General features: G+C 38.3%; 5 protein-coding genes and 2 long non-coding RNA genes across 22 annotated transcripts; 4 read left to right on the forward strand and 3 right to left on the reverse strand.

Moving 5' to 3' along the window:
* Positions 1-21,502: 21,502 nt before the first annotated feature.
* Positions 21,503-23,663, forward strand: LOC149605066 (uncharacterized). Its single transcript, XR_016377070.1, has 3 exons — positions 21,503-21,592; positions 22,639-22,755; positions 23,528-23,663. It is a non-coding gene; the product is annotated as an uncharacterized LOC149605066 (long non-coding RNA).
* On the reverse strand, positions 23,611-27,656 carry Taf2 (TATA-box binding protein associated factor 2). Of its 2 annotated transcripts, none has more exons than XM_089860491.1 (2): positions 27,464-27,656; positions 23,611-27,373 (listed from the first exon to the last, which is right to left on the reverse strand). In XM_089860491.1, exon 2 carries the CDS (start codon positions 27,357-27,359, stop codon positions 23,685-23,687), a length of 3,675 nt encoding a protein of 1,224 aa, XP_089716617.1. In that variant the 5' UTR covers positions 27,360-27,373; positions 27,464-27,656; the 3' UTR covers positions 23,611-23,684. The 2 variants fall into 2 exon arrangements, with proteins under 2 accessions (XP_089716617.1, XP_089716616.1); XM_089860490.1 differs by having other exon boundaries at positions 23,611-27,376; positions 27,464-27,655.
* Positions 27,657-29,406: 1,750 nt separating this feature from the next.
* On the forward strand, positions 29,407-40,521 carry LOC149605068 (uncharacterized). Of its 14 annotated transcripts, XM_089860364.1 has the most exons (11): positions 29,486-29,859; positions 31,635-31,886; positions 32,067-32,164; positions 32,227-32,245; positions 32,324-32,483; positions 32,565-32,632; positions 32,769-32,850; positions 32,920-33,024; positions 33,506-33,637; positions 33,728-34,556; positions 38,249-40,521. In XM_089860364.1, the coding sequence occupies exons 6-11, from the start codon at positions 32,583-32,585 to the stop codon at positions 38,947-38,949; spliced, it is 1,899 nt and encodes a 632-aa protein (XP_089716490.1). In that variant the 5' UTR covers positions 29,486-29,859; positions 31,635-31,886; positions 32,067-32,164; positions 32,227-32,245; positions 32,324-32,483; positions 32,565-32,582; the 3' UTR covers positions 38,950-40,521. The 14 variants fall into 14 exon arrangements, with proteins under 14 accessions (XP_089716484.1, XP_089716496.1, XP_089716490.1 ...); XM_089860370.1 differs by lacking the exons at positions 32,227-32,245; positions 32,324-32,483 and having other exon boundaries at positions 29,468-29,621; positions 29,713-29,859; XM_089860363.1 differs by having other exon boundaries at positions 32,067-32,245.
* On the reverse strand, positions 37,973-39,413 carry LOC149605069 (uncharacterized). Its single transcript, XR_016377035.1, has 2 exons — positions 39,279-39,413; positions 37,973-38,242 (listed from the first exon to the last, which is right to left on the reverse strand). It is a non-coding gene; the product is annotated as an uncharacterized LOC149605069 (long non-coding RNA).
* Positions 40,522-46,822: 6,301 nt separating the features above from the next.
* On the reverse strand, positions 46,823-81,584 carry LOC149605070 (protein GPR107). Its single transcript, XM_089860373.1, has 16 exons — positions 81,261-81,584; positions 74,755-74,865; positions 74,620-74,670; positions 72,693-72,790; positions 67,929-68,109; positions 65,251-65,514; positions 61,074-61,181; positions 59,393-59,526; positions 59,257-59,332; positions 57,913-57,986; positions 55,164-55,281; positions 54,956-55,086; positions 53,218-53,311; positions 51,641-51,688; positions 51,423-51,580; positions 46,823-47,461 (listed from the first exon to the last, which is right to left on the reverse strand). Exons 1-16 carry the CDS (start codon positions 81,366-81,368, stop codon positions 47,347-47,349), a joined length of 1,869 nt encoding a protein of 622 aa, XP_089716499.1. The 5' UTR covers positions 81,369-81,584; the 3' UTR covers positions 46,823-47,346.
* A 10,768-nt stretch (positions 81,585-92,352) lies between these two features.
* LOC149605071 (uncharacterized) lies at positions 92,353-93,895 on the forward strand. The gene is made up of 3 exons (XM_089860327.1): positions 92,353-92,564; positions 92,638-93,153; positions 93,213-93,895. The coding sequence occupies exons 2-3, from the start codon at positions 93,052-93,054 to the stop codon at positions 93,462-93,464; spliced, it is 354 nt and encodes a 117-aa protein (XP_089716453.1). The 5' UTR covers positions 92,353-92,564; positions 92,638-93,051; the 3' UTR covers positions 93,465-93,895.
* Positions 93,896-97,700: 3,805 nt separating this feature from the next.
* LOC149605072 (lewis-type alpha-(1,3)-fucosyltransferase-like) lies at positions 97,701-104,854 on the forward strand. 2 transcript variants are annotated; one of them, XM_089860296.1, is made up of 3 exons: positions 97,701-98,195; positions 103,807-104,187; positions 104,275-104,854. In XM_089860296.1, exons 1-3 carry the CDS (start codon positions 98,003-98,005, stop codon positions 104,823-104,825), a joined length of 1,125 nt encoding a protein of 374 aa, XP_089716422.1. In that variant the 5' UTR covers positions 97,701-98,002; the 3' UTR covers positions 104,826-104,854. The 2 variants fall into 2 exon arrangements, with proteins under 2 accessions (XP_089716422.1, XP_089716421.1); XM_089860295.1 differs by having other exon boundaries at positions 103,807-104,854.
* Positions 104,855-144,179: the final 39,325 nt, after the last annotated feature.

Here is a 144,179-nt window from a genome sequence, read left to right on the forward strand (position 1 = left end):
CAACCATATTTTAACCATATACCTTTCTCACTATATTAAACACTGACTTCACTCTTCAATACTCTTTGCTTCTTAATAAACTGGCACGTGAAAACAAAAAAGACAATCATATTGATAATCACCATTGTTATGAAATTTTAAGAACTCTATTTTCACTCCGAAGTTGAGTATCATTGATTTTACACTTTCTAACATATAAAGTGTTAACGGTGATCCCCGGTGCAGTGGACTAACGGAAGACTACCGCGTGGCCGGTCAAATTCGAACCCAGGTCCCGCTAAGGAAAAGCTAAGTAACATTTATTCAAACAAATCTAATCCGTTAGCGTCGTCCCCCTTACACAACTTTATGGAAACTTACAATACTGCATTTGTGCTTTCGGAAACAGCAGCTTAAAGGGGATATCACAAATGTTCAAACTGTGAAGTTTTCCTTTTGAAATCTAAAAATACAGGTATAAAAATTAACTACCATAATAGCTTGATTAATTAATTTTGCGAAAACTAGAACGGTACAAATTTCGTTAAGAAAGTTGAAAAATTAAAATACGATCGTAAGTAAGCTCTCACAAACTTATGTTCCATAAATTTGTGAGAGCTGATCATGACGTGACGTAGGGAAACGTCATATATTCTCGTAAAACGACGCCTGGTGAGGCGCTGTCAAAGACTTTGTACAGACTAGATAGGAAGATAAAAGTCCTACAAAACCGAGTGTAGTCAGTTCTCGCGTCGTTCTCAAACTAGCTCTCAGAAATGGAAAATATCTCATAAACTTATGACACAATGTAAACAATTGCTCTGACACAACCTTCTCACATTTAGCCAAAACACCTAATCTTCCACATTTCACTTAAAGGAGATAACCCCAAGTCATTAAGGGTTGATGATGATTTTATCTACTAGCAAGTATCGAAATGTAATTTTACGTACTTTTGCCTTGCGAGAAAATAGGATACTTCTCACACATTTTGTGTACAAGCTGTATAAATGGGGATGCGTATGACGGCATTAGGTTTGGGCTTTAGGAACGTCATTAGCAACGATGAATTGCATTACAACAGTTTTATTAAATAAATACCTAGAAATTATTTTCTTTCCACCAGAAAAATGTAAACATGACGAGAAAAAAATATTCTTAAAGTATTGATGACATTAATTGATAAAGTGGTCTTTGTGCACAGTTACAATTCTTTGCCGAATTTGACCAAACTACATGGTTAATATCAGTATCATTAGGAGAAGGTTTAAAAAGTTCAGTTCTTTAACATTGGGCCCGCAAACCCAAGCCAATGAAATTGTTTAGAACATCCTGTTCCAAAACCATAACGTTGATAAATAACCGATAAATAAGGACAGGGATAGATTTAATTTTAGAAGTAGGAATGTAGAACGGTTAGTATTTACTTCATTCCAACTCATAGCCCAGTATAGAGCCCCTCCCTCCAACACGCAACGAAAAGTTTAAATTATCTTATTGGCTCACTTAAACTACGTTTCGATGGCGTTGCTGACGGGGACGGCGAAAAATAGGTTATTCCCTATCACCTCTGTCGCTAAGACCCGCCTCTTCTTTCGTACCTCTCCGTCCCTTGGAAAGGGGTCCGGGACTTTGACGTGCGCCCAGACTACTCTGTTCTCCATTCCAACTTCCAAAATTAAATTTATCCCTGATGAGGATCTTATTATTAAATTTGTAATATTTTTTGTTTCTAAAAAACAACATCAGGCAGATATTTGCTCTTTTAGTGTGTACATAAAAAACTCTTCCCGGTTTTCAGTCCATTTAAAGAACCAGTCATTGCCGGAAAGCTTCGTAGTCTTATTTACTAGCACTCCATGAGAAAAGTATATGAAGTATATTTTTTATGTAATTTTAGGAATCATAAGGACGAGACCGGTGCTTATAAAATGCGCTTCAAAGGAGTAAATTAATTAACGTACTATAAATTTATTTAGTTCGAAGGACACTTTAATCCTGAAACGTAATGGATCTTTCGTTAAATAATAAGCTTGGAACCGCCCTTTTAAAACCAGCAGGAAGGAGAGGTGGCAAAGTAGGATGGAGGAAAAACGGTGGGTCGTTAAAGTTGGTATGAATGAAACTGATCATACTAGCCGGTCTATATAGGCTGAACACCCCATAAAGATCCCTTCGGGAGGATCATTGCTCATGAGTAAAGTGACGTTTAGACTTTAGATGTTGTTGCCCAATTTCGCCTTGCGAATTAAATTTGAGAGGCCTTTCCTTCTGACGTCACAGAGTGACGTAAAGTTTGGCTTTTTCGCTATAGAGCTCGTGATTTGACTTCTCTTGGATTTTGAAATACTTCCATTTATTACTCCAAGCCAAACTAGAAATGCATCCTGCGTATTTTCTCTCCTTCTACTCTCCGAAACCACACATTTAATCCATTTCATTATATTTCGCAGTGTTATGTTTCGAGGAGGATTGTTTAGTTGCGGGAATCTGGGGAAGCCTATATACAGGGTGTTTTTGAAAAGTCCACCAATAATGAAGGAGCGTGTTTATTGGGCCCAACTGAGTGGAACTTTTCAACGAACATGGGGTGTACAACATTTGGTTATAGAGATATGGCCCCCCAAACATTGGCCCTACATCAAGGAAATATCCAACAATGTAGAGTACGATTTCAATCCGAGTAACCAGCTTGTTTAGAACTATTAGACAATTTCAATAGCCTTCAATCTAAAAACGTTTCGTACCTTTACTCAGTAGAAGGGTATAAAATGTGTAGAAGTATGCCTACGACGGTAATGTCAAGCCAATCCCAAGTTTCATGGTGTTTAGCTAATTAATTGGCGTACAAGAGCACAGTCTGTGATATTAAAGACTTGACAGGGATCCAACGACGAATCCAAAAAAAAATTCTAATGTATTGCGTGCTGGGAGATTGGGATTAGCTTGACATTATCGTCGTAGGCATACTTCTACACATTTTATGCACATCTGCTGAGTATAGGTACAAAACTTTTTCAGATTGAAGGCTATTGAAATTGTGTAATAGTTCTAAACAGGCTCGTTAGTCGGATTAAATTCGTACTTTCCATTGTTGGATATTACCAAAAGTTCTACACCCCATGTTCTTCGATAATTTCCACTCAGTTGGGCCCAATGAACCTTCTCCTTCATTATTGATAGACTTTTCAAAAACACCCTGGGTATAGCCAGGCAAGTACGGTATTCCGTAATGTTTTAAGTATTGTACCGGGTTTTTGTGATCTCAGAAATCTGCAAAACTTGTGGGATATTTTAGGTGGCAAATATCAGAGATTTAGCCATCGTTATACTAGTATGTGGACGTTGGTTCTTAAGCGACTGACGCCCCTTCACAATACTGTGCAAATGTTAGACTCTGTACGTCAAACATGTTTAACGTGCATAGTGGTTCATCAAATGTTCATATGGAAGGGTCAATACACGATTATCTACAACTTTAAAAGCGGCGAAACTCATCAAGAGAGCATCGGTGTCCCAATTTAAGGACTGGCGAGAATCAGATTACTATTCACCAAGGGGTACCCGGGTACCAAAAATAACCGCAAAATTCGGCCTCGTTTCTTCCATTCAACAGTTTCTTGAATCTTCTATCAATATGTATGGAAGTTTCTAAGATCATCAATAGTCTTTTATACCCCCCAAAAAATCTACTAGAAAGCTTATCTGAGTCCTTTCAGGAATTCATTAAAGTTCTACTTGGAATCATTCAGCTAGAATTCATCACATAGTAACACAATGTTAAAAATAGAGGCCAGGCTAAACTGTTTTGTCAATGCGTCACGATTTCTCCCAGTAACAGCATTAGAGTTTTCCAATATTTGAAGTTACTATTGCTGAAATTATTACTCGAAATACTAGTCATCTTGAGTAAACTAAACTCCGTCAAAGCGTTATTGATAGACAGAAATACACATATTTAACTGGGTGTTTCATTTTATAATGTAGTGTAATGAAACACTTAAATGGAAACGCTTTTAAAGAGAAAAATATTAAGAGCAATTGAAAATTAACAAGATTATAGGGGTAAATCTTATACGTTAAACGGAGCTCTGTAGCAAAAAATGGGTTTTTGTCATATTTCATTCTAAACCATTGGAATAAAAGAACAAGGACTTTATATGGCATCAACTTGGGCAATGGCCTCGGTGAATTGGGGAAAATCTAAGCTAATTCATTGGCTTTTTTCTAATTCAGAAGTCGATAGGCTAGAAACACTAATTTGATGGGTAAAACGGCGAAATCAAGACTGAATTCATTTTATAAACACACAAGGTGTTAAAACATTAAAGATACCATAATAACTCTTGAGATACCTAACTTTAAATGCTTATTTTTATAAACGTTTCCTATTTTAGCTTTACTATTACGAAGGAAGAGCTTCCATTTTCCTATAGAAATTGATAGAACGCAGAATTATTTGGTGGTAAAGTGTTGGTACACTGCGTTTTAAAATAAAGTGGGTAGCCATTGTCCCATTGAGGCATTTCACGCCTATTGAGAAAAAAAAATAGTTCGCATGGTCGATTATAATTTTAGACATTAATTTTCTCTAGTTAAATTTTTTCATTATTCTGTAAAAGGCCGAAAGTAGAAATGAGACTGAGTAGGCTCATTACATAATGGAGAGGCAAATAATGTTAAATTCTTCATAATTGCTTTAATTATGAAACTACACTTCCAGGAAAATGAATGAATTATAATGTTACCGCGCTAAAATGTTTCCCAGGCTCACCTTAAACACGTGGCCATAAAACCGTAAATACGTATACACCGTCAGTTTTAATTCACGATTTATTACTTTAAAAATTTAACCAAAGACCGACTTGGTTTAGAACTAATAAATAAACAATTACTAATGATGAAGATGATGAAGTTCGACAGAAGAAAAATGGGAAAAGGACCCTGGAGAGTGACTGAATGCAGTCAGCCCTATTATTGTTAGGGAAAGGTCAAAGCGAGTCAAAGGTAACACAGAGTGTAACTCACCCTTAAAAATAGCGAATGATTATACTAACCAGTCAGAGATAATATATAAGTTAATTTTAACAAGGAAAAGCGTAACGAATTCAAAAAAAGTAGGAACTTAGCAAAGATGGGAACTTTATAAATGACCGTTTTCAATTTTGACATAAATCTGAAAATTGTCGTGAGACAATTATAGGACACTTGCCCTTGTCACACTATATTGGAAAATAGCAAGTACAAAAACATATTTGACCACATTGAAATTAAGAAAAGATATAAAAATACCTATGAACTCTTGCTTGGTTTGAAAGGCAGTGACTGAATAAACAGCATGCGCAATAGCTATAATCTACTTAGCACAACTCCCCCACCCCTCAAAAAAATTCAAAGGATAAAAAACCTTAATACAGCTAGTATTTACGAAATTAAATTTATATGGAGGGTACAAAAGACCCTTAGATTTGCAGGATATAGCTTGAAAACATTGCTTTGTGATATGGTTTGAGAGGTCCTCCTGAATGTCCCGTATCTCACTGCTTTAGTAACATAAAAGTATTAGGCAGGGATTATTCACAACGAAAGAGGTACATCTCGAGAACAGGAACATAGAACTTAGTAATAATATTTTCATGGCTAATAATTCGAGGAGGAGAGCCACAAACTGATGATCTATTTCCTTCTGAATGTAGGGAAAAGGGAAGTTGCAATGCAAATTTTGAGCGTAATAACTTTAAATTATACGCGTCTGGGACACTTCTAGGCTAGTCCCGAGAAAGGGGTGTTTAATACTAGCCGAAGAGTAGGGAAATGGGGTAATCCTAAACTCCTCGGGACGAGTTCTACGCAGTATCTCGATAGGTTACTAATTTGATCACCGCTTTTTCATTCATCTCGAGCTGCTTTTAGAGGTTCGCGGGCCGGACCCCTTGTCCTCTCGTTGAACCTCCTCTCCCGTTATTGGCGCTGGGTTCTCGTATCTTCACCTCGCTCTGTCTTTCTCCCTTTCTCCGTATTCTCCCCCTTCCTCGAAAACCATACTTTCCTTAATCAGGCAAAGTCCAATTTGGATAAGTGCTGAGAAACGCCAAAATAAAAGACGTAAGGACCAGTGTGCCCTAGTTAAGGAGGGGAGAGGACGATACGTTCGGCTTGTGTGCGTGGCCGAGTGTAGGATTGTATATTCCATAAAGTGCGGATAGCGAGAGTAAGGATCGCGAAAACGAGATACAAGTCAAAACTGACTTTTCAAAGAGGTCAGGATAGTTCGCTTTTACGCGTGCTTAAAGCAGACCAGAGTCCTGGTTTTAGCTGGCCCTTCCCCACACTCTCCCCTATCCTATGTATGTATAAGATTCGTATATAGAGTATAGTTTAGCAGGAGGGGAAAATCTGTAATTAAATAAAACCTCGAAAACCCCTCCCAATTTCAGGAAATATCCACAAAACTGTTACCCCAAAACGCTCCTTATATAAAGCACGACGTCGACAGAAGACTTCTTAGCATTTGGTCACCAAATACCGAAACAACATTTTTGCGGACCCGCACATTCTCAAAACAACGTCTCGTGGTACTTATCATCACGGTACATTTGCGAAAGTTTAACTCAAAGAGATGAATATGTTTTAATAATTGAATTTGATCTACCTTCGAGTGCCTTGTTCCTCGCTAGTAGCGCCAACAAAACGTCCGAGTTTGGTCCACTAACGGAGCTTGGTCCCATGATGGGCGAATGCGGCTGTAATGAACCATCGACACCGGGTCCGACACCCGTTGAAAGGACGTGCATAGTGTTCATGACGGCTTCCGCTTGTTGAAGATGATGGTGATGGTGGTGATGATGATGGTGCTCCAGGTTTTCTGGTGGTGGGTGCTGGTAATGGTTGCTATGGTTAGCACGATGGTGAGCTTGATTCCGTCGACGCGCCAGTTTGGTTTCAACTATGTGGTCGCGGGTAAGCACGACCGTACGTTAGACTCAAAATTCCAAATGTGGCAAAATTTCTTTAAATCGCGATATGTATAGCTTATGTTTTTAAAATCAGTTCAATTAAAATAAGCGGGATTGATTGTGTTCAAAATATTTTCAAAGGACGGTAAAGACTTTGGTTAAACGATAGGGAGAAAGTTGACGTAATATTATTGTTATTTTTAAATAGAGTTTTAAAATCAAATTATCGCTTAATAATCTAATGTCTCTATCCGTTCGAGTTTGTGTCTAACCATTTGCCGAAGCATGCAAGGAAGCTTTATCCTAGTGGTTTAGCCCCGGCTTTGGAAGCCTTGGTGATAGATTTTTGCTAGGAAAAAGGCTCTCCTCTCCTATAAACTATAGGCCTTTTAGGCCATAGCATACTAGGCAAGGAAGGTCTGGCTCTCGGTCTTGGCTATGCTAGGTTGGCTTGACTTGGAATGGAAACGGGGAGGGTCATATTGAAGAGAGTGGGCGAGAGGGGAAAGTGAATTTTATATAGAAGGGGTGGGGAAGCGGTGATACGGGGCAGCCTAGGCAGGCGCGGAATAGAAATGAACCTTCCAACGTACGAGAGTGGGCGAGTATGTGGTGTACGGGAGTCATGGCAACTGAGAAGGGCCAAAATATTCCTAGAGATGTATCTGTGGACCTTCGTCGAAGGCGTTTCTACCAGTATATCCGAGTCCCCTTTAATTTAGCTAAGTGTAGAACTCTAGCTATCCAAGGCTTAACCGTAACTTTTTAGGCCGATTGCAAAGCTCTCCTAAAGCTCGTTCCCCTTTTCTGGCGGTGCCTTAGATTTTTGAAAGTTTCCAAACGGCTATTGTCTTTTAAGTCCATGAACTTAGGCTGACGGGGCTGCTCAAACCAGCAGTATGGCTCAATACATCTCTTTTATACTTAAAACTAACAGGGAAATTCCCGTCAAAAACTATTTCACATACGCAGTTTTTCAAATTTTACACGTATCGATATTAGTATAGAAATACTAATATCGGTACGCGTGTGTGTTCATTTGGAATTTGGAAAGCTTGGAAAACCATGTAAAAGATTAAATACTGGGTGAAAAACATTCAGTATCGCGAACGCTATTGCTGCAAAAAACTGGGATAATGCGAAATAAAATATTTATAATGGTTGTAAAACCCTGCTAAGTGTGTCATTTAAAAGTGTTCGAATCTCTATATTTTGTTTAGTTACCAATCAATTTAAACTTCATTTCAAAGCTTTGTTGAAAAAAACAAGATTTTTAAGTTTATTTAATTATCCCATCTCTAAAACAAGCTTAAAGTAGCGACGTGATCTGAAATTCCTGATAATAAATATTTTAGTTAACTCTCGGTACTTGAACTTAAGCTTATTTTTGTAGTGAAACAGTAACAAGGTATTAACGAGATACGTCTGGAACATTTGATGCTCAATGAACATTTTAACAGAAATTTTATAACGATGTATAAGCGCATTAGATTTGACATTGCGTATTTCCGTCTTGTTTATTTCATGAAAGGCGTGTTTCAACGTAAGTTAAAATAGTATAAACATATTTTTAGCTAGTACTTCTGTTGGACGGACTAAGATAGAGTCGTATTGAAGCGTTTACAAATTCAGGGATTTATGTGCGTTGTTTATTATTTATTATATCAAACAAGCCCTGAACTGACTGTTCCTCCTCAAGCACAATATTCAATTTTAATTTAAACATTAAAATTTAGTTTACAGATCGAAAATAGTAATTTTTAAGGTTTTTAATTATCAATAGAAGTTTTTTTACTGCACGGCAATATCTTCAGAACTGCATCCATTGAAGGCATCCCATCGCACAATAGAAGAGCACTGTTATTTATTAATCCCAGCGGTCCTTCACTCTACACCCTATTTCGCCAGGCTTTGAGACACGCCTTAAAGTCACCACCCTTCTAACTTGCATCATAGATTTTAGGGGAAGCGGGAAGCGAGTGGGGGAATGCACCTTATTCCATTTGAAAGGAATTGGAAAGGGGATGAATTTATACCCCTTCTAGGAAGAGTCCAAGTGGATCATTGGTTGCCAAGGTGACGCATGCTCACTGTGTATCTCAATAAGCAAAACTGTTCCATTGATCTTTAGTTCTCGCGTATATGACCCACTCTAAAGAAACCCCAACCCACGTCCATGGTTAGCACAAATAGTTCTAAGTATAATATAAGTTACCTTTCAATTCGTTCTTCCTTTGTAAAAGGTGACTTAAAAATCTGAAAAGATGAAACAGCTTAAAGGATTCCTCATTCTCTCTTATTACAAATGAACTATTTTGAATTGCATTTGTACCACACCGCAGTTTTTTCCTTCTATGTCTACTGAAAACAAATTTTTGATGTAGAGTTAAGGTTAATGGTGTTCCAGTGCAGTTTGACAAGATTATTTAAAATATATAGGATTAAATATTTAGAAACATCAAGATATTAATTTAATTTCTGTGATATGCGTCAATGTAACCCATTTTCCATCACCCAATCCCACTTGACCCTAAACTGTACGATTTTTCCCGATTTGGTTTTTTGATTTTTACCAACATAGTAGGTCTATGAACGAGATGCAATATATTTTTTATTTAGTTTTCTTGCACGAGAGCGACAGACTTAGAACTTATTTAACGGATTGTTTAGATACAAATAATAAGCAATAACTCTAAAAATACAGAAAACGGGAAAAAGGCATACGCTACACCCGTCAAAGTTTATATAGCACGAGTAATGAAGATTGCATATGAAGTTTAAGCACTATACGCATTTTATACTTATTATGAAGCTAGTAACTTAGATCTTCCTCATTGAATTGCAAATCTCGGTAACTCTCCAAAATTCATATAGAACTAGTAATGACATCGTTGCTACGAAAAGTTAGTAAAAACAGAGTAAAGAAGTCGATTTAGATAAGTGAAAAATTTACTATAGAGCAGGTTGGTTTTCTTATAATATAGGAAATCAAGAACTAAAGTTTCAGCGTGACACAATTAAACTTATTGAAAAGAATAGTTGAGTAAAAGCGATAAAATTTCATATTTCCTCCAGCTTCTACTCCTTAATTTTTATTCCTTGCGCTGGTATGTTAAGTAATCCTACAAATCTTGATATATACCTTTTTTCACAATTATGAAATGAAAATAGGGAAATATGTTTCGGACTTCCAAGAAGTAATATTGAAATTCATATTTGAAAAGGGACTTGTAAAACTTTAACTATAGATGTAAAGGAAAGTAATTGTTAATTTCATTCCTACCATTGATGTCCTATCGGTTCGGATTAGACTGAAAAGTAACGAGCTAAGAAGAATACGATTAAAATTGGCGTTGTGTTACGTGTCCTCCATGAATTTATCTTAAGACGCTTTCACGGTTCAGATTGAGCCGAAAGTTAAATAAACATTTCAATAAAATGTTTCAGGTCCTTCAATAGAACCAAGGGATATGAACGCAGCATGATCACCGTAGTTATAGCATGCATCGTAAAATAGCTTCCTTTCTTTAGCGTTCATTCTAATTTTTTTGCGTTTCAGTTTAGTTATTTATTTATTTATTTAAATGGTTTTCACTAGTCCACCCGACTAAGCTTAAGCTTGTGTTTGGGTGGACGTGTTGAAGTTTGAGAGGTAGAGAGGGTTACATCCGTGATTTACATGGAATAAAATTTTTTTTTTCCAATCATCATAGTCATTTAAAATATATATACTTAATCACAAGTTTTCAGGTAATAATTTACTTCCCGTGAGAACAACTCAAACGTCGATATTTGTTTGATGTGGTTACTAAGAGTGTTAAAGAATATATAGCCTTGTGTCTCTGCACTTCTTTCTTTTAGGCTGGTATAATATCTTGGTGCTAGTACATGAAAGTTTGCCTGCAAACGAGTATCATGGGGTGGCCGTTTTAAATGCGGATATTGATTTTCTTTTTCTGCTATATGACTTTTAAAAAAGTTTAACAATATATGTTTTTTAAACAGATTCGAAATAGAAAGTACCGAGAATTCTTTGTAGAGTGATTGTGTTGGATGATTCCATGGTCGTTTAATTTAGATAAAACTAAGTTTTTAATTCGAAATATCATTATTTGTAAATGAAGTTGCAAGAAAAGGCACTGCTTAGCTGCTTTATAGGCGTTTAATCACCAAAAATTGGATATACTTGAAAATAATGCACTATAACCATAGTAGCCATCTGTAACAGCTACTTATTTCATATAAAATTTTGAAATAATTTCCAATCGTACGCGATCTACGCCGCGGGAAACAGGTAGTCTATTATATTTTATGAGGTCCTATTTCAATTACTCAATGCTTTACTAGCCTTGATTTTACGCTTTAATATTTTAATCCGATATCGCACTAGGTGAGATTCATTTTCACTTAGTTGGATCACAGCTATGAAGAGACAATTGGGAACTTATAGACACATAGAAGCTAGAGAAATTAATATAATTTAATTTCTTAGCCTAAGCATTTTTAATATTGAAAATTTTCCAAAAATATATTGCAGAAAAGTAGCGTTGAGGAACAAAAATCATTAAAATTTGAAAAAATTCACAACTAAATGCTCCTTTAATTATATTAGAGGTTTATAAAAATCATCAAGTCTCAGCGCTTACTCAAATACAAGATAAAAACAAGTCCAAAAATATTTTTTGTAATACATTTATTAAAACAACGCCTACGTTATTGCGTTGATTAAAAAGATAACAAGGACTAGTTTCGGTAATCTTATACACCATCATGAGGTATATAGTTTACCGAAACAATTCGGGTTTATAAAAATATAATATTTGCATTAAATAAAATTTTCTAGTGCACTGAACACTATCAAACTAATAGTTAAGTCAAAATGATGTTTTTCGAGAATTCAATTGGTGTCACATGAAGTTTTCGAGAATTCAGTTGAAGTCATAAGATGCTTTTAAGAATTCAATTGATGTCAAATGATGTTTTCGAAAATTAAATTGAAATAAAATATGTCTTCGAAAATTACATTGAAGTGAAATGATGTTTTTGAAAATTCATTTGAAGTGAAATGATGATGTTTTTGAAAATTCAATTGAAGTGAAATGATGTTTTTGAGAATTCAATTGAAGCGATATGAAGGTTTTGAGAATTCAATTGAAGCGATATGAAGGTTTTGAGAAATCAATTGAAGTGAAATGATGTTTTTGAGAATTCAATTGAAGTCTAATGATGTTTTTGAGAATTCAATTGATGTCAGATAATTTTACTGAGAATTCAATTGATGTCAGATAATTTTACTGAGAATTCAATTGATGTCAGATAATGTTATTGAGAATTCATTTGATGTCAGATAATGTTATTGAGAATTCAATTGATGTCAGATAATGTTATTGAGAATTCAATTGAAGTTTCTTAAAATTTACACTCGTGGTTTCTCCCTTATTGTACCCCACAAATCTAATATGGAATTTCCAGTTTCTATAATTATTCAAAATTTCTATAAAATAGGTTTTAGTTGAAGAAAACTACTTCTGTGTATTAATGTATCTACGATCTTAGTATAGTTTGTATTTTTTTTAATGAAAGAACATAAGGATAAAGAAACACTAATATTAAAATGTGAAAGCCAAAATTATGCCCTTTATTTTATTATTATTTTCTGAAGTTTTCACTACCCCTTTTGTCAAGGTTTCGACTTCGCAGAGAAACTACAATTTCACTTTATCGCTGTATTTTGTCATCTTGTTTTAAAGATCGATAAAGCTAGAACCGAATTTTTCAATCGATAATTCAGAGAACAAGAGAAAACGGTTTTTGTTTCACAAATATTAAGCTTCACTAGATATTTACGTTTAAATAATTAAAAAGAGCGAGTTGTTGGCCTGATTTCACTGGGAAAAAACGTGTCGGAAAAGATCTACCACGGAGTTTGCTTAAAAATATTTTAAGCACAATATTTCCCTATCAGACCTAGCTTTGACATCCCCGTATTATCTTTTCCACCAAAATATAAAATGTGTTAATGAATGTCCTAACTTAGAAGTACAAATAGACCACAACCTAAAATTCCATTCCATATTCCAAAAATATGTGGTCGAGCTAATGGATTATTAGGCACTGTCAAAGCCATTTTTCCTGACATCACAACAGAACTTCTAACCCTGGTATACCCCTGATACGTTCGCCCTATACTAGAATTTGTTTGCCAAATCTGGAACCCCAACTCAACCCTCGATATTAAGCTTCTATATCTAGATAATATTCAGGGTTCTTTATCCCGTATACTAACTCAACTACGGCACCTCTTAAAGGAAACTAGACTTGCGACTCTTGGTTGGTCTTCCCTGACAACACGCCGTACCTATTTTGATTTTTTTAGCTTATTTCAAATTTTGAACTCCACTAATCAAAGTTATTTTCCCCTGCTTCCTCTACCGTCCCCACAAGACGTCACAGTAGGAAATTACCCTTCTATCATGCCCGTAAAAACCAGCTGAAGCACTTTTTTTTCATAGATCAGTTCCCATTTGGAATTCTCTCCCCCTGAGATGGTTTCGCCAAAGTCTATTGCCCAATTTAAGTCGAAACTGAAGCAATATCTCAGACTCTAATGCCTCAAACAACTCTTACTATTAATACGTGTTCTTCGGAGCTGTAAGGCTTTTTTGACCCTAGCTCGACATCCCAATATAATCTAAAATTTTGGACGATTCAGCGACCCGGTGGAGTAATGAATTGGGCGTTGGAGTGCAGGACAAAGTAATTCGTATGGCCTGTTTGTCCGATCTAAAACTCTGGGGGAAAAAACCGGTTTTTTATCCGGCCATTATTATGTTTCTGATAAATGTCGAAAAATGCTATTCTCTTTCTCCTACGTACACTCAACGACAAGTGCTGCACAGTTTTTCTCGTTTTATAAAAGCCTTTAATGCCACGTAAAGTTATTAAACAATTGCTTTCAACATTTATGCAATGTATAATTATTTAATCCTGCCAATACTTTTGGATTATATCATGCAGAAACACTCGTTCTGAAATGTGGTCACTGATGAGGCGAAAGCGTTTGTCACTGACAACTTCACTAACTATTGAAACTAGTCTTACTGAGGCAACAGAGTTACCTATAACTGTGCAATACTTTAGTCCTAAATTTGAGAGAAGTGGAATGCAGATTTTCCATTTAAACCAAAATTCTTCTGGTGTGCTAGTTCGAGGCAAAGTTGATTTTTGAAAATATCATTTTAACTCGTTTGGTAAGCTACTTAGAACAACAGTCTTCAAATTTTTCTTTGTGAATCTCCCATAATAGAGATTTTGTTTGTAATTGTTGGTTAGGTTCTTCGGGATCAAATCTTTCACATACGTTCACAGTTTCTTCCAATTTTTTATATTCCTTTGTGATGTCAGACACGGCTGGACTTGCTATTAGTGGTGGAATGTACGTTTTTTAAATCTATGGTCAAATAAAGTTGCTCTTACTAACAATTCATTTCTTTCATTCAAGTTGTGGACACTGGACAAACCTTTTGTTTAAGAGATTCTAATATCGTCCCGTAAACGTTTCGCAGGTTCACTTTGAGAAGAATTGTTTTTTCCATTGCATTGAAGAAACATGACACCATAGGTAGAACTAAACCTCCTGTAACATAGTTACTACCTGAAATTTCTAATGTAGTTTGTTCTAATGGAAATAAAACCTTTTTAAACTCTGCAAGTACTTCGATTTCAAAACCCGAGAACATTGTTAAAAGATGGACTAGCCATTATTCTCGCTATGAAAGGCGCAAGCAAAATAAATCTTTCCAACTTAATTGTAATATGTTGAGTTCCACCTTGTTACAACAGACTGATAGTAAAACTTTCCCTTCAAAAATTCCTTTATTGCGCTGTTCAGGTCCATAAACACTACACTATGACGCGCAAACGAAACGAGGTATTTCTCTTTGGTAATAAGTCCCATTTAAAAATACGTTCGTACATGCATCATCTAGATACAAAATACCAGTAAGTCCCCTGTTCTAACTACAATTGTTAATTTAGTTTCTTCTGTAAAATATAAAATGAGCTGTCATTACTTGACTTGGGACTTGCTAATATCCGCGATTGGCATCAAGCTTCGAAAAGATTTTCGTACCGGCTACTTGTCCGAGTAGGTGATACACAGAAGGAAGCTGGAATTGTTCTCGTCTAATAAACTCATTTAGGTGAGTGAAATCAACGCATATCCGCAGGTTTGGACTTTTCTTTTTATCTCCGTCAGTTATTTTGGCGCTAAGTTTCAGTTCGCCTGCACCGGAACTGGACGTGCTTCGCCAAACTGCAACCTTCCAAATAAGCTGGGCCCGACGTCATCCACCCCTACCTACTTCGCGATCTATCTCGCTCCGACCATTTTTAACGATAGTTTCACTATGGGAACCGTCCGGCAAGCGTGGCGTCTGGCCAACGTCATCTCGATTTACAAGAACGGTGGTCCCTCCAAGGCTTTAAATTACCGTTCTATTAGACTTAGTTATGTGGCATGCAAACTCTGTGAACGTATCGCCAAAAACATCATTAATAGCCACCTTGCCACTACGGATGGTTTTCTGCCCCCCATCATTCCTGCGAATCAAACTTGTTGGAAGCTTCTCACTCATGGGTCACCTGGCTAAACGATGGCGGGTCGGTTGATGTCATCTACCTTAAAGGAATAGCGACGTGATTTAAAAATCATCTCAAATCTAAAGAAAACCTTACTTTTTTGAGAGTTTAAACTCTTCTGATTCCAAAAATATGCTTGAATAATATTTAATTATGAGGGAAAACACAGAAAAAACACTTTGAAAACTTGAAATTTGGGGGACAAAGGCAAATTTGCTAAGAAGATTTTTGGCGGGTTTTTCACCTTGCTACGTCATTCACGGCATCTCGTGGAAAAGCCAAGCGCGAGACTCCCGAGTTTACTAATGCGGCGCGCGCGCGAATCTGAATAAATTAGGCTTAACGCGGCGCGGCGACACTAACAGGCGCGTCACGTGAGCGACATCTAGAGTGAAAATTTCTCCTTACTACGTCATCAAGCGAAACAAAATTTTAACTAGGCCTTTTCCAAACACAAAACTTTGATTGCAATTTAATAAATTGCTACGAAACCAAATAAAAAAGTAAACATATCATAATAAACTAGATTTTTCAAGGATTTTTTTCGCAATTTAAGTTTGAGGATGACGAAAATTATGTCACTAACACTTTAACTTAAAGTGGAAAAAAATATATAAATTTTAAATATGGAAAATTCAGATTTCATATGAAAAGAAAACAATGAAAAATCGCATTAAATAGCATAGTTAGGTTACATTTTCTTTATAAATAAAGAAACGAGTCATATTTTTGTTTAGAAATGCTACTCTATGATAGAATGAAACTAAGGAAAAGTGAAGGAAACCCTTAATGCAGAAAAATGACTCCAAATGCGTGGTAGAACACAGTATTTAACAGAGGTACCGGTACTTGAGTATTTTCTTCTGATATCACGTCCCACTGGGTCCACCTCAATAAAAAGTATGTTTTCTAGTTTATCATTTATGGATGGTAAAGATCGAAACAGACTAAAGTTTAAAACGGTTTTGTAAAGATATTTTAAACACGAAGCATCGCAGACTATTTGAATATTAACAATATTAGCAAGTGTTGATAACCAAGGTCGTAACTCTAAAAATGATTTAAGTATGTTAGTTTGAACAGCAATAAATGTTATAAAACTGAATGAGATCGAAAAATATGTACTGTTTAAAGGCTTAATGTTAATTTCTATTTAGCATTAATTATAAGTTTATACATAGTTTACAGGCATGGAGGATTCCTACCATCAACACAAGAGACCAAGCGACTTAGAGCGTAAAATCGTCTGCTATTTTACATTCTAAGTTGTGTGGTCTCCTTGTGCAAATGGTATGAATCCCCTTGCGTGTGAACTATGTATTTCAGAAAAGGTTTTTGCTAGTTTTTTTCCTAGATTTTGGAGAATTTTTCCACGTGTCCGGGTGTCCGTGAAAAAAAAAACCCAGTTTTTGACGGCTTTTTGCCAACCCTGCACAGAACTAAGCTCAATATCAAACAGGAGCTTTGCAGTTAAATACTTCTTATGATTCACCCGTACATAAATGATGGGAGGCCTCGCCTACGAAAAAGATCGCGTACCACTATTTACCATAAATACTTTTCATTTTATGTAACGCAATTCGTATTACTCATCATTCCATTATATTAAGGGTATTCATTCCCAAATCCCTCTTAATACGACCTATCCACACACTTTCTCCTCCTCGGAGATATCTCTTACATACTATAGCCCTAGAGTCAGGCTTATTTTGGCCTGGCAAGACCGTAGTTATTGCCGTTGTAGGCTTCCATGAGACGATGCTTGCCGCTCCCCGTTTGTTAGTTCGATTACTAAAGAGATTTATTAGTTAATGGATGCGGTATCTTTGGGAATGGGGTTTTCGAAATAGTAATGATCTCAATTTGCCGAGCACTCTTACATCTCAATAAATGTCAGAGACAATCACACATCCTTTAGTCAAAATATATTTTACAAAGTTCTTTGTTTGTTTATTCTTTATGCGCAATCACAATTCCTTACCAAATTTTACCAAACTGCTTAGCAAAAATTAGCATTCATATATTCACTTAGGAAGTACTATCACGTCTCAAGCGTTTCTCATGAAGAAATGCATTACGAGTGGAGCTTAGCACAAATCCCATTTGCCCCTCTTAAATGTGCCAGATAATGAGGAATTTTTACATTGGAGGCAGGATAAAAGGGTCACACAACCATTTATTGATAAAATAACATCGAAATCATAAATGAATAATAAAAAACCGCGGTTAAAAACCAATTAGAACCAAAAACTTATATGATTTATTCAGTGTTAGGAGTTTTTCTTTGCTAAGGAAAAGAAGTGCGCTTTTAAAAATTCGCATAAAGGTGACCGTTCTTATTTCCAATTTTTCGAAAAACAAAGACATATTATGGTAATAAATGACCTCAGCGTTAAGTACTAAAGTAGGTTTCTATTTACACTGATCCAAATTAATTTTTAAATTTGAAAGTGTTTCACTTGTGAACCGTTTTGAATTTGATAACTGGACTATTAGAAGGAAAACATTTGTCGTGTGGTTCCTATATTCTTCCTGGAGCTTTTGAAATTTTTAGTGACGAACTGAAATGAACGATACCAATTATATTTGGAGCAAGGCTAAAGTTTTAATTATTTTAAGTCAGTGACGTATCAAGAGGTTTTGGTGCCGGTTTAAATTGGCATAGCATTGGGTGCGGTGCAACGCTGAAATAACTAAAAGTAGTCCAAATAACAGGGCTGATAGCCTGATACTCACTAAACAACTCGTGAAAACAGCGTGTTAAATAGATTATAGCACATTCTTTTTTTTTGCTGAGCTTTTATAACACGCGTCCCTTTCTCAACACATTTAACTAAATTAAGACTGAAGTGACAGATATTAATAAAAGAAAATGCTTTTGAAAACAAAGGCTTGAAAAAGAAAAAAAAGACATTGGATCAAGAATAATTGTCTGAAGTCCCAGATATTAAAAAACATCAGTCATTTTAAAAAATTACTTATTTTCTTTTTTCACTAAAATAAAACTTGGAAAAATATGTTATCATAGAATATGAGCATTATTTTAAAAATTATTATAATGCAAGTGACGTGTGAGGTTGCTCGAGTGCTTATTTTATATTCCCCTATTGCATATAAGAAAGAAAATAGTTTTTAGTCATTTAAGGCAAATTTTGGACCTTAGCGCTCATGATATCACGATCGGGCTATAGATCTTTTCGACTATATTGTTTTCAGTTTTAGAAATATTATCAAATAACAAGATGTAACTCTTCCAGGTCAATTTTTCGTCAATTAAATTTTAAAATATATCAAAACCTATGGTTTACCACAGTCCACGAAGAGCCCATTATCTAATTTTTCATAAAAGAACTAAATCAATACTCAACTCGAACCCACCAACCTTTGTTCGGCCGTCCTACGCCTTATCCATTACGCCACGAAATCGCTGAAACCACCAGTGTTTTAGATAATAATGATATTGCACACGGTGCGTGGTTCCTTTATGGCAGCGCCTCTCTAACGCCACGCCGTGACAAATATAAAAATATTTTCGACTCAAACCACAGTCATAACATGATGAAGTTTCGGTACTATCCCTATAGGGGCGACGCCTTTAGCTTATCATAACAATCCATTTGTTTTTAATGGTCATATGTACAACACTGTTTTATATAAATAAAGTCGAATGCGTAACAAATAAGGTAAAATCAATGGTTACAAAATATGGCACTGCCCCTAAAAAGTTTGACCCCCGGGCTACATGTGAAAAGGTCTATAACAGTGTGGTGGCTAGCACTTATGAAATAGCTAACCGAGAGAGTGCCTATTACCGTTAAATCAAAGTGCGGGTCCAGTGGATCCCCTAGAAGTTGACTTTCCTTAAGAACTCCGGGTTTAGATTGGCGAAAGCTACTGGGCGGAATTTGTAAGTGCATTTATAAATCCCGCCCACAAATGCATCCTGCCTGTGCCAAGTCAAAAATGGAGTTCGTAAGGAAAGTCACGTTATAGGGGATCCACTGGAACCGCGCTTTGCTTTAACAACCGCCATTTTTGGTGCAAAGGAGAAACCGGGCAACACCGCGTAAGAAAACTTACAAATTTGTTCCCTGGTTTTTTACCTCACCCGGTGCAACTATCCGAGATCGAACCCGGGACACTCTTGCTGTGGGCGAAAGTGGTAATCGCTACGCCACCCCACTTCAGGTGTAATTATATGAAAAAATTAAAAGCTTCAATTTATAGCAAAATAAATGGTTATAAATAAGACATTTAGGAACAAAACAGAAAAATTTACACGCAATTATGTTAGTTCAAACAGAAATGGCAAAGATTCCATGATAGAAATTTTTAACTGTTTTCTATTCGGATTACATTTTATCTTAGATAAGTCTTCAATTGCCACTTTGATAGCCACATCGTATGATGTACATCTACGATGAGGCTCTTAAAGTTTGACTTGGCCTGTTGTAGTCCCCGTCGTGCCAGACTACCGCCTTTTGCAGTGTAAAATGTTTCGTTCGTCATTGAAGGGAGAGCGAATGGGTGAGAATTTGTGGTGAGGTGATATTTTACGTTCGTGCATTTTAAAAGGATGAGTATTATAATAGTAAGTTAAGCATTAATTTAATTGTACTAGCAAGGTTAAGCATTTTGAATTGTGTTTTACGTTTGCTCGATATGTTTAAATCGAGAGAGAGAGAGGATTATGGTATTACCTTAATTTATATGGAAGGTTTAGTACTGCCTTTAAAATTTCTGTCACACGTCGACAATAAGGGTTTCTAGTAAGGATTAAAGGTTATAATTTTTTTCTGGGACATCGAGGGGCTATTCACTCTGTTTTTCTGTACTTCTTTTAATGGGTATTTACGAGTATTTCTTTTTACCACTGTTAAATATGCGCATCGTGGGGGTATTCAGTCACGTCTTCCGTTCGTGTCACACTATTATAATTATAACAGAAGTTAAAAAATGAAGTAATAATTTAGAAACAGTTAAAGGTAGCGCATCGAAGGGCTCTTCACTCTAAATTTTCTGAACGCCGGCTAAGTACGGTACGATGTGGCTACTATTACGATCCCAGCCCTTGGGTCGTCTTGTTTCTGTTATGAAGTTTCATATTTGGAGTTCAATAAATTTCAAGGATGTTTGGTAAATTACTATCTTCCGTGTTCACGTTTTAATAAATAAAGTCAGTAACCTGAAAGTGAAATTTCAAACCTAAATGGTATTACATTCTACCAGTCATCCATGTAACTGTTGTAACACGATTTACTCGTACCTCGACGCTTTTTCTGATGACTGAGTTAAAACATCTGCGCACACGCCGCAATGCACAGGTTGCAAAAAGCGAGTCAAACGTAACCTTAACAGCATTTACAGCTTGCTTGAGTATGAATAGCTTTCACCAAGTGTTAGTCTTTCCTGTGATCTTAGCATTGATCTCACACGCTTTTTGTAATTCCTATATAGCATCTCGATATCAACAAGCTTTAGACATCCAATGCAGTAATCGGCAAAATAATAAACAACAAAATAATATGGTACTACATCACTGATTTTGATTCTTTCAGGAGCACAAGTAAACTATTACGGGTGGGAGTTTCGACGTTGCATGGATGAAAAATGGAAATATTACAATGTGAGTTTTGGTACAAATTTCTTTTCTACTTGATTCATTCAAGAGTGAAATACTTCTTTTTAGCATCCTATAATGTTAAGGTATTAGAAACCATCTCCAAAACGTGTCTGTTATTATACAGTGTCAAGTTTTCTTTTATCGCAACTTGTTGAAATTTTACCAGTTCTGTGTAAAATAAAACTATGTTGCGTTCAAATTCACTACCCTTTAGCCACGCTCGATCTTTAAGCAAATTTAAAAAATGTAAATTTCAGAAAAATGAAACTTCTTAATTTTTGACGTTTCTTAATCATGTACATCTAAACAGAGAGAAAACCTTGCTAAGCAGTGTTTTGGTGATAGAACCCATAGAAGAGGTGAAGATATTTGTAAACAAATAGACTCCCAAAAGGTACGGAACATAGATTTACTTAAAAACTATTGTACACTTCGCTTTTAAATGGTTTAAGTTGCTGTCGACAGCTTATAAGACACGAACGGTGAATTAAACAAGCCCAGCAAAGCAAGAGCTTTTTTTAATCAGGACACCCAAGAAATATCATAATGCTGGGCGTGTATAAGAAGTTAAGGGTTGAAGAGAGCATGAAAAGGTTCAAAAATCAAGTTATACCTATGACCTTGTATGATGACAGTTTTTCACCCTCCCTCGAGGTGATTGCTGCTCGATTGAGAAAGTTTTGTACTATTTAAAGCTAGCGAATCCTGGTCTGTTATAATCCACAGTAGATGATTGAGCAGCTAGAAGAAAAAAGCTTTTCCCTCTGGTGTAAAACCAGCCGACAGCATGAGTTTATTCACCAGTTCATAAGCTACAACCCTATAAATTATTACTAGCAATTAACACTGAAATGATATATTTTATTAAATTTTATAATAGTATCCTCTATGCATAAAAATGACGTGTCCAATACCCTAAGGAAAAATTCATCATAGGTACGGGTTGAGGCTACAAGGAGTAGAGATGGGCCGATCCCAATACTGATATCGGTACCCATATTTGTTTTCACCGATATATCGGTTTAAACTGATATCTGCCCATCTAAAGAGATATCGGTACCGATATTTGGCTGAACCGATAAATCGGTATCGGTTTAAACTGATGTCGGCCCATCTCTAGCAAGGACTCTAGGCAATGGTGCAATCCATTAAATCCAGTAGAGAAGCAAACACCGCAGGAAAGGTTCCCGTTGTCTAAGGTTATTTCTCTCGCGCCAAGAACCGCTGGAGTCAGTTCACACGCTGGCTAGCCTCTTAGCGCGAGGGCAATAACTTAAGATGGAGGCCTCCCCTGTGTACTGGTTTCTTTGCCAGTAATAAAACCTCGCAAATGAGGTTTTGAAAAATAGAAATCCCCGAGGCTTTTTGATTTTAGCTGGAAACCACTTTTTTCTTTTAATCATGGTAATTCGCATTCATGTCAGATATATTCGTTAACAGGAAACGTCAAAAGCTGTTCAGTGTTTAATGCAACATGCGAAAGATTCAACTTGGTTTTCAGCACTTGGTTTTTTCACATCTATGACAGCAGTTGAAAGAATTTTGTACATTTCAAGGGTAAGAGAAGCTTAGAGTAAAGCGCGGCTCCATTGGCGCCACTAGCATTCTGGCTAAACGTCTACACCAAAATTTTACCTTGCCAAATTAAATTTTGTTCACGAGGGAGCAGCTAAAACTACAGCCTTTGCCGAGCTTACTAGGCTGTTCAGCGAGAATGCTATCTTTATAGATGGAGCAGCGCTTTGCTTTAACAATGATGAAAATCTGTGCTATGATGTGCAGTAGAAACCTTGCAAAGAAACGACATCTGATTTTCTGCATAAATCAATAAGCCATCAGAGAGAATTACGACAGGGAGTGGAAGCTACTGCCTTTAACAGTGCAAAAACACGATTAAGCTTAAAGCAAAAGTGGATCCCCTACAAGGTGACTTTCCTTACGAACTCCAGTTTTGGCTTGGCGAAAGCAGGACTTGTTTGTGGGCGGGATTTATAAGTACACTAGCCTTCGCCTAGCTAAACCAGAAGTTCAGGAGGAAAGTCACCTTGTAGTGGATCCACTGGACCCCGCTTTGCTTTAAACGAGCGGCTACTTATTAAATATCTAAGTTAGCATATGACAAATCCTACTGTCAATCACCAAGCCAACACCTAGATAGTCTCTGTCACAGCCTCAATGTCTCTCATTTTGGACTAAACATTCCAGGGAGGTGACAGCAGACATACTGAAGCTTGGATTGATATTTTTGAACACGTATTCAGGATTTATAGCTGCCAACTGTCCACTTCCTTTCACATTTCTCTCTGAAGTTTTGTTTTTCTCTTTTCAGGAATGTTACTACAAGGTTTATGAAAAAATGCCTTAAATTTAGTATCTCTGAAAGTTTCTGTGATCTAATAATGAAGAAAGTGATTTTTTGTTCCCTGTATCAATAAACATATTTATTGCATGAAATTATATACAAAGTTTGGAGCACTTGCATTGAATTAAATTATTTCATGTTGAGGGCTACCACCACTGAACGTAGCGGGTGATTGATTGCTACTTCCACCAGAACTAAACTGACCAACCTTTTTAACAGCCTCACTGTCATGCTTATCGTGACGATGTGACTTTTTGTGTTTATGCTTATGTTTTTTAGACTTCTTTTTCATTTTAATTCTGTGAAGTCGTCCGCTAGCACTATCACCTAGTGAGTCATCATCATGTCGTGACAAATTTTCAATTGAGTTTGGAGATTGTTTTAAAAACATGCTTGAATCAAAGCCTGTTGGGGCAGTTCCAGAAGGGCCTTGAATTCCAGGTAATGATTTAGATTGGGAATCATCAGAGTAGATTTTCATTGGTCTCATGGATGATTGTTGGCACGGTGATTCGATGCTGCTACTTGTGGCTTCAATAACGTTTGTTCCAACAGAATTTACATTACTTAGAACTACCCCACTCGAAGTAACAACATTTGTGGAAGGAATCTCGACCTCTTTTAGACGTAACTTATTGTCGTCATCGTCAATTATAACTTCCACTTTAGGGTTTATAATGGAAGGTTCCATTTCAAATCTTTCTTCAGACATTGGACTACCGATCTGAACAAAGCTGGGTTCAGGTTTTAGACAAGGTAAGTAACAGTGATCCTCAACAACTATGGTAGCCGGCAGTTCAGCTCTGATGTCTTTGGGCGCATTATCTTGTTCCGGTAAGCATGATGGTCTGCCACGACCATACAAGGTGTAGTACAACTCGGCAGTTGCGCATCTTAGTCTTGAATCAGATGAAAAATTTTGGTTCATCATTTTCCAAAGTCGTTCGGCTATTTCGGGTTGGTTTAGGTGGTGAGAGTCTTTCTCGTTGATTGCCAAGAATGGTGGATTCATGGTGAGCATCTTTAGAATTCTAAATCGAACAATTGGGACCAAATCATTCTCTACGATGTCAAGAATGTAGTTGAGGTCTTCAAGACGTCCATCTACTTTAGTGAAATCAATCAAAGCTTCCAAAGCTGCCAAACGTACATCAATAAACTGTCCGTAGTTAACATACTCTCGGAAAAGTTGAGGGTTACTTGGCAAATGTCCCATTTTTTGAAGCTTACGAATTGCTTTCAAACAAGCAATCGTTACGGTAAATTTATAACAAGGTAGGAGTTTTTCCAAGTTCAAACAACGCGTTATTTCTTCCAATATCAACTTGGTTTCTGTTGACAAAGAATCGGCAGTAATTTGCTGTCCAGACTGAGTAATAACTGAAACTACTGGCGTTACTGTTTCACCCAATGCTTCGACCAAGGCAGCCCGATAATAATTGTCTGAAAACTTATTCTTGCTGTTATCATTGTATTTGAACAAGTCCAACATGAATCGTACAGCTTCTGGAGGGCAAATTCCATGCACAGTTCGCAATCCTGCCATAGCGATTGGGATTGCTTTTTGAAGAAAATAATGTTGGAAATTTGAAAAATTGTTTTGACGAATAATATTAGGCGAGCTATGAGAGCCATATAGCTTCTTGTAAATTGTCATCATGGCTGGTGGTCCAGCCCATGTCGCGACCATAGCATTAGCCACATCTCTTAGACACGTAGTCGCTAAACATCTTACTTTGTAAAATGTTTGTTCGTGTTCTATCGTGTCTGTTAAAGCTTTACGAGTCTGTGGCGTAGGAAATTCTTTCAAAGCGTCAATAGCGATTATCTGGGCGGTTACGTCTCTTTCGTACTTAAGCTGATACTGCCATTGGTAGTCGGGTTGTTGGAATACAACTTGGCGAAGAAGCGTCATATCGGGATCAACTCTAATCCAGAGAACCGGAGAATCAGCATCCATCGCGCTTAAATCCATATCAACTTCTTCCCCGGTACATAATGGGATTTTCTTCTTCTTATTTCTTCTACTTTTAGAATGACAAGTTATGTCGTGCTTTGAAGTATTCTCTTCGATTTGTAGGGTATGTTTAAAAGTACCGTCGAGTTCTTGCAAGGTGACCACAAGAGGGCCAACATATTTTCTAATCCCGCAACTGTTTATGTCACTCTGCTTAATTTCAAGTTCAACCGTATTCCTCTTCCGATTAAAAAAAAAATTTCCAAAGAATTTAGCGTGACCTCCTTGTAAAACCCACTGCTCTAAAAATGTTTTGATATCTTTGCCGGTAACGGTGAAAATTGCTTTTTGGAAACTGTTAGTCGAAACTAACATGTTATACCAATTGTTACTAGTAACCTTTTGCTGCGCCGCTGAACCAGCGAGAGAAAGTAGTTTGTTGAAGACTTGCAAGATAAGTTCGCGACCAATACGATCTTCCAACATTCTAACAATTAGGTGGGCCTTTTTTGTTAGGATTTCATTGTAAAACGGTGATGTTGTCTGCAGATGTTTCGTAGGGAAATAAAATCCAGTTTCTTTTTGATGAGCAGGCTGCAAAGGAGTTGGGGGAACTGGTGGCCCGCTGCAATCTAATATTACGCTTCCGTGCTTTTGTTCGTAAGCAATTATGTCTTCCAAATCATTATGCACCCAGTGACGATATTCGTTGTTACCGAATGCTTTTTTGTAATACTGACTAGCGAGATACGTCGATATTCCTTGAGGCAGCCAAAAGTCCGACCACGAACACATGGTTATGTAACATCCGAAGAACTGTTCAGCCAAACAATGGGCCATTATCTTTCTGGATATATACGCTTGGTCAATTATATGTTTAGAGTGCAAGAGGTTGGTCGAAAGTATCGTCATGGTTGCGTAAGGGCAACCATCATCGTAACCTTCATCTACAAACACTTGTTTGTAACAAGAATATGGGTATCGACTCGATAGCAGCTCTTCGTAAAATTCGAAGCCCTCGTGCAAAAAGGCGGTAGTGGTTTTCAAAATTGGTAACAGATGGGGCAAACAGAAATGCGTAACTTCATGCATGTACGGATCCACTAAGATTTCAAATGTTCCAACAGCTAAACCAATATTAGGCGCGGAGGTTGGTATATTTAAACTGTAGTGGTAGGTTTTCTTTTTCAAGTCTGGCGTAAATACAGTTTCGACGAGATCGCCACACGATACTGCCACCATAGTAGAATCTACGGTAAATTCCATTTTCCAAGTACAAGGCTCCGAATAAGAATCAACGCAAGGGAACCACATTCTTGACGAATTCTTGTAGCCATAAGTGAACATGTGAGTAGCTTTCTCTTGCAACGAGCCCTCAATATCAGGAACGACAAAATGCAACCCTCCGGCGGGTTTTTCGAGGGAATACTCAATCCCAATTCGAATTTGCTTGGTTTCAGAAATTAGGTGGAAAACTTCGCTCGGTAAACGAATACATAATTCACCATTGGCTTGATCAGAATCGACAGAATTAACCGCGCGCAGATGATCACTTGAAAAAGATTCCAAACTTTTTTGCTTATTTTCTCCTTGACTAATATCCAAAGTTGGATCGTTGTAGGTAAACTGCGCTTCATACGTATCGTTGATAGCCACTCGATATATTCTGCACTGCTTACAGTTTAGCTTTATTTTCCGAAGATCGTGTCGCATAGGAAGAACGTGTAATTCGACAAACCCAATCACAGACTGTCGCATGAAGTTTATGTTAGTGATACACAGGGTTTGGTGGGACAACTTGAATTGTCTGGTAGCTTCCTGAACTTTGTCAACAGTCTTCATGATGATTCCTCAGTCTACTATGATATAAAAGGTTATGTAAGTAAAATTAATGGCATTAATAAACATTTACATAACTTCTATAAACATAATAATTAATAAATAACCTTTATAAATTCAATTTGAGCTTAGAACAGTTGTTAAACCGAGTTGTTTCTTAGTTTGTTACTCCATTTTTTAAGTTCAATTTGAAACAGCAGACGACGAAAGAATACAAGCAGTCTTGGAAATAAGGATTTTTCTAAACTAGCCATAGGTACCAGTCTGGGAAATAAGGATATTTTTTAAACTAGTAATTGGGCAGGACCAGTGATCCCCAAGTGTCCTAAATAGTAAACTGGTCCCCGGCTTTGTTCTCCTCTTTTGCAATTATTAAACTGGTACCAAGGGCCTGTAAGTCTCACTTTTAAAATTGAAAAACTAGTCCAAGCAATTAATAAACTGGTTTTGGACCAGAGGAAGTGTGCTATTTCCATAGATATAGTAAAACTATAAACATATCTATCGCTATTTCCTATTTCCCAGACTGATAGGTACTAGCACCAGCGGGCAGGGATCCAGGTCCTGCCACCCTTCGCATCTATAATAATGAACTGGTCCTGAGGAGCAGTGATCATGTCGCTAATGTCCATTATAAAAACTCTTTCACGGGCGTCAAGATTTCTATCCCCATTCCGCAATCAAGGTTGCCTGCGGTTTTCCCCGCTAAATAAATATAATTATTATTATTAATATGTATGAGTATGACTGGTGATCGCTATCGATCACGCGCGACCGGACGCTGGCTGCTCGCGCTATAAAAGCCCGTTCAAAGAATTCGATTTACATCATGTATAGGGAGAGGGCAAACCCATTCTTGCTACGTCATAGGCCAGGAATACATAGATTTACTACTGGGAATCTTTAAGAGGCCATAGACCCCACACAAATATCTGATTGACTGTGACGGGAAGCGCCAAAAACTTTTAAACCACTTTCTCCCAGGGCTAGACATAAGGATATTTTTTTAGTAGTCAGCCTGACTAGTGAGTCCCCCTATCCCAATTTTTTTTAGTAGTCACTGACTAGTGAGACGCATGGTTTACGAATATTTGGGACATTTTTTTACTAGTCAAGTTGACTAGTGAGCCCCCAGATTTCGATTTATTTTAGTAGTCAAGGCATTTTTTTTAGTAGTCAAATGCCTTGACTAGTGCCTTATGTCCAGCCCTGCTTGCTCCTCCCTCCTCGCGTCTCATTGGTTATGCGAATGTGTGGGACAGCCATGGAAATAAGGGTTTTTTTTTCAACTAGTCCTCGGGACCAGCGACCCCGACATCAACAATATTCAAACTGGTCCCTAAGATCAGTTACCCCTGTGCGATTTATTTTACTACTGGTCCCACTTTATAATTATTCATAAATATAAAATTACATGGTCCCAAATCATTTTTAACAATTTTATTTAGCCATCTTTGACTACATTATCGTACGAAAGCCAAAAGATTATCGATTTTCAACCAAAATTATCGTACGCTCCGAGCGCCTTCAAAATAGTGGTGTTCTGATTGACCTTGTATTTATACTAAAATCGGTACAAATTACAAGGGTCCTGAAGGAGATGGACAAATAACGTCTCCGAACGTTTCTCTCATCCTGCTTTTGGACTTAAATCATGAATAATTTCATCCTATTTCACCTTTTTCTTCTTCTAGCGAGCCTTTTGTGCCCAGATTAGTTAAATTTCCCGCAAAATTATCGTACGCCGAAGCCGAATTATCGAATTTAGCGTACTAGTACAGCGTCATAACTATCGTACGCTTCGAAAAAACTCTTAAAATTATCGCATTGTACTATAATTATCGTACGTCTGGCAACGCTGTACTGATTTCTTCTAATCGGAAACGACGACTAGGAGTAGAGATAAGACTCCTTGCAATGTGAAAGGAGTCGAAATTTGACGAAAACCTTGAATTAATAAACTGGTCCCCTTTCAATATTTATCAAAAATTAGAATTAATAAACAAGTCCCTAAGATTCGTGACCCTCGGTTTTTGAATAAAAAAACTAGTCTGAGTAATTAATAAAGTGGTTTTGGACCTGTAAACCTGTGTTATTTCCATGGCTGGTGTGGGACAGATCGAGATCATGACCTTTTAAGCTGTCGTCTGCATCAGTTTCGGCTCTGAAATGGTCGGGAAGTGCGAGAACTTGGAACAGTTTGACGTTAACGACGTTTTTGAGGCGGAAATTTCTCTAACTGTAACTAAAGTCGACGATTTAGAAGTTAGTGTAGCTCGAAATTCAGTATTGAAAACGAATGCTATAATAAATAATTTTGAGAAAAGATGACGTTTACTTCCCCTTAAACCCTAAGCCTTTGCATAGGGATACTGATCACTGTCAGCGTGGGAAATAAAGCGGTGGCACAGGGAAAATGACCAGTTTAAATATTGACTGGACCAGTTTATAAATTAAATCGGAGGGGATCAGTGGTCCACGGGACCACTAATAAAATTCAAGGGTAACCAGAGTCCAGACATTGGGTACGTTCAGTAACGAAAATCTCAAGGAAATCGCTGTTTTCTTGATGTGTGGTTGATGGGCTCGAGACGTCACAGTGACGTAAAAGGCTGTTGAACGGAGAAGTGACATTTTGAAGTTAGCGCTGTTTTAGAAATAGGAGTTGGGGAAACGTCTTGCTGGCCCTCAAAACGTTACGAAGCGCAAATGGCTCTTTTTAATTATAAACGAGCTCGCAAATAATGAAATTGTTTAAGAAAATTATGCCTATTTGAATGGTAGAAGTAGTTTTGTAAAGAAGACTTAAGGTGGAATTCATAAACGTCGGACGCAACGCAATTTAGTACAGGCAAAGGCAGGGCGTTGTGCGCAAAAGGCAGACGTTTGCACACGACGCTCTGCCTTTGCCTGTACTAAATTGCGTTGCGTCCGACGTTTATGAATTCCACCTTAAATTACTAATACAATTACTGTAGGAATAACATTGTTGAAATTTAATTTTTAAATCCCGCGCCAACTTTTCGTCTGCCAAGTGTTCAACAGTCAAGCGCTACGTCACGCCATCAAAAAAACCATATTGATTAGATGGTTTTTTTGATGGGCAAGCGTACAGTAGGAAAAATCTCACATCGCTTAGTAAGCGCTGCCATCAAAGAGGGTTACTGAACGTACCCGTTATCTCAACTATTTTAATTATCCACTTCAAAAGTTTAGCAGACGACGCGCCCTGGTCAATGGTCATGGACCAGTTTATTTATTCAAGACCAGGGCGGGGGGGTTGCTGTCCCAATGTCCAGTTTTAAAAAATCCTTATTTCCCACCCTGTTGGTGTGTTGCTCCTTAAACTTTTGGGAACTTTCTTTCCCCAATAGTAAATGTCGCGTCACATAGCGGCGTAATATGGAATTTGAAAATGTGCTCTCAAAAATTAAAAAGTACTTTTGGTGCTGAAAACTATAAAATGTACCGAAAAACTACTAGGGCTCAGTCTGGGAAATAGCACACTTCCTCTGGTCCAAAACCAGTTTATTAATTGCTTGGACGAGTTTTTTAATTCAGAAAGTGGGGGTTACTGGTCCTCGGAACCAGTTTAATAATTGCAAATCTATAGGAGAACAAAGGCGGGGACCAGTCCTGAGACCAGTTTATTATTTAGGACACTAGGGAGGGGGTCGCTGGTCCCAAGGACTAGTTAAAAAATATCCTTATTTCCCAGACTGAGGACCAATGACCCCCTGGTAAACTGAAGGAATAACCCGTCCGCTCTTGACAACCCAAAGGAATTGAGCGGAATGAGGACTAAGGAGGACTCACAACCCCAAAAGGCAATAATTTATATAATACCACTCATCATCCAACTTCGAAATAAAACTCATACCAACAAACGATTATCGCACTTTAGCGAAAAGTATAATTGGCGAGTTAGGAGGAATTTCAGGATATGTTTCTTTACTATGTCAATACTTACTCTGATTAGTAATTCCTGAATTTTTATTCGAAGTATTGCATTGTATATTTCGTTATAATCCTCTCTTCAGGCGGACAGGCTGGGAAATAAGGATTTTTTCAAACTGCCCATGTGGCCAGTAGAGCCAAAGCACTTTTAAATAAAAAACTGGACATTGGCCACTTAAAATGGTGCAACCTTGGAACGTGGCCGTAGGGCCAGTGGACCCCAAAAGCGTTTAATTTTTAAACTGGCCAATATAATTTTTAAAGTGGACATTCGTTTTTCTTATTAATTTATAATTTCGTCTGCATGACATTATGAACCAGTTTGTTAAGACTTGCGCGGGCAGCGCGGCCATAAGTTTCTCTCGCTTTATTGTTCCACTATTTCGGGGAGAAGAACCTGAGAGGAGACAAGTTATATATGCCGAAATTTTCCCGAATTAACCCAAAATTCTAAAATAGTAGCAATCTTCCTACGCGTCGTCTGCTAAAACATTCAAATGACTTTTAGAATCGGCAATTCGGTTTTTGGGTTAAAATTTAAAGATGCGAAAGTTCCGAAACTTCCGAGTGTAGGTTAGTACTTAGTGAGATTTAAACAGTTGTTCGTTTTGCTATAACCTAGTGGTAACTAAGAGAAGTACTATGGTAAAATTTAGAAAACAACGATTTCCTTGAGATTTTCGTTAATGAACGTACCCACTAGGGGGTTCACTGGTCCCAAGAACTAGTTTAAAAAATATCCTTATTTCCCAGGCTTCTTTCTAGGGTCGTTAGGAAAAAGTTAAACCTGTCTGCTACACGTTCTCTCTCTTGCGAAGTCGCGCTCGCCTTAAAGGCAAGCCCTTATTAAAGTGAGTTTCCATATACAAGAATTAAAAGATCTTAATGAAAGTGGAAAATCTTTCTCCCAAAGACACGAAAAACGGAACAGTGTGAGTCAGGGCTCGACATAAGGATATTTTTTTAGTAGTCAGCCTGACTAGTGAGCCCCCTATCCCAATTTTTTTTAGTAGTCACTGACTAGTGAGACGCATGGTTTACGAATATTTGGGACATTTTTTTACTAGTCAAGTTGACTAGTGAGCCCCCAGATTTCGATTTATTTTAGTAGTCAAGGCATTTATTTTAGTAGTCAAATGCCTTGACTAGTGCCTTATGTAGAGCCCTGGTGTGAGTAACTGTTAACGCTTAATTTGTGTTTATGGCCATATTTTTATTATTATTGAAATGTTACATGTGTTATCTTAACAGGGAAACTGTGCTAGAAGTATGATGGATTTTATGAAAGATTGTCGCGTTATGGTCGAACGTTTAAGCAGGTAAGTGAAGAATATAATGCGACTTGGATGTCAATAGGGCATGTGATGGATCCAACCATATCGAAACTGTCATACTTTGAAAAGAAATAGATCTTTCTTGTTAATTGCTCTTTTTTTCTAAATGATTTTATTTTAGGGAAGATTTACAATTTCACAAACTCTCTTTCCAAAATTCCGAAATGAGTTTGGTAAATCTTCATAGGGTGGCGATTAAAGAGGTATTTGCGAAATTATTGGAATGTCCCCTGTTTTGGGCAAATACAAAATTAAGGAAACTTTATCTTTAGGAATTGAAAGATAAGGAAAATTTTAATTATGATGACTTAAGCAAAGATGATCTGATCAAAGAATTAAAAGAAAAGGATGATCGAATCAGGAAACTGGAAGCCAAGGTATTTTTCAAAGCATAGGGTTTTTTAGTAGTGTGAAATGAAGCGCAAAAATATGAGAACTTTTTGGGACCATATCCCATTTCAAATGGATGAGTGGTCGAATCTGGTGTGCCTTAAAGTAGAACCAAACTCTATGGGGTGGGTGAATAATTAAGGTCCTTGGTGAAGTCCCTATCATGATTGGCTCAGAGCTAAGAGAATTTTTGCTGATCCCCCTTCTTCCCTGCTTTAAAATACGTTCAGGCCAAGAAAGTCCCAAGAATATTACAGGGTTGCCACGGGTCAGGGAAAACCTGGAAAAGTCAGGGAATTAAAAAATGAGCCGAAAAAGTCAGGGAATTTGATTTTAGTGGGTAAAATTTCTGGGGATAAGTCTTTATTGAAAGAGTAATGAAAGTTTCTCCTCATCCTCCCTTAACACGGAAAACTCTAGAGCAATCCTTAAAAATTAATTTTTGTAATGGAATCTTATTTTGTTTAGTGTAATGTTTTAATTTCAAAAATGGGAAAAGAGAGAATCAGAACTGCATTAACGATAAATAAGCAAGTTGACGAAATTGATAGACTCAATAGGCTCATTAAAGAGCTGGAAAGGAGAATCAAAGATCTGATGGTATGGAAATAATGGAACATTCTTCATCTTCATGGTCAATAGAAAAATTAATTAGTTTAAGAACTATTGTTAATTATTTAAAAAAAATAGGAGCAATGTGGAGTAAATCAATTAGCCAACGTTGACTACGTGAAAACTGAACCTGTTGAAAATGATCCAGGAAATAATGGCCAGGAGTTGACCCTTCCAATCGTCCAAGGCAGTCCGTGTAAAGAGGATACTATTCAAGAATCAACTGTTTCTGAGTGTCAATATGTTGCGGAGATTCACGATACAAACACCGAAACTAAAATTACCTCGAAAAAGGCTGAAAATGAGGGGCTTATAACGCAAATTACGAGTAACAATTTGCCTCTACGCGCGCCATTACCCTGTAACCTCGAGGTCGAAAACCACTTCGAAATATCCCCTGACACAACGCCGACAAAAAGCTATTCGCCACGAGGATCTCTCGAGAACAATATTAACATTAACGATGATTCTTATCGTAAATCACAAAATGTCTCGACTGAGGGAGAAACTGAGGATATTGCAACTCGATCGTCGAAATTTCGTGTTCCAGAATTTAATGTTGAAGTTGAAAATCATCTTGACGCAAATGTCGAAATCGATTCACTAGAAGGATCCCTAGAAAACGATCTCGATGATAATCAATCCAGAATCACCTTGACAGATGCGAGGAAAACTTATAATAGACTAAATGAAACTATGCGCTTGCGAAAGCGAAAGTTTGTTGATCCGAGGTCATCGACTGTTCCAGTGTGTGTACCTAAACTAGGACGTAACCCAAGTGAAATATCAGAATTGACCTCCGTCTTAGTGAGAAGCGATTTACCCGAAGTTCCGATTGAAGTTGAAAGCAATAGTTTGGTGTCCAACTTGGAGACACGTGAAGATGCCGCTCCAAAGAATTTCGAAGGTAATACTTCATCGCCTTGTTCGGAAAGTCATTTTATACTTTAATGGCTGCTTCTATTTAGGCCCAATTTTTGGGCTTAAATAGTGTATATGATTTGGTAAGCTATTTAAGCCCAAATTTTGGACCTAAATAGCCTATTACTTTATGAGTACTATTTTAGCCCAAATTTTTGACCTAAATAGCCTCTTACTTAATGAGTACCATTTTATTTTGGGCCAAAATAGCCCAAGTCTGTGTATGCCCAATTTTTTAGCCTAATTAGTACACCTGAGGTATTGGACAACATAAGCCCAAAATTTGAGTTAAAATAGCTAACTATACTAATAAATTTGGGCCTAAATAGCTGTCTGCATAATAGAGGCTATTTAAGCCCAAAATTTGAGCCTAGATAGTAAGACGTTGGAGGCCGGCTATTTAGGCCCAAATTTTGGGCTTAAATAGACAGGGACTATTTAGGCCCAAATTTTGGGCTTAAATAGACAGGGACTATTTCAGGGGCGTGCCAACCTTTTTACTGGAGCGGGGGCAAAATCCCACACTGGTAGAGAAAATTGTGTCAAACATTTTGCACTTGTGTAAACAACTTTGAGCCACCTTAACCTCTTTCCAAACTCATACAGAGCAAAACAATTTTGCAGTAATTCGATGTTGTTCAGCACTCATCAATGATCTAAGGCAATACAGTATCTCGCATTATCTATTCGCATGCATCACACTAAATAACTGGGCATCAGCGCAAAACTCTATTGGTTATAACATAACTACACGGAGTAAAAATTGAAGAACTTCAAATAATTTATTTATAAATATTACGAACATGTTAATGATTAAGACCTGTATTTTCTTAATCACTTCCAAAAGCTGACTTCCTCTCACAACAATTGTACACTGGGTAATGAAAATTTCACTTTCAATGAAATGTTTTACTATTTAGACTCGGTCACCAGAGCGGGGGCGCCCCGTGGTTGGCACGCCCCTGGACTATTTAGGCCCAAAATTAGGGCCTTTATAGGCACTTCGTACTTTAATAGTCTTAGTACCTAGAATGAATCGTCATATTTTTACCCTAGGATGGGGTATATATGCTTATCAATTAATTCCGCTTTTTCGATGTGAAGTCTAATAGCGTATTCCATTTACCTGCTGTGAGACCGCGCTCTCGATTTGCTCTAGATGAGCTTCTTTTCCTGAGCTGCGTTAACGTTTGTCTTTTCCCCTCCTAATCGTCCATACAAATTTAGCGAGCTATCTGTTCTGTACAGATAAGCACCAATGAGATCTCGGAACCAGCGCTCGTTAATTGGAAAACGGAAATCCAAGCTCAAGATTATCTAGCGGCAATTAGCGGTAAATGAAATACGCTACTGGCATTGCTGCTATTAGAGATGGGCCGATACCGATACCATATCGGTATCGGTACCGATATTTGGCTTTAACCGATATATCGGTATCAGTTAAAAATGAACCGATATTTCTACCCGATATTTTTTGAACAAAATAAATACTTATGTTGAGAGTAGATGGCGCCATAAGACCTAAACTCTGAGACAGCACAGATTTTCATCTATTTTCGGATAACGTAACTAGTGTCTAAAATGGGTTTTTCGTATGATAAGCCAGTTTTATAGTTTCAAGTACCGAAATTGGATCGAGAATCATCTATAGAGATGGGCCGATACCGATACCATATCGGTATCGGTTTGATATCGGTTTAATCGAAGGATCGGGTAAAATATCGGTATCGGTACGTATCGGTTTCCCAAGTATCGGATCATATCGGTATCGGTTTAAACTGGTATCGGCCCATCTCTAGCTGCTATGTAGGTGAAAAGCTGAAACCCATTTCATTCCTGGTGTAAATTGTCAGATCCCTATTTTAAGGTTCATACCGGAGTGAGGGATTTGCGTAAAATCAGAAGTTCATTAAATTAGCCAGGGAAGTAACCAAAAGCGGGGTTTGGAACTCTTCTCTCTTGTGTAGCAATACTGAAGAAGGGCGACACATTCGCCACCTCGCGATAATTGTTTTCTCAGGTCTCCGGTTTAGGTGCGACCCGTACTCCAAAACTTCCCCTATTGAGAGAGAAAAAACTATTGGCTAAAAATGAACACTGTATCTCTAAAGGGACCGGAAAACGCCCCCTTCCATTGTAAAACCGAGCCCTCTTAAGCATAGAATCAGGAGAAGGGGTGGGGGTGTGAATTTTGGAACAGTCAAGGTCATTCAGTTTTTTATGACTCTTCATAAACCTATTGAAAAAAAAAACTGTGGCCGTTCCTTTTAGTTATTTTTTTACAAAGCAAATAATCTACCCTTTAGAGATCCAGCGTTCATGGGCTGAAGAAGTCACGACCCGCTCACGTCCAGAAAGACTTCCTAGAGTAGTGTTAGGAAAGGGGAAAAAATTTAACCCCCTATCCATGGAGTAGAAGGAGTTCTTACCCAGCAGAGACGTACGCTATACCAGCTATTGTAACTGTTTACTTCCTAGGCTAATTTAATGGACTTCTGGTAAAATTGACAAAAATCTCGGGGGTTTGATACGTGTCGTAAAAAGTTTCAATCAAACCATGCGGCGCTCAATGCAATGCTACGATGAAGTGGGCTCTGGTATGCAACCCAAAATAGTCAGGCATAATCTTGAAAAAGTGTCTGGGATTTTTATCTGAAAATTTTCTTCGAAGATCTCAATCTCCCCCTTTCTTCCTCTTTAATTCAGAACGTACTTAAATTTACCGAGTTTTTTGTTCTTGTTTTGACATCCTCGATGTAGCTTATTTGAACCAATTATCCAGGCTAAATTAATTTAAGATTAAACTTAGTATGGATAAAATCTGTAACGTCACATTAATACGCGGACCAGAAAAACCATTTAAATGTGATTAGTGTTTCTTTGGAAAATATAACATTAATTAGAACTCGGGGGTGGCTTTTGCGGGCCTGCATTTCAGTTGATGTACATCTTTTTTTTTGTTGATAAGGTCGTTTATTCATCGGCTAACCCCCTGATCAGTACTGTTTCTTTTCTTTAAAACTTAGTTATCCTAGGCCTTAGCATTATCCGTTTTTTTTATGAAATGCGCTTGAATGTTACAGTGTTTTTGATACTAAAAATTAAATGGTATATGTGTCGTTTTTATTTTTCGCCCATCGCTAGATGGCGAAAAGTATTGGGGAGCATAAACGGAAAGTTTAACTCCTCCTTCGTTTCGTCTTCGTCACACCGCTTATTGGACGGCGGCGAAAACCCCACCTTAATTTTCAGTCAACTCTAGCTTTAGAATATGTATACAGTACGCAAATAGAATTATAATCGCATAGCTAGTCGTAGCTTAGTGGTAGAACGCTCGACAATTTTTTCTTCGTGGATAAAACCGAGACTCGACTCACTCGCGCGTTCGAGCCTACCTTGAAATTTGGGTTAAAATTTTTTATTTATTTTAAGCTATTTAATTCATTTACAAAATATTATTTTAAATTATATAAACCATTTATTTTAAATACTGGTTCGTACAGTATTGGTTCGTCCATGCTCATACGAAGCTCAGACAGTCTTGGAGATAAGGATTTTTTTATTGGAATATTTTGGAAAATGCCAGGTTTCGATTTCGCTAAAATATACGAGATGTGGCGAAAAATTGTAATGGTCCTCTTGGGAGCCTTGTTTTATTTCATAAATAATTTTCTGTAGGGAAATTCAAGAAGAAACGTTCAACTCGGTTCAAATATTCAACTGATTATAAAAGGGGTCTACAGCGTCGCGTTAGAATGGGTAAGGAAGAAAAACACTTCAAATGTGATCAGTGTGACTATGCCAGCATAAGGAAGGATAATTTGATCACTCATCAACGCATTCACAGTGGTGAAAAATCCTTTAAATGTGATCAATGTGACTATGCCAGCATGAGGAAGTATAATTTGATCACTCATCAACGCATTCACAGTGGTGAAAAACCCTTCAAATGTGATGAGTGTGACTATGTCTGCAGGAGTAAGTCCCATTTAACCACGCATCAACGCATTCATAGCGGTGAAAAACCCTTCAAATGTGATCAATGTGACTATGCAAGTACGTGGAAGAAAGATTTGATCAGACATGAACGCATTCACAGTGGTGAAAAACCCTTCAAATGTGATCAATGTGACTATGCAAGCAGGCATAAGTTCTATTTAACCACGCATAAACGCATTCACAGTGGTGAAAAACCCTTCAAATGTGAACAGTGTGACTATGAATGCCAGGACAAGAGTAATTTTATCAGACATGAACGCATTCACAGTGGTGAAAAACCCTTCAAATGTGAACAGTGTGACTATGAATGCCAGGACAAGAGTAATTTTATCAGACATGAACGCATTCACAGTGGTAAAAAACCCTTCAAATGTGATTAGTGTGACTATGGATGCAGGCAGTAATGTCATGTGATAGTACATAAACGGAAAAGTCACATGAATGGATGGATTCACATTTTAAATATGCAGGACAAAAAAAATCTTTCATCCTCTTCTGTGATGAATACCCCGAAACTGTGTAACAAACCATTAAATTTTTCTGTTCGGGAGGGTGTTAATGGAAGCGGAGCACGTTTACAGAGACGAGACACTTTGGGCACTATATCCAATTGTAACAATCCCATTTTCAGAATTAATTTTATATTAAATATAATAAAATTCACATAGAGGATACTAAAATTAATAAAACCATAATAAATTTTGGATACCTTTTTCGAATTGTTCCAAACGCATTTCCAAACGTTTGAGCTTTTTTTCTTTTGAACGAGTTCCATTTCTGCCACCAGACTCCTCGGAACTTTCATTTCCACTTGAATTGTCTGAAGTTTCTTCAGGTTTTAACTTGGTACTTGATAAAGGTCCCGGATCGTCATTTGCTTCTTTAACTACTTAAACTTCGTCATCGTCTCTGGTACTGAATGTTTCAAAAGGAAAAACAAAGACAGGAAATTTGTCGCCAACTATAACTTTACCGTTGCATTCTTGCTTATTGTTTAGCTGAATATTACTGTTTGTTCATATTGCCACGTATGTTATCATACGTTTATTATTTTAAGTGGTATTCTGTATTGTCTTAGGACCGTCTCAGTGATCAAATTTTAATCTAAATATATTTTCGAAAGTTCTTGGTTTGCATGCCTGTTCTTTGCGAATGTCGGTAATACTATGGGAAAGTTTTAGAAGTGGATTGATTGTAGTCGTCTATAGACTGGTAATGCGGCGAACCCCTAGCCATTAAGCCTGTTAAAAACATCATACTCTGGACCCGTAACATTTTAGCTTTATGATTAACCACTATTTAAGCGTCGTAACATTGATTTTGAAAGTTGTTAAAAAATTGAGACAATATCACAAAGCTATTTCATAGAAGTGGGCGCAAAGTCTATTTAGTGTTTATTGTCGACATAGATAGTTACTTAAAAAACCCGGGCAATGCGGGGAAACTAGTCTAATTGATATTCATAATATTTCATATTTTTGTGGGTTGGGGGACTGTTCTCTGGTTGCAAGGGATGTCTTTGCTGGTTCTTTTTAGACTTACAAAGTCCATGTTTAAAGCTTGAAGACTTACGAGCTTAAACTTACTGTTTCATTTTTATGAACAAATGGAGATCTACGAAACATTGAACTAGAACGTAGTGGCAGTTTGAAGGGAAAATGAAGTAGTTCAACAATTTCATCTGATTTAGATTTTTTTAAATCATCGTTCAGTAAGACCCTTTATAAAAACGGGGGTGGGCATAGTAAAGCATGCTTGATATAGGGTTTCAATGAAACATCCGGTATATGAATCCAAAGGTTAACGGTAATAGTTAGTATAGGGCGCTGTAGGTTAGCTGTGGCATAGGGGCTAGCCACCACCCCTCTATGCATTGTAAAGGGACCCACCTGTAAATAAGCCACAGGCTTAGTGTGGAAATCCCTTCGTAGACAAAGCTTAGATTATTATTATTATTATTATTATTATTATTATTATTATTATTATTATTATTATTATTATTATTAAAAACGTCCACGTCAAAGTTGCCAGTCCACCAAAGTTCTTTTGTTTGAAGCCGTGTCTAACGTCTATGAAAAAATGCTTCTAAGTGACAATTTAAATAATTGTAAGTATTAAAAGGAAACGGGCGGCTCGGTGAAAGATAAGTGTAGTTTTAATTGTAATTTGTTAGTTTAATTATAAGTTGTCGATGTTTTATCAAAAACAATTTGTGTTTTGGGTTAATTTCAGTTTAGTTATTCTTGGTTAAGTTAATTTTAAGGAATATTTTGTTTCTCTAGTATTGATTTAGTTTGTAATACTAGTTTTAATTCAATATTTATTGGAATTGCCACGTTTATGGCAGTTTTTAACTTTTTGCCGAATAATCACTATTTTACCCGAAAATATTAAGTTATTCCTTTTTCATGTCTTTTAATGATGATTTATATTACTTTAAATGTAAGATAGGAAACATTTGTTAGTTTAATTAAAGTGATCCATGTTCTTAAACAAAAAATTGTTTTTTCGGTTAATTTCACTTTAACTAAGTTTAAATTAACGTAACATCGGGGTTCATTATAATTAATCTAGCTGTCAAATTGAGTTTCAATAAATAATTCACCCTAATTGCAATGCATAGTGGAGTTTTGGATCCGGACCTTGCCGAACGTTCACTTTTTTACCTCAAACTTTCGAATTTCGCTCTTCAAAGGTTGGAATAATGTTTTGCCGAAAAATGCTCAATCTGATGTCTTGGATGAAGAATAGTTACACTCTAATGCGCATCCGCGACCGCGGCCAGAAGCACACGTTATACTACGAGTGATATATCCAAGTGTAACTATTCTTCATCCAAGCTGATGTTTTGTTTTTGTATAACTTTGGTGAAGAGTGGAAGGAATTAAATTGTTACTCCACCCAATATCGAGTTCTTAACTGAAAGCAAGTCTCCAAGTATTTTCGCCTTTTTTTCAGAAAAATAATCCTAGGTCTACTCGTTCAGACGACGTATCATGTTTACTAGAGAGCTGCAAAATGAAAATATTAACCTCCAACTCCTTCCAACTCCAAGGCGATACACAACAATGACTCCAATTCCTCCAAATGCCATAATCAAAAGTTTCAACTCCACAGAACTCCGCCAAGCGAAATGTAAAACTCCTCCCAACTCCTTCCATGAAAATTAAAATTTCTTAAACTCCTCCCAACTCCTTCTAACTTCGTCCATTAAAACCTTTCTAGTTTCTAGTCTTTGGAAGATTTCTTTACTCTTTAGAATTGGAAAAATAGAAAGTTCAAGTAAAACGTGTAGCTCATTAGTTTTCTTTCAAACTTGGCCTGAGATTGATATCACGAGTGCTTATAAATTAGGATTTTCAAATGAGGAATAATATTTACTCATACAATTCTTCTAGACTTTAAATAAAACTTAAGATTTGGGGAAAAAGGCGCTACGCGTTGTCGTTCAGTCATATTTTACGCTTAGTTTCTTAAATTAGCTACTTAATTAAAATCGGACTGATTCGCTTCGCAAATGCTATTTTAAAGGACAAGTCCACAAACTTCACGAATCAAGAAATACTAACACTAGAGTTCATTCTGTTATCAGTTGTTAATATGCCTCAAAGCTAGAAAGGAGACTCTTGTCAATGGGTTTAAGAGAAAAGGAAAGCGCCCGCGGCCCCATTGTGTGAGAGACTCACTGAGGGGGCGTGTCACGTGGGGTTAAGGGTGAAAAAAGAATTTCGTACGAAGCTTCAAAAGACAAATAACGCTAAGGTCCGCTTTTAAATTGGAGCCCTGCCACTTGGCAGGCTTACGTTTTCCAACTCCGTAGATTTCCATGTTTTAAGATAATTTTCCATTGCCTCCCAACTCCGCAATTATAAATATCATTATTCCCAGTGCCTCCCAACTCCGCACACGAAAACTTCCACTGCCACCCAACTCCAATTTTATCTCAGAAAAACATTTCCAACTCCTGGAGTTCCAATCGCTTAAACGCGGAACCCAGCGGGTTTCGGAGTTCTTCCACGGAGTTGCAGCTCTCTAATGTTTACATTAAATGGCCTCTTAAAGATTCCAAGTACTAAATCTATGTATTCCTGCATAGGCTTATATCTCTTACCTCGATTCCATCCCCCTAACGGGGAATTTCAGTATCGCGCCTACAAACGCTCCCCTAGGTAGAGGTATAAAATGAAGTTGGATGTTTTTTCCCTCCCTGACAAACGTCCTCTCCCTATAAGCGCAACTTTTGAAGAAAATAATAATAATAATAATAATACTTTATTTATAGTAACAGACGTTACAGGCAACCACAGAAATTAAAGTGTGGTTACCGGGACAGATACACAAAAAACGACAAATAAAACTTAAAACTTAAATTATAACATTATAAATACAAATCTATGAAAGACTAAAATTTTGAGTAAATTAAAGTAAAGAATTAAGCCAGTTAGTGTAAAGAAATTTAGAAACCCCAGTTTTGAAGGCCCAGCGAAGATCATCAAATTCTATTGAATCGAAAATTATCATTACGTTCTATGAGGGATGTAGGTTTTTTTGGCCAGATCCTCTGCCCTATTGATCCAAATGACCTGAAATTTTAATGAGACTTGTGTTTTGACGTGTTTTATAATTCTAAAAAAATTCAAGCTTTTAGATTTTTTTATAAAAATTATTTTCCAAAGTCAAAATGATGGCTTCAGTGCTAAGACCATGGCTAAGACTGAATATATCTTCGGATTAGGTTTGGTTCAGTTAGGTTTTGTTTCTCAACAATTATTTATTTTTTGAAAAATAAATTTTCCATTCACCCAATTGACGCTCTATGTCTTGCCAGCTTTCCCATTGGTAAAGTACATTCCAATTGTCAAAAGTGTAAAGAACAAGATGGTCTAACCCATAATTAAGCCACATCGTTTACTTTCGCCACCCCTACTATAATAAATATACATCTAGTGACAGATCGCTTGATATACCGGTCAAGGGGGAGCTGCTTGCCAACGAGAATTATTTATTTATTTCATTACTACTACTAGGCCTACCACTACTACTTGGGTAAAGTTCTTAGTCACATCGATACCTTTAAGCTAAAAAGAAACCAAGTGATCTATGGGCAAAATCGCCAAAGCGCGAGTCTATAGAGTAGTGATACCACGAATATTCGGTTAGTATTCGGCCTATTCGGCCATTTTTTTCGTATTCGGTATTCGGCCGAATATTTCGTAATATTCGGCCGAATACCGAATCTCCAATCATGAAGGAAAAAAACGGAAAAATTATTTATTTCAATAAAAACTTTTACTTTAATATTTATAATCTAACAGTGGTAAGTTGTGATGAATAAAAAAAAGCATATAGTGACACGATCTACTCGCAAATGAACCAAAAACCTAAAGACGCTATAGACGGGTCCTATAGTGTTAAAGAGAGCGCGTTGGAAAATCGTAACTTCCCCCTTTTCATTCCCTCCTTCCCGAGTTTATCACCAACGTTGAAAGCTTCCGCGCAGGCGCGCTGTAGCAGAGGCGGTAGAGAGCGGATCTAAACCAGGGTTGGAAATAAGGTGAATTTTGTAAGTGGTCCTCGGGACCAGCGATCCCTCATGTTGGAATTATTAGACTGGTCCTTGGGACCAGTGACCCTTGCATTAATTATTATTTTACCGGTCCCACTATAAATTAAATTTCTAAAATGATGAGAATAAAAATCACGTAAAGACACAAAAGTAAAGAAGCTGAAAATTCTAATTGATTTTGAATTTTTATTGTAGGAAAAAGTAGCATATACCAATCCATAACAGTTAACTTTTATTTCTTATCACAATTTTTCAACTAGTTGCCACTAAATATCAATCAACATGTGTAATGATATTTGAACTATCCTTATTCTTTATTGCATTTTACATAAATTCGGTAGCAATAGAGGTCACGTGAAAGTGTTTTCAGTACTGCCAGATAACTTTAAAAAGAAGGCTGGACATATTTAAAACGTCCTACTACACGCCCTCCCCCGCCCATAATCGTTTTTTTTTTGTGGGACAAGGCCTAACTGAAAACTTTATTTTGTGGATTTGGGCGCTGCAGATAATTAAACGTTTTAATTTAAAACTGAAGGTGAGTTTTTCTTTTACTACGTGCAATATGAAGTACGTTTGCATTACATTGATGTTCATTTTTTATAAATAAACGTCCAACTAAAGGAGCGTCTGCTCAAAGGTTCAAAGCAGCTGCACCACGTGACGAAACACTTTTTAGTGCCTTCCCCCCTATTTGTTTCCCCTCCTAATCTTTTTTACAATCCCCTATAGTCAATAGACTACAAAACTTTTGTAGGGAAGTTGTAGCCAAGGAGTACTAACTACCTATGAGTAGAATTGGTAGAAAATGTGTTGAGCTAAAAAAATTCTAATAAGGAACTCCGAATTAATAAACTGGTCCCACCGTCTATTTTTTCCAAAAACCATAATTAATAAAGTGGTCCCTGGGACCACTGACCCCAAGTTTTGGAATAAATAAACTGGTCCGAGCAATTAATAATCTGGTTTTGGACTTGTAAACCTGTCTTATTTCCAACCCTGATCTAAACAGTGTATCCCTCTCTCTGCTTGCGCGCCAATATTGCGCAGAGCAGTAATCGCGTTACAGCTAGTGCCGAGAGGAGAGGAGAGTTTTCCCACGTGACCCTACATTTCGCGTAGCCGTCTGCCTATTCACCTCACCATTCCATACCCTTCTTCTTCTTCCATGATGAGACCTGTCCCATTGCGGTCCGTGCGGGGGATGTACGTATTTCGCGGAACGGGTTACAGCTCATAACCGGTTTCGCGTGAGTTGCACATATCTCACGCCCGAATATTCGGTGCTTCGGCCGAGAGCATGGCCGAATATTCGGTATTCGGCAAAATCAATATTCGCGGCATCACTACTATAGAGTCCTCGTCCGCTCTTACCGCTTTTATATCCCATTCCTCCCTCCCTCTGGGAGCTCACTCAGCACAGCTCGAACCGGTCCTATTTCAATTCGTTCTCTCTTGGAGGGGGGCTTGTAAAATAAGCGTAGGTTAGAAACTCTCCTATGTGTGCAATTAAGTTAATAACATGTAAAACCTTTTCAAATTATTATTATTATGCAATAAGATTATTATAAACAAGGGTGATTGACCTCTCAACTTAGTCAAATGTTCTGAGCATGATATATATGCCAATTTGATAAAATTGGTACTAATCAGGCATGGATTAACTAACGCTAGGGATTGTTCACTAACCGTGCTTCCCATGTCTTGCTATCGCCAACTACATGTTCCAAATTATTCCTTGATTTTTTTTTCTTTTTTTTTTAAGCTTGGTCTATGAAGGGATTCCCCTCTTCATTCCCCCAATTTATTGGACCAAAACGGATGTAGATATGGCGCCATCTCCAGGCAAAATAAAGTTTTTGCGTATTTTATAGATGGCGGCGCCCAAGTTAGGTAGGATTCTAATTTTTAAGTCATAGGACACGTGATATTTGGCCCAATTTTCTTATGGCTTCTTGTTAGGGATAGTAGCTGCGGCTAGGGGGCGTTTGGAACATGCATACTTTATCTTTTTGGGGGGAATGAATAATCTCTAGCATTAGTTAATAAATGAATGAGGGGTGTGCGGGTACCCGAAAATATGTGGTACCCGTCTTCGGGCCCCGAAACATATTTTTTAGGACCCGAACGGGTACCCGAGTCCCAATTTTAAGACTTTGCCAATACCCGCCGAGTGTGACAAGATCCTCAAGGGTCCAGTTCATGACGTTGCCGCGCATGTTTCAATACTTCTGCCTTTCATAATTAAATAATTTAATAAGTAACAAGTTATTAATATTGTTTAATGAATTACATCATATGGGATAATGACTCAGCTTTGAATTGGACTGTGAGGAAAAACAAAGACCCCTATTGAACCAGAAAGCAAATTTTGGGGATTTTTAAGTACCCGAGGACCCGACGGGTAATTGAAAATTGGACCCGATACCAGCGGCGGGTAAAATTTTCTATTACCCGAAGTTTACCCGACACCCAAAAATCAGGACCCGCACAGCCATGATAAATTCTAGACTGAAAATTTTGAGAAAAGGAAAAAAAAAAGAAAACGAAAAAAAAAAAGAAAAAAAAAAGAAGAAAAAAAAAAAAAAGAAAAAAAAAAAAGAAAAAAAAAAAAGAAAAGGAAAAAAAAAAGGAAAAAAAAAGGAAAGAGAAAAAAAAAAGGAAAAGAAAAGGAAAAAAAAACAAAACACCTTTTCGGCAATATTTATTGTACCAAAATCAAAATTATTCACATTACACTGTATCTATTTAAATATTAGAATAATTAGGAATGTGCGAATACTTTCTTAAAATTAATCAACGCTAAACTTAAAATTGTCAGTACAAAACATTTTACGGCACAAATTTAGCCCTGAAGAGGCAAAACAATAAATAACACAATGCCACGAGGAATAGTAATCATTATTTAACATTCCTTAATTTAAATATATTTAATGATTCCAGGATTATTAAAGATACGCTAATTTATTAATTAAAACCAACATTTAAATTTCTTTTCTACAATTAAGCTCTTCGAAGCTCTCGCTGGTCGCTTAGTGAAAAATACTTCAATGCTTAAAAAAAGATACTATTACATGTTTTATTAGTGCTAGATTTTAATTATTAATAGATATGACATATTTTTGACATATTCTAATATTTCAATAAGAAATAAATGATAAAGAGTCAGTAGAGTAGATTTTAATTCAAGATTCTCCTTGTCATATCAATGTCAGTCGTACTCGTGACTGCTCTCGCGTTTAGTAGTCGTGTTTGGTGAAGCTCCTTCTTTGACAGATGATCGTCTGGTTTTATACACTTGCTCAGTGAGACCAGACTGGGTAACGCTATAAAAGATCAGTTTTAATTAGTTTTAGCAATCCTAATACTGATATAATGGTAAATGTCTTCTAAAACACGCCACCACATCTCGTTTTCACGAAATCTATGGGTATTATTAGAAGTATATAATACTTCTCTTCGAGAGAAGTGTACCACAAAGCGGGTGAAGTGTAACGTCATTCTTCCCAACATCAGAGCATTTAGAGCAAGGTTACTAAACCGAATCACATACACGATAAATAGTTCCCTCATCATTACTCTATTAGCGTTTAAATATTTGGCAAGACGCGCTTGTGCATTTTTTCCCACGTCAAGACGAGGTTTGTAGGATGAGTGCTGGGGATTTAGTGCCAAACAACTATGGAATTCACCTTACGGTGCGATGCCCATCTGAAGTTTGATGAGCAGGAAAGCAAACAAAAAGGGTGAGCCTGGGAAGAATGACGTTACATAACTTAAGTATGAAGAGGATACAGAGTTTCATCCTTCTTCCATTATCCCCTTCTGGTATTATTTACCAAACTTTATTTCACAGGGTTCATACAACTTTTGGAAAAGAAATTTCCATGAGATTTCCAGTTTTTTTCCCCCCATATACTTACCTGAATTTTCCAGGTTTTTCCCGTATATGGAGTATACTATAAAGCAAATGTTAACGAAGGAGGGGGCAAATATGACTATTACATAATCAAAGGACATCCCCGTATCTCTAATATAACCAGAGTTATGAGCCTCCAAAGCATAGTGTAATGTTAATCCTATGGAGGACATGTTTATGAACATTTTGCTTAATCACTCGGCCCCTGTTTGACGCAAATTTCCCCTGAGGTTTTTGTCAACTATTTATTTCCCTGATTTTTCCAGGTTTTCACGGTTTTACAGGTTTGTATGAACCATGTTTCAGTGTTCCTGCAAAACTTGCAAGCCAATACCGAAATATTTCTATGTGCTATGTTGAGCGCGGTTAGGCATTACCAAGGCATGTTGAAATGGTTTTTGGGATATTTCTCAAAAGAATGTCATTCCCTCATTGAATGTATGGTGAAATAACATGGCATTAGTCCTAAGATAATATGATATACCAAGATCTTATTCACGTAAAGAGAACGTTTGAGTTGATTATCAAGTACTACCCAATCCCCTCCCTAAAAACCTGCCATTTTTCAATATACTAACACCGACTATCCATTCATTATTTATCGAAATTGTCGTTCTGGGTCTCGATGTGAAAATGGCGATAGTTCAGGGAGGCTGACTCCAGAATTAGTAGAGATGTTTATTAGAGACCAACAGTTGATAGACTAGCTATGTCGATATAAATATAGACCGAATAGTAAAAAGTGAAATAGACAATAGTTATTCGATAATTATAACAAGGAAATGCCACTATTGTTTTCCTAAAGTGCCAGAACAACCAAGGCTTACGTTTGAAACTTCAGGTAGATAGCCATATTTTAACATAAAATCCTAGGCCTGTGCGGTGAGACCTACTCTCTCGCTACTGACTGCGTCTATTTAACATTTTATTCAGTAACTTGCGGTTAGTAGGTGGCGCGCTAAACCGACTTTTAATAGGCCCTTCCCAGAAAAAAAAAGATAACTCTGACTTCATGGAAGCATAGATAATAAACACCAGGATCAGAAGGTCGGGGCAGAGCTTGCCGCGCTTTGTACAAACTGGGTAGGTTCTACTTCCGGAAACCAGCGCATGCGTACAGCGTAGAATCATGGATAAATAATGCACGTGTTGAAAAACAAATTTCCCCACGTGCATTCTTTAAAGTTTTTAGGCCTATCGGTTATCATCTTATAGTATCATATGAGCATATCTTGGCACTATGGCTTTAACTGACTATAAACTACTTACTAGAAACAAAAGAAGGATACCCCTTAAAGGTCAGGTTAATTTATAATGTTGTATTTTCAATAATTATTGAAAAACTTCCTAAGCCTCGGTTTAGATTAAGGGCCACACGGGTGCCACGGGGCGGAGCGAAAAACGAGCAGGCATACCTCGTCTGCGCCAGAGAGAATTTAGAAGGGGAGTGGAAGGGGTGGTTTGGAATGTAGCGCAACGCCGTCTGCTAAACGTTATCTAGGCAGGTCGATTTCCGGTATGATGCGTTTGTAATAGGTAGATTTTAGAACACGTGACCGGAAACTCGCCTACCCCAAAAAGCTCAACGCGACATCTTGTTTGGGCGTCATCACGTTTAATAGAGTCAAAGGGGGGGCCTTCCACTCCCCTTCTAAATTCTCTCTGTCTGCGCAGAAGCGGAAGTCAACTGCAGAAGTTTGGCGTGCGCCCCCCCCCCCCGCACAAGCGCGGCAAAGAGAGATACACTACGGAAGGCATACCTTCCGATCCTTGTGTTTATTATCTATGATGGAAGCAGATTACAATGACTCGAACGTTCTCTCTTTATGTGAATAACATCTTGAATATACCTATCAGGAATAGGCCTTTCCATCTATCCGCCATATTTCCATCCCCCACGTTTTCCGCCAAAAATTGGAAACTTGTACTCTTTCTGTAGCAGGTCTGCCAGACATTGAACGCGGACAGTGCGTCTTTTCTATGTATGTAACCGATTTATATAACTGAACGAATTGTTCCTTATCGGTCTAGCAGACGGGCCTAAAAGTTAGGCCTTGGTGGTTTTATAACTGCTGTTGATATTTAACTAGTTATGCCACCATGGATATTTTAAATCCTTTCCTAACATTAGAATAAGGTACACACTTCGGCATTTGCGCGCATGAGCCTGAGGCTAGGAAAAAAAAACACTGCCAGCCTAGGTCTTATTCGTCAAAGCAAAGTAACCAAAAAATCTTGGCAACAGAGCTGCCAGACTACAAAGTTTAAGGAACAAAAAATAGTGAAACAGTGCTAGTCCTTTTTTAAACAAAATTATATGATCTTTCTGGACTGGCAGTCTGGCACAGTTTTACTACCCCATTATAGGAAAGGCCTATTGAATCTTTTGGCTCTACTCCCTTCACGTAAGTTTGAGTTAGATGGCCGTTAAAAGTGTGGAGAAGAGAATCATATAAAAAGCATTCTCTTCAGAAGTTGGTCTTAAATCAATTTCCATCACGGTAGAGGGAAAAAATTATCTTGATACCTGAAGTAGTACAGTTCCTCCTGTAGCAGAGGCAATAATCTCCGCAACATATACAATTTTCATGACGCGATTACTGATGTTTTTAATACGTTATTTGGCCCATGGATTAACTAACGCTAGGGATTGTTCACTAACCGTGTTTCCCATGTCTTACTATCGCCAACTACATGTGCCAAATTATTCCTTGATTCCAGCGTGAGAAATAAGGCGGTGGCACAGGGCAAATGACCAGTTTAAAAATTAAATCGGAGTGGGGTCAGTGGTCCACAGGACCACTAAGAAAATTCAAGGATTTCCAAAGTCTAGACATTAGCTATTATATTTTAATTATCCACTTCTTCAATTTAGCAGACGACGCGCCCTGGTCAGTGGTCATGAACCAGTTTATTTATTCCAGGCCAGAGGGGTCGCTGGCCCAATGGCCAGTTTAAAAAAAATCCTTATTTCGCACCCTGCTTGATTCCCCTCTTCATTTATCGGATCAAAACGGATGTATATATAGCGCCATCTCTATTCAAAGTGAATTGTTCTTGCGGATTTTAAAGATGTCGGCGCCCAATTTAGGCAGGATTTTAATTTTGATGTCATAGGACACGTGATATTTGGTCCAATTTTCTTAGAACTTCCTATTAGGGATTGAAGCTGCTGCTAGGGGGCGTTTGGAACATGCATGCTTTATCATTTAGGGGAACGAACAATCCCTAGCGTTAGTTAATCCATGTTTGGGCCCCATAACCTTAAACACCACATTAGAAACTGGGCCAATTACTCATTTGAAGTAGAGGAATGAATTGCTCGTTTTGCACATAACCTCGGAACTATTAGAAAAATACCAACTTACACTTCTTCCATTTCTAGAGGGTCATCATCCTGAGATAGCCTAAAATAGGGGTTGCTATAAGTAGGCCGGAACTTGTATCCTGTTACCAGGAAAAACACGAGAGTGGCAATTTCGCGGAAAAACTCGTCAAGCCACTCGTATTGAAATGGTACGGTTATCTAAAAACAACATTGCTTAAAATCATGTTAAAAAAAAAATAGTGTGACGTAATTTCTTACTTTAAGAAGAAATACTATGATACGTGTGAAATAAATGTAGCACACAATCTGAAAAAAAAAAGAACACTTAAAGTCAGTAAAAATTGACGAAATTAAACTTCAAAATAGGACACGAAGCTTAGAATGCAAATTAATTGTTAATGGTTTCAAATGTAGACATTTTAGTTTGAATTGAATTGGCCTTTTTCCTACTCAGTGACACTGGAAACTACTCCCACAGAGACTGGGTAACTTACGCAGGTTCGCCAGATGGCGCGGCGCTCGAGCCAACCGGCGGTGTTTCTGAGAACCTTCGTAAGTTACTTACTCTCTATGGGAGTAGTTTCCAGACCCTCCGCCAGTGGCGCTGAATAGGAATAAGGCGAATTAACATGCATTCAAAAATACCAAAAATCAAAGATGAACTTTATACAACATTAAAACAGTTGCTGATTTACCCGAATTTTACTAAAAATTTCATTTTTCCTGAATTTTACTAAAAATTATTAGGCCTGTGCGGGTAGCGATTTTTGGGTTTCGGGTCGGGTACGGGTAGTTGAAAAAACTTCCAATCGGGTCGGGTACCCGGATTTCTAACAGGTACTCGAATAATTAGGCCTAGCTAAACTACCATTAGTTAGCAAAAAATCATATCTGGTACTTATGGGGTTGAAATACTTTTATTTGTGAAAAAAATAAGTGTCATGAAAGACTTGGATACCATTATGGTGAAAAGTACAAAAATAAGACGCTAAAGCTATTAGCGAGGATTGAAATAATGAATAATACTGAGCATTGTGGAAAAGTTTACTCCAACTGAAGTTCAAGAAATTTTGCCAAACCAATACCCGATTGTCCTAAGCCTTGTCACGGGTTATGAGCAGGAAAATTTAAATATTCGAATAATTTCGGGTATTAAGAAATTAAGTTTTCGGGTATCGGGTCGGGTACCCGACCCGATACCCGACCGGGTAATTTTCGGGTACCGGGTACTCGCACAGGCCTAAAAATTATACATTTCTCCTGAATTTTACTCAAAAAAAATAAATTTCCCTTAATTTTACTAAAAAATATAAACTTCCCTTAATTTTACTAAAAAATAATAAATTTCCCTTAATTTTACTAAAAAATATAAATTTCCCTTAATTTTACTAAAAAATATAAACTTCCCTTAATTTTACTAAAAAATATAAACTTCCCTTAAATTTACTAAAAAATATAAACTTCCCTTAATTTTACTAAAAAATATAAACTTCCCTTAATTTTACTAAAAAATATAAACTTCCCTTAATTTTACTAAAAAATATAAACTTCCCTTAAATTTACTAAAAAATATAAACTTCCCTTAATTTTACTGAAAAATATAAACTTCCCTTAATTTTACTGAAAAATATAAACTTCCCTTAATTTTACTAAAAAATATAAATTTTCCTTACATTTAATTGTTATTTAGGTTTGTATGACGAGCATTTTATGGGATTTAAATATTTTAAGCAATAGTTATAAGGCGATTAAACAAATTATTGCGTAGCTTAGCCAAGCTTATAAAAGATTCAGCAAATCGTCCACAAGCAATTAATCCACAGATTTCGACTTACCATAACGTAAAAATGCCTAAAAACTTTTAACTTCTCTAAGTTGATCAGAGCTTTTCCATCAGTTTGAGAAGAATCTTGCAAATGCCGTATAGACCTGAAAATCAAAACAACGTAAGTGGTAAGACATAATATGTTTCATAATATACGAAGGGATGTCCACACAAAGCATGTGGCTTATTTACAACTGGGTCGCTTTACAATGCGTAGAGGGGTGATGGCTAGCTCTTATGCAACAGCTGACCCACAGCGCCCTATACTAATTATTACCGTTAACCAATGAGATAGAATATATGTATTAAACCTAGAGTCACAACGTGAGATCTCGAGACCGAGGTTTCGCGATACACTTTATGTCGAGCATGAATCTTTTTCGAATACGGGTGGCGCCACCTATTAATCACTCGAAGAACTTTTTTATTACCATCTGCTGCTATAATCTGTGTAACAAGCTGTCAAGATAGTTTTTTAAACGTGTTAAATAAAATACGCGAGTTAAATAATAAAAACTCTAGTCCTTTTTAATCTAATAAATAGATGAAATAAAAATCATAACAATATTTCTGATTGCAAATAAGCATTGCAAGTAAAAGTTGTAATTAGTTCCGCTAGAGGCTCACAGATGGCGCTGTCATGTTTTGATAAACATGCTTGATAAAAACAATGTGTTTCGCGGTAAGCCGATTTGAATTGTAACTCTATCTCATTGTGGTTAACCTCAGCAAGTTTGATGGAAAAGAGAAACCGGGTAACACAGCGGTGGAAAACTCCTTAAAGGAATACCGAACTGATTTAAAAATTATCTCAAATCTAGAGAAAACCTTACTTTTTTGAGAGTTTAAACTCTTCTGATTCCAAAAATATGCTTAATAAATATTTAAATATGAGGGAAAACACAGAAAAAACACTTTGAAAACTTGAAATTTGGGGGCAAAAGCAAATTTGCGGAGAAGATTTTTGGCGGGTTTTTCTCCTTGCTACGTCACTCACGGCATCTCGCGGAAAAGCCGAACTCTTTAACAAATGGGGAGAAAACTTGCAAACACTATGCAGAATGGTTTTCACCCGGGGCCGCGATAACCGCTACGTCACCCCACCCTATGCGGCTCTATTTACTCGTTTCCTTTTGTACGTTTAGACCACCACACGCATTGCTGATTCGAAATCCTATCGACTTTCAATGCACATGAATTGGATAAAATTCTCTTATAAGTTTCTCATTCCTTTTAAGCAAGCCCTGCTCCGTTGGCGCCCCTAAAAGATTGCTTTTCTGTTGCACAGCGTGCTAAGATTGGCAAAGGCTGATTTTAGCTTCTCCCTTGTGTAAGAGATTTAATTGGTTCCTGCCTTTCGCAACGAAAATCTATCGGCCTTATTTCTTGATATCACAAATGATAATAAACGTAGTTTCTACGTAAACTGTTGATATTCGTGAAATATAAATAAATATCTGGTCAATATTGGACTCATTTTTGGCAATAATAGGGTGAATTTTTGGGTAAGGCCTTTAAATAACTATACTTTAAGTAATCAGAAGAGAATAATTAGTGAATGAAACCATATGGATCAAGGACAGTAAAGTGAGTAATAGCAGCATCGAAAACACCCTGAAAATTCCCGCACTACACAGCGTAAGACCAACTTAATGAAAAATAGTCCCTAGATTACGTTAGTTTCATTTTCAACAATCATTATCCCCTTCTGGTATAATTTAATATGGTTAAATGATTTAGGAAATTACCAGACAACTGGAAATAAAATGGCACCGCAACATAAGAGGTCAACCAAGATGAAAACCTCTCGCCAAGTATTATGTTGAGTTTCCCCTTCTTCACTCTCTTCCATGATAATCTCAGCAACATTGGCAAGGACCTAGTCAAATTAAACGAGATTTAATAACGTCATCCTCTCTATTTAATTAAGTATGAAATTAAATATTAGTTCATTACTTGCAATGGGATGACTATCATGAAAATTTTCTTATCTTTGTCACTTAAAATGTGTTTAATGAAGGCCCAGCCAGTTCCAATCAATACAATAGTTATAAACAATAAAGCTCCCTTCAATCTGTAATGAAAGTTTTCATGAAAATTTCATGTTTGTTCTGAAAGGGAATGCGAATTTACAAATTCATATCATATTTTTACCACGAAAGGGGTATTATGTTACACTTTCAAGTCTCTACTTTCAAAATATCAACTTTTTAATATAATTGAACCAAAGTTTCTATTTTTAAAATCCATTGAAAAATCACGAAAACTCTGCAGTTTCGATGCATCAATAATTTTGTCTTGTCGAGCTTGTTCGCCCGTTTGATGACATCACTATGACGTGAGGGGAAAAAAGCGCGGGAATCCTATACGCGACTCTCGAGCTTCTCGCCAGTCTAAAACTCTGGGTCTGATAGCGGAGATAGTGGCACCATCTCACGTGAAAAATATATCTGTGACGTCACCCAACAGGAAACGTTTCAGCCTTTCATATAAAGAGGATTTCAGATAATTTCATATGAAGCATTTTAAAATGCATTTTGCCAAATAACCAGAAATCGGAGGGAGAATTAAAAGCTTGATATTTTTGAATCCACAGAAATTATCTTTTGTTATATAAATCAGACGTTTTTCAAACGAAGCTTATCATTCCCTTTAAAAGTTAAGTCTGGGTGAATGAAATGATTAGATAACCAATTTAATAGATTTATATTGATAAAACAACACTATTTTTCCCCACAATTTAAAGCTTCCCATTTTCTAAATGAAGAGAATCTTGTAGCACATGCAGAATAAATCTCGCGAGATGTCGCTATATATATATAAATACAGTCGTATTGAATATGAATTAGACTTAGCACCTGAAACTTTGAAAAATTATATTATAAACTCAATGGAGTGGTTTTGGTATAAATTATATAAATCGATTAAAAAATGGTTTCAATGAAAGGTTTCTAAATATTTCAGTATCACTTTCAACCACTGTGTTATATGCTTCAGCAATGAACACATCAGGTCCGAGTTCATACGAATAGCTTTCTTAGGTATATGTCATTGATGCATGGGGAATGGTAAGAGTGGGTAAAAAAACTGTAGATCACGGCACTTTCTCCGAATTTTCTCGGATATTATATGGGTTCTTGGCTGCAGTATGAATTTTCAATTGAAAGTCTTAGTGACGTCAATCTTAAGCATTAATATGATATTCAATGAGAGTACAAGATAGAAATAGGCTCGAAGTCTTAGGTGTCATTAAACTTTACACAAAAGTCGGTGACAGTGGCCTCGCGATGCGATTTTCCTCGAGATTATAAAATAATAAGGGGGTAAAATTGGGATTATGCCGTTTTAACAATAATTTAACAACCAGCTCAACCCTATTGTTATCACTCACGCGATAATGAACAGTAAAATTTTAATTTAACCACCTAGTGGTTTTATTAGCACAAGCAACTCTTTAAGGTACGACACCTAAGACTTCTTATCCATTACACAACTCTCATAAAATCACAAGTTGATGCACGAGGTTGACGGTAAGTGGTGGATTGTTATCTGTTTGTTGGTCGATTTAGAACCCAGCCAGCTACGAGACTGTGCACATTTCAGGACACGAGCACTTATCTTTCAAGCGCACATTGCGACTTGGGTCTTTCCCGAGGGTCTAATCGACAGTTACCAATAACCATTAACGGTAAGTCAAAACAGCGTGAGAATTTTAAACAGGGACCCAATAGTCATTACCCCGGACATCACCTAATTCAGTCAGAAACATTGTCTGCTAGCGGAAGCTGACTGGTCAACTGCCAGGAAACTCTATAGGGCACTTGGTAAACCAGGGACTCAAGGCATTGTAGTTTTAGGGAGGCACTGTTATGGTTTTATAATGATAAACAGATTGTTTCGGAATGCACACTTGTCTAATTTTTCGTAGGGTTGCGCGCTTACTAACTGTCCCCAACAGTGGTTTTTCTTTCTCACGGCCAACTTAGATCATCTCCTCTGTCGCCTGTAAGACCATCTGATTTCGTCGGCGCCCTATGTTAATGGAAAAGTAGGGAAATCCCACTAGTGCGGCAGTTCTCCGGTAGGTGGCGCTCGCATCCGGGATCAACGTCTTCATACATTACTATGGGGAAACTATGGCTTAAAACCGCACTTTTTTATCGGAACTTTTCTATATTTTTTGGACATTTTAATAATCTAATTTTTGCATACATTATAATATCAAGTAAGAGCTATCTTTTGAAACTAATTTCATAATTTTCGGCCCATTAGTTTTGCCATGGTCGTAAATGACCAAGGCTTAGGTTTCTAGTCGCGAAATTAGAGTTTAACCGCTTTGAATGTTTCGATAATGATGGCAGCAAAACTAATGGATTGAAAATTAGGAAATTAGTTTCAAAAGATAGCTCTTACTTGATATTATAATGTATGTAAAAATTAGATTCTTAAACTATCTAAAAAATATAGATAAGTTCCGATAAAAAAGTGCAGTTTTATGCCATAGTTTCCCCACAGTAATGTATGAAGGCGTTGATCCCGGATGCGAGCGCCACCTATCGGAGAACTGCCGCACTAGCGGGATTTCACTACTTTTCCATTAACATAGGGCGCCGACGAAATCAGACGGTCTTACAGGCGACAGAGGAGATGATCTAAGTTGGCCGTGTCTTTCTATTGGTAGTCGCTTTAGAATATTAATACTTACAGATGCGTGATATAATACATGACTGCCCACGCTTCAATATGATAGCCATCACGAGCAATGAAATAGAAGTTGATCTAAAAATATTTTAAATGTACAAAGACCCTTTGTATACTGAGACTCGTATGAATAGCTCAATCCACAAAATGCTTGACATGGAGGAAGTATCCATGATCAGATGGACTGACATCTAGCTATCTTATCCTTGCTTTTTGGGAAATTATTATAAACAAGTCTGCCAGTTTATATCTTCACTAATTCCTGTTGACTGTTGTCTGATTTCACTCTAGTCTTTGTTGTGCCTTTACCTTGTTATATTATAATATCTTTAATTGCGGCTCGAAAGTTATTAGTGTTATAAATTTCTTAATATGGGTAAAACTATCTGTATCATTAGAGCGAGGGGAAACAAATGTTGCATTCCCATAGATGAGCTAGCTAGAAAGGAATGGATTAGTAGAATTCGATTTGCTAGTTCGACACGCCCCAATCGCTCTAGTAGTACAAGTAAAAGCCCTCTGGCACCAGAGAGAATTTATAATAGGGAGTGGAAGCACTTGCCCTTGACAGTGCTAAATACAATGTAGCTCAAACAAGTAGGCTGCGACGCTAAAACTGGCCAGGAAAATTTCCGGTCACATGAATCTCCTTTAATTTTATAGTTTGCCCTCAATCACTGTTGGTTGTACAATTACCCAATAAGGGTTCGCGATTTCGAGTGCGACTGGCGCCATTTGGAGTTATTTTAGTCAGACGTTTCCCTAGCCCTAAAAACGGTAGTGTCCATCTCCCCTAGACCCACCCGCAACATTCTAGACCCACCCTAGAGGGAGGGGCCACAAAAAATAGTACCGGAAATAGACGTGGCCAGTTTTGTTGATCACGTGATTTTTGAGCTACATAAAATTCCTCAGTTTCTTCTCCCTATTATAAAAGCTCTCTGCTGGCACGAACCCCCGTAAAAAATCCCTTCCTAAAACGCCCCCTAGCCGCAGCTACTATCCCTAACAGGAAGTTACAAGAACATTGGACAAAATATCACGTGTTCTATGACGTCAAAATTAAAATACTGCCAAAATTGGTCGCCGCCATCTTTAAAATACGCAAAAAACTATTTATTTTGACTAGAGATGGCGCTATATCTACATCCGTTTTGGTCCACAAAAATTTGGGGGAATAATTCGGCACATGTAGCTGGCGATAGTAATACATGGGAAACACAGTTAGTGAACAATCCCTAGCGTTAATTAATCCATGTTCTAACTTTTGTCACTGAGTCCCCTCACAAGAAAAACCAGGGGAGATTTTGTGGATTGAGCGAATTCAACGTAATACAAATTTACTTACACCATGGAAAAGCAGCGACAGAGACTTGACAAAGATCAGGAGTCCCATTAGATAGTGGATTTTGAATGTCTCGTTGCTATGAGCGAAAAATTAGTAAAACTATTTGAAAGATATAAAATATATGCAAAAAACATACCTTTTACGACGAAGAACATAAATCCATCCACATCCGAGGCAAAAAAACGTCACTGACATAATGAAATAAAGCTGCGGTAATGGAATTTCCCCGGCTGAGAGGTACGAGTCCTCATTGTGCTCATTAATGCTTATCTGAAATTGTAAGCATTATAAAGCATTCAAATGAAAACAAAAAACAAATTACAGCAAAATCCGGCATTCCATGCAGGTTCAAACTATCAATCATGTCGGCTGATATTGAAGGGAATGCGAATTTACTATTTCATATCATATTTTAGCACGAAAGTGGTATTATGTTTCACTTTCAAGTCTCTACTTTCAAAATATCAACTTTTTAATATAATTGAACCAAAGTTTCTATTTTTAAAATCCATTGAAAAATCACGAAAACTCTGCAGTTTCGATGCATCAATAATTTTGTCTTGTCGAGCTTGTTCGCCCGTTTGATGACATCACTATGACGTGAGGGGAAAAAACGCGGGAATCCTATACGCGGCGTCTCGAACTTCTCGCCAGTCTAAACTCTGGGTCTGATAGCGGAGAGTGGCACCATTTCAGGTGAAAAATATATCCGTGACGTCACCCAAAGGGAAACGTTTAACCTTTCATAAAAAGTGGATTTCAAATCATTTCATATGAAGCATTTTGCCAAATAGCCAGAAATCGGAGGGAGAATTAAACGCTTGATATTTTTTAATTGACAGAAATTAATTCTATCTTTTGTTATATAAATCAGAGGTTTTTTCAAACTAAGCTTCTCATTCCCATTAACGAAAATTTACTTACGTTAATTTGCACCTATTTTATGGTAAAATCCCTGTTTTAAGTCAAAAATATTCATTAGAACCAAAACTAAGGTTAATAATAAAAACCCTACAGTTTTAGTTCTAATCAATATGAAAAGGATAATTACAGGGATTTGCCAGCTGATAATTGTAAATTAACGTACGTAAAATTTTCAACAGGATCGGCTGACCCTAATGTTCGAAACTTCATGGAATGACCCTACAGCGCCAATGAGCAAATACAGTTATCTCTTTCAAAACTAAGAGTTGGTTCACTGACGCACCATTAAGATAACTTTCCCAGTGCGAGCTTGCTAAGCTTAGTAAAGACTATATCTAGCTTTTTCCTAATACAATGGGTCGCATTGGTTCCTGACTTTCACAAGGTAAAAATGGTATGTGGAAAACTAGGCACTACACTAGGGGCGCCAATGAACTCGCGTTAGAGTGGGCGGACCGTTGTATTTTTGTTCTGGAAAAAGTCGTTATTGACGCCACAAGGGGAAAATAGTGCTAAGTCGTTTTCCTTTTTTTGTTTTATTCAGCCATATCCGCTGATACAATTGGGCCACTAACAGCGCCTAGCAAACGCAGAGCGGGTCTCAGACCCCCAGGAGTGGGGACTAGGAAGCGCCAGAGCGGGGCGGCTTACAACCAAGCCCAAGAGAGATTAAAAGGGATATAAAGAACGGCTTTACAACCACGAAATAATTACTCTTCGATGCGTTTTACATCAGCTGCTGACGTCACTGATTGGGAGGGAGGGGGTCGGGTGTATTTCTTTTTTCAAAAATGAAAAAAAAAAAAAATCAACGGTCCGTCGAACTCTCCAGAGTCCCTTTAATTAAGACTAGTCTTCATTTCCATCTTAACAGGGTGAAAATATTAACTCACAGAAAGGTTTAACGCTGTTGGTGTATGCGTTCCCCCATAATTTGCGCAGTTATGGAAGTAAAGCATATAAAGTCCACTTTGGTTTTCTTCGGATATTTCTACATCAAACTGAAATTCACAAATTAGAAAATTTAATTATTCCGAAATTTCGTGAATCTAATTAATAAGAATCCATAAAAGTGCTAATTGAAATTTATAATTGAGCTATTTGCTTGCCCTGCTGGTATAACCATGGATATAAATACAATATTACGGATTCCCAACTGGGAGCAAAAGCTGGCCACCACCAGTGCATGTGAAAGGGTTGCCACAGATTTTTCATTTCAAAATTTCCTGACTTTTCCCGGTTTTCCCCATGGATTAACTAATGCTAGGGATTTCTCATTCCCCCCAAAAAGATAGAGTATGCATTTTCCAAACGCCCCCTAGCAGCAGCTACTATCCCTAACAGGAAGTTATAAGAAAATTGGACCAAATGTCACGTGTCCTATGACTTAAAACATAAGTACCGTAATTACCAGGGGTAATTATGGTAATTATGCTTATAAATTAGAATCCTGCCTAACTTGGGCGCCGCCATCTTTAAAATCCGCAAAAACAATTTACTTTGAATAGAGATGGCGCTATATCTACATCCGTTTTGATCCGATAAATGGGGGAATGAAGAGGGGAATCGAGGAATATTTCGGAACATGTAGTTGGCGATAGCAAGGTATGGGAAACACGGTTAGTGAACAATCCCTAGCGTTAGTTAATCCATGTTTTCCCTGGCCATCTAAAGAAAATTTACCTGACCAGTTTTCAAACTTACACTAACATAAATGTAAGAATGTAGCCTTGAAAAATACCTTATTTATCATCAGCTTTGTACTTACAATTATGCTAATTTTATCAGTTTTTAATTGAAAGTACTATTTAGTATTTAATAAAACTTTATTAGGAACTAGAGATGGGCCGATACCAGTTTAAACCGATACCGATATGATCCGATACTTGGGAAACCGATAAGTACCGATACCGATATTTTACCCGAGCCTTCGATTAAACCGATATGAAACCGATACCGATATGGTATCGGTATCGGCCCATCTCTATAGATGATTCTCGATCCAATTTCGGTACTTGAAACTATAAAACTGGCTTATCATACGAAAAACCCATTTTAGACACTAGTTACGTTATCCAAAAATAGATGAAAAACTGTGCTGTCTCAGAGTTTAGGTCTTAAGGCGCCATCTACTCTCAACATAAGTATTAATTTTCTTCAAAAAATATCGGGTAGAAATATCGGTTCATTTTTAACCGATACCGATATATCGGTTAAAGCCAAATATCGGTACCGATACCGATATGGTATCGATATCGGCCCATCTCTATTAGGAACTATCAGAAACAGTTAATGTAAGCCTATAGGACGCTATCATTGTCCCGTATTTGAGCTGGTGCGCCAATTTGTCCATGACCACACATTTTCTCAAGTCGATATGCACCGGAAATTCCCGGACTTTTTCAACAATTTTCAAATTCCCTGACTTTTTACACCCTTTTTCAAATTCCCCGACTTTTTACACCCTTTTTCAAATTCCCTGACTTTTTACACCCTTTTATCAAATTCCCTGACTTTTTACACCCTTTTATCAAATTCCCTGACTTTTCACACCCTTTTTTCAAATTCCCTGACTTTTTACACCCTTTTTCAAATTCCCCGACTTTTTACACCCTTTTTCAAATTCCCCGACTTTTTACACCCTTTTATCAAATTCCCTGACTTTTTACACCCTTTTATCAAATTCCCTGACTTTTCACACCCTTTTTTCAAATTCCCTGACTTTTTACACCCTTTTTCAAATTCCCCGACTTTTTACACCCTTTTTCAAATTCCCCGACTTTTTACACCCTTTTATCAAATTCCCTGACTTTTTACACCCTTTTATCAAATTCCCTGACTTTTCACACCCTTTTTTCAAATTCCCTGACTTTTTACACCCTTTTTTCAAATTCCCTGACTTTTTACACCCTTTTTTCAAATTCCCTGACTTTTTACACCCTTTTTCAAATTCCCCGACTTTTTACACCCTTTTTCAAATTCCCTGACTTTTTACACCCTTTTATCAAATTCCCTGACTTTTTACACCCTTTTATCAAATTCCCTGACTTTTCACACCCTTTTTTCAAATTCCCTGACTTTTTACACCCTTTTTCAAATTCCCCGACTTTTTACACCCTTTTTCAAATTCCCCGACTTTTTACACCCTTTTATCAAATTCCCTGACTTTTTACACCCTTTTATCAAATTCCCTGACTTTTCACACCCTTTTTTCAAATTCCCTGACTTTTTACACCCTTTTTTCAAATTCCCTGACTTTTTACACCCTTTTTTCAAATTCCCTGACTTTTTACACCCTTTTTCAAATTCCCTGACTTTTTACACCCTTTTTTCAAATTCCCTGACTTTTTACACCCTTTTTCAAATTCCCTGACTTTCCCAGGATTTCCAGGTACTGTGGCAACCCTGTGTGAGGTGCCTCTAAAATTAGTCGGAAGTAATTCGCGGGGGAAAGGAAGTAACACTGTCCAGATAATCCTCAATGGCGAATTTGAAATTTAAGAGTTTTTCCATCTAACTTACAAGGGGTGGGGGCGGATTACACCGTGCAGGGCGGACACTGGACATCGTCCAATAAAATTTTAAAATGTCCTATAAATTTTTTAAAAACTAAGGGGGGTCACTCAGGGCCGGAAATAAGAAAAACTCTTATAGGACATTGTCCACTGGAGTGTGCAAAAATAGTGTCGCATCTTCATAGTCAAACTATCAAAACTTCGAAATATTTATTGGTCAAAATGTCCAGTGACCCCCTTAGTTTTGAAAAAATTATGGAACATTTTTAAATTTCATTGGACAATATCCAGTGTCCTGTGCTTATTTCCGGCCTTGGGGTCACTGGATGGTTGACCAGTAAATTTTTCCGAATTTTTGATAGCTTGACTATGAACACGCGACACAATTTTTGCGAACTACAGTGGACAATGCCCTATAAATTTTCCAGTCAAAGGGGGGTATCACTGGACACATGTCCTATAAGAAATTTTTCTTATTTCCGGCCCTGATTACACGTCATGTTTTCCCTCCTTAACGGGCCCCTAAGAGCGATGCCTCGTTGAAGGTAAGAGTTGGGAAACCATAAAGCATAGTGTTTATCAGGGCTGTGCGGGTCCAGACTTTTGGGTGTCGGGTAAACTACGGGTAATAGAAAATTTTACCCGCCACCGGTATCGGGTCCAATTTTCAATTACCCGTCCTTCAAAATCCCCAAAATTTGCTTTCGGGTCCAACTCGGGTCTTTGTTTTTGCTTACAGTCCAATTGGCCTTATTCCTGATCAACGCCACCGAGGCGTAGCGGCGACTTTTGGAACTATAATAATACGGTAGCCAATTACAGTCGATGTACTCTGATGGAGATCTGTTATTTTCTATGTTTTGATTATTACCGCTTCAACTTCAAAAAACATGTTTTAACTAATTATTATTAACCTAATAATCTCCAAACAGACCAAAATCGAATGAAAACTTATTCCGAAAGCCTTATTTCATAATATTAGACAGAATAAGAAAGGTAAAATCAACTTTCAATACTTTTGAAACCATATCGCTCGTTAAGCCTTGGCTATTCACGTGATTCAGATAGATCAACAAAATATAGAAAATAACAGATCTCAATCAGAGTCCATCGACTCCACCGCCACCTGTAATTGGCTACCGTATTATTATAGTTCCAAAAGTCGCCGCTACGCCTCGGTGGCGTTGATCAGGAATAAGGCCAATTAAAAGCTAGATATCAAAGCCGAGTCATTATCCCATATGATGTAATTCTTTAAACAATATTAATTAATAACTTGTTACAAATTAAATTATTTAATTATATGGTAGGCAGAAGTATTGAAACATGCGCGGTAACGTCATGAACTGGACGGTCCCGTGGGAATTTTGTCAGCCTCGGCGGGTATTGGCAAAGGCTTAAAATTGGGACTCTGGTAAAATTATGCTTGGGCACAAATATTTATTACGAAAATACGAAAAGTATATAATCTGACTACATATTACTGCAAGCTTAATCATTTTAAATAGTAGGTTCATGAATTCCTGAAAAAAGGTTCAAGTAAAAATGTCCTTACATTGAAACTGTAGGATTTCAGAGAAGTTATTGGGTCCAAGGCCATTTTCATAGGAAGTTTTATTGACGAGCATTTCGAATTTCCATTATCGGCTTTATTGTCTTTAACAAAATCATGTTTATCATCTGGAAATACCGCAGCTACACTCTCTTGCGGCTTCTCCTTGTCTGTGGGGGCCTTTGATGGATCAGTGCTCGGACTGTCAGAAGCTGGTAATGGACCATCAGTCGCAATGGCTTTTAAAACTGAACTAGGGGTAGGTTCCTGCCAATTAAAATTAAATTATTAATAATGGTACAGAAATCTCTGCGGTGTAAGAATAGGGACTTGGCAATTCGGGCTTAACTCCGCCCCTAGCGCCATTATGGTATGTTTTTTTTAACAGAATGAAAGCTATATAAGCCCCTCCTCCTGGTATGTTTCTTAGCACTAATGGAAGGTACCTGACGTTGCATGACGTAGTACTGCCAAGTCCCTATAGCCTGAACACACAAAAAAAATTGTTAACAAAACTTAAGTGACGTCACATAGAGAGCAGTTTTTATCAAATCTCTCACTAGATTTCATCAGGAATAGATGTAATTTTAGAAGTAGGAATGGAGAACAGAGTAATGTGGGCGCGTTTAAGTCCCGGACCCCCTACCACGGGACGGAGGGGTGTGAAAGAAGAGGCGGGTCATAGCGACAGAGGTAAAAAGGAATTACGTATTTTTCGCCGTCCCCGTCAACAACGTCATCAAAACGTATTTTAAGTGACACAATAAGAACATTTAAAAGTTTTCGTTACGTGTTGGAGGGAGGGGCTCTATACTGGGCTATGAGTCGGACTGAAGTAAATACTAAACGTTCTCCATTCCAACTTCTAAAATTTAATCTATCCCTGATTTTATTCGACATGGGCCGAGCCACGGAAATTTTGTTAACAAGGCGTCGGGGTGTTATGATCGGAGGTCCAAATTTGATATTATCTATGAACTCTGAAACTAATTTGAATTTTAAAATCTTTCAGAGAAATTTTCAGGATGCTTCACTATGCAGACAACGTCTTATATCAGTAGAAGAATCTATAAAAATATCACTCTCCCTTAAGGGGGCACCAACTTTACGGCGCTTGCCTTAAATTTCACTTATGATGATGCAAGTATAGAGATGTGAAATTACCGAAACTTTTAAAAAAATGGTAATTTAGCGGGTAAATTACCGATTAAAATTTTGAAATAACGGGTAAATTACCGATTAAAATTTTGAAATAACGGGTAAATTACCGATTAAAATTTTGAAATAACGGGTAAATTACCGATTAAAATTTTGAAATAACGGGTAAATTACCGATTAAAATTTTGAAATAACGGGTAAATTACCGATTAAAATTTTGAAATAACGGGTAAATTACCGATTAAAATTTTGAAATAACGGGTAAATTACCGATTAACATTTTGAAATAACGGGTAAATTACCGATTAACATTTTGAAATAACAAAACTTACCGTAATTTATGGTATTTTATATTTTCACAGGCTTATTACCATTCTAAAATTACGGTAAGATATAAATCGGAAATTTACGCGGTACTTGGAAAATTACCGACTCCCAAAGTCTCCCATCTCTATGCAAGTACAGCTGACGGAACAACTACAGTTTACCCGGCCCTTTAAATTAAAAATTAATTTGATATTGGTGTTTAGCACCCTCAAAATAGCTAGAAACAACTGAAAACGTACATTTGTCGGAAGCTTTCAGTGAGAAAAAAAAAGTAAATAAATAAAAAATACACAGAGCCTGAACCGAACCTAACCCAATCTAACCTAAGACTCCTGGGCGTTCATTCTTTAAATCGAAATGAAGACACAGCCTGGTTAAACGGATTAGTTCAAAAATTTCCGAAAAATAAATTTCATTGTTTCCGACTTCTTTGAGGATGTGCTGAACACGAATATCCACTTTATCATAAGCAGTATGATATGCTTACGACTTTATTTACAACTAGATGTTACCCGCGGGGTCGCTCGCGTGTAATAAGAACTTCCATCAAAATGATATAAAGAATGGGTAGATTTTACTGATGACTGATATTTTGTAGCACCCTATAGGAGCGAAGGCACTCGGCGTTGCCCGTCAGCCCGTCGGAACATTTTTTATTACTATTCACGCGGACATTACTCCATAAAGAAGGGTTTTTAAGTTTTTGGCCGCCATTTAAAAAGATGGCAACAAATCGAACCCAAAAGACCATTCAGCCCTTCTATAGGTTAAAGAAAACGAGTGTACTAAATATTTGTAAAATCGGGTTGAAACGCGCGGACTTTTGTTGCATAGAGAAGATTTTTTACATTTCTGGGCGCCATGTTTTAAGATGGCGGAGGGTTGTTAAAATCTTTATAAGTACGCGCCTACTACTTATGAGTGAAGTTCCTCCAAATTTTCAGCCTTCTAGGGCAAGCGGTTTGGGCTGGGCCTTGATTATCAGTCAGTCAGGACTTTGAAATATATAGATATAGATATAGATTTTAAAAAAGCTCTGAAAACTGCACTTATACCCAGCTGACCAAGATGTTTAGGTAAGTTGGCGCCTTATCTCTAGCAGTGGAGGATAATATTTTTTGCAAGGTTATTTACCTCAAACATATTCAATTTCGAAATGTAACAATAAGGTAAACATCATCAATTCTTAGGCTTACAGGCTTTGATTGAGGTGGTGGTGGTGGCGGTGGTTGTCTCTTCTTACGTCGCATAAGGAAAGAGTCACTGGTGAATTCGGAAGTTCGTCGGCGTCGTTGATTTGAGTTTGCAGATTTTTCTTTTGGTGTTTCATGCGATGTTATTCGTAAATTGAAAGAGTTACTGCAATTTACAACGACACTGGAAAGAAATGGGCAGTAAAATACATTTTATGAACCTATTTTCTTTTCGTGTTAGATAAGCAAAAATCCTTTCACTTCTGTTATACTTTGTGTTCTAAAATTAGTTTTAGGACAAAAGAACAAAGGGTTCTATGGGCGGTTTTAGGACTAAAGAACGAATGGTTCTATGGGCGGTTTTAGGACAAAAGAACGAATGGTTCTATGGGCGGTTTTAGGACAAAAGAACAAAGGGTTCTATGGGCGGTTTTAGGACAAAAGAACAAAGGTTTCTATGGGCGGTTTTAGGACAAAAGAACAAAGGTTTCTATGGGCGGCTTTAAGACGAAAGAACAAAGGGTTCTATGGGCGGTTTTAGGACAAAAGAACAAAGGGTTCTATGGGCGGTTTTAGGACAAAAGAACAAAGGGTTCTATGGGCGGTTTTAGGACAAAAGAACAAAGAGTTCTATGGGCGGTTTTAGGACAAAAGAACAAAGAGTTCTATGGGCGGTTTTAGGACAAAAGAACAAAGAGTTCTATGGGCGGTTTTAGGACAAAAGAACAAAGAGTTCTATGGGCGGTTTTAGGACAAAAGAACAAAGAGTTCTTAGGGCGGTTTTAGGACAAAAGAACAAAGAGTTCTTAGGGCGGTTTTAGGACAAAAGAACAAAGAGTTCTTAGGGCGGTTTTAGGACAAAAGAACAAAGAGTTCTTAGGGCGGTTTTAGGACAAAAGAACAAAGAGTTCTATGGGCGGTTTTAGGACAAAAGAACAAAGGGTTCTATGGGCGGTTTTAGGACAAAAGAACAAAGGGTTCTATGGGCGGTTTTAGGACAAAAGAACAAAGGGTTCTATGGGCGGTTTTAGGACAAAAGAAAGTAGGGTTCTATGGGCGGTTTTAGGACAAAAGAAAGTAGGGTTCTATGGGCGGTTTTAGGACAAAAGAAAGTAGGGTTCTATGGGCGGTTTTAGGACAAAAGAAAGTAGGGTTCTATGGGCGGTTTTAGGACAAAAGAAAGTAGGGTTCTATGGGCGGTTTTAGGACAAAAGAAAGTAGGGTTCTATGGGCGGTTTTAGGACAAAAGAAAGTAGGGTTCTATGGGCGGTTTTAGGACAAAAGAAAGTAGGGTTCTATGGGCGGTTTTAGGACAAAAGAAAGTAGGGTTCTATGGGCGGTTTTAGGACAAAAGAAAGTAGGGTTCTATGGGCGGTTTTAGGACAAAAGAACAAAGGGTTCTATGGGCGGTTTTAGGACAAAAGAAAGTAGGGTTCTATGGGCGGTTTTAGGACAAAAGAAAGTAGGGTTCTATGGGCGGTTTTAGGACAAAAGAAAGAAGGGTTCTATGGGCGGTTTTAGGACAAAAGAAAGAAGGGTTCTATGGGCGGTTTTAGGACAAAAGAAAGTAGGGTTCTATGGGCGGTTTTAGGACAAAAGAAAGAAGGGTTCTATGGGCGGTTTTAAGACAAAAGAACAAAGGGTTCTATGGGCGGTTTTAGGACAAAAGAACAAAGGGTTCTATGGGCGGTTTTAGGACAAAAGAACAAAGGGTTCTATGGGCGGTTTTAGGACAAAAGAAAGTAGGGTTCTATGGGCGGTTTTAAGACAAAAGAACAAAGGGTTCTATGGGCGGTTTTAAGACAATAGAACAAAGGGTTCTATGGGCGGTTTTAGGACAATAGAACAAAGGGTTCTATGGGCGGTTTTAGGACAATAGAACAAAGGGTTCTATGTGCGGTTTTAGGACAATAGAACAAAGGGTTCTATGTGCGGTTTTAGGACAATAGAACAAAGGGTTCTATGTGCGGTTTTAGGACAATAGAACAAAGGGTTCTATGTGCGGTTTTAGGACAAAAGAACAAAGAGTTCTTAGGGCGGTTTTAGTCAAAAATGTTCTACGACATTTTGCCGTCCGGCCCACCAATTTTCGATATGATTGGATGGTTCCTAAAATTTAATTAAAATAGTGCTAATTAAATGCCGCGCGTTAAAAGGGATGCACAATTTGTTATGTAAAGCCAGGCCTATATCAAACTTATCTTCCATCTAATAGAGCTCCACTGGGAATACTTTTCTAAGCGTTATCAGTGCATAGTGAATTGGCATCGATAAGTCCATTGAATCGGAGCCTCCGAGATATCTAGGCCCGTGCGTGTTGATTTTTATGTGGGGAAATATTCAGTTTCATAGAGGAAATATTTTCACCCAATATGTGCACTAGATGGCGCTTTTATTACAGTTGCGAAGGGGGTCTTCCATAAATTGTCGTTGATATTTTAGGGGCCAATCATAAAAATTTCATGAAAGAGAAAGGTTTCACCCTTAAATTAACGTAATTATTTTAGGGGCTATTTACTTTTTATCGAATCTTTTGGTTAGATTGTGTGGACAACAAAATTATGAGATTTTAACATTGTTGTTTTTAAGTAAAACAAAACTTCTTGAAGTTGCTAATTCACAGTTTTATTATACCATAAGAGGAATTTTTTTACTCTTTCGTAACCTTCAATTTTTTAAAATTAGCTTTTTTATCCTTTACTTCTTTGGCATGATTGTTTACTAAAGGTCTTCGGAAATTTTCTAAAACACGTTCTTACTATCTGCGACCTCGGCTTCACCGCTCTACGTCTATGCCTTGCCCTAATTTTGTACTAAAAGCGCCCCCAAACGAGAAAACACGGCGAACTAAATTATAGTCTGTCAAACGAAAGAAGAGCCCTGAGAAATTTGTCCAAATTGGTGTCGCCACCATCGACCCCATAGTACTTTATCAACTTGTTTTGTTTTGCCAATAGTCGTCTGTAATATAGTCTGCTATAAGCAGATAGGCTTAATCGCAATAGAACCAATACATTTTGCAATATATATATTAATATTTATATATTAATAATTATATATTACATTAAATGTATATTGCAAAATGTATATTAATAGATATATATTATATATTATATTAAATATATATTGCAAAATGTATTGGTTCTATTGTGATTAAGCCTATCTGTTTATAGCAGACTATATTACAGACGACTATTGACAAAACAAAACAAGTTGATAAAGTACTATGGGGTCGATGGTGGCGACACCAATTTGGACAAATTTCTCAGGGCTCTTCTTTCGTTTGACAGACTATAGTTAAAAAATATTCTCGCTTTGCGATAGTCATGGGCCTGGATCATCTCGGAGGCTCCGATTGAATCTATAAGTTGAGTTGTAGCCAAGTGACACTGCCCAATGACGACTCAAGCAAATAGTAATACCAAAAGCATAGAGATATAAAAACAAAGTACACTAAGTACACTTAGTTCAAGTTGGTCGTGCCGTGTAATATGAGAAGCCCTCCTTTATCTCAGAATAGTGTCGACCCCTCTGCCTCCCCGACCGTGGCACAGGGAACAAGCCGTGAATAGGCTCAAGTAGTAGCGGATGCTAGCTCTAATACCAAAAATTAACGTTTGGATCACCAGCATCATGTACTACCTTCTATAAACCTATGACGCCAAGAAGCTCTTCCCCTGATTGGTTCATTCCTGTAGGCGGTTAAGAGGAAGGTAGTTTGCTTCTCAGTTTACACGTCGTCTACAGCCAAACCAAGGAATTGTTAATGAAGTGTACTTTTTGTTCTTACTCTATAGACCTTTGGTAACACTACTACTTCAAAATATAGTTCTTGACACGCCCTTACATAAAGCATTGTACACCCCTTTAAAATAAAATCTACCAAAAAGTTGTCGTCAGCTTGTTTGGGCTTAAATTCTAAACTCTTCATTTTATTAGCACTGGGTTTCAGTTTCTTACAGTAAAACACTCCAACCCTAACTTCAAAACGGTGGCTTGGATGGCAAAATGTCATACATCATTTTCGAATCAAAATCGCCCATAGAACACACTGTACTTCTGTTCCACCACCCTTTTGTGTACACGTTGTACATGGGAAAAAAATTCCTGTCTAAGTGTTGCACTATAGAGAGCTAATTACGGACGTTTTGGAAAAAGCGTACGGCATCTCGAAATCCAATTTGATTTCAAAATTCCATGAAATCCAACGGATTTCGTCGGATTTTGATATTTTTCCCGTGATTTCTTCAGGTTTTGCGATTTTTCCCTTGATTTTGTGATATTTCCCGTGATTTCATTGGATTTTGACATTTTTCTCGTGATTTCGTCGGATTTTGTTATTCTTTTGGATTTCGGGGATTTTTTAACGGATTTTGCGATTTCTTTACTGACTTTTGTTTCTGATTTTGTGATTTCGTTACTGATTTCGGATTTTTTATTGGATTTCGAAATCACCAAAAATAAGTTTGATTTTTTTTTTTCGGATTAAGGATTTCTGATTTTGTTATTGATTTCGGATTTCGCGGGTAGCGTACGGGATTTCGTGAATGACCGACCCCTCGGCTAATTAGCTCCTCCCTCAACTGAAATCTCTCTATAACTTTACTCAACATAGATTGCAGAGCTAAGATTACCCTTTAGTTCTATGACTGAGTTTGAAGAAAATGAATTTGGAACTCATTAGTCAAACTGACTGATTGTCCCATGACACTCTTATCACCAAGACAATTAATAATACCGCCATTCACTAATGTTGAATGAACTTACACGTTGTTTTCCGTATTTACAACAAATGAGATGATATTAACGTTGTTATCGAAACCCAGTGTTTCATCCAGCAGCAAACATGTTTCTTGATGGCTTTCCTTCAAGAAAAATTCATTCATGACATTAAAAAAAAATAATTACTACGCATACTAAGACTGTGTCGTAGGTGCCAAGATAAGAAAGAAATCGCTATAGACAGGGTTCATACAACTTTTGGAAAACAAATTTCCCTGAGATTTCCAGGTTTTTTCCCCATTTATTTCCCTGAGTTTTCCAGGGTTTTCCCGTATATTTAGTATCCTATGGAGCAAATGTTAACGAAGGAGGGGGAAGGGCAAATAGGACTATAATATACTCAAAGGACATCCCTGTATCTCTAGTAGAACCAGAGTTATGAGCCTCCAAAATTTAGTGTAATGTAAATCCTATGGAGGGTATGTTTAGGAACCGGTTTGATTCAAATTTCCCTGATTTCCCTGAATTTTACTAAAAATTCGAAATTTACCCGAGTTTTCCCTGAGGCTTTTGTCAACTATTTATTTCCCTGATTTTTCCAGGTTTTCCCTGTTTTCCAGGTTTGTATGAACCCTGTATAGAAGAGATGACCTCGAAAACACTTTGCGACTGATTAACATGCTATGCCAAAGCTAACCGGAAAAATTTGGTCAGGTTCAGAAATCACCATGCCAATATTTCACTTGGTTCTAAAACTACTACTACTGGTGTTTAGAGTCTACATAGAAAGGATTCTCTTTTTGGTTTCCAGTCCCTTAAAACACCTGGGGAACGCCCGGTAGATTAAAGGGTCTGTAAAATAATCGGCGGACCGATGAATTTTTTTTTTTAGGAACAAGTCGTCATAGCCCCGGGGCCGGGGTTAAGCAAAACGAAAGTCTTCATATCTTTCCGGGAAAATAGTGTTAAGGCATTTTTGTGTTATTCAGCCTTATCAGGCAGGTGATACAATTGGACCAATCACAGCGCCTTTGCTATTACTAGGGTCGAAGGTTCTAGCAAACACAGCCAAGGTTCACACAACTTTTGGAAAATAAATTTCCCTGAGATTTCCAGGTTTTTCCCCATAAACTGCCCTGAGTTTTCCAGGTTTTTCCCCATAAACTGCCCTGAGTTTTCCAGGTTTTTCCCCATAAACTGCCCTGAGTTTTCCAGGTTTTTCCCCGTATATGGAGTATCCTATGGAGCAAATATTAACAAAGGAGGGGGCGAATAGGACTATAACATACTCAAAGGACATCCCCGTATCTCTAGTAGAACCAGAGTTATGAGCCTCCAAAGTATATGTATTGTTAATCCTATGGAGGGAATGTTATGAACATTTTTCTTAATTACTCGGCCCCTGATTGACGCAAATTTCCCTGATTTCCCTGAATTTTACAAAAATTCGAAATTTTCCTGAATTTTCCCTGAGGTTTTTGTCAACAATTTATTTCCCTGACTTTTCAAGGTTTTCCCGGTTTTCCAGGTTTGTATGAACCCTGCACAGCGGGGGGGGGAGGGGGTGGCTCGGACTCTCGGGACTGGAGAAAAGCCCGGAGCGGGGCTGCTCACAACCAATCACAAGAGAGATTAACCGGATGTAAGGAACCGCTTTAGAACCACGATTTAATTCCTCATTTGCGCGTTTACATCAGCTGCTGATGTCAATGATTGTAGAAGGGGAGTAGAGGGCCTTTACTCAAAAACCAAAAAAAAAAATCAACGGGCCGCCGACTTCTTTACAGTCCCTTCAACTACTCCTTCACACATTAACATCACAATGGGTGCCAATGGGTGGGCTCTTCTATACACCGCTATACCAGGCACATAAATATTTTTGTTCTCTTAGCCTTATCTTTATACATTGAACGCAAACCAATAACCAAACAAAACTAAAACTAAATACACAGCGACATGTTTCATGTCTTACCAAATAAGGAGTAACACTGTTACTAAGAGTTCTTGTCAAACTGAATCCAAACTGTAAAAAAGAAGCGATTAGGTTATTTTATATATCACGCCGAGAGATCATTTTCATAGCTCGCGTATCAAAGCTACTAATCACCTTTCCAACTGTTGACTCGGGATTAAAGGATATTTTCTGAACATCGACTGACATTCTTCCTCCTTGGAAGAATCCAAATGTGCTGACGCTGAAGTACCTTCTTATATCATTCTGAAAATAAATTTATATTTCAAACTTAACAAAGTAAAAACAGAGATAGATGTAATTTTAAGAGTAGGAATGGAGAACGGTTAGTATTTACTTCAGTCCGACTCATAGCCCAGTAAAGAGCCCCTCCCTCCAACAAGTAACGAAAACTTTTAAATATTCTTATTGGCTCCTTTAAACTACGTTTTGATGACGTTGCTGACAGGGACGGCGAAAAATACGTAATTCCTTTTTACCTCTTTCGCTATGACCCGCCTCTTTTTTCATACCCCTCCTTCCCGTGGAAGGGGGTCCGGGATTATGACGCGCGCCCAGATTAACCTGTTCTCCATTCCTGCTTCTAAAATTACATCTATCTCTGGTAAAAGCAACTAACCCTCCCACTGCATATTAATAAAAAGAAATCCTATTAAAAACTTGCTTATAAAAAGAACTGCTACTTCATGGTTTTTATAATTTTACATAATTTTAAAGTAAATTTAAAATTTCGGAAGCTTTCGGACCGTGGTCCTTCCTCAGCTGTTACTACATCTAATTTAACTTAAAGTATTTTTCTTCGGTTACATTCTTTGCACCCTTTGGCTTAGCCTCGTCTCCATCTAAGGGATAGGATCACGTGACTAACAAATTTGACTCAAGTACCATCTGTCGTTGAGCGACGAAAATAAATCTCTTATTTTTCTGACTCTTGGGATAAAACAGGTTCTGCGCATGGCAAAATCAAGATAATCAGGTTATCCCTTTCTCGCCTCAAAACCCGAGAACGAGATCTGTGCCGTCAGAGAGAATTTATCATAGGGAGTGGAAACTGAGGAATATTATGTAGCTCAAAAATCACGTGATCAACAAAACTGGCCAGGTCTATTTCCGGTACTATTTTTTGTGGCCCCCTCCCTCTAGGGTGGGTCTAGAATGTTGCGGGAGGGTCTAGGGGGGATGGACACTACCTTTTTAGGGAAAGGGAAACTTCTGACTTAAAATAACTCCAAATGGCGCCAGTCGCACTCGAAATCGCGAACCCTTATTGGGTAATTGTACAACCAACAGTGATTGAGGGTAAACTTTAAAATTAAAGGAGTGTCATGTGACCGGAAATTTACCTGGCCAATTTTAGCGTCGCAACCTACTTGTTTGAGCTACATTGTATTTAGCACTGTCAAGGGCAAAAGCTTCCACTCCCTATAATAAATTCTCTCTGGTGCCGTTATAAAAATTCAAAAGATTTGTTGGTTGGGTCTATTGGTCTTCATTCGATTATTGTTTACTGAGCTGGAAACCCCCACAACCGTTTATATTTATCGCCCCTTAATTTGTCTAAATTAAACTTCCCCCTTGTGGCCTATCTCTAATGAATATTGCTTCTTAAAAATTTCTTTTAAACAATCCAGTTTCTTGACATAAAACCTTCGTTGTGTTCCAGTTGATATTAGGGGTTCCCCCCCCCCGTATGTAAATGTAATGATAGTCTATTTTTTTTTACACAATATTTTTGTAATGTTTTGTCTTTTTTTAACCCCAAAGACGAAAAAAAAATCCTTCGAAATTAAAAATATCATAAACAAAACAGTCTTGAAAACAATAGAGCTATTTCAATTCGGGGGGAAAGGAGAGCTTTTGAGGCGGGGTTTCGCCAGTCCCCGCCTAGGCGCCATATTGTGCGCGAAATTTAGCATAGTTCTTCAGCGGCCCGCACGGAGGGAGGGTGAAAACCGGCTCCGTTTATTGGCAGGCCCAACTGTGACGTTTCCCCCCTTCAACTGATATAGCTCTATAGGGGCTACGTCATGCAACGTCACGCTACCTTCCATTAGTGCTAAAAACGTACCACATGGTTCGTACAAAGTTTTTGGAATGAAATTCCCTGACTTTACCAGGTTTTCCATGACTAAATAGGGACTTGGCAGTACTACGTCATGCAACGTCACCCTACCTTCCACTAGTGCTAAAAAACATACCAGGAGGAGGGGCTTATGTAGCTTTAACTCTGTAAAAAAACATACCATAATGGCGCTGGGGGCGGAGTTAAGTAGAATTGCCAAGTCCCTATTCCACAAATTTCCCTGACCATATGCAATAACGTACATGGCGAACATATAAGAAAACAAATCTAAATTCAGTCGAATAATTTTTGCACGAGTTATTGTTATAACAATTAGCCAATTAATTCGTTTAAATTTAACTTTAATTTAACTTAAAATAACCGGAGCGAGCGAAGCGAGGTCTGCGATTTTGGGGCTATGGTCAAATGTCAGAGAACAGATTTTCTGTTATCCAGACTTAAATTTCCCTCCAATATACTTTTTTCTGACATTTTAGGCCCATTTTCAATTTCCCTGACTTTTCCAGGATTTCCTTATCGTGTACGAACCCTGTACAAGGAGGAGGGGCTTATATAGCTTTCATTCTGTAAAAAATACCATAATGGCGCTGGGGGCGGGGTTAAGACGGAATTTCCAAGTCCCTGGTCGAAGGATTGATAATATTTTTGAATTTTTTTTTTTTTAAACCCTTGCATTTTTCACTTCATATTTAGAGTATGGTAGTCAAATTTGAAACCGTAAATCTCAACAAGATATCAAATTGCTCCATGATGCGTCAGGCAGAGCTAGACGTATCCCTTACACTCTAAGCCACCAACAACGGGAAGCACTCCGATGCACTTATTAATATTTAAAATGCTGTGTATTCCAAGTCAAAATTATTTAACTTTTTCACCTAACAACTGGTTACGGGGAAGAGATAGTCTGACGTCACGCAGCCCCCTCGGGTGGGCATTTTTGGGCGTAGAATACGGTTTCCAGCCGTTAGGGGAATGAAACTCCAGTAAGAGATAGAAGGGTGCGACGTTTCAGGGTCAGAACTGTTAGCTCCCTATAGAGCTATTTCAGTGGGGGAAAAATTTCGTCTGCTACGAAAATTGGGCCTGCCTTTGAGTGTAGGGCGGCCATTTTATGAGGGTTTTCTCTATGGGCAAATAGCATTGGTGACGTAGCTATTACCCCCTCTGAAATAGCTCTATTGCGATATGGAATGCTCTACCCAAGGAAATTCGCTAACAGCGTTGACATTGTTTAGTAACAAATAAAAAAAAATTACAAGCTGTACACCATTTTCAATGATTTTAATTTTTATATTTGTTTGTTACTGCGTTCTTTGATGTACATTTAAATTTTTTGTCCATTTGTAGATGCGAGTATTTAAGTTTTTGAAGAATACATTTTGACTCTCAATTGACATATACCATCAATCGCAGTCAAAATTTAAAAGGCCCTCATTCCCGCTAAAAGGCCTTAACTCGCCACAACTAACTGCACTCAACCATCCAGTGTAGCGTTTCCAAGGCCAAATCAGCAGTGAAAAGGTTTGTGTAGCACCCCTTATCCCTAAGTAAGACGCTAAACACCCCCACCCCATATACAAACCAACAAACAAGGCTTACGTTACTTTGGTGCAATTTTTGGGCCTTACATTACACAGTTCCAAAAGCTTGGTGTTCCCCAGTTTTAAAGGGATAGGATCAACGTTTTCCGACTAGTACAAGTTGAGGGCAGTTTTAGGTAAAAAAAAATGTGCCTAAAATTATGTGTGCCAAAAAAAAATTCTAATTAAAACGTTTAAAATTAAGAAAAGTACGTTAGATATTTTGAAATTCAAACTAGCCGCGAAATACTGCCCAACTTGTTTTTCACACTATGACGTTGTAAATGTCTCTTGATTCATTGGTTGTTTGGAAATAGGAGAATGTAGGGGAACTCAAGTTGAGGGTAGTAGGTTTTTTTTCCGTCGTCTGCTACAGGAGCCAAATAGAAAATGTAATCGTCGACGTCGAGTCGTAGCTCGGAATCCGAAATATCAGACGGGCCTGACTCTGTAGTAGAATCCGATAGTTTAGACTCGGTTGAATCTTTCGAAATTCGTGAGTCAAGTGAGGAAAATTCAAATTCGGATAATGAGGGTCAGGAAGAATTTGGTATTCAACCTTACCAATTTGAGCCTTTGCTTCCGGGAGAGCCTGCTGTGGAAGGCGAAAACTTGCCTGCGATGGAAGTCAAAAACAACGCACTTTCTAGGACATTTTGGCAAAGGCTTAGTTTCCATGATCGATTTTTTATTCTAAGTGGCCCTAAATTCAAGCTTTTAAGATTTATTTTTCAAATTAAATGTGCTAAACCTCTTACTTAAACGATTTAATTGCTATGAAACTATTTAGCTTCTTTCACGCCTCTCAAAACACGTAATCCGAAATAAAAGTTAAGGCCAAGTTTATTTGTGATCCACAAGTGAAATAGTATGAAAACTACTGTTAGTCGTAAAGCTACCATATCTTCAAATAAGAGGAGCGTATGGAGGGGTGGGTAGATGTTTCAACCGTGTTTTTGCCAAACGACGCAGGAGGGGGTAGTGATCGGAGCAGTCCCAAAAAACAATACTTTTAAAAATTAATTAAAAATAGTTAAGTTATTAAAAGTATCAATATATATATATATATTTGAAAACGTAATTTTAGGTTCTATCTGATTTTAAAATATGAAATTTTTTCATTAGTAGCCAAAACATCGATTCTATCCCTTTAACTACTTTGCCCCAGTTTACGTTACATAATGCAGGCCAAAAAAAGATGTCATTGGATTCTCAACTATTTTGGACAGCAGTTTTTCAGACCTCACAAACTTAGGTCAAACTACAACCCTGTTGGCCTGAATAGAGAGCTTTCAGATGGGATAGTAGTACGTCACACCATGGAGGAAGGATACGAGCTATGGGCTCTATAGGAGAGGCCAACTAATAGGCGCGCGAGAAGCCAAAAAGGGTCACGGTGGCGCCATAGAGTGCTGTCAGAAGCGCCGGTGTGACGTCACCCATGCTGTTTTCCCATAAAGAAAAAACGGTAACTGTCATGGCCGCCCATTGCTAAAGGCAGACTCGTGACGTTTAACCTTGGATCTGACGTCACAACTGACAGTACTCTATAGCTCGTATCCTTCCTCCATGATCACACCCTCCCAAGTCTTACCACTGTTCTGGTAGCCAAATTGTGTGGTCTCAGTTTCATTCCTGCTTTAAACCCACCAATATGGCAGCGTAAATTATGTCACGAGACTCAGCTCCTCCTCCAACTGAAACCCGAAGACAGTGCTAAAAATACTTGGTAGGCATTTATAAGCTATTCTGGAATTGAAACCGGGCAAGGGCGGTTAATTAGACCAAGAAATTGGGCCATTATGTTACTATAATTTTATACTGTTAGTATCCCTAGTCTCATTTAATATACCGCACTGTGTTTCTTAGCATTGTTTTAATTATTTTACAACTCATTCTGTATCCGATGTTCGTACACAAGCCACTCTGCTGGCTTCACGAACAGTGCCCAAATAAATAAATAAATAAATAAATAAATAAATAAATAAATTCAGAGTCACAATAGGGACTTGGCAAATCGGGCTTAACTCCGCCCCCAGCGCCATTATGGTATGTTTTTTTAACAGAATGAAAGCTACATAAGCCCCTCCTCCTGGTATGTTTTTTAGCACTAATGGAAGGTAGCCTGACGTTGCATGACGTAGTACTGCCAAGCCCCTATTGATGCGAAGGTCAGAAGCATGATGATAAAATTGGCAATAACTGAAATCTTAATAGAGTAATTTTTGCTGAGGGGGGTGAGACGTCAATGGTTTTTCAGCCAATGAAATTAACAAGCCAACAGATGGAGTCACCTTCTGGTGGCTATAGAGCTCATGTTAAATTCTGCCGCCAAAATGGCGAATGGGCGGAGTTTAATGTCACCCTCCCCGTAACCGATATTACTCTATTCTAAATGGCCAAATATGAATTACTTCCTCTAATTGGAAAGGTCGAAACGCGACTTCCCCATAAATAGGATGATATTAGTGTCATAGAGCGACAATGAGTTCTATCATGAGTAGCTAAATGTGTCCTTTCTTCTGACATTATCAACAATAGCCACCACCAATAACAAAATATTACTAAATTGGATGGCGTTTTACCCCCAAAATACTGCTATATTTTCGAAATTATTGCCCAATAAGCAGTTTTTTGTCGCCTTTCCACAATAGACTAATGGCACCCCATGTTATTTCCCCATAGAGCTTAATACAGTCGAAGCAGAGGGCTGCCATTACCCTATTCTGCTAGTATTTCAGTTTCTATCAAACTGAGTCCATCTCTTAGCCACTCGACTTATTCACGGTGGGAGTTGCGATCTTCGACTTTTATAAACACACATGTTCTATTGGAACGAACCCCAACCCATGAACTACATGGCTATGTTTACCATTTTCCACAAACAAGCTTTATGCAGCCTACTTTGTTAAAACATCAGTGATCTTACTATCTTCAGTTAACGTCGGAAATTATTAATTAAGTAACGTGATAATTACCGTTAATGTAAGATGATGATTCCTCGATAAATTACCAGGTAACAAGGATAACGCAAGCACGAAGAAAAGAAAACAATGCAGAGGTTCATAAAGCTTCATTTTCAACATTTGAAAGTTAAAACTCAACTTAAGCCTAGGCTTAACAAAATACTGCAGTCTCTCAGAGTCTCTAGAAGATTTTCATTGAAACGTAGTATATTCAGTTCCACAGCTACAGACTATCTATTCTAACCAGGCCAGCAAATGCAGTAGTGTGTGTTCTGGATGGCAAAAATTATGCAGTTTTCCACAGGGTCGGAAATAAGAGCAATTTTACGCCGTTGCTATTTAGCCCCGACAATTAGGGACGAGAGTGACGCGCTATTTAGCCCGAAAATCGGGACTCCTAAATTTACGAGGGGTAAATAGCAATCGCCGCGCGGCCAGCACTATTATTCCCGAAAATCTGAGCCCCTATTTTCGGGGCTAAATAGCCTTGATGCGGCTGCCTGCTATTTAACACTGCAAACAACGTAGCCCCGAATTCCGGGGGCAATTAGCCTCGGCCGCGCGGCGATTGCTATTTGCCCTGAAAATCGGGGCTTTGAATATTCAGGGGCAGATAGCAAATCGGGGCTAAGTAGTGTCCCAAGCAGTTCTGAGCTATTTTTTTACTGAAAATCCTGGCTAAATAGCGCGACACTATTTTCCCCCTCCGGTAAACACCTAGATCATCGTCAACTTGATTGTGCAAAATAGTGTCGCATCTCCACAGTCAAGCACAGGGTAGGAAATAAGACAGGTTTACAAGTCCAAAACCAGTTTATTAATTGCTCGGACCAGTTTATATATTTCAAAACTTGGGGTCAGTGGTCCCAGAGACCACTTTTGATTGCTTGACTCAAGCAATCAAAACTTGGGGTCAGTGGTCCCAGGGACCACTTTTGATTGCTTGACTCAAGCAATCAAAACTTCGGAAAATTTATTGGTCAAACTGTCCAATGACCCTCTTAGTTTTTAAAAAAATTATGGAACATTTAAAATTTTATTGGACAATGTCCAGTGTCCTGTGCTTATTTCCGGCCCTGGTTTTCCACTGGCTGCCAGCAATATGCTACCATGGAGCAGTATTACAGGAGACTTAGATACAATTAAGGAAATTTTGAATGAAACTTTCTTCTCACTCTAATAAATCTACTCCATGGAAATGTGCATGGAAAAATTCCCGTCCAAGAGAGGGAGAGAGAAAGACCAAGCAGAGTCCTTGACGAGAAAATAGCAAACAAGACGGAGCGTTTAGACACAAAAAATGTATTTATTGGACAAAAAATGTTAAAAGAGAAAAAACCCTATCACATCAAAATCGGTAGGAAATTAGCAATTCATGAAATATCCTAAAAAATTCGGAAAAATCTTAGTTTTCGGTAGATCAGACTAAATATCGGTAGATTATACCGATTTTTCGGTAGGTTCGCCACCACTGACAGTCTGGGAAATAGCACACTTCCTCTGTCCAAAACCAGTTGTTACCATAGACATTATAACACTATTAAGAACCTAGACAATCTATTGCGAGGGGGGTCTCGCGACATTCTGTTACGAAAATTTCCATCCCACCCCTTCGCGTGTGTGATAGGGTTTTTGATACGTGGCGCCCCTATCGGCGAGCGATGGAGCTATTCAATTTGAACAAAAAATAAATACCGTAATGTTTCATCTTGCAAATGTTTTAATTCTCTGTTAATAACATCTCTTTATTCTACAAACACTTTTCCTTCCATTAATTAATACGGAAATTAATAAAAATTAATTAAATATAAAACGTCCCCGGCGGGATTCGAACCCGCGTTGTCTCCCTCCCAAGTACTGACCGCGCTCGAAGCTGCTTAACTTCGAGAGTTAACATGGGGTTAGTAATATTTTAGTTTACCTCGCCGCATGTAGATAGCGCTACAAGCAACTCACCCTATCACACCTTGGATGAAAAATAGTTACACTAATATAGTGTAACTATTCTTCATCCAAGATCACACACGCGAAGGGGCGCTTCCATTGAACCCGAATCAAAGCTGAAAATTCAACTGTTCCTCTTGTATCTCTATGGTTGTTACCAGTTTATTAATGGCTTGGACTAGTTTTTAAATTCGAGAAGTGGTGGTTACTGCAAATCTATAGGAGAACAAAGGCGGGGACCAGCCCGGAGACCAGTTTATAATTTCGCACACTAGGGGGTCACTGGTCCTAAGGACTAGTTTAAAAAATATCCTCATTTCCCGGACTGCCACTGACCTTCAGCTTTAAATAATCTTGACCGTAGCCCACTTGATCCACCAAGATCACGGACGAAGGCTGCTAGGCATATAGAGATATTTCAATTCTGGCGATAGGAAAGTTTTCAGGCGTGGATTCGCCAGTCCCCGCCCAGGCGCCTTATGGTGCTCGAAATTTAGCATTGAGTTCTTCAGCCAGGGATAAGTGAGTTGAGATGGATTGGAAATGATGATGGGCGACCTGCGGCACCGTATCTCTCCCAATGTACCTCGCGCACACCGCTACCCTTCGGTAGGCGATTGCTAAGTGCTGCCGCGTAGCGCCATTTTATTTGTACGAGAGCTAGTTTCTATTTTTCAGATAGAGGGAGCGCCCTTTACAATTTCATCCATTACGAGTGACGTACGACCCTACCTAACCGCTGAGGATGCTGGGAGGACTACGGTGCCGTAGGTGGGGGTACACAGGCAACGCTATAGGTATGGGGGTTTCCACTCCACTCCTCTCTCCTTCAAGCTTCAGCGGCCCGCACGGAGGGAGGGTGATCAACGGCTCCATCCATTTATTGGTAGTACAGCGCGAAATATGAAAGTTAGGTAATTGAAGCTCTGTAAGTGGAGCCTTTGATATCTAATAAATGGAATATTGATCAATTTCTTATTAAATACGTGTTTTTAATTGGAAATTGGAATTATATGTTATTAGTTATTGAAGTAACGCATAATATGAAAATTTTTTAAATTTTAATATGGGTCGAAAATTCTCAGTAGAAAAGTTTTTTTTTCTTTTGCTCTTTGTCCGTTTATGGCTAGGGACATATTGCCATAGAGCCATGTAATCTCGTTGATTTAAGTGGTGTTAAGGTATTCTAATAGTTTATGCTTGAAAAAATGCGTCAAGATTGTTAACACTGGTAGAAATGAAAATGTTAAGTGGCATATGTAAGTACTAGCTTTTAACCCGCGGCGTCGCTCGCGTGTAATAAGAACTCGGCGTTGCCCGTCAGCCCGTCGGGACAGTTTTCATTACTTTTCATGCGGACATTATTCCATATAGAAGGGTTTTTAAATTTTAGGCCACCATTTAAACAGATGGCAACAAATCGAACCCGAAAGACCATTCAGCCCGTCTATAGGTTAAAGGAAACCATTGTACTAAATATTTGTGAAATCGGTTGAAACGCGCGGACTTTATTGCAAGGAGAATATTTTCTTACATTTCTGGGCGCCATTTTAAAAGATGGCGACAAATCGAACCCGAAAGACTATTTAGCCCGTCTTAAGGTTAAAGTAAACCAGTGTATTAAATATTTGCGAAATCGCCTGAAACGCGCGTACTTTATTGCAAAGAGAATATTTTTTACATTTCTGGGCGCCATTTTTTAAGATGGCGGCGGATTGGAAAAATCTTTCTTAGTACGCGCCTACTACTTATGAGTAACGTTCCTGCAAAGTTTCAGCCTTCTAGGGCAAGCGGTTTGGGCTGGGCGTTGATTATCAGTCAGTCTGTCAGTCAGTCAGTCAGTCAGTCAGTCAGGACTTTGATTTATATAGATATAGAAGATATAAGTATAGAAAATTAATAAATATTTAGATAGTTCATCACTTCTTGAAATGTACGATTAAGATTCCCTAAAAAATTTGGAATTACTAAAACCATGAGTACCATAATTACCCCTGATAAGTAAAACACGCCCGTTGGACTAATGTAACCGGCATTGAAATTTCAAACAAATTTTCTCGGTGCTGCGTACAGAGCGATCTCGCGTGCGTAGCAAATACAGTGTTGCCAATGTTTGAAAGTGGATTTTCCCACTTCCATTTGAAAAATTTCCCACATTTCCCACACCCCCTTTTTAGCCCCGCCCCCAGCTAAAATATGGTGGAAACGTTACAGTCATATTTATCTGTACTATTTTTTCCTACTAGGTTTAATATGGAATATCACTGCTCATGGCTTTGACAATATGTACAAATGCGCCAAAACGCTATAAAGCTTTAAAATTCTCAAAATATGCTACTTTTTTCCAGCGCCAAATTTAAAGTCACCGAATTTATTTCGAAATATCGCTTGCAACTATTTAACCGAGCAAATTTTTCGAAAATTCAATAATTTTAACTACATATTCTGCACTATTAACACTTAAACTCGAAAATTCCCACATTTAACCAATTTTGGAAAAAAATTACCTTTTTCCCACAGAGCCTAAAACCTTACCAAAATTTCCCACGATGTGGGAAATTTCCCACACATTGGCAACACTGAGCAAATATTTTGAGTGTGTACGAGGCGCGTAAAGGCCCGTTCAGACGACACTCTTTTTCTCGCTACGCTCGCTGTGCTGAGCTCATCAGATTTTCTGGCTTCACCAGCCTCTAGAAAATGCACTGTTCAGACGGCCAAAATTTTCCCATTCTTGATCTCGGGAAAGCGAGAAAATAGTTTGAGAAAATTCAACTTTTTTTCTCTCTTTGCTCGGCACAGCCAATATAGTGCTTCCGAAAATGACGTCACTCTTTGTTGTGTAGTCTGTTACTCTGTGGAAATGTGTTTTCACTAGTTCGAATCTCATGAAATTTCAGTGAGAGGTATATTGAAGGGTTTTAAATTATCGTGCAAAGTTTTAAAACGAATAGTTCTATTCTTAATAATTTCCTAGGTTAGTAAATAGGTTGTGATTGTTCACAAACAAAATTTTAATGAATTTTTAGGAAAACAACTAATTGTTTTAAAACTTTGCACGATAATTTATAACCCTTCAATATACTTATCACTAAAATTTCAAGAGATTCGAATTAGTGAAACCGAAGAAAACACACCAGCTCCACAGAGTAGCAGACTACACAACAAAGAGTGACGTCATTTTCGGAAGCACTCTATTGTCTGTGCCGAGCAAAGAGAGAAAAAAAGTTGAATTTTTTTCAACTTTTTTTCTCGCTTTCCCTAGATCAAGAATGAGAAAATTTTGGCCGTGTGAACAGTGCATTTTCTAGAGGCTGGTGAAGCCAGAAAATCTGCTGAGCTCAGCAGTAGTCCAGTGCAGGGCCGGAAATAAGGAAAATTTCTTATAGGACATGTGTCCAGTGACCCCCTATTTGACTGGAAAATTTATTGGACATTGTCCACTGGCGTGTGCATAAATAGTGTCGCATCTTCATAGTCAAGCTATCAAACCTATGGAAAATTTATTGGTCAAATTGTCCAGTGACCCCCTTAGTTTTTAAAAAATTATGGGACATTTTAAAATTTTATTGGACAATGTCCAGTGTCCTGTGCTTATTTCCGGCCCTGGTCCAGTGCCGTCTTAAGGCATGGGCTATATGGGCTATAGCCCAGGGCCCCGCGTGAATTAAGGGCCCCAAATTCCTTGTTCAAGGAGTAGGCAATACGTAACTATGACCGTTGCGTATCTAACCAAAATCTCTGCGGACCCCCTTTCTAAAGAGGTTCATGGCCTACCCTAGGTTCCATGGCTACAACCACCCTTCTCAGATGAACTCGCACATGTTTACAGAGAGAAAAGTATACCTAGCCCAAGCTGCATCCATGTCATCGATCTATTCTCTTACTCAGTTGACTTTAATTTAGGAGAGCTAAATTTTTCTTTAGTGTTCCGACCGACTGAAAAATCAAAACATTAGTTCCCGTTCGTAACATCAAAGAATCAGTCTGATTAGTAACATGTCACCCAATTTTGCTTTAGCGGTTAGCCGAATTGAAACAGTTTATTAAATCCAATCAACTCAATGTCATTCAATCTAAACTGTCTTTTCACTCTACTTTACTTAACTAAAGTATCTACCGACGCATCCCAAGTTTGTTGTAATATTTAAGTTTTACTTTATTGAGCTACATTAAAATCTTTTACAGTCCAAATAGAGACCTAGTCTTTTAAGAGGTTACACCGTTACTGCCTAGATTCAATACACCGTAAGCCTCTTTCTAAACTCGGATCACATGACTCGGGAGGTCATGTGATTATGTTAAGAGTCTCGAGTCATGTGACATTGTAACATCTTTCTTTTTTTTAAGTCTATTGGAATCTCTTTGGTGGTATAATGGGTCGTCCACGTTGGGTGGTGCGATGTGGGTGCACTGCCGTATGTTGGGTTGGAAGGATGTTGATGTGGCGTGTTGCAGGTCTATTAGATACGGCTAAGATAGGGTTGTTATCTGGGCGTTGAATTCTTTCGTATGTGTGAAAGGTTTTTGGCATGTCGTTGTTATGGTTAGTGGTGATTGTGTGATGTGCTGGTGGTGACGTGGTGACGTAACAGTTGTCGCTTTTGTTGGTTCTCTGTAAGTCCTCTGGTGGTGGTGATGTGTTATTGATTGTCGTAGATGTTTTTGTCTGAGTCAGTGTTGTTCCTGTCCTCGGTGGATGTTGATCAATCGGGTTTGGCATAAGTGTTGAAGGTGCAGGACGTGGTGGGGACCGTCTGCGTTGAAAAATTCTGGTGTGGTAGGTAGCGGCGTTGTTGTTGCTTTGTGCTTTGAGGTCTGGAAGTTGATGTAATGAAGTTTTGTTGTTGGGGAAAGGTCGTATCTTGGTCTGAGGAGCATTCTTGTGCGTCGGTAATCTTTTCCGTTGGTGGTCTCTATTCGGTATGAACGTGGTTCGTGCGCTTTGGCTGTAATTGTCGCTGGTACCCAATTTCGTCGTCCCTTCTGGACGTAAATGGCTTGGCCTGGGTTGAGTGGAGCCAATGCTGTTGTTCGTTTTGCGTTGAATCGGTTTACCATTTCTTGTTGTTGTTCTGTCATGGTCTTTTTAGCCCGTTGAATAGGATATTGAGGTTGTAAGTGTTTGCTCATCATTGTCAGCGGCGTTCGTAGCTTCCGACCCATCGACAGTTCAGCTGGCCACGGACAGTTCGCCCTTGGTGTAGTTCTATGTTCTAATAATACCGTTTTTAGATCCTTTCCATCTTGCTTCGCTTTGATGATAGCGTTTTTCATGGTCTGTATCATCCTTTCCGTTAATCCGTTGGATTGTGGATAGTAGGGAGATGATGTAATGTGGCTTGTGCCCCAACTGTTCAGGAATAGGGCTAGATCGTTGCTGTTGTACGGTGAGCCATTGTCCGAAATTAATCGCTGTGGTGGGCCGTGTCTAGCAAAAATTGGATTTAAGAATTGTATTACAGCGTGAGTGTTGGTATGTCGTAGTTCTTGTAATTCGACGTAATGCGAGAAGTAATCGACGAGGATGATATACTTTTGTGATGCGATCGTGAATATGTCGGTGCCCGCCGTTTCCCATGGTCGTGAGGGTATTGGATGAGCCATCATGGGCATTGGTGCGTTGGCACGTTGTCTTGATGCGCAAATTGGACAAGTCTTGATGTAGTTGGTGATATCCTGTGTGATGTTTGGCCAGTACACATGTAATTTGGCTTTGGCTATGCAGGCGTTTGTTCCTAGGTGTGTCACATGAATGTTTTCGAGGATTTCATGTTGCATGGCCTTCGGTACGACCAATCTTGTGCCACGGAATAAGAGTTCTTCCTGATAATGTAACTCGTCCTGGTGAGGCCAATACGGTTTGCAGTTGGGTGGTAGTGTCTTTATGTGTTTGGGCGATCCTTCTTTTACGTAGTTTATAATTGTTTGTAGGGTGGAGTCGTCCCGTGTCATCCGTTGGTAGCGTTCTTGTATAGCTTAGTGCATGTTAGTTATTAGTGCGTGAACAGCAGCGTAAGGTCCGTCAAGATCGGGAGTCTATCAAAGTTTGTCGTTGTGGGGCTCTAGAGAGCATGTCCGCGATTAACAATTGTTTGCCTGGAACGTAGGTTAGATTGACTTGGTATCTGAATAATCGCATTATCAGCCGTTGTAAACGGGGTGAGATCAGATGGAGTAGTTTTTGTAGAAGTCCTATTAGAGGATTGTGGTCAGTCTGGACAGTAAATCTAGTTCCGGCAATAAAGTAGTAGAAGTGCTCACACGCGTATACTATTGCCAATAATTCCATCTCGATCTGGGCATATCTTTGCTGGGTTGGCGTAAAGGACGTCGACGCGTACTCAATGGGATGACCGTTTTGCAAGAGTACAGCTCCTACTCCATATGGGCTCGCGTCCACTGAAAGCGTGATGTGACTGTTGGGGTCAAAATATGCCAGTACTGGTGTGGTGGAGGCGAGTGTTTTTAGGTTTTCGTAGTGATGTTGGTGTGTGGCTTCCCATTTGTAGACGGCGTCTTTTTTTAACAGTGTCCTTAGTGGTGCTGTGTCGTTGTTGGCATGTGGAATGAATTTGACTATATGAAATTAATCATACCCAAAAAGCTTTGTAATGCAGGCTTGTCTGCCGGAGGAGGTAATGAGGTAGGTTCACGGGTAGTTGAGCGGTTTTCAAAAGAGCGTTTTGGAATAAAGCGGTTCCCAAAACCGCGGTTGCTGTTTCCGCGTTTCTCAATACAGCGCTATTTCCCAAAACAGCGGTTGCTGTTTCCGCCCAAACTGTGATTGATAGGGAGGGAAATCTCTATTATATTAAGTATATAGAACAAAGAACAATATTATGCAAAAAGGAGTAATGTTATATCGGAAGTAAATATAAAATATAATTTTTTTGGAAAAGGCATATTATTTTGGGAAGTTATTGAAGATAAACAACAATATTTTGGAAAAGGCGTACTTTCGTACGCTCAAGATATAAACGCTGTAATCAAAATGCGCTAAAACGAGAACCGGCTATAATGGTAAACGCGTTTATGAAAAAGCCGTTTTGGACAATACTGTTTTGATAACACGCCCAATCGATAACATACCAATGAGGTTATGGCTTGAACTTTCCCTGGGTCCACGTGTATTCCGGTTGACGTGAGAACGTGGCCGATGTAGGTTGTTCTAGAGACGGCCAGCTGGATCTTTTTGTGTTCTAGGATCTTGATTAATGAACGATTGTGGGATTGCAAATCCTTAGTGCCGATTAAGAAATCATCTGTGGAGATATGAACATCAGGAAAGTGTTTTTTAGGATAGATGCGCTGAAGCGTAGCTTGGCAAACTTCTGATCCGGTGGTGATACCCATGGGTAGGCATGTGTAACGAAATTGTCCTTCTGGGGCAGCAAATGTACACAGTTTGGAGCTCGTTTCATCTAGTTCAATCTTCCAAAATGCGCAGTGAACGTCCAATACGGTGAATACAGTGGATCCTTTGAGTTCAGCAAAGATTTGATGGGATGTAGGAACTGGGAATGGCACTCGCTTTATGACTTTATTTAACCTTAGGGGATCGAGGCATTTTCGTACGTCTCCTTCCTTCTTCGGAACCACCACCATTGGGTGGATCCAATCTACCTCTTCCGTAACAGGGACTATAATACCTTTGTTTAGTAGCTTGTTCAACTCCTTTCACACAGGTTCTTGAAGTGCGATAGGAATTTTATGTGCCATTGCAATGTATGGGGTTGCATGTGGTTGGAGCTGTATAGAATGTTGTCCCGGCAGCTTGCCTATGTCTCCAAAAACTGTGTTGTATTGTTGAAGGATTTCTTGAGGAGTAATTGAGGTGTAGGTCGGATCAGGTTCAGATAATGAGTCAAGTACATCGATATATCTTGGTGGTGGACCCAGCGGTTGGCGATGGTGTTCGATAAGTCCTAAATGGAACGCTGCTGCAGCTCCCAATATAGGGGTGCGATCTTCTTTAACGATGTAGAATGGGCAGATGGCTGTTGCGTTATAGGATGTGCAGGGGAGATCCAGTATACCCTCAATTGGGACCGGGTGGCCTGAATAAGCCAATACTGTATGAGTGGATGGACGCATGGTGGGACGTTTGGGCAGAGTATTGAACATTTGTGTCGTGATAATATTAACTTGCGACCCGGTGTCCACTTTAAACGTTGTGGGTTTATCGAATAAGTAAAGTTGGTCATAAATTTCATCTTCGGCGTGACATCGAAGTGAGCGCGGTGAACGTTCCTATGGAACGTGAAGAGAGTCAGTTTCCAAAGTGATGCAATAGGTGAGGGTATCCAGATGATGCGTGTGGTCTTCGTGTTCCGGATCTTGATAGTACTCTACATCTGGGGTATACTGCTCTGTGTACCGACCGGTTTCTTGAAGGGAACAGGTCTTCCGGCATTGGGCGCGCCAGTGACCTCTGATATTACAGCCTAAACATTTTGTGTTTCTGGCAGGACAAGGGCGGTCAAGGTGACTAGTGCCGCAAGTGGGACACATGTGCTGACGTTGAGATTCATAGGTAGAGGCTTGTTTGCGTCGATTATTATACGGTCGTGTCAGTGATCTTTGAGGATGTTTGGTAACGTGGTACGTTGGGAGGTCCCCTGTCACGAGGTCGTTGCTTATGATGTCTTTGGCGGCTCATTGCGTCGACGTTGGCAGGTTCAAGAGCTGTATTCAGTTGGATTGTCGGTGTAGTGCTAATCATGTTTGCGTGTATACTGGAAGTCTCTTCGGCCTGGCAGTGTGCTGCTGATATGTTCAGTGTTAAGTTGGGAATGGCGAGAAGTTGTTTCGTAATTTCTCATTATTTATTCCGACTACTATGAGCTTGACGAGAAGCTGATCCGTCAGTGGAGCGAAATCACACTCATAAGCCTTGGCCTTTAGGTCCCTAAAAAAATTATCAAAGGTTTGATTCTCTAGTTGTTTTGTAGTGAGGAATACATATCTTGAATATAGCAAGTTGTGATAAGGTTTATAATAGGTATCAAAAGCCTTTGTAATCACCGTGACTGTTTTTGCATCGTCAACTTCTGCAATTTGTAGAGTATTGTAGATCTTTCGACCAACTGGGCCCAGTATGTGGAGAAACGTGGCTCTCTGGGTCGCAATGGTTTCCTTATCTAGTTTAGCGGCAGTGGCAAATATTTCGTAACCTTCTTTATAATCTTTCCAATTTGTGGCAGGATCCGATCCAGGTTCAAATTGTGGAGGACTTTTAAATGACGTCATCGTTGCAGCTGCGTAGTACTAACTGTATTGTTGTATTGAGGTACTGTGGCTGCTGGGCCTTGGCGAGTAGAGTAACTTGGGCAACATACTTTGGCGTTGTTTTCGGATCGCGGGTTAAAGGTATCCCACCTCTATCACCATGTTGTAATATTTTAAGTTTTACTTTATTTAGCTACATTAAAATCTATTACAGTCCAAATAGAGACCTAGTCTTTTAAGAGGTTACACCGTTACTGCCTAGATTCAATACACCGTAAGCCTCTATCTAAACTCGGATCACATGACTCGGGAGGTCATGTGATTATGTTAAGAGTCTCGAGTCATGTGACATTGTAACAAAGTTGTCCTCGGGGCATTACTAATGCAGCTAGACAAAGATGGATGGCGACCTGTAGCATATGCTTCTCGGGATTCAACGGATGCTCAAACTCGTTAAGCCCAAATTAAGAAAGAAAGTCTGGGGTTGTGCTTCGGGTGTCAAAGATTCCATAATTATATCTACGGAACCCATTTCGTTTTAGAAACGGACCACAAACCGTTGTTGGCGTTGACCAAGAGAACTCTAGCCGAAGTACCACCACGTCTTCAAAGGATTTTCTTGAAATTAATGAGATATCAATTTTCGCTGGAGTATACATCAGTGAAAAGCCTAACACTGGCGGACGCGTTATCTAGAGCGTGCTCTCCCGCCGAAGAAGGAGACAACGACGTGAGCAACGAAATTCATGTTCACGTGAATGCCATATGTAATGCTCTACCATTTAGTAGTTGGATCAGCTAAAAGGAGAAACTTCAAAAGATGAGGAGTTCACCAAACTACGCCATCAAATACGGACGGGTTGGAAGACTCAAGACAATAGTACTAACAGTTACGCGACAATGAAGGCGGAATTAACAGAGGCCAATGGTCTTATCCTCAAGGTAGGTCAGTCGCAAGGCAAGTCACTACGGGAACGCTTGTTAAAGGTCATTCATTATGGACACATGGGCACAGAAAAGTGTCGGAGACGGGCTAGATAGGCGATATATTGGCCCAATATGAATCAAAATATTGAGAATAACTGCAAGCGTTGTCCGACATATAGTTTAGGTAAATACAAACAAAACAGTAACCCTCAAACATAACATGATGGCCCAAGGGCTTGGCATTAATACTAATTTTACACGGCTCAAGTGGCTCCCCATATAGTTGATCTCCCTAAGATATTACTAAACTAAATTGTACAACTAAAAATATTTATGAAACACAAACGTGTATTGTCCTGAGTATTAATTATAATAACGTCACATCTCAAATAATATTACTCAATTGTGCACCCCACTAAAGGAAAGTTTTTTTTTAAAACATACGAGTCAAATAATGTATCTAAAACAAAATCCTGGATCCCCAATGTATCTAAAACAAAATTCTTGATCCCTAAACCAGAAGGCAGAATGACCGCAAACCGTCCCCTCTATTTATCGAAACCTAACTTAACCATAAAGCATAATCTGATGCGTCATGCGCACAAAGTCCACGAAAATTATTATCTTGTTTCCTTCACTCAAAAAGCCCACGAAATTTAAACTACTCTATATCCTCTCCTAGCGGGACACCCCCTCTCACTTTCTTATATAAGAGGCAGGTAGTTCAAGCTCTCTCTATGCGGCTCTTTCCCTTCCCTTCTATCTCTCTCCAAATCACCCCTATCTCTCTTCCCCCTCTCCCAATATACGAGACAGGCAGTTCTCTCTCTAAGCGGCGCTGTCTATTCGTTTCTCTCTCTCCAAATCGTGTACAAGCCCGGCACAGGGACATGGACAAGGACAGGCGCTTGGGCCCTTTCTTAAATTCTACCGGAATTAAAATTCCGTGTAAAATTAAAAACCAATTTTTCTCCGGTCAGTAAAGTTCATTTTACAGAGGTACGTCACAAGTTGTTCAACTCACTTGATGTGTTTTTCAGTCCAGGCTACGAAATAAAACAAGTTGGGAAAACCAAAATATTAGCTCTCCGAGTTAAGAGGGCTACTTAAGGGAGGGTGAAGTGAAAAATCAAGTGATTTTTATCGATTCTTCTACTAATTGAAAGACCAGCCTGCATAGTTAAACATTCAGGAAATACTTCCGAATGATTTTAAAATTCAAATTAGGTTCAGATTTTAAGGATAATTTTAAACTAGGACTGCTGACCAATTGCGTAACGCCCTGCCTTTTTGCTAACAAAATTCTCGTGGCACGTTCCGTGTTGAATGAAATTTATCACGAGATTTGATAAAATTTGCGCGCGACGTGACAATCGTGGCGCGAGACATTGAGCGTGTCACGAGAATTTTGTTAACAAAAAGGCAGGGCGTTACGCGATTGGTCGGAAGTCCTTGTTTAAAATTATCCTTTAAATCTGAACCTAATTTGAATTTTAAAATCATTCGGAAGCATTTCCTGAATGTTTCACTATGCAGACTGGTCTTACAATTAGTAGAAGAATCGATAAAAAATCACTTGATTTTCTACTTCACCCTCCCTTTACAACCTTATTTACCTAGAAATGGAATTATTTTGACCTTAACGATGATGATGATGGAGATGGAAGCCAGTACGCTTAGACGGGCGTACATATGGGATGGACAACGACCAGAAGATGGTGATGTGTAGATGCCAGTACTTACAGACTGGCGTCCATGTAAGATGGACAAAAGACCAGATGATGGTTGTAAATAGAAGCCAGTAAATACAGACTGGTGTTCATGTGGAATGGACAAAAGACCGGATGATGGTTGTGTTTGGAAGCCAACAAGTACAGACTGGTGTCCATGTGGGATGGTCAAAAGACCAGTGGATGGTTTTGTTAGAGAGACAATGGAGTAATAGCCAGTGTAAGAGGAATACAGTTTTCCGAATTGTAAATGCAGTCCGGAAATTGAGAAAACATTTGCTCCGATTTGCAAACTGCGAACGCGGTCCCCTGAGGTGTCACAACTAGTGGTCGGCATTTGGATAGGATAATATCTGTTTGTTTTATCTTTATCCATAATTTGAAATTATCCACGGGAAGTCTATGCTTAATGCAATGTAATCACGAATAATTATCTGATTATTATCCATGGATAACTGATTAACCAAAATTCTGTGGATTATCTTGTCCAAACGCCGACCACTAGTCACAACAGACAGACAGATACGTCGAAATTAGAACCTCTCCGTCACATACGTTATTCGGAGAGGTAACAAGTCTATCATGTGGCTCGTTTTGCTTAAATTTCTACTCCAGTCGCGTACTTTATTATTCATTCCATGGCTAAAACTTTCTCAAATCTTGATGGAGAGATAGAAACAAACCGTTGCCGTCTGTACCTCCATCTAAGGCCAGAAATAAGCACTGGACACTGAACATTATCCAATAAAATTTTAATTTGTCCCAAAATTTTATGTAAAACTAAGGGGGTCAATGGACAATTGACCAAGGTTTGACAGATTGACTCAGACTATGAAGTTTCGACACGGTTTTCTCGCACTCCAGTGGACAGTGGTAGATGAAGTTTTTTAATCCAAAAGTAGTGTTGGTCATTCGGATTGTAAATAAATATTCTAGTATTTCATTTATCGCGTAATCTACACTCCTTGGAAGAAATATTTTCCGCGAATATGAAACCCCGCTCGAGCTTGAGCTTACCAAATTGACTGAGCCCGAGCTCGAGGTGAGCCTTAAATACTATCAATATTGAGTCCAAGGTGAGCCCTCTCACATTGAGCTCCAAGGAAATGCTTTCAATATTGAGTGTGAAGTGAGCTAGTTGCAAATTTGTATAAAGTAACGCAAGATGAGCTGAGCCCAAGCGATGGTGGGAAGATATAGATCCTAATACGTTTCGAATAATGGGGCCTCTTTCGTGAATTCTAAGAGTTACAAGATGTATATTTAGTATTTACATGTTGGTAATTTCAGTTTTCCCGAGTTTATCTTATATTGCAAGCCCTCAATAGAGTTCATCAAGACTGCGTAATGGAAAACGTTTTTATCACTTTGAAAGTCGTTCTAAAATTATAAATGTTGAGTGTAACATGATATTGGAATATCTTCGACGAAGATCTTTTTCTACTGGATTTGCAAAATTTTTCTTCTTTACGAAGATGATAAATGAAATATATTAAAAACAAGAAGTAGCGATGTGTCACATTAAGCCACTCAAAAGAAAATAAATACCCTTGAACAATCGTTTATTTTCTTTCTAGTTTTTACTATTATAAATTTGATCTACATTTTTTAAAATGGTAGTGTGAATATGTCTCATCCAACTAGACCTATCGAACCAAGCGAGTAAAAATTATTTACTGAACTAGTACCATTATCATGAAGATTTATATAGACAGCCAAGAATTTAAACCAAAACCTAAATATCACGTGTATATTTTATAGTAAACAACAGTACATCTGTCAAGTCGGTAAATGTTTTTGTACTAGCTATTCTAATATGGGCCCTCATTTATAGATGCTGTATTTCCCGCAAGTTTTAGTTATAGATCTTAACTTTCGTATAATCCCAACGTTCATGAAAATTTGAACTTAGCAAAGGCTAATATTTCAGTTTTTCATTTATAATACACATAACGCATTTGTAGGTTTGTGGAAAGTGGTTAGTTATTAGTGTTGGTCGATAGGCTCCATCTTTCGATATCTTCATGTAGCGTTTTTTTTCGCTGGAAATAGGAATACTGTCACATCTAAACCTTCTCTTTGGACTCCGTCGAAGATTCGTGTAATCGGGTGCGTTAATTGAAAAACGGATCACGCTTACACAATGGTTTATCGCAGACCCAAAACAAATCCATATACAAAAATACATCCTATAATATGCTTTGTGGTTATATACCACACATATACACAAAAACCAAACTTAATGCATTATTTGTAGAAACAATCTGGGGTTGATTAAAGGAAATCACTCTATGGCCTACAGCCCTACACCCTATCTACCTCGAATGCAATTTATTTCAGAGAAAGAATACAACGTCGAGTATTGAAAATAATGAACAGATATTACAATTGCATATTAAGTTCAAGGTTAAGCCGTCGCAATTCTAATTTTGGCTCATTTATGTGAGTGTCAAGCTTGTCATCTCACGTTATACCGAAACAACATTAAAAAGGATTTGTTCAATTTTCCATCGAAATGAAAGCCTGACATAAGTGAAAACCGCATAAGCTACTCCACTAGTAATTGCCTTGTAAGGCAGAGACGGAAATGAGCATGCGATAACTAGAGTTGAATCGTAGGGGTATCTAACGTTCCGGGAATGACCCGTAACCTCGTAAGAAACATGTACCAAAAGGAAAAAATATAAATTCGGCGATAGAGGAATAGAACGTTAATCACTATTCTCAGCTTCAGAATACACTCTTTCAAGCAAAAGAAAACCAGATTGCCCTAGCTGTACCAGTCCCTCATTTCACCACCCAAAACAGACCAAAGTAGTTAAATCGACGCAGAAAAAGTAGTGTTTACGAATTCGGAGGAAAGGGGCTTAGGAACTTTCACAATTTTAACTATTTTAAGTATAAGTTACCATCAACCTTTGAATGGGTTTTTGTTGTTGCCGGTTTTGCTTCTTAGGAAAGCTAAGATTTAAGCAATGCTTCTGTGTATTATTATTGTTATCAATTTTGGTGTGTTGTGGGGTGTATTTAATTGAGTCTGATAGTTTAGAAAAACTATCGTTTTATGAACTAAAACGCGGAAAACCAAATCCTGAAATGATCATCAGAACTTCAAGTAAGTTCATATTTAATACTTAAGGGCGAAGTCAAGAGTGCCAAGGTGAGCTTTTTACAAAGCCATTGGGAGTTACTTTTTATCTTGTTTTCATAGAAGGTTTACATAAAAACCTTTAGAGCTAGAAAATTTCATTGAGACGGTGTTAAACATATCATTAGTTAGAAATGATTGGGGCGGAACCCGGGTCTTTTAAATTATAGATGCAGTGGCGTATTTAGAGGTTTTGATGTCCGGGGCGGTCTTTCAATTTGCCGACCCCTCATCAATATACATAAAATAGTTACTTTCATCTTGCATTTAGCATAGCTTCGAGCGAGCTCCTATGCTGGAATTGACTATTAGAGTCCAAACAACTTTAAGGCAAACACGTTTTAATTCCAACATTTATACTGGTTTTTTTCTGGCTTTTTGGTTTGAAAAATGTATTAATTACATCGTTGAAGTCTACTTCTTAAACCTTTTGGTGTTGCATATGATATATGGCAAGATTTCTTAATCGCAAAATATAATTTATAATATAGTATGTATTTTAATTTTTAAAAGCTCTTCTCACAACTAGCAACGCTTGAGCAGGTTTTCAAGCACGAATGTACCTCGACGAATTGTTAGAAACTCAAAAGCTTTGCTCAATTTGCGATCAAAAAGATATTTACTTTTTTAGAAAGCGCAAAACCAATGAACGATTGGTCTTTATTTTCATTTTAATTTTAATGGCAAATATATTGCATTGACGTTATGTTTTCTATTGAGTCAAATCCGTCATTGATTGATTGAGAGCCATTGGCTCCTATTTAGGCCTGTTTAGGCTTATGAAATTGTGAAAATTAGGCTCATCATAAATTTAAAAAATTTGGCTGAATATAAATTTTAAAAATTAGGCTAAATATAAATTTTAAAAATTAGGCTAAATATAAATTTTAAAAATTAGGCTAAATATAAATTTTAAAAATTAGGCTAAACATAAATTTTAAAAATTAGGCTGAACATAAACTTTAAAAATTAGGCTCAACATAAACTTTAAAAATTAGGCTGAACATAAATTTTAAAAATTAGGCTGAACATAAATTTTAAAAATTAGGCTAAACATAAATTTTAAAAATCAGGCTTAACATAAATCTGGGTGCACGGCAGTGCACCCGCCAAGTTGTCGTGCACTACCAGCAATCCTTTACCCGAAACATTTCAGCCTCATTTTCACCCCCTCGTAACTCGGTACTGGGGAATAGTACACCACTCATATTTGCACCTCAAGGGCACAGTGTTAATCATAGGAAGTCCTCCAACTTGCAGCTTTCTAACTCATTTGGTTTCTGTGATAATCCAATGTGAAAATGACACATTATGAGACTGACTGACTGACTGACACATCATCAAAACCTCTAGGGCATTTCCGGTGGTGCTAGAATGATGAAATTTGGCATACTTGTACCACTATGCATACAAGCAAAGGGAAAAGTCCCAAAAGCGGGAGTTTTCCCCTTTTAGCCCCTGAAATGGGGGTTTAGAATTAGAGTCATCATCTAAACCTCTAGGGCACTTCCGTTGTTGCGGGAATGATAAAATTTGGCATACAAGTAGGACTTAGCATACAAAGAAAGGAAAAAGTCCCGAATAGGGAGTTTTCCATTTTTAGCCCCTGAAATGGGGGTTTAGAATTAGAGTCATCATCTAAACCTCTAGGGCACTTCCGGTGTTGCGGGAATGATAAAATTTGGCATACAAGTAGGACATAGCATACAAAGAACGGAAAAAGTCCCAAATCGGGAATTTTCCCCTGTTAGCCCCTGAAATGGGGGTTTTATCATTTAGATCCCCTCGTAATAGGACATTATAATTTAATTTTTTCGTCTTTTAATAATAATATTTTTACTAATATGATTCTTTCTTGTCGTAAAATTTATGTTTTTTACTTAATGTTTTAGTAAATAAATTTTTTACTCATTTCCTTTTCATTTCGTCTGAAATGGTTCTAAGCGTGTTTTGATTCGTACAAATGTTTATTTCACTTCATAATCCTACTTCTATAAATCTACAAAAACATGCACGTACAAAAAGGAGTGAAATCCCAACAAAAACATCTCTGTAAAAATATGCCGTAAAAAGAAGTGAGATCTAAAATACGGCCAAGTTATTATCTCCAGGTGAACCAACATTTTATTCGACTTAAAACTTCTCAAGAATGTTTTTCTGACTTGGCCATTAGCATTCCAAACTTGCATCCTTCTTCTTTGCATCCGTGAAGGTGAAGAACGGAAGTTACAAGTTTAACCACAAATGCTATTCAAGAATATTTAACCAATTTGATTTAATATTTTAATTTCGATCCATATCTGGAATTAAACGAATCTTTGAAATGCTAATGGCCAAGACAGAAAAACATTCTTGAGAAGTTTTAAGTCGAATAAAATGTTGGTTCACCTGGAGATAATAACTTGGCCGTATTTTAGATCTCACTTCTTTTTACGGCCAAACAACTTGGCATATTTTTACAGAGATGTTTTTGTTGGGATTTTAATATTACGCTAAACTTAAATTTTAATACTAGGCTTAGTATAAATTAGGTTTAACATAAATAAAAAAAATTGGTTTATCATTTTTTTAAAAAATTTGATTAAACATAAATTTTAAAAATTTTAACATAAAATTAGAAACAAATTAGGTTTAACAAACTTACGCTTCAAGCGGGTGGTTAGAAACATGTTTTCATTAGGCCTACTTATTTTGCGATTTCAAAGATGCGCGAACCCAAAACTGTAGATCTTGAGATCGCTCTACTTGAATTTGTCAACCTTTTCATCACTATTTATTCCATCAAGGAGTAGTATATCGGGGCCACACCACACCCCATCCCCTAAGGAGACCTAACTTAGCCATTTCCCCTAGCTACTATGTGAGACAAATACGATTGGCTCACTGCGCGACACTCTTAAGCCAATAGTGTTAAGAGAATTTTTGACGATATAAGCAGACGACAAAACAAATCCGTTTTTGAAATTACGGTCACCTGGTGTAGAACCTAGTTCTCGTGAAGAAGAGAGCATTGGGAATTAATAAGGTATTGTGGCGACAGTCATTACGGCAACCAGGGTATAAACAGTGTCTTGTAGCAACCATAATTGCTAAAAATTAGACCCAATTTTGTTATTTTAACACTTGTGACGAGGGCCGAGTGCGTCGCCGTCAATAAATAAAAATTCACTTACCAAGGCTTAAGTGAAGAACTCGGTGAAGGTTTCTATAATAACCCCTAATATATACATAAAATTAAGTAAAATTTAATTACGAACGAAATCCAATTTAATTATGATTAAAATGTTAACAATTTGGACCTTTAAAATGAAAAACACTAGGAAGAATGTTGGGAACCAGGATTGTAAAGTGATTCAGCGCCTCAAAAGAAACTTTTAGTAGAGCAGACGGATTTTTTGGCGAATCAGAGACCAAGTTTGGCTTTGGCCAATAACAACTGTCTCGGAAAGTAGCTAGGCGCTTTCAAAGGTTAAGTTAGGTCTCCTTAGGGGATTGGGTGTGGTGTGGGCCCGATATACTACTCCTTGATTCCATCTAATATCTATTTCAGGTAGTTTTCCAATACTGTTTTACTTTCGGCTAAAATTTGTTTTAAATTAACATTTGTTCCACATTGTTATACCACTCAGGCCTAGACTTGGAAAGTTTAAATGAGTTTTAATTTTTAGGACTAAAAATTGCAACTTTTAAGTCTTGCACCGCATTTTAACCTCGCGTCAGAATATTCGACGCTTGTATTGGTTATGAAAAAAGAGAAGTCGAACTAACGGTGAGCGAGAAGAGATGTATTTCCCACCTCTCAGCTTTTACACGCGCCCGCGTAATAAATAATCTGATTAAAAATGAAAACCGTCGCTCACATATTATTTTCTTGTATTTTTCCTCACACACTGCTCTATTTTTACCCTCTACACGCGCCTTTGAAAACGTTACTTCGCAGCAATTGTAACTGAAGGCTTAATATAATTCCCATTCGAAACGGAAAACCAAATGTCGAAAGTAAACCACAACATAAAATTTCAGTTGTCTCACGAAGAAAATGCCGCCCCACGAAAAATACGCCACTATACCGATGCATCGTATCGTTCTTACGATTCTTTATTAGTCGTTGACTGGTTACCGCAATGGTATGTCAGGAGGAGGTGACGAGCGTTCTGCAAAAGAAATGGGGTGGGATATGCCGTTGGTATTATCATCTACAGCCTCTTAAAAAGTCATTGCGCGTTGCAGTTTTTGCACATATTTTACGATACTGCTATGTTAGTTTTTATTCCTCTTTCACATTTTATCCATGTCACAGTTGTACATTGCAAACTTACACCGTTAACTGGAAGTGTTAAAATTAACCACTTAGATTCGCCACTGTTCAGATGCATAGTATATCGTTCATACGATTCTTTGTTAGTCGCTTTCGCAATGGTGCGTCAGGAGAAGGTGACGATGTCACTATGACTCTGCAGTTGCAATGCGGTGTGATTTGCCGTTGGTACTATAGATCTACATATTTTAAATATGAAAAAGATTCATGTGTATCCCCATTTACATAATTTTGTTTATAAGTCCTTCGGAATCTAGTCTATTAAAAACGCTGTGCCCGGAAAAACATTCACAAATTTTAAATGCGCAAAACAGTCATCTAGTTTCGGTTTATAAGTAGCTCAAAAATATTGCCGGAGTTTCGTATCTCTATTTCACTACTCTACAAGATCCATATTTTGAAATAGAACAAAATGCTTGGAACATTTTGTTTAGTGCTGTGCGAGTACTTGATACTCGATAAGACTCGAGTACTCGACTCGATACTCGATAAGAGATTTTCTGAGACTCGAAAAAGTTTCGAGTATCAAACCAAGGCTCGATAAATACTCGAACCAGCTTTTCGAAGGCCTTCAACTCTGAAAATGGGATGTAGTAAATATAAAAATCTACCGGAAAGTCACTCTTATTGGTTTATAGACGAAAGTTAGTGTTCATTGGGTATTTTAGATCATAATGCCAGTGTAATGTAGTAGGTTAGTAGCTTCTAGAATAGTGGAAGTAAAAGTGAAAGTAAAAAAAATACAGTTAAAGGCGCGTTGACTATTACTATTATTTTTTATTTTATTAATTAATTTATTTTATTCAGCTAAGTAATTTCCGTTTGGGACTTGCGCGAAGTATAACAATGGCTAGAAGATACTTCGATGAGGAATGATATTCCGAAGTAAATATTATTGGGGAATTAAGTTTGATAAATTTAAGGGAAGAAAACTAATACCGTCTGGGAATTGTTTGAAGTAGTTGTCGATGATCAAAATTACACTAAATGTCTATTATTAAAGCGATAAGTTAACAGAAAGTGTGGAAATACTTGAAAATCATTTCCCAATTACTCGATAAATACTCGAAACCAATTTTCCAACTACTCGATACTCGGCTCGATACTCGATAAGGGAAAATTTCAATACTCGAGACTCGACTCGAAACCTAAAATTCAAGGCTCGCACAGCCCTAATTTTGTTGGCTAGAGAAGATCATGATGATGCATATATAAAACAAACTAGGTTATCGTATTTTAATTTGATTTCAAAAATTTCAGAGAAAACAACCGTCGAAACTACGTATAAAACCATATTAGGCTGGACTACAAAATCGGGGCGTAAAAACTGGATGCCGAATACATTAAAACATTTGAACTGTGAGGAAAGCCGATGTAAAGTAACGGAAGATCGTATGAAATTTCAAGAGAGCGACATCGTAATTTTGCACGCCAAAGATGTGGACCTCGAAGATTTACCCTTAAATAATTACGACAACCCTGATTCGCGAAAGTTATGGGCCCTATTGAACCATGAACCTCCGCCTCAGACATTTAAGCACGTCTTTGGATATTTGAACTTCCAGGTAGACTGGACTATCTCATACCGGTTAGACTCCACCATTTATGCCCCCATTTACGAACTTAAACCTCTTAACAATAGTAAGTTTTCATTCAAATTTACTAACAAAAAACGAAAACCCGCTACATGGTTGGTCAGTCATTGTAAAACATCCTCTAATCGCGAAGGTTACGTAAACGACTTGAAAAAGTTTCTTCCGGTTGACGTATTTGGTAAATGTGGCAAAAAACTTAAGTCGTGTCCCAAAAATTACGATTTATCGTTATGCTACGGGAATTTAAGTCGCAAGTACACATTCTACTTGTCGTTCGAGAATTCATTGTGCCGTGACTACTTGACGGAAAAAGTGTTCCTAGCACTACAGGCTGGCATGATACCAGTCGTATTTGGAGGGGCTGACTATAAGAACTGGTTGCCCAAAGAATCTTACGTGGATGCTTTAAAGTTTAAGGGTCCACAAGAACTTAGCACTTATTTAAATAAGATATCGAAGAACCAGACGCTATATAATAGTTTCTTTCGATGGAAGAGTCAGTACTTCGTGGTGCAAAGACGATACAAATGGTTGTGTGATGTTTGCAAACGCTTACACTCTCACGAAGCCACAATTGATAGAAGGAAACCGACCCAAGAACGTATTGACTTGCTTGAATGGTTTTACTTAAACAGCTACTGTAAGTCTTGGCAAAATAATTCCATAGTACACATTGATATATAAATAAAAAAATACATTCGCTGTAGTATATTCATATTACACAAAGACATCCGATTTAGACTGTCTATTTCTGGTTTTTATAATTTCTGTCATTTTAGCAGTGAAAATTGATTTTCTTCTTGGAAAAATTCGGTTTATTCAAAAAAATAAGTCCATAGATTTTAATTTAAGCATAAACAATCTTATTGCCTTTTAAAAAGCGTTTTATAACAGTACTAACAGAAGGTAAGCTGAAAATTATTGAAACAATGGTTGCCAATGTTTTACAATTCAAAGGCATATTCATAATCGAAATTCGGTTACAAAATACAATATTTTATTTTTATTGTCAATAAGAAGCAACGAATGAGTGACGTCATAGGCGTGGTTCTGGTCAGCTCGAGAGAGGTTTTATCCAACGCCATTTTTAAATAGACCATTTCGATGTAGCTAAATAAGATATAAAACTTTTCCCTCCATTTCGCTTTTTAGCAAAGAAAATGAAGTGAAACAAAATCGAAGGGCTGCTATTGCTGCATTTTGAAAATGAAAGGTAAGCCTTGGTCTAAACAAATAGAGCGCCCCCTCTTTCTTATTACAGGTTTCAATGAAAACGGTTTGCCGCTATTTTAAGAGAAATTTTTCCGAAAAATTACGTGGATTTTTTTACAGTTCCGTGAAACTTTGGTCGGTAAAAACAAGCAGGGTTGTTGATTTTTTTTTGGGTTTTTTGAAAACAATCAATAAAATCGATTTTTTTTTATTTAAATCGGATCTAATGATTTTTATTTATTTCTTTGATTTTGATTGAACTACTAGTTAGTAAATTACCTACCTGAAAACTTTGAGTAAGAATAAGCCAAAAGCAAAATAATCATGAAATTAGATATTTTCTACAGAGTTATTCTTATAGTTACTATTCAAATGCTTGTACAAAAAAACTTGCTTGACCGCTATTTCATTTCCCAGTCTATTTCAATTCTTACTTCAGTTATAATTGACCACATGAGTGGGAAGACAAACAGGAGTTCTGGGGAAAACTACTGAAATATGCCAAAACCATGCTTGTTTCTAATTATAGGTCTTTTCTAGTTAAGTTTCTTAAACTATTTCTTTCAATATTAGAAAACATTTTTTAAAATTAAAAATGAATACTTGATTTTAATCAATTGATTTTTTCGCTTGATTTGAAACAAACAACCCTGAAAACAAGGCTTAAAACACGGAGCTTTTATTTACAAGGAGAGGAAACTCGGTCTCTCCACCTCGCCCTTAGTGTACGTACCTCGGTTCTGCTTTGAAGTAGAAAGGTATGGATTGGAAACTCCCATACCTATAACGTTGCCAATGTACCCCGAACGAAGTCCTCCCAGCATTCTCAGTATTAGGTAAGGTCGTACAGTACGGAATCGTAAAATAGAAGCTAGTTCTCATACAAATACAATTTCACGATATATACGGCAGCATTTAACAATCGCCTACGAAAGGGTGGGGGCGTGCGCAAGGTACACTTGGGAGAGTTTCAGTGCCGCGGGTCGCCTATCATCATTTATACTCCATCTTACCTCATTTCTCCCTAGTTTTGCGCATCGCTTTCGTACACTACTAAAATGGTAACACAGGGACCCGATTCTCTAAGCTTCGAAATGGAAATTTCGATCGAAAACGTTTCGATTTCGATACAAGATTTCGAAAATTGCCAAAATGGTATTCTGTAAGGTCGTTTTCGAAAAATGTCTGTCGATTCGAAATCGAAATCCGAGATGATTATCGAAATCTATTTCAACAGGGTAGTAGCGGACGAAAACCTCTTCGTTATCATTTTCCTCCAATCAGGAACGCGTATCGTGATACTACACGAAAGACAACATTAAGGAGAACTCGCTGAGATAAACATAGCTCGCCTAGAATCTAGGATTGATTAAATTCGCGTTAGAAATAGATGAAACGAGAGATTTGCCGCATTTGCGACGACAGCGAGTAATTAGAGATAAATCCAAAGACGTTTATATCGTCTCGAAAAATTATTGAAAGCAGTTTGGAAATTAAGTTTGCTTTTTAATTAGCTCTTCCATTAAGGATTTTAACAATGCACTATTTTACATTATGCATAGTTTACAGACTAGGAAGATCATACCATTTACACAAGGAGGATTGGCTTTATACTCACCAAGTGGGTACTCAGGCCTTCTTGCGTAACACCTGAAGCCTGGCCTCCCTGTGTAAATGGTATGAATCCTCCTAGTCTGTAAACTATGAATAGCAGCAAGTTTCAACATTTATATTTTATTACGTTCTTTTCCATTCAGGATAAGTTCTTTTTGCTGATGCACGATTTCCTTTAAGTGATTGGCTATATTTTTTGTGTTGTTTTGACACATCTTCTAATAGCCCCACTAACTGAGTTAGCGTAGTTTTTCTATGACCCTTCCCATTGCAGTTTAGCTTCGATTGTGAAATAACCATTACGTTTTCGCGTGTTAAACCTCTCATGAGTTTTTACATAATTCGTAATAGCAGAAGTACATAACACTTCTCTTTGATACACATTGCCATCCTTCTATTATCCCCTCTATTAGTCCCTCTATGGTCCCTTGGTGGCCATTACACGCAAAGATTTTGAAAATGCTTAACAAGTAACTCCAAAATAGTACACTAACTGATAGAACCGAAGTCGTTAAAAATAGTACACTAACAGATAGAACCGAAGTCATTTCTTTTACTTTGTTTATTATAAAACTACAAAGCAAGAAAGCATCTCATTCTAACAATTTGAAAGTCCCGCAATTCTTTTAGTCTATCTTATTGGTTGCTAAGATCACATGACTACCCATATACTCTATATTTTAACACACCCCAAAAATACCGGAAATACGTCACACGATCGAGTTGTGGCTACATATCGAAAATCGGAATCTCCCATAGCGATTATCGAAATATTCTGTTACAGAATTCGTATTTACGGATTCGATCCTTACCAGCTAGTTCGAAATCGTTATCGATTCGGAATCGAAATTGTTATTTCGAAGCTTAGAGAATCGGGTCCCAGGCCGCTTCCCGCTAAGAGAATCTCTCTCTCACTCTACTTCGTTAAGTTCAAATGATCGAAACCCCACTTAACCATGGCTTAACTCTGATGACGCCTCCGACGATTCCTTATCAGCCTCACCAACCTTTAATCAACTCTCTAGTTCAGCTATAATAGATTCCAATCACTTACACACATCAAATCAACCAATTACTAATTCTGAACTAATCAACCTAAATCAAGGTCAACTGTCAAAGACCCCATTAAAGTTTAAACGAAAGGTCACTCTTAATAAACGAAAAGTTGCTTCCGCTAATTTGCAATCTCGCCGCTCCCATAATTTCCCTTCAAGTTCGTCTTGTCCTATTTGTTATAATTTGTATTGCAGCTAAATCAAAGAGGAGGGAAATAGGGAGAGAGAATCAGCAAAGGCAGCCGTGATCCATGCGTAGTGAGAAGAGGGGAAAATATACGGTACGCCGCGGCTCTTAATGCGCAATTTATTCGCGCACAGTTGACGTTACAGGTTCTTCACTTTCGGACTACCAATACTAGAGAGAAATTTCAGTTACGTAGGGGATGACAGAGACAGAGGCGGTTAGGTCCCCCCTTGCGCGAAAGAAGTGCGTCCTAAATCTTATCGTACCAGAAATTTTTGTTACTACCCCTTCTATTTTTTCCATTTTTCGGCGGATTTTATAGAGCGCGTTTCTATCTCCCTATTTCCCTCCTCTTTGGCAAAATAATAATTAGTCAGATACAAAGACAAATGATGATTTATTAGCAAATGTTACAAAAACATGACTGAGCAACCGTAAAAACTAACAGGAACTGCCGTTTTCTCATGGCTAACGCTAAAGGAGTATTGATGGAATGCCTTTATAGATGGCGTTAGTGTCCTTCATTTTAAATACGCGCGCTATACTCAACAAGTTGGTAAATCAAAATAAACCTCTCCGAGTCGAGATGAGGGCTAACATTTTCAACCAAGAATTAACTTTTTCAACAGAGGTCAATCAGCCAATGAGAAAAACCGGAAATAAGTAGCACAGATTTGCCTAATGCATTTGTAATGGTTAAAGGGTCAAATCTTATACTATATATCCTCAATAATTCCATTAATGGACCAATATCTATCACTTAAATGTGTTTTTAACTTTCGATTCACTCTGAGTCGTTTAGACCCCCTAAAAGAGGACACGAAACAAGGCCAATCTTGGTTTAGGTGTAAGGTATCTAAATTCACAGACCCAATCGTAACAACCAAATTTTAAGAATTAACAGTTTCATTTAATACTCTGCGAAAAGAAATTTTTATCGTTTTGTTAGCGATCTTTTCATCCTACTCGCTTATATTAACTTTGATATGGGTATAGTGTTTTGATTCAGATACAATCTTCATTACTCGTTCTACAACTCTATTTGATATTGGGCATTCCATGCGATTTCTGTTATTATTAACTTAGTAAATCATAACGCAAGGGTTAAAGTACGAGTGAGAAAATGTTCACTCTTATGTTTAATGGAATTTTCTGAACACTGAGGAATGTTCTTTTTACGAACAATACAAAATATCATATATCGTACATAGATGTCGCTACATGTTAAGCTTCTACAGATCAATATAGTCCGGGAATTTAAATCACTCCTAACACCCCTCCTGGATCCCTGATCCCCATTGATTTCAAATGTAACTTCAATCTTGGGCTGGGAATGATCTTAGTCAATTGATCTGCTATGTTGTCTTCCGTTCTCACGTATGTTAGTTTGAGTTTCTCATCTTCTAGATGTTCTCGTATATAAAACGTTTTCAACTCAATATGTTTGGATCTGTCAGATGTTGTGGGGTTTTCAGCTACCTTCATCGCTCCCTGATTGTCTATTTTTACATTAGTCGTTCTTTCGATAAAATCCCTCATTCCAATTTCTTCAATGAATTGTCGCATCCAGATACACTCTTTAGCGGTTTCAGTAAGTGCGATAAATTCTGATTCAATGGTGCTGAGTGCTGTGCAACGTTGCTTTCTGCTAGTCCAGCTTATAGCTGCCCCTGCTAAAAGTAGTACGTTTCCACTGAATGATCTGCGATCCACTACATCTGATCCCCAGTCAGCGTCGGTAAACACTTCTAGAGGCTTTCCAGTTTTCTTAAATTCCAGCGCTAAGGTCTTGGTGGAATTCAAATAACGTAGCATATGTTGCAGTCCAGAATAATGTTCCTTTGACGGTTTCTTGCAAAATTGGCTCATGTAAGTGGCGGCAAAAGCCAAGTCTGGTCTGGTGTGTGTCGCTAAATATAAGAGACCGCCAATTGCCTTTCGGTACATAATACTGTGTGTTTCATCTAGTTCTTCTCCCTCTTCGCAATTCTTATATTTTGTGCCTAAGCAAAGTGGTGTTGTCACGCTTTTGGCGCTGTCCATACCCATCTCTTTTACTAATTCACTACTATAAAGTGATTGATCCAACAGTATTGAATCTTTGGTTCTTCTTACGCGCATTGATAGAATATGTGTGACCTCTCCCAAGTCTCTCACCTCAAAATGCTCTCGCGCCTTTTTCTTTATTCTCTCGATTGCTTTTGATGTACCAAATAATACTAAATCATCAACGTATGTTGTAACGATTAGTTCTCGGCTATCGCAATAATATACGCATGGATCCGCGAGTGAACGCTTGAGTCCTTGTGCCTTGAGGAACCTGTCAAGATGTCGATTCCATAATCTACCCGACTGTCGTAGTCCATAAATGCTCTTGTTCAGTTGCCATACGTAGTCTACTTTGTCGAAGTCTTTCCTTTTAGCTAATATTGGAAACTTGTTCCGCAATTCTTCGCTTACTTCCGCAAAATGCTCGGGTTATTCCATGTAAGTTTCTTCGTCAATGTCTACATTTAAGTATGCTGCTGTGATATCCAAGTGTTGAATATGCCAGTTCTTCTCAACGGCTATTCCAAATAATACTCTGGTTGACTTCATTTGAACTACAGGTGCGTATGTTTTGTCAGCTTCTGGTCCTGGTCTTTGTGTATTACCCAACGCTACCAGTCTAGCTTTGTGTCTTACTGGATTTCCTTCTTCGTCGTGTTTGGTTTTGAAAATGCACTTTCCTCTAATTACTTTCTTGTATTTCGGTCTGGGTACTAGTGCAAACGTGTCGCTTCGTATCATGTTTTCTATTTCTTCTTTCATGGCATTCTTCCACTCCTTTCTCATTGTGCAGTTCAATGCTTCATTAGCAGTCTGCGGATCTAATGTTTTCTCGTCTTGTATGAAAACGAGGTTACATTTTGGATCTTCTTCTATTTCATCCGTATACTCCTTCATCCAAATAGGTGGTTTTACTTGCCGTCCCGCTCTCGTTCTAATCTGCGAACCAGCACTGGCGTCTTCATTTCGTTCCAAATGACGTTACTCTTCGTCTTCATGTCCCTCTTCTTCATGTACAGCTTGTTGTTCTTCTTCGTCGACTGCGCTACTGCTTTCATTAGTGACACTTTCATTGCTTTCGTTTCTATCCTCCATGACATCATATTCTATAGTATCTTCTGTACTTTCGTTCGATGTGACATCGTTGACCGAATCTGCGACTCTCTTGTCTGGTGTCCCGTTGTTACGTTCGGTTTCAATGTTCATCGCTTGCCACATAGTTTCTTCAAGTGATGTACTTCTTTGTGCGGCTGTTTCATATTTTTCCGTTAATGGAAAGATATTTTCCTCAAACGTAACATCTCTACTTATGAATACTTCATCTGTGGATGGGTTCCATAATCGGTATGCCTTTGCTTGCGTGTCATACCCAATAAAAACACATGCGACTCTCTTGTCTGGTGTCCCGTTGTTACGTTCGGTTTCAATGTTCATCGCTTGCCACATAGTTTCTTCAAGTGATGTACTTCTTTGTGCGGCTGTTTCATATTTTTCCGTTAATGGAAAGATATTTTCCTCAAACGTAACATCTCTACTTATGAATACTTCATCTGTGGATGGGTTCCATAATCGGTATGCCTTTGCTTGCGTGTCATACCCAATAAAAACACATGCGACTCTCTTGTCTGGTGTCCCGTTGTTACGTTCGGTTTCAATGTTCATCGCTTGCCACATAGTTTCTTCAAGTGATGTACTTCTTTGTGCGGCTGTTTCATATTTTTCCGTTAATGGAAAGATATTTTCCTCAAACGTAACATCTCTACTTATGAATACTTCATCTGTGGATGGGTTCCATAATCGGTATGCCTTTGCTTGCGTGTCATACCCAATAAAAACACATGCGAGTCCTTTAGGCGAGAACTTGCCACTTCTTCTTTTATTGTTAGCCCAAGCCCGGCATCCGAATACTTTCAAGTGAGACAAATCTAAGCTTTTCTTTTTCCATGTTTCCCACGGTGTTTTTCCGTCATTTGCTTTCGTAGGGCATCTATTCCGTACATAAGCGGTGGTGTTTACTGCGTCAGCCCAGAAGTAAGTAGGCATTTTTGATTCTAACAACATGCAACGAGCGGTATCCAAAAGTGTTTGGTTGGCGCGCTCGGCAACGCCATTTTGTTGTGGCGTTCCTGGAATCGTGAACTGTCTTTCTATGCCATGCTGCTCCAATAGTTCTTTAAATGAACGGCTTGTGTACTCCGTCCGTTGTCACTTCGGATTGCTTTGATACTTGTTCCAATATGGTTTTCTACTCTTTTGCGATAAAGCTCAAACTTTTCTTCTACTTCGCTTTTTCTCTGCATCATGTATACCTCTGTATACCTTGAATAGTCATCTATGAAGGTAACAAAGTATCGACTTCCTCCTTTCGACGTAGGGTCGATTGGTCCTACCACATCCGAATGTATGAGAATCAACGGTTCTTTAGCTCTTGTGAAACTTTTGGAAGGGAACGGTTTCGTCTTCAGTTTGCCCATCATACAAGTTTCACAATTGTTACTAATTATGTCTTCTTCAATGGTGATCTTTGGACCATCTGGTCGAGGCATTTGCTTTACAGCAGCGATATGTAGGTGCCCCAATCTTCGATGCCATAGTTCTTCAGTTTTCGACATACCGTTGTTTGCCTTCAGTACTACTGTTTCTTTTTCAGTGTCGGGCGCGTTCGTCCTTACTGTCTTTTCTTCATGGAAATAGTACAGTTTACCCTGTTTCAAACCTTTTGCTACTAGGTTTCTATTTTTCCGTATTTCCGCCTTTTCTTGGAGAAATGTTATTTCCAGATTCTTGTCTGTCATCTGCGACGTCGATAGTAAATTTCCTTCCAGCGTTGGCACGCAGAGAGAATCCATAAGCGTGAAAGTCCATCCTCCACATTCTTCACTAAATTGGATTTGTACATTTCCTCTACCCTCGGCCAGCAAAAATCCACCTCCTGCTATTCCGACTTTAGTTTGAGTAGGTTCAAAAGTAATGAATTTGCCTTTATCGGACGTCATATGTTCGGTAGCTCCGCTGTCCATGACCCAAATTCCGTTTGAAATTTTGTGTGACTGTCTGGCAGCTAGTAGAGCAGTTTGCCTTATACATGACTGCCTTTCTTCTTGATTAGTCATTGCTATCGCTGCCATATGATTATGACTTGTTTCCAGCGTAGGCCTCTTCTAATTTCCACTTTCACCTGGACAATCCCTTGCTATGTGTCCAAAATTCAAGCACAGGTAGCATCTTCGGTTAGCGTTACTTCTTTGATCTCCGTTTCTGTCTCTGAACGATTCAGTTTCTTTCCTCGTGGCAGTGCTACGCCCAGCATTGAGTCGATCGCCAGATACAGTTTTTCGCCATGTGGTGTTAGATCGATCTCTTCCTCTTCCTCTACCTCTCGGGTTTCCAGTTTGAACTGTAAGAGCTTTGATATTATCTTCCAGAGAATGGTTGTCTGTTGGCGAGAATCCTATTCGTCTTTCTTCTTCGGTTAATTTTGCTTTTATCTTCGTCATCGTTAAATCCACTTCCAAACGCAAGCTTCTCGACATGAATTCGTATTCCTTTGGCAATCCCAAAACAGTTAATCCAGCTAAAACTGTTTCTTCAAATTTGAAGCCAGCATGTTTTACTTTATGATACAACGCATTCCGTCTTGTTAGGTAAGCGCTTATCGATTCGGCAGTTTTCTTCTCTGTGATGATAAACTCTTTCAAAAGTAATAATCCATGCCACGTGTCGTATTGAGTGTGGATGTCTTTTAATGTTTGCCAAATTTCGCTCGCAAATTCGCAATCCGATACATCATCCAAACTTTCGTTATTGACGATCATATAAATAATTGATCTTGCCTTGTGATCCTTAACTTTCATATCCGCTGACAGCGTTTCTTCTTCTTCGTAGCCTGGATCCACCGCATCCCAACAGCCTTTATGTTCCAATAATCCTTGGGCTCTCATCGACCAGTATCGATAATTCTCACTGTTGAGTTTTTCAATTTTATATTCTTCACCCATTTTAATTTACAGCGTTCTTCTTCGTCACGTTCGGCAACACTTCTTAACGTCGCAAAATTGCCAGTCATCTATGTTAACCCTTGGTTGATTTACTCACTGCGTTGTTTATTTCTTCTTTTCTTGCGTTATCTTCTGCTTTACACGCTTTTTACCAAATAAACTTGATCCTTCTGACTATTACGCGCAGTGCAATCGCTACAGGACCCATAACCTGTTATTATTAACTTAGTAAATCATAACGCAAGGGTTAAAGTACGAGTGAGAAAATGTTCACTCTTATGTTTAATGGAATTTTCTGAACACTGAGGAATGTTCTTTTTACGAACAATACAAAATATCATATATCGTACATAGATGTCGCTACATGTTAAGCTTCTACAGATCAATATAGTCCGGGAATTTAAAATCACTCCTAACAATTTCGACCAGTGATGTCACCATGGGTCAATCGATTTTTTCCAAATTTGGTACGCCACTAGATACTATTAAGAAACTAAGGTTTGCAAGATTTTAGCTCAAATATAGAGTTTTCAAAATATTAAAATTTTCCCGGAACCCTCCATTTGTATAAAGATTTTTTTGATTTTTGCACCACTTTATATGTATGAGTCTAACGTTTTTTAGCCACATCGTATGATGTACATCTACGATGTGGGTATTAGTTTGGCCTGCCCTGTTTTCGGCATTGTAGGCGGCGTTGTGTCCCACAGTAAATGCCTTTGGCAGTATAAAAATTTTCGTTCGTCATTGAAGGGAGAGTGAATGTGGGAGAATTGTAGTGAGGTGATGTTTTTCGTTTGTGTATTTTAAAAGGATGAGGACTATAATAGTAATTTAAGCATTGCATTTAATTTTACTAGTAAGGTTAAGCTTTGTGGATTGTGGTTTACATTTGCTCCATATATTTAAAGTGAGAGAGAGGAGTATAGTACTGCCCTTATTTAAAAGGAAGGTTTAATACTCCCTTTAAAATTCCGGTCACCCGTGGACAATAAGGGTTTGGCGCTTTCAATATCGCTCCCCGATTTCAAAATTCAAAGAAATCGAGGGGAATTTTTAAAAAAGCAAAAGCAAGTATTTACCGACGTTATATTTTGAATGGTCTTAAGGTGGTGTTTATTATTAGAAGTTACGTGTATTTCTCCACAAATCGAGAACAGTTTTAAAAGAAAGTAATAGCTTGTGGCTCCGGATAATGCAATTATAACATAAAAGTAAATTTATTGTAGTAAGGATTAATGGTTATAATTTTTTTGTTAGGACATCGAGGGGCTAATCACTCTGATTTTCTGTACATCTTTTAATGGTTATTTACGATTATTTCGTTTTATCACTGTTAAACGATGCGCATCGTGGGGGTACTCACTCACGTTTTCCGTTCGTGTCACACCATTATAATTATAACAGAAGTAAAAAATGTTCAATAATAATTTTAAAACAGTAGCGCATCGAGGGGCTGTTCACTCAAATTGTCTGTACTCCTGTTAAGTATGGTACGATGTGGGTTCTATTTCGAGCCCTGCCCTTGGGTCGTTTTGTTCTATTCGGTATTTCTGAACAAAATATAACAGACTTATTAAGTGTTGCTAGGGCTACTTATTGGTGAAAAGTAGTCGGTTCCAGCTCAGAGCAATGTGGTCATGTGGACCAGTGAAAATTTTAAATATTTTAGTACCATTAGATACCTCTCAAAGAGATCTTTAAAATGAGCCATTTAAAAATTTGGTTTTTCTTAATTTTGATATTTTATGAACATTGGCAAGTATTTTAAATGCTAGCGATTCGCAATATACCATTTGGTGAAGAGAGTTGTGATGTAAAAATGCTTCGTTGAGGGAAGAATAGCGTATTCAAAAGGCAGGCTGATAATTTAATCATCTCTCGCTTAAAACGAAAAAAAAAACATGTTCAGTCGCCGCTTTGTCAATAGAGGGCGTACTGTACAAAACCACATGGTTCGGCAATTTCAAAAAGTTCGAGTTTATTTGAAGGTCGTTTTATTTTACGCGGAAGCATTTTGCATTAGGTTATCTTTGATTATTGCTCGATAATGGCACTTTCACTATGTTCAGTTGGTGAAATAAATGATGACTGTTGTCACAAACTAGTTTTTTCAAGAAAGGTTGGTTTAAATTTATATTCTGAAATGGAAAGCGACGACTGTTTGCTTATATCTTTAAGGTCTGGAATCGATGCTGAATTTTTAAAATCTGTTTGTTCTCATCACTTTTCCGCCCTTGTGTCGAGATATTCTTCATTACAATTAAAATGCTGCAACCCATTTCAATTGCACCTGAAATTTTTACCTTGAAAAAACTTAAATTTTTAGAAGAATCTGTGCTGCTTAATGAAAGAACTGGCAAGAATATAAAGCCAGGCCAGAAATTGTTTACAATGTACTATCAAAAAATTCGATTCGAAATGCTGAACCAGATGAGTCACAGAGTCCAAGTGAGAGAAGTGATAGTGCCAAAGGAGAAAGTCAACTTTTTACCCTAACTTAAGAGAAGCATTTAACAATTCGTTAGTGGCTCTTGAAACATCAGCGCTTAAGCTACATGGTTTACACGGAACGGGACATTTGGGCGCCGACATTTAGGCGCCGGTCATTTGGGCACCGCCACTTAGGCGCCGGGACAGTTAGGCGCCGCGACATTTAGGCTTCGCGACATTTAGGCTCCGCGACAATTTGGCACCGAGACATTTAGGCTCCGCGACAATTTGGCACCGAGACATTTAGGCTCCGCGACAATTTGGCACCGAGACATTTAGGCGCCGAGACAATTAGGCGCCGCGACATTGCCGTAAAATTTTCTCGAAAGATTTGAGATATTTAATAAAGGAACATGACAAGTACTTTTAGGCTTATATTCTTTTTATTCAACTGACATCAGAGTTCAACCATGTTGTTGTTTATCTTCATTGACTTCCCAAAATAATATGCCTTTTCCAAATTATTGTTTATCTTCTTTATATGCCTTTTCCAAATTATTGTTTATCTTCTTTATATGCCTTTTCCAAGATATTGTTGTTTATCATCCTTGACTTCCCAGAATAATATGCCTTTTCCAAAATATTGTTGTTTATCTTCATTGATTTCGCAAAATAATATGCCTTTTCCAAAATATTGTTGTTTATCTTCATTGACTTCGCAAAATAATATGCCTTTTCCAAATTATTGTTTATCTTCTTTGACTTCCCAAAATAATATGCCTTTTCCAAAATATTGTTGTTTATCTTCATTGACTTCCCAGAATAATATGCCTTTTCCAAAATATTGTTGTTTATCTTCATTGACTTCCCAAAATAATATGCCTTTTCCAAATTATTGTTTATCTTCTTTGACTTCCCAGAATAATATGCCTTTCCCAAAATATTGTTGTTTATCTTCATTGATTTCGCAAAATAATATGCCTTTTCCAAAATATTGTTGTTTATCTTCATTGACTTCCCAAAATAATATACCATTTCCAAAATATTGTTGTTTATCATCATTGACTTCCCAAAAAATATGCCTTTTCCAAATTATTGTTTATCTTCTTTGACATCCCAAAATAATATGCCTTTTCCAAGATATTGTTGTTCATCTTCATTGACTTCCCTAAATAATATGCCTTTTCCAAATTATTGTTTATCTTCTTTGACTTCCCAAAATAATATGCCTTTTCCAAATTATTGTTTATCTTCTTTGACTTCCCAGAATAATATGCCTTTTCCTAAATATTGTTGTTTATCTTCTTTGACTTCCCAAAATAGTTTGCCTTTTCCTAAATATTAATTGTTGTTTATCTTTTTTGACTACCCAAAATAATATGCCTTTTCCAAATATTGTTGTTTATCTTCATTGACTTCCCAAAATAATATGCCTTTTCCAAATTATTGTTGTTTATGTTCTTTGATTTCCTAAAATAATAAATAGGTTAGGTTATGTTCGTTTTTTTATTATTTTAGGATTGTTTTGTAAAAACAAGTAAGTTTTCGTGTCCTTTAATGGAGATTGCGAACATAGTCATGCAGTGACGCACAGGGGCAATACACGGGTTGCCAAATTGAGAGGTCATTACGGATTTTTAGAAGAAATAATGGAAAAATTATTGGCACACAAATGTCTCGACGCCTAAATGTCGCGGAGTCTAAATGTCACGGTACCTAAATGTCGCGGCGCCTAAATGTCACGGCGCCTAAATGTCGCGGCGCCTATATGTCACAGCGCCTAAATGTCGCTGCGCCTAAATGTCACGGCGCCTAATTGTCTTGGTGGCTAAATGGCGGCGCCTAAATAACCAGCGCCTAAGTGGCGGCGCCTAAATGTCACGGACCGTGGTTTACACGAGCATCAACGCCCTGCTTATGCTAAAGGAAAAATTAGAGAAACCATCGAAGGAGGTAAATCTGAAGTAGACAGGGGCGTTCCGAAGGGACAAGGTTTTGGGGGGGAGCCCACCAAATTTTGCCAACTTGAAACCAAAAATTTGCCAAGCGACACGTAGTAATGTAGTATCATGTTACTCTGTTTCGTAAAATAGTTTTGGAATGAAAATCTATGACTAAATTCATCAAATTTCCCCGACTAAATTCATCAAATTTCCCCTACTAAATTCATCAAATTTCCCCGACTAAATTCATCAAACTTCTCCGACTAAATTCATCAAACTTCCCCGACTAAATTCATCAAACTTCCCCGACTAAATTCATCAAACTTCCCCGACTAAATTCATCAAACTTCCCCGACTAAATTCATCAAACTTCCCCGACGATTTTCATCAAACTTCCCCGACGAAATTCATCAAACTTCCCCGACGAAATTCATCAAACTTCCCCGACGAAATTCATCAAACTTCCCCGACGAAATTCATCAAACTTCCCCGACGAAATTCATCAAACTTCCCCGACGAAATTCATCAAACTTCCCCGACGAAATTCATCAACCTTCCCCGACGAAATTTATCAAACCTCCCCGACGAAATTCATCAATTTTCCCTGATCAAATCATCAATTTTACCTGATCAAATTCATCAAGTTTCTCTGATCAAATTCATCAATTTTCCCTGATCAAATTCATCAAGTTTCTCTGATCAAATTCATCAATTTTCCCTGATCAAATTCATCAATTTTCCCTGACCATTTGCAATACCTCACATGGCGAACATAGACTTTGAAACTAGTTATTATATAAAATTGTTGAAATTATAGGATAATAATTTACTAGTAAGTGAAAAAGTGACTAATTATTTTAAAAATAGTGAACCGAAAGTAACTAAAAGTTACTAAATGAAGATACTAAAAAGAGCTGGCTAGGGTAAAATCTTACTATGTTGCCAACACTCTTTCAAAGCAATTCACTTCACTGATTTCCTTAATTCGGACTTCTGATTGTAATTAAAGACTTTATAAAAGTGTGTCTTGTAATGAACCACCGTCTATAAGTTGATATAACGAGATCAAATGCTCCCTTGTACAATGAATATTGTAAATTGACTTGAATCATTTTGATAAGAGTCGTTATTGTTATAGATATAAGAATACTATTTTGTTTGAATAGAATCCCATTAAAGTTATATTCGGAGCGAGCGAAGCGAGCTCCGCGATTTTTTGGCTCTGCTCAAATCTCTGATTCCGGTCACTCTGATACTGTTTTCCAGAATTTCAATTTCACTCCAAAATATTTTTCCCTGACATTTCCCTGGCCTTTTTTCAATTTCCCTGAGCTTCATTTTGCCAAGTGAGCGTCAATTTGCCAACTCGACAAAATTTTAGGGGGGGAGCCTCCCCCCTGTCCCCCCCAAGGGATCGCCCCTGGAAGTAGAGAAACTTCTCAACATTGAAGAAAACGAATGTGACCCGAGCTCAACAAATGGCAATGAAGAAGTCTTCGACACCTTGATATCCCAATTAAAAGAAAAATTGAGCAATTCTTCAAGACAAGATAAATGCAAGCTGTTGACAAACTACTGGCCTATTATGAAAATTTCTAAAGAGTTTCAAGTGACTCATTATTTGGCGAAAAAAGGCTCGAAAATTAAAGAAAGAGTTCGGGATTTTACCAGATCTTCAACAGAGGGCTGGAAATGTATTAAGACCTGAGATAGAAGCTCAAACGCGACTGTTTTACGAAGATGTCCAGTAAATACGTCTTTGAATTCTTCCAATACAGCTTCGGGACTTTCATTTGTTGTGACAATCATGATTTCAGAACTTGGCTTTCTTGGCAAGTTTGAGTGATTGTTTCTGGAGATCAGATTAAAGGGAATGAGAAGCTTTTTTTTAAAAAAAACCTCTTATTTATGTAACAAAAGATGGAATTAATTTCTGTGAATTCATAAATATCAAGCTTTTAATTCTCCAATTTCTTTTTATTTGGCAATATGCATTTGAAAATGCTTCATATGAAATTATTTGAAATCCTCTTTTTGTGAAAGGCTAAAAGTTTTCCCGTAGGGCGAAGTCACAGATATATTTTTCACGTGAGATGGTGCCACTCTTTCTGCTATCAGACCCAGAGTTTAGACTGACGAGAATTTAAGTTCGAGACGCGTATAGGATTCCCGCGCTTTTTTTCCTCACGTCATAGTGATGTCATAAAACGGGCAAACAAGCTCGACAAGACAAAATTGTTGGTATATCGAAACTGAATTTTCGTGATTTTTCAATGGATTTTGAAAATATAAACTTTGGTTCAATTATATTTAAAACTTGATATTTTGAAAGTAGAGACTTGAAAGTGAAACATAATACCACTTTCGTGGTAAAATATGATATGAAATTGTAAATTCGCATACACTTTAAGTTGTAAACTTGCCTTCAGTCCCAAGATAGGTGCAGAGTTCAATGCTGTTACCAGAATTTTCTGATTAATTGCAGGTGTGTTTGAGGAAGGTATTTGAGCTTCGAAAAGACACGATCCAATAATCGGTAAAGTAGTGCCATTGTTAGTCTGACCTTCTTGATTTGTTTTATTTAGCTTGGGTTAAACACTCCATTTTTGTTACTTTTTGTAAGTCTTTTTCCGGAATAACATTAACTTGGGCTCCAGTATCAACTTTCAGACAAACTGGATTGCCATTAAGAAATAGGGTCTGAAACCGTGCAGCTTTACAGTTAGATAACTCATCAGTTAAATGCAGAGCACCAACATAGAGGACGCGATCTGTTGAGTCATTCCCACCGTAAACTTCAGTTTGTTGGTCATTACCATCATTCAGTTAATGAATTCGACGTACGGGCAGCTTTTTACGTGCTTTTGACTTGAGTTGGCTCTGTTTTTGACATTGACTAGCCCAATGGTTTTAAATCCATACAAGGAACAAGTTTGTCCGTAAGCCGGACAGATATTTTTATCACCGCAGAATTTACAAACGCGTGGTTTGGGAACTTTATTCGGCGCATTTTTGGCTCCAAGGTCTTGTTTCGAGTTAGTAGAGGCATTAGTCTGAAATTTTGGCCTATTTTTCCCACGGTGGAGAGCATGCACCAACGCAGGATGCTCGCACTTTGCATCAGCCTGAACGCGTGATTGTTCAGCAGATTTGCATGCGGTTATCACATCCCGGAGATTCATAGCTTTTTTACTGTGGTCACGGAGTAGCCGTTCTCTTAAGGCATTATCTCGTAGGCCTTGAATTAATGTATCCCGTAACATGTGATCTTCTAACGCGCCATCGTTTGCATTCCACGACATCGTGTCTCAGACGAGAAGAAAAATTTTGAAATTTCTCACCCTGTTGTTGTTAAATTTTTAGAAAGATAAAACAGCATAAATTTCATTTTGATAGTCATTGAAGTATTTATCAAATTCACTGAGACTTTGGTTCAGAGTGGCCGACGTAGCAGGGGCTAACGGCTGTAGCGTAAACGATCGGTACTGTTGTTTTAGTTCATCACCATATGACGAAACAGAGCGGTTTTCGTAACCTCAGATTCAGTACTGTAGTTTAAAGCGTAGACATAGTCTTCAAAATCTTGACGCCAGTAACGCCAGGATTAAGTAGGGTTTAATGGTGGGATCATTAGTAGCCAAAATTGCTGAGCTCGAACCAATGAAACCGGACATTCCCGTTATTAAAACAAGCTGACTCAATAACTTGAAATTATATGATAGTAGCGAAAATAGTTTATCCAATGGAGAGTTATTACAAAACGCGAGTTCATTATCGAATTTCTGACACCATATGACAATCCGAAAACGGCAGAACGTTTTAACGTTGTGTAAATGTATTGGGTACTAAGTGGGTTTTGGATGCTTAAATGCCCAAGCAGTAGATACAGACGTTGTTGCTAAATTTAATAATATATTTTCACTGGGAGTTTTACGAGTACCAGAAACGCGTTCAACCTAATTTTCTCTACTATATGTTTAAAAAATATCTATTTTGGACTCTAATTACGCTCGAAATGAAAATAAAACATCACAAAAGAATTAATTTTATGTTAATTTTACTTTTCAAAAGTGAAAGTTCGTAGAAGCTAAAGTTCCGACTGCCAGCATATATTCCCTGTAAATCGAAACATCACGATTATTGAAGGCAAAAAAAGAGAGAAAAAGGTAAATATAATAACCCATTTCAGTACTTGCTGAGCCTACGGGACAATGTCAATGTAGGAAAACTTAAGCTAAACAATTTGGGTAAAATATTTTGAGATAATTATATGTAAAGCATAATTGCAAATGTATCTGGTCCTTTGAAATTCATCTCTAGAATTCTTAGCGAATTTCGTTGGAAAATAAACCCAATACCTTCTTTGGAAATTTATCTCTAGAATTCTTATCGAATTTCTTTGGAAAATCCACCCTTGATCTTCTTTGGACATTTATCTCATTAATTCCTAACGAATTTCTTTGGGAAATTAACCCTTCTAAGAATATCCCTTCAATCAAGTTCTTTTTGCTCGAAAAGAAATGGTTCAATTGCATCGGAACAAAATTGAGACAACTTTCAAAAACAACAACAATATTTGTACTCGAAGCCACCAGAAGTTTGTTCCAATCTCGAAAACCGAACTCTTTATGCACCGTATATCTGCAGATGATTTAGGTCAGAAAGTCCAATTTGTGGTAGAAAAGTGCCATGAACATGACGTGACAGCTGGTCAATATGTTGCAGCCATTTATTACCAAGTTTGGTACATTGGTTTGGTATTGGAAACCTTTCCAGTAGAGAACGATTTCCTTATTAAATTTAAGAAAAGAGACAAGGCCCGAAAGAGGCGACAAATGCCATGTGCCTCTTCCATTTTGCGTCTGATATGAGAGCCGACCGCCATTGCATCCAGAGCGAGATAATTTAATTTGAAAGATTATGATTTGGAATACATTCGCGCCCTATTTTCCAAATGAAGTTAAAATACTTGCCAATGTTCATATAATAAAATTGGAAAAACCAGTAATTTTCAAGAAATTAGTTTTTTTATCTCAAATCAAAACTAAGAAAAACCATATTTTTAAGAGCTCATTTGAAAGATCTCTTTGAGACGTATGTAGTGGTACTAAAATATTTAAATTTTTCACTTGTCAACATGACCATAAACCACTTTGAATGGGACCCCCGAAAACAAAATTTTAATTTTAGATGCTTAACAACTCGGCAGTGCTTTGAGCTGGAACCGTGTACTTTTCACCAATAAAGTGCCCGTGCAACTCTTAATAAGTTTATTAAATTTTGTTCAGAAATACTGTATAGAAAAAAGTTTAGGCTCGTATATATAAAGGGGTGCAAAAATCAAAAAAGTCGCTATAAAAATGGAGAGTTCCGGGAATATTTAAGTATTTTGAAAACTTCTCAATATTTGAACTAAATTCTTGCAAACCTTAGTTTCTTAATTGTATCTAGTGTGCACCAAATTTGGAAAAAATCGATTGACCCATGGTGACATCACTGGCCGAAATCGCATGAAATGTCCCATCAAAGAGAATATACCAAGAGGAGCAGAAAGTCTAGCCTTTCAAAAGGCTTTTGAAAAGCCCGGCCACGGTTTTGGAGTAACTAGATCCGGTTTTTGTTGATTGGCTAAGCAGCGACGCCTTTTATTGGTTAAATTATGTCGACTGCTTATTATTGGTGTTGGAAAAGCCTGGGTTGATCTCTGGGTTGAACGTTGATGTAGAAAAGGTATTTTTTAAGCAGACAACACAGTCACGTGAACAACCGGAACTAGTTTCTCCAAATTCAGAGCCGGTCCCTATTTACAAAGTTTCTGCTCCTCTTGGTATATTCTCTTTGGTCCCATATATGCGTATAGTGTTTCGATTCAGATGGAATCTACATTACTTGTTCTACGTATATTAACTTTCACTTGTGTCATTCCAAAAAAAGAAGTTTATCTCAAATAATTAAATAAATGTAACGGATATTAAATATTTTAATCATCAGTATTTTACCTTAATTTAGTCGTTTTAAGAAACGTTATTTTGAAAATGATCTATTGTTGACGTTAGACTTCTAGCGCACACTGTTTTAAAATGTTTTGTAAATTAAGGGTATATAAGGCAATTGATTCCCAGTGAAGGACAAGAAAAAGCGCAATCGCGTGAACCTTTGGCGGCAGCGTTTCTCGTAACCCTAGCCGATCGCAGCGTATATCTGAACCCGATGATAATGGAGTAGAAACCTGTTAAGTTTGTGTGTTGCCTCGGTTAGGTTATGTAATCAGGCAAGACAGGTCATTAAAAACTTAATAAGTCAGAAGGGAATAAGAGAGAAGGGAGACATTAGAGACTGCTATGGTAACGGGAGTCCGACCAACCTCAAGAAAACCCCGAAAACTTTGCGCAAGTACACAGCTTTTAACCAATTTACTGCAAATATAGCTCTTTAAGTTCTCCGCGGTATGAGCATCAGGCGGCCTATTTGTCTGCTAGATTTTCACTCTCCAAAGGCTTAGGGTTGTCGATGTTTCTTTCTTGTGTAATTATAACCTCAAGTATGTATTTTATTGAAAATAATTTTTATTTTTCAATATTAATTCAGAATAATTAGTTTCCATCTATTTATTAACTTGAAATTAACTGATTTTGGTATGTTCTCAATTCCCGTGCATCTAAATTAATTGTACAGCTTGATTTCGTTTATCAACATTTTTATCTCCTTCAATGTAAAGTTGTAAACAAAACCACTTTTTATACGTCAACCGAGACGTCACCTTCTTATCTGACGACACAGCTACGACAGAAGTTAGATAACCAATCAGTGAAGGGTAGTTGATTTGAGGTTAGTAAGACTGTTGTTACGAGTGTAAAGCGTTATGGAGATATAAAGTGTGTCCCTTCTCTCTTACTCCCTTCTGATAAGGTTTATTTATTAGTAGCATTTAAAAGTCGTTATATATTCGTCTAGTGAACTGCATTCTAGGTTAGCGCGAATCGTACTGTACTTCTACCGCGGGTAACAATCATATATATACAAGAGATTGGCCTATTTTTTATCATCAATGCCTATTTTCAAACAATGTAAAAAACTAACAACATTTTTACATTCACCTATACTACACTACCCCCCCTTTTTAAATGTAGTAATGTAGTCTGTCGGGTTTTTTTGTTATCCTCCCGGAAGTTCGCCTGACTTGGTCGCTGGTCTTCGCATTGTTGGTATATGGTGTGACGTTGCATTGGTTTTGTCCTGGGACCTCCGAGCTTCGTTCAATTGCTCGTTCAGAATTTTGGAGAGGCGCTACAGGTTCTGCGGTGGCTTCCATTCCGTGGATTGACGTTGAGTTTGTCGTAGATGACTCGGCTCGTTCCGTCAAATTCATTTGACTGGCTTGACTTGGTTGGCTTGAGCTCGGTGTAGAGATTGGTAACTCTGGGAAATCAAGGCTTGGGCTCGGTGTAGAGATTGGTAACTCTGGGAAATCAAAACTATAAGTATGTGGTCTGGGTTCTGCAGGAATTCCCAGAAAAGCTTCGGAGTTTTGATTGGTATCTGGTCCTCGTCGTAACTGATTAAGGTGTTTCCGTAGCGTGCGGTTTTCAGTGTGAACTTCGTACATCATATTTCCCAAACTTTTATTAACGCGTGCTGGTATCCATCCTCGAGGTTCTGGCTGATTGGGCATTTTTGCGTATACTTGATCTCCGATTTGAAATGATCGTGTCATCGAAGATAATTCTTGATGATTTGCGTTTTTCGGATGAAAAATGTCCAATCTGGTGGTGATATTTCTTTCAAATAGTAATTCAGAAGGAGATTTTCCAGTCGCTAGGGGTGTTATACGATAGTTGAAAGCCCTGGTTGAGCATGGTGATTTCTTCAAAATCGTTCCCAGATATCTTCTTCAGTGTAAATTTGATTATTTGAACGCTTCTCTCAGCTTGGTAGTTCGATGCTGGATGATACGGGGCAATGGTAAGGTGCTTCATTCCATTTTGAGGTGTAAATAGCTTGAATTCTTCACTGGTGAAGCAAGTTGCTTTGTCCGTTACGAGGGTTTTCATCACGCCGTATCTAGCCATGCACTCTAAGAAAATGGGGTGTGCTTTAACACCTTTAAAAGTAGTTTATATGGGTCCAAATTTGACACCGTTACAGGTGTTCATTTACACCTCTGAAAGGGTTTAATAACACTTAATTAGCAATTGGTTCACGGAAATTTGGCCATTCATCTACCAACACCAGCCCTTACTAACTGGCTTCTAAGGACCACAATCTGCTAGTCTTTGTCCATCCCACATGGACACTAGTCTGTACTTGCTAGCTTCCAAGCACAACCACCTTCGGTTCTTCGTCAATTTCACCTTGACACCAGCTTCTATGCACCACCATCTTCTGTTCTTCGTCAATTCCACATTGACACCAGCTTCTATGCACCACCATCTTCTGTTCTTCGTCAATTTCACCTTGACACCAGCTTCTATGCACCACCATCTTCTGTTCTTCGTCAATTCCACATTAAACACCAGCTTCTATGCACCATCTTCTGTTCTTCGTCAATTCCACATTGACACCAGCTTCTATGCACCACCATCTTCAGGTCTTTGTCCATTCCACATGGACGCCAGCCAGTCCATTCTGGCTTCTTTTCCTTCGTCATCGTTTGGATTCAAGATATACGCGGCGATCGGCTAGGGTTACGAGAAACGTCTAGCCTCCCAATGGCAGGGCTTCCACCATCGGTTCACGCGAATGCGTTTTTATCTATTATTGGTTTCAAGATATACGCGGCGATCGGCTAGGGTTACGAGAAACGTCTAGCCTCCCAATGGCAGGGCTTCCACCATCGGTTCACGCGAATGCGTTTTTATCTATTATTATAATGGAAACGAATCGTATATATACCCCAAAATTTCAAAAAAGCGGGCACTTTAAACGTCAATATTAGCAAAGTTTCGAAAGATAATAGGAACAACTTTATTTTAAACGATTTAACTATTTTTAAAGTTATTTACTGGCGATTAAAATAATTAAAAATAATTATATTTATTTAAATATTAAAGATAAACCCAAGTACCGAAGTCGTTAAATCATTGCCTCCTATATCTATCAAGGCCCGTGCATTGCGTTATATTTCCTACATTGCCTCTTATATCTATTTAGGCCCGTGCATTGCGTTATATTTCCTACATTGCCTCCTGTATCTATCAAGGCCCAGGCATTGTGATATATTTCCTTCATTGCCTCCTATATCCAACAAGGCCCGTGCGTTGTGATATATTTCCTTCATTGCCTCCTATATCTATCGAGGCCCGTGCATTGCGATATATTTTTGAGACCAACAACCAAAATGGGAAGCTCCTCTCAGAACCATAATAATTTGTTTTCTCTGTTATATGAAATGAAAATATGGATAATATTTTCGGCAATTCAATCTGAATGGCTCTTTCTGATGTATCATTCTCTCAGCACTGTTCATAATGGACAGGAACGTAGAGATTCGAGACACTAGGAATTACGATAGTGTTTCAAATCCTCCGTAATGAGGGCTTAAAGGCTTGGAGTGAGTCGAAAGATAAATACACATCCTATTTTTTAGTTGTACCATGCGTACCACAATGCTGCCAGGCGTTTATTGAAGCATGCTTGGGTACTAGTACAGACTATTACGTCTACCAAGTTTCCTAGCATCCAACAATAAATAGGATTCATAAAAGCCAGTTTTACGCGCATGTCATGGGTCAAGTCGTTAAATATATCGACGCAGTTAAATAGCTGATGGCATTATTTTATCCACTTTCTCATTGCGTTTCGAGAGGAAGTTCAACTTTGGCACGGACGACAGATGGCGCTCTTAACCTTCTACCCCCAAAAATCGCTGTTGTCTGCTCGTTTTCCCCTTCCGCGTTTTTTCGTTTTAAACTTATGATTTAACGAACTGTTAAGATAAAATTTCATATTTCCTAAGACAGATAAGCTTCTACTCCTTTCATCTTACTCCCAGTTAGATTTAACCTTGTTAAAACATAATCAGATGAATTTGAGTTACAATGTCGTAAAATCCTGTGCATACAGTTACCTAGGAGTGATAGAGACATTTTTAACGATGCCTAGAGATGATTAACTTAAGCGAAATAGTTTTACGTTTGAATACAAATACCGCTTCCAGTAGTGGGTTTATAGTACTCCTTGTTTGTGTAAGATTAGTGTAGCTGTAGAGCGTAATCATGGTAAACGCTTAAAAATATATATTTTCAATAAAAACACCGCTTCCACTAGTGGATTTATACTCCTTGTTTGTGTAAGATTAGTGTAGGTGTAGAGAGTAATCATTATAAACGCTTAAAAATATATTTTCAAAAATGAACAATATAGAACATTTATTTTGTATCAAAAAATATTTTGGTGCTAAGATTGCTTTAGAAAAATCCAAACGGCTAGGTATTGGTGTAAGCTATTTGTAGATGAGATAATGTTTTACATGTTTTAAATGAGGCTAAAACTTCCACTATTGTGTCTAAAAAAGTGTTGGCAATGTATATTTTTTAAATATGACGGAATTGCGGTTGATATGATAGCGCCCTATTTGCGAAAAAAACCTTTTTTTAAACAGTTGAATCACTCTTTGATAGAATTTCAAGAGAAGAAGTTAAGCGTTAAATTTGCTCGATTAATTTTGTTCGGAAAATAATATATTTAAGCGCTACGTATTACTGAAGGAGATTGATTTTGATAATCTTTGTGAGTATTTAACTGTTTAATAATTATTTTGGTTAAGTGGGAGCCTAGCTTATGTGTGATTGGGTTGTGGCTTACATGGTTTGGGGACATTTGCTTTTTGTGTGGCGAGGTATGATTCAGCTTTGATATGGACAAATGTTACAAATCATACTGGTAGACTAAGAATACGGTTGAGGTATAGCGAGAGAGTAGAGTTTCCACAGCAATTGAGAGATATTGAAAAGGCTTGAACAATTGACTATTTTAAAATTGAATTCCTGCACTTGCAAAGAATTAAAAAAAGCGATAGATGCATATATTTAGGTTGTTTAAGGGGTAGTGATAGTCATCTCCACTCGGAGAGGTAATATTTTGGCTTTCCCAACTTGTTAACTCTTATATCGCACTGAAAGTGAACTTTTACTCTCATATTAGTGTTGTGCAACTCCTTAAAGGGTGCGGCATAGCACCTTTCAGAGTGTCGCTTCACACCTTTAAGAATGTCGCCTAACACCTTTAAGAGTGTCGCGTAACACCTTTAAGAGTGTCGCGTAACACCTTTAAGAGTGTCGCGTAACACCTTTAAGAGTGGGAGATTTTTTGGTAGTACTTTTCCTAGACTTAAGAACAAAACCGATGACGTATAAAACACTATAGTAGCTACATTTTGACCACTCATGAGGCATAACTCAAATATCGAGTATGGTTTTCCTGTTTAATTAAATTTTGATTATCCGCCATAACGCAGTATTATTAGCAATTAATGCTATATTCATAGCAGGGTTTCATCTTGAGAGAACTTCATCACCTATAGGGAGGAAAGTTCTCGCATGCAGAACTATAGCTCTTTAAGCGAGGATTGTTGCATATAAAGTCATTTTTACGGGTTGATAAACTTCTGAAAAAAGGCAGAAAGTTTTCAATTCGTACAAATGCATAGGGTATTAAATCAGTTTTGGAGGCTATAATATTCAAGCAGTAGATATAGACGTTCTTGTTAAATTTAATAATCTCTTTTCACTAAGAGTTTTTCGAGCACCAGAAACGCGTTTAATCTAATTTGCACTACAGATTTTACAAAACAAAATCCATTTAGTACTCTAATTTTTCTCAAAATAATGATAGAACATGTCACAAAAGCAAGTGCCCCACTTTGGCTTCTCAAACTGGCCCTACTGTGAGGCCAGTACCCAACCTAGTCTCGTTTTTTAAGAGTATCGCTTAACACCTGTAAGAGTGTCGCCTAAAACGTTTAGCATAGTTTTATGAAGGTACAACACCGCCAGATTACCAATTTCATTGTTAATTTTATTTAAAGGATAAAACTGTTTTCTTTCATGAATATCATCTTTAAACAAGTTGGGAAAACCAAAATATTACCTCTCCGAGTCAAGAGGTCTACTACTACAAACTTATTTACCTAGATATGGAATTATTTCTCTTTTTTGAAGTAATTTGCGAAATATTGAAGCAGTATTCCAAGCATAGCGGATATACAGTAAAGCAGACGACATTTTACATCCAATAAGGATAAATCTTGGACACATGGAAATCAGTCAATGGGGAAAAGATCAGGAAATGAAGTCTACGCTTCAGCTGTTTACCGTATATTCTGATAGCTACATTCACAACTGGTTTGCAGTGTAAACACTATCGTCTCGTCTCACCTTAACAATATTCTTAGTTTGCCAACATGAATGTTAACGTTAAATAACACCAAAGCTAAATTGTAGCTAGACGCACTAATAGTCAATGCGCACCATAAAGAGAATAAAAAGTCTGTAGCTACTACCCGTTTACCATTAGCCCTTTTGCTATTCTAATTGCCACCATGATCTTTTCTTCTATTATAAAACCTTAACCTGATTATTTAATAGTGTATTTAACTTTCGGATCACTCTGAACCGTTGATGTCTCTTCACTTCAGACACGAAAATCAAAGCCCAAAGTTTACTTCACCTCAGGCCTCAATTATTTACTCTTTGTTTCACTAAGCCTATTGCGGTTGATACTTAATATACCCGCCGGAGTCTAGGTCTTAGTTTTCTTCATGAAATCACTATACCAAGGATTATTCTATATACAGATGTAGTATAGCTTAAGTAATATATAAACAGCCATTTCAAATAACAATATTAAAAAATATCTTTGGAATATCAAAATGAAACAGAGCTTTAAAGCTACAAAAGTACTAAATGCATCATAATTATGAAAAACACTTCCACATATTCACTTTATATTATGGAAAAAGGGAATATTAAGGTTCTGTATGATTTCTTAACACATCAACACAAGGCTAACTGCTAACGCGACGCACTAGTGTAACAATGGACGGACACACACAGACGCAAGTTGGGAAACCAAAATAAACCTCTCCGAGCCGAGACGAATTTACTTTCTAAACACAGGTCCACCAGCATATGAGAAAAACCGGAAATACATAGTTCAAATTGGCGAAATATTGCCAAGGTCTTTAGCAAAGGCTTAAGCGTTTAACAATTTCCTTTGTATCCTCAATTTTTCTAATGAGGACCCAAAATGTATCACTGAAGGGTGTATTTTACTTTCGGCTCACTCTGAACCGTTAACACCTCCTATAAGAGGAGGCGAAACAAGGTCATTTCTAGTTTAAATCTAGGGTATCTTATTTCACAGACCCAATCGTTTCAGCACTTGTGGATAGATGAAGAATTAACACCCATATTATCTAATGAATATAAGAAATGCGATTACACTATATATATAAATATAGTAAAGCTGAATTAAAAAGTAAACACCAAATTTGAAATGTTAATATCAAAAGATGTTCTTGGAATATTAAGATAGCTACACAACTACTTAAAGAATCGTAATGCCGAAAAATATTTAAAATATTTCCATTTAATATTCTGCAAAAACGAAATGTTATCGTTTTGTAAGAGATCTTATCATCCTACTCGCTTTATATTAACTTTGATGTGCGTGTAGTGTTTCGATTCGGATGCAATCTTCATTACTCGTTCTATATAAACTCTCACTTGTGTCATTAGATAGAAATAAGTTTATCTTAAATAATTAATTAAATATAAATTATATAAATTATTTTAATCGCCAGTAAATAACTTTAAAAATAGTTAAATCGTTTAAAATAAAGTTGTTCCTATTATCTCTCGAAACTTTGCTAATATAGACATTTAAAGTGAAGGGTACCCCTCTTGCCCGCTTTCTTCAAATTTTGGGGTATATATACGATTCGTTTCCATTACAATAATAGATAAAAACGCATTCGCGTGAACCGATGGTGGAAGCCCTGCTATTGGGAGGCTAGACATTTCTCGTAACCCTAGCCGATCGCCGCGTATATCTTAAAACCAAACGATAACGATGGAGAAGAAGCCGGAATGGACAAAGACCTGATGATGGTGGTGCATAGAAGCTGGTATCAATGTGGGATTGACGAAGAACAGAAGATGGTGGTGCATAGAAGCTGGTGTCAATGTGGGATTGACGAAGAACAGAAGATGGTGGTGCTTACGAGCCAGCAACTACAGGCTAGTGTCCATGTGGGATGAGCAAAGACTAGCAGATTGTGGTCCTTAGAAGCCAATTAGTAAAGACTGGTGTTGGTAGATGAACGGCCAAATTTCCGTGAACCGCGAACGCGTTCCGGAAATCGGGTATTTGTTTGCTCCGATTTGTAAACTGCGAACGCGGTCACGTGGGGTCTGACAGACAGACAGACAGACACACACACACACACACAGACAGACACACAGACAGACAGATACGGCCGGTGTAATACCTCTCCGTGACATACGTCACTCGGAGAGGTAAAAAAGATAGACTGCTTTTTAACTCTTTCCGTATTAATTTTGAGTTGAGAAACAAGATTATCTTTAATTTTAAATAAATATAATTATTTTTAATTATTTTAATCTTCAATAATTAACATTAATAATAGTTAAATCGTTTAAAATAAAGTTATACCTATTATCATCTCAAACTTTGCTAATATTGACGTTTAAAGTGAAGGGTACCCCTCTTGCCCGCTTTCTTCAAATTTTGGGGTATATATACGATTCGTTTCCATTATAATAGTAAGGAAAAAGCGCAATTGCGAAAACCTTTGGTGGCGATCCCACCTTAGGGAGGCTAGACGTTTCTCGTAACCCTAGCTGATCGCCGCGTATATCCTAAAACCAAACGATGATAATGGAGTAGAAGCCAATGAGACAGATTGGTGTCTATGTGGAATAGACGGAAGACCAGTAGATGGTGGTGTTTAGAAGCCAGAATGTACAGACTGGTGTCCAAGTGGAATGGACGAAGACCAGAAGATGGTGGTGATTAGAAGCCAGTATGTACAGACTGGTGTCCATGTGGGATGGACGAAGATCAAAAGATGGTGGTGATTAGAAGCCAGTATGTACAGACTGGTCTCCATGTGGGATGGACAAAGACCAGAAGATGGTGGTGAGAGAACTCAAGTAGAGGAGCCATTTCCGTGACTGTGAAAGCAGTTCGGAAATGGCGAACACGTTTGCTCCGATTTGGAAACTGCGAACGCGGTCACGTGGGTGTAACAACAGACAGACACGATCGTTACAGAACCTCTCCGTGACATACGTCACTCGGAGAGGTAAAAAGGTTTAACAATTGCGTTTTTCAATAATTTTTTACTGTTTGTATTTACTTTAATATTAAGACATTAATGAAAATGAAAGACCTTTTCTAAGAAACCCGCAGTATTATAATTTTTCGTGTTTAATTTCGAACGGTGTTTTGATAGTGTTATTTTACACCGAATTTACACTTTAAATTGGCCCCTAAAATCTGAAGGTAATAAAACTCTCTTTTGGGTGTTTTTACGGTGTTTACACCGTTTTAACACGTTTTTAACACTTCCATTTCTTAGAGTTTGGTTTCTCTGAGCGCAGTTATTGTTGATTCAGATGTTGGGCTGGTTCTGATGAAAATTTCTATCCATTTCTATCCATTTGGTATGGGCATCGACAATTACGAGCAAGTATTTCCCATCAAGTGGACCGGCATAATCGGCGTGTACTCGCTCCCAAGGTTTAGTGGTGGTTGGTCATGATGTGCACATTCGTGATGGTAAAGATGCGTTCTCGTTGCATGATTTGCAGTGTCTTGAAATGTCCTCGATTTGTGGGTCGATCTTCGGCCACCAGACTGTAGTGTGGGCTTTGCATTTCATGCGTACAATGCCGTCATGAGTTGTGTGAAGCTCTTGGAGGATGTATTCTTGCAAAGATCTCGGAACAACTACTCTGGACCCCTTTAATATCATGTCGAATGATGTTGAAAGCTCGTCTTTGATGTTGAAATATGGCTTGACTTCAGGTTTGAAGGTAGACTTTGATGGCCATCCATAATGCAGATATCGCAGAACTGGTTGTAGAACAGGATCTCGATTTGTTGCTTCAATCATTTTCGACGATGTAACTGGTCGGTCTTCGAAATTGTCGAGTTGAAGGACGTATTCTTGAGGTTGTGGTGGGTTGAAGTCTTTGGCTGGTAGTGGTAGACGACTGATAGCATCGGCGTTGGAGTTTGAGATTCCCTTTTTGTAGACAATTTTGTAGTTGTGTGATGACAAAAGTAAAGACCATCTCTGAAATCTCGCAGCTACCATTGGTGATATGGGCTTCTTTTCGGATAATATAGATACCAGCGGTTGATGGTCCGTAACCAAGGTGAATTTTCTTCCAAGGAGGTAATCTCGAAATTTTGAGACTCCAAGGCCAACGCTTCTTTTTCGATCTGAGGGTATTTCTTTTCGGCGGATGCCAAAGTCCGTGACGCGTATGTCATAGGTTTCTCCTCGCCGTCAATCACATGTGAAATAACAGCGCCAATTCCTACTGGTGATGCGTCACATGCGAGTAAGACATCTTTCGTCGTGTCGAAGTGAGTAAGAACGTTGGAATTCTTGAGTGCAGTTTTTGCTGAACGGAGAACCTTTTCTTGGGCTTTCCCCATGTCCATGGAGTGGATTTCTTGAGTAGGTCGTATTATGGAGCTAGCAATGTTGAGTTGTTGGGTATAAACTTGGCATAATAGTTGAATAATCCCAAGAATGAGCGAAGTTCATCAACGCTTTTTGGAGATGGTGTTTCGATTATCGCCTTCAATTTCTCTTCCTGTGGATGTAGGCCATGCTGATCCAGTCTGTACCCAAGAAAATCCAATGAAGGTACCAGGAAAAGACATTTGTCTTTGCGTAAACGCAGTCCAGCGTCTTCTAGTGTAGTCAGGACCTCGTCAATTCTCGTCAGGCAATCTTTGTGGGTAGTTCCGCCTATAAGCGTATCGTCTTGAAATGGAAAGACGCCGTCATGCTTGGATAGAAGGATTTCCATGTGTTTTGGAATATTGCAGATACCGAAGAGATGCCAAATGGTAAGCGATTATAGGCGTAGAGACCCTTTTGAGTATTGATAACCAACAGTTTCTTCAATTCATCTTCAAGAGCTCGCAAAAACGGTACAACCAGCCATTTTCATGAAGATGTCCTCGGCCTTCGGCAATGGGTAGACTTCAATGTCGATCATTAGATTAGTAGTGATTATGGGGTGTGACCCAAAATCCCCCCAGACTAGATCCCCCCGGACAAAATCCCCCCAAATCATAAATAACGGACAAAATCCCCCCAAAAGTCCTACTAGATGGACAAAATCCCCCCAAAATTCCTACTTGATGGACAAAATCCCCCCAAAATTCCTACTTGATGGACAAAATCCCTCCAAAATCATATTAAATGGACAAAATCCCCCCAAAATCATATTTAATCGACCAAATCCCTCCAAATTATATTTAACGGTTAGGTTAGGTTAGGTCAGGTCAGGTTCAAATAATTCGTTGACACCTTTTTCCAAAATATGCTCCTTTTAATTAGCTACCACCTTTTCCAAAATATTCTCCCTTTAAATAGCTACCACCTTTTCCAAAACATTCTCCTATCAATTAGCTGCCACCTTTTCAAAAAAAAAATTCCTTTTTAAAAAGCTGCCTCCTTTTCTAAAATATATAATTTATAGTATAGTGGTGGCTTGTAGGACGTGTTTTTTCATCGCTCCGTTTGCAGCTTGTTTTTTTTATGTTTTTTCAGTTCGCACGGTTTTCTTTGATCGCGTCCCCCCGTGTGTTTTCACGACCAATCCGACGGTAAGCCTTGTTTTTTGCTGAACTAATTATCTCCGGCGCTATAACGCTATTAGTTTTAAGTTCGACTAGGCCTTGGCGCCTCGTGTTGGGCCGCTCGGTAATTTTTTCGCAGCCCTTTCGCTCTCCCCCCTAGTCGCGTTATTTTCTGGTTTCCCCCCTTACCACGATGCCTCGACCAAGTAGAGCGAATTCCCGGTCCCCCGCTACGGACGTTACGGGTCATTCACTGGGAGGGGACTCCGTTGTCTCCCCCATTGCTGAGTCCCCCTCGCTTTGTCCGCCCTGCGGGATGAAGATCGACGAACCCTCCAACAGTATACAGTGCGAGGACTGTGGGGACTAGTTTCACGCCCCCTGTGTTGACATCCCCGACGAAGTGTACGAAGGGGTAACCAACGACTCGAGATTCCACTGGCTCTGCTCAAAATGTAACCCGTTCCTGAAACTCTCCTTCCGCTCCATACAAGACAAGATAGCTGCCCTTGAGACGAAGATCACTACGAGCGCGCCCTCTAACGACCAAAATTTTCGCGCCTCTGTCTCCGACCTTGCCTCCCGCCTGCAAAGTGTCCAGTCGGCCTGCGACTCTGACCGAGCCCGCCTCAACACGGCCGCGACGGACATAGCTCAGCTCCAGGTTGACCTTAAACAAGCCTATGATAGCCTTTCCTCAGCCCAGGACACCTTGCAGTGCTCGTTCCAGGCCCCACTCAGCGGCTCGATAATCTGGACACGTCGATCTCCACCTTTAAGACAGACTTCAAGGACAATTTTAAATCATTTGAGGCCTCCCTGCTAGAACAGTTCTCTCACCTGCGTCCCTCCGCGCCCACCGGGAATTTCGTCACGCCGGAGGTGCTTGACCAACGTGACCGGCGATTGAATGCTATTCTTTTTGGGGTACCCGAGCATCATTCCCCCGCTGATGACCTGACTGTACTTGCTGAGTTGTTTTCTTCCTGCCAACTAACGCTACTGCAACCTTCCAAATCCGCAGGTCCCGATGGCCTTCACCCCTACCTGATTCGCGCTCTCGCTCCGACACTGAGCGGACCGTTGTCAGCGTTTTTTAACGCTAGTTTCGCTCTGGGCACGGTGCCGCTAGCCTGGCGTTTGGCCAACGTCACCCCAATATATAAGAAGGGCGGTCGCTCCAAGGCTGCAAATTACCGCCCTATTAGCCTAACTAGCGTGGCGTGCAAACTCTGCGAGCGTATCGCCAAAACCATCATCGATGACCACCTAGCCACCACAGCCTTCATGCATCCCTCCCAACATGGCTTTCGCACCCGCCGCTCTTGCGACTCCAACCTGCTGGAAGCTACTCACTCGTGGGTCACATGGTTGGATGATGGAGGTTCAGTTGATGTCATCTACCTAGACCTGTCTAAAGCGTTCGATACCATCCCCACGCTAGGCATTTCTGAGGCCCTCGAACGCGCCGGCATCTCCGGTTCGGCCCTACGTTGGTTGATCTCGTTCGTGTCCGACCGCAGGCAGAGTGTCGTCTTCCAGGGTCATACTTCGGCGCCTTTGCCGCTACATAGTGGGGTCCCGCAAGGCTCCGTCTTGGGACCGCTCCTATTCGGAGTCTTTATCAACTCACTCCCCGCCGTAGTTCAGGACTCGCTGATCTTGTTATTTGCTGATGACTGTAAGTTATCCCGTCAAATCACTGACCCCTCCGACTGCCTCGCCCTACAGGTTGACCTGGACGCTGTCCTCGCTTGGGCAACCTCTTACGGCCTCCATTTCAACGCCGCGAAGTGCGAAGTCTTACACCTCGGGTCGCGTAATCCGCGTCACCAGTACCACATTGATGGAGCCCCTCTTCCACCTACGGCGTGTGCTGCCGACCTCGGCACCCTTGTCGACGATGCCCTCCTATTTTGCGATCACACCTCCAAAATAGTCGGCCACATGAACTCCATCTCGGGGCTGGTCCGCCGCAATTTTTATTTTCGATCCCCCCGGTTCATGCGCACCATCTACAATTCGCTGCTTCTCCCGTCCGTCGATTTCGCGTCCATCATATGGTCTCCTTCGCAGGCGGGGCCACGAACCTCGCAAGTCAAGACCCACAATCGATTCACGAAGCTAACCAAGGGTTGTGAACGTCTCCTACCTGCCCAACGCGACACTAGGCTTAGTGTCCTGCCGCCCACCCTTCGCCACCGGGTCAATGACCTGGTGTACGTGTTCGACTTGTTTCGGGGGGCCATCGATGCTCCGGTCGAGAAGTACTTTGACCTTAACTCTGTGTCGCACACTCGCGGTCATCGGCTGAAACTCCGAAAGCGCCGCGCCCGCACTCGCCATCGCCATAACCATTTTACGTCCCGCGCTGTGTCTGACTGGAACGCGCTACCTCCCGCCCTCCTCGACTCCGCTGGTCGCCAGTCGTTTCGTTCCGCTGTATCGACCTGGCTCTCCTCGGTCTCTTAATCCTCGCGCCCGTGGTTACCCTGGGTTCTTTATTTTTAGTTTTATTTATTTTGCTCTGTTTTGTTTTTGGTATTTTCGATGTATGTTGTATTTATTTTTGTTCATTTGTTCGTTTCTGTTTGTAAATATTCCCGTTTGTATATACTCGCAAATTGTTTCTCGACTCTTGTACCATGGAGGGGGTTGTACCCAAGCCCTGGCGGCTTCACGACCCTATCCCTCGAGCCTTATTAAATAAATAAATAAATAAATAAATAAATAATTAGCTGCAACCTTTTCCAAAATATTCTCCTACTAAATAGCTGCCACCTTTTCCAAAATATTCTCCTTTTAATTAGCTACCACCTTTTCCAAAATATTCTCCTTTTAATTAGCTACCACCTTTTCCAAAACATTCTCCTTTTTACCTCTCCGAGTGACGATGACGTCACGGAGAGGTATTGCACTGGACGTGTCTGTCTGTGTGTCTGTGTGTCTGTCTGTGTGTCTGTCTGTCAGACCCCACGTGACCGCGTTCGCAGTTTACAAATCGGAGCAAACAAATACCCGATTTCCGGAACGCGTTCGCGGTTCACGGAAATTTGGCCATTCATCTGCCAACACCAGTCTTTACTAACTGGCTTCTAAGGACCACAGTCTGCTAGTCTTTGTCCATGCCACATGGACACTAGCCTGTACTTGCTGGCTCGTGAGCACCACCATCTTCTGTTCTTCGTCAATCCCACATTGACACCAGCTTATATGCAACACCATCTTCAGGTCTTTGTCCATTCCGGCTTCTTCTCCATCGTTATCGTTCGGTTTTAAGATATACGCGGCGATCGGCTAGGGTTACGAGAAACGTCTAGCCTCCCCAGGGCAGGGCTTCCACCAAGGGTTCACGCGAATGCGTTTTTATCTATTATTATAATGGAAACGAATCGTATATATACCCCAAAATTTGAAGAAAGCGGGCAAGAGGGGTACCCTTCACTTTAAACGTCAATATTAGAAAAGTTTCAAAAGATAATAGGAATAACTTTATTTTAAACGATTTAACTATTATTAATGTTAATTATTGAAGATTAAAATAATTAAAAATAATTATATTTATTTAATTATTTAAGATAAACTTATTTCTATGTAATGACACAAGTGAGAGTTTATATAGAACGAGTAATGAAGATTGCATCCGAATCGAAACACTACACGCATATCAAAGTTAATATAAAGCGAGTAGGATGATAAGATCTCTTACAAAACGATAACATTTCCTTTTTGCAGAATATTAAATGGAAATATTTTAAATATTTTTCGGCATTACGATTCTTTTAGTAGTTGTGTAGCTATAAAGCTCTGTTTCATCTCAATATTCCAAGAACATCTTTTATATTAACATTTCAAATTTGGTGTTTACTTTTTAATTCAGCTTTACTACATTTATATATATTGTAAACTTAACTTTTAATTTCATTACATAACATGGATTTTAATACTTCGTCTCAATATGTGTTGAAGCGATTGGGTCTATGGAATAAGAAACCCTAGATTAAAACTAGAATTGACCTTGTTTCGTGTCCTCTTTCAAGAGGTGTTAACGGTTCAGAGTGAGCCGAAAGTTAAATACACACTTAAAGCAAAGGTGGGCTCCGTTGATGCCTCTGAAAGATGCCTTTTCTGCTACACGTTGGCTAAGCTTGGCAAAGGCTAGTTAAACCAAAGCCAGGAACCAATGGGACCTAGTGCATTAGGTCTGATTGATTCCTGCCTTTGGTAAGGTAAAATTCGTGTCCAGAAGATTAGCCAGCATGCTAGGGGTGATAATGGAGCCGCCTGTTACTTTAAGTGATAGATATTAGGTCCTCATTAGAATTATGAGGATACACAGGGAAATGTTAAACTATTAAACAAATGACCTTCGCAATATCCCGACAATTTGAACTACGTATTTCCGGTTTTTCTCACTGGCTGGTGGACCTGTGTTTAGATTAGAATTTAGAAAGTAAATTCGTCTCGGCTCGGAGAGGTTTATTTTGGTTTTCCCTACTTGTAATTAGCTACCACCTTTTTCAAAACATTCTCCTATTAATTAGCTGCCACCTTTTCCAAATTATTCTCCTATTAATTAGCTGCCACCTTTTCCAAAATATTCTCCTACTAATTAGCTGCAACCTTTTCCAAAACATTCTCCTACTACTTAGCTGCCACATTTTCCAAAATATTCAACTTTTAATTAGCTACCACCTTTTCCAAAACATTCTCCTTTTAATTAGCTACCACCTTTTCCAAAACATTCTGCTATTAATTAGCTGCCACCTTTTCCAAAATATTCTCCTATTAATTAGCTGCAACCTTTTCCAAAACATTCTCCTACTAATTAGCTGCCACATTTTCCAAAATATTCTCCTTTTAATTAGCTACCACCTTTTCCAAAATATTCTCCTTTTAATTAGCTACCACCTTTTCTAAAATATTCTCCTATTAATTAGCTGCCACCTTTTCCAAAAGATTTTCCTATTAATTAAAAATATATTTAATGTAAAACCATACAGTATGTCTTCTTCCAGTTCAATAGAATTTCGGTCCAATGGGACTATAATAAAATCGCACCTTTTGGCTACGTTCGGTCGAATGCGACACCACAAGCTGTGTCGCCAAAAAATGCGAAATGTGAAATAAAACAAACTACTTATATTTGAAACTTCTGTTATATATTTCTCAGAGGATTTTCGTTGGGGGATTTTGTCTTGTTATAATGATTTGGAGGGATTTTGTCTTGTTATAATGATTTGGGGGGATTTTGTCTTGTTATAATGATTTGGGGGATTTTGTCTTGTTATAATGATTTGGGGGGATTTTGTCCTACATTGGGGGGATTTTGTCTTGTTATAATGATTTGGGGGGATTTTGTCCTACATTGGGGGGATTTTGTCGCATTGGGTTAAATGGGGGGATTTTGGTATACAATCGTGATTATGTAATCACCGCAATTCCTGACGCTGTTACTGGGCTTGAGGACAGGTACAATTGGCGTTGCAAAATTTGAGTGAGGTATAGATTCGATAATTCCAAGCTTCGCCAGTCTGTCTAATTCGTTGTTGACTTTGTCCTAAAGTGCAAACGGAACGCTCCTTTTCTTGTAAAATTTTGGTGTTATGCCTAGTTTCGTGTACAGATGTACTTTGACGTCCTTGAGGCATGACATAGTGTCGGAGAATAATGTCTGATGTTTGTCTAGTATCATGCCAAGTTCGTCATTTTTGCTGACATGATTGATGTATGGAGCTCGAAAAGCTGTATCTTCTATGCGCAGTTGCGAATAAATCCAAGAACGGCCGCAGATTGTCGGTCTATTTTCGGCGGAGATGAGAAGAGCTAATTTTTCTGCTCGCATGAAATTAGAGTTGGTTTTGGAGGATCTTCCAAGGTTGAAATGGCGTTGCTTGTGCTCAGGTGGAAGATTTCGTAGCCATGATGCTCATCAAGATTCCGTTGGAGACTTGTCGGCTCTTCCTGCTGATCTTGCGATATCATCGTGATATGGTGCGTCATGTGTCGCTGATTTTTAGGTTTAGCTTCATAACTAAGGCATGCTTTGGCTATGTGACCTTTCCTTCTGCACTTTAAGCATGTAGCGTAAATGGACAGTTCGGAGGCGGATGACTTGTTTCCTTGCACCGTATGCATCGGCGTTGATTCAAGTGACCAGAAGTGATGGAAGAAGGGTGAAACGTTACTGCATGTGGTTTCCTGTTCGAGTACCTTGATCTGTGGTTACGCTTCCCGTCGTGTATGGCGTTGATTACGTTCGAATTTGATCCGTTGGAGATCAGTTTCAGTTCTTTGGAGTTTCTTGCTGCCGTTTCGATGGTGAGAGCCATAGTTGTAGCAGTTTCCAAGGTGACGTCCTTAATGGTGATTAAGCGATCGTAAATTTGTTGATTGTTGAAACCGAAAATGAGGCCATCTCTGATCATGCTCTCCAGGGCCTGGAATTTGCAGAATTCGCTCATCTTCCGGAGTTCGGCGATGTAGTTGGCGACTGATTCTCCAGGGTGACGTGACCGGTTGTAAAATTTTTCTCTTTCGGCTATCTCCAATGGAACAGGGTTATAGAACTTGGTGAGAATGTCGACGCTGTCCTTGTAGCTTTTTGCGGATGGTTTGATTGGGTTCAGTATGCTCCGCAAGGTTGCGTAGACCGTGGATCCTACACATGTCAGGAGATGTGCCCTCTTCTTAGCATCCTCGCTAATTCTAAGTGTTTCGAAAAAGAGTTCAAGTCTTTCCGTATAAATATTCCTAGGTTCTAGTCGTTCGTCGAAAGCGTCGAATAGTGTTGAGGTAGCCATTGTGAAATGAAATGCAGATGTTCACGTAGCGAAGGGTGCAGTAGATGCGTGGAATGTGTCTCGTCGCGGGTTAACAGTTCACAAGTACTGGGTAGAGTTTGTTTATTCCGTCGTCATTGTTATGTTTGTGTGTTGCCTCGGTTAGGTTATGTAATCAGGCAACACAGGTCATTAAAAATTTAATAAGGTTTATTTTTTAGTAGCATTTAAAAGTCGTTATACATTCGTCTAGTGAACAGCATTCTAGATACCGCGGGTAACAATCTTAAATATACAAGAGATGGGCCTATTTTTTATCGTCAATTCCAATTTACAAACAATGTGTAAAACTAACTACTTTTTTACACTCACTCACACAAAACCGATATTGCAGACTGGCGTCTCATGTGTTATAGCCAGAAGACCAGTATATGATGGTGTTGTTAGAAGCCAATAAGTACAGATTGGTGTCAATGTGGTATTGACGATGGTTGTGTTAGAAGCCAATAAGTACAGATTGGTGTCAATGTGGTGTTGACGTGACGATGGTGGTGTTAGAAGCCAATAAGTACAGTTGGCGTGTTTGTGGTATATATACGAAAGAATAGGGCATGGTGTATGTTGAATTGTAGATGGCGTAATGAAGTACAATTTTCCGAATTTCTGCAAACAATGCCTCTCACTATCTTTCTCAAGCAAGCAGTGGTTTTAACGCGTCGTCTGAAGAGAGTATTAAACAAGAGGTAAAGAGAAGTTTAAAATGAGCTATCATCGGTGATTGCCAAATTAAGAAGTTCTTACAAATTCAAATTTTTGCCTCCTAGATTCCGCTGATAGACAGCTAGAGCTTTCCACCCTCTTCAGACGAAGCATAAAACGTACTTCAATACGTCCGAGTTTAAGTCAAGATGCTATTTG

This window comes from Phalangium opilio, unplaced genomic scaffold (assembly GCF_054372755.1).
Source record: "Phalangium opilio isolate 3A_F unplaced genomic scaffold, DU_Popi_V2 ptg000352l_1, whole genome shotgun sequence".
Classification (NCBI taxonomy): domain Eukaryota; kingdom Metazoa; phylum Arthropoda; class Arachnida; order Opiliones; family Phalangiidae; genus Phalangium; species Phalangium opilio.

Coding starts and splice junctions, on each gene's coding strand:
- Taf2 (XM_089860491.1), bottom strand. CDS start 27,359: ATGAAGACTGTTGACAAAGTTCAGGAAGCTACCAGACAATTCAAGTTG.
- LOC149605072 (XM_089860295.1), top strand. CDS start 98,003: ATGGGTTTTTGTTGTTGCCGGTTTTGCTTCTTAGGAAAGCTAAGATTT. Junction 98,196..103,806: donor AATGATCATCAGAACTTCAA/GTAAGTTCATAT, acceptor CAAAAATTTCAG/AGAAAACAACCGTCGAAACT.
- LOC149605068 (XM_089860358.1), top strand. CDS start 29,526: ATGGTCGGGAAGTGCGAGAACTTGGAACAGTTTGACGTTAACGACGTT. Junction 29,622..32,564: donor CTAAAGTCGACGATTTAGAA/GTTAGTGTAGCT, acceptor TTATCTTAACAG/GGAAACTGTGCTAGAAGTAT. Junction 33,025..33,505: donor TCAGGAAACTGGAAGCCAAG/GTATTTTTCAAA, acceptor TATTTTGTTTAG/TGTAATGTTTTAATTTCAAA.
- LOC149605071 (XM_089860327.1), top strand. CDS start 93,052: ATGAGATATCAATTTTCGCTGGAGTATACATCAGTGAAAAGCCTAACA. Junction 93,154..93,212: donor CCGAAGAAGGAGACAACGAC/GTGAGCAACGAA, acceptor ACCATTTAGTAG/TTGGATCAGCTAAAAGGAGA.
- LOC149605070 (XM_089860373.1), bottom strand. CDS start 81,368: ATGTTGAAAATGAAGCTTTATGAACCTCTGCATTGTTTTCTTTTCTTC. Junction 55,087..55,163: donor TGATAGTCATCCCATTGCAA/GTAATGAACTAA, acceptor TAATTTGACTAG/GTCCTTGCCAATGTTGCTGA. Junction 51,689..53,217: donor TTAGGCATTTTTACGTTATG/GTAAGTCGAAAT, acceptor TTTTTTTTTCAG/ATTGTGTGCTACATTTATTT.